A 109,312-nucleotide genomic window follows, 5' to 3' on the forward strand; every position below is an offset into this window, starting at 1 on the left:
ACAGAGAAAAAGTCCTTACTCCCCGATCGAAGTGGAGCCCCGGGGAGGCAACAGAATTCCCAGGTAGAGTTGTGGGATCCGAGAGCTGGACTGAGCCCCAGAGAGACAGCAGGAGCCCAGTAAGGGAGACCTTCAAGATGGTGGAGGAGTAAGACGTGGAGATCACCTTCCTCCCCATAAATACACCAGAAATACATCTACACGTGGAACAACTCCTACAGAACACCTACCGAACGCTGGCAGAAGACCTCAGACCTCCCAAAAGGCAAGAAACTCCCCACGTACCTGGGCAGGGCAAAAGAAAAAAGGAAAAACAGAGACAAAAGAATAGGGACGGGACCTGCAACAGTGGGAGGGAGCTGTGAAGGAGGAAAGGTTTCCACACACTAGGAAGCCCCTTCACTGGTAGAGAAGTGGTGGGGGGGGCGGGCTTCAGAGCCACGGAGGAGAGCGCAGCAACAGGGGTGCGGAGGGCAAAGCGGAGAGATTCCCACACAGAGGATCGGTGCTGACCAGCACTCACCAGCCCGAGAGGCTTGTCTGCTCACCCGCCGGGGCGGGCTGGGCTGGGAGCTGAGGCTCGGGCGAGGTCAGACCCCAGAGAGAGGACTGGGGGTGGCTGAGTGAACACAGCCTGAAGGGGGCTAGTGCGCCACGGTTAGCCGGGAGGGAGTCCGGGAAAAAGTCTGCACCTGCCTAAGAGGCAAGAGACCATTGTTTCGGGATGCACGAGGAGAGCGGATTCAGAGCACCGCCTAAACGACCTCTAGAGACGGGCATGAGACGCTAAGGCTGCTGCTGCCGCCACCAAGAAGCCTGTGTGCGAGCACAGGTCACTATCCACACCCCCCTTCCGGGGAGCCTGTGCAGCCCGCCACTGCCAGGGTCCCGGGATCCAGGGACAACTTCCCCGGGAGAACACACGGCGCGCCTCAGGCTGGTGCAACGTCATGCCGGCCTCTGACGCAGGCTCGCCCTGCACTCCGTACCCCTCCCTTCCGCCGGCCTGAGTGAGCCAGAGCCCCCAGTCCACTGCTCCTTGAACCCCGTCCTGTCTGGGCGGGAACAGACGCCCTCCGGCAACCTACATGCAGAGGTGGGTCCAAATCCAAAGCTGAACCCCGGGAACTGTGCAAACAAAGAAGAAAAAGGGAAATCTCTCCCTGCAGCCTCAGGAGCAGCGGATTAAATCTCCACAATCAACTTGAGGTACCTGCATCTGTGGAATACCTGAATAGACAACGAATCATCCCAAAATTGAGGCGGTGGACTTTGGGAGCAACTGTAGACTTGGGGTTTGCCTTCTGCATCTAATCTGTTTCTGGTTTTATGTTCATCTTAGTTTAGTATTTAGAGTTTATTATCATTGGTGGATTTGTTTATTGATTTGGTTGCTCTCTTCCTTTTTTTTTTTTTTTTTGCGGTACGCGGGCCTCTCACTGTTGTGGCCTCTCCCGTTGCGGAGCACAGGCTCCGGACGCGCAGGCTCAGCGGCCATGGCTCACGGGCCCAGCCGCTCTGCGGCATGTGGGATCTTCCCGGACCGGGGCACGAACCCGTGTCCCCTGCATCGGCAGGCAGACTCTCAACCACTGCGCCACCAGGGAAGACCGCTCTCTTCCTTTTTTTATATATATATATATAAATTTTTTTTTCGTTTTTCTCTTTTTGTGAGTGTGTATGTGTATGCTTCTTTGTGTGATTTCATATGCATAGCTTTGCTTTTACCATTTGTCCAAGGGTTCTGTCTGTCCTTTTTGTTTTTAGTATAGTATTTAGCGCATGTTATCATTGGTGGATTTGTTTATTGGTTTGGTTGCTCTCTTCTTTCTTTCTTTTTATATAACTTTTTAATTTTTATTTTTAATAATTTTTTTACTTTAATAACTTTTTAAAATTTTATTATTATTTTCTTTCTTTCTTTTTTTTCCTCCCTTTTCATTTGAGCTGTGTGGCTGACAGGGTCTTGGTGCTCCGGCCGGGTGTCAGGCCTGTGCCTCTGAGGTGGGAGAGACGAGTTCAGGACATTGGTGCACCAGAGACCTCCCGGCTCCACGTAATATCAAACGGCGAAAGCTCTCCGAGAGATCTCCATCTCAATGCTAAGACCCAGCCCCACTCAACAACCAACAAGCTACAATGCTGGACACCCTATGCCAAACAACTAGCAAGACAGGAACACAACCCCACCCATTAGCAGAGAGGCTGCCTAAAATCATAATAAGGTCACAGACACCTCAAAACACACCACTGGACGCAGTCCTGCCCAACAGAAAGAAAAGATCCAGCCTCATCCACCAGAACACAAGCACCAGTCCCCCCCCGCACCAGGAAGCCGACACAACCCACTGAACCAACCTTAGCCACTGGGGTCAGACACCAAAAACAACAGAAACTACAAACCTGCAGCCCTACCCCAAACACAGTAAGTTAAGCAAAATGAGAAGACAGAGAAACACACAGCAGTTGAAGGAGCAAGGTAAAAACCCACCACACCAAACAAATGAAGAGGAAATAGGCAGTGTACCTGAAAAAGAATTCAGAGTAATGATAGTAAAATGATCCAAAATCTTGGAAATAGAATGAAGAAAATGCAAGAAATGTTTAACAAGGACCTAGAAGAACTAAAGAGCAAACAAACAATGATGAACAACACAATAAATGAAATTAAAAATTCTCTAGAAGGAATCATAGCAGAATAACTGAGGCAGAAGAACGGATAAGTGACCTGGAAGATAAAATAGTGGGAATAACTACCACAGAGCAGAATAAAGAAAAAAGAATGAAAAGAATTGAGGACAGTCTCAGAGAGCTCTGGGACAACATTAAACGCACCAACATTCAAATTATAGGGGTCCCAGAAGAAAAAGAGAAAAAGAAAGGGACTGAGAAAATATTTGAAGAGATTGTAGTTGAAAAGCAAATATTTTCTCCATTCTGAGGGTTGTCTTTTCATCTTGTTTATGGTTTCCTTTGCTGTGCAAAAGCTTTTAAGTTTCATTAGGTCCCATTTGTTTATTTTTGTTCTTATTTCATTACTCTAGGAGGTGGATCAAAAAAGATCTTGCTATGATTTATGTCAACTAAAAATAGAATTACCATATGATCCAGCAATCCCACTACTGGGCATATACCCAGAGAAAACCATAATTCAAAAAGACACATGCACCCCAATGTTCACTTTAGCACTATTTACAATAGCCATGTCATGGAAGCAACCTAAGTGTCCATTGACAGATGAATGGATAAAGAAGATGTGGCACATATATACAACGGAGTATTACTCAGCCAAAAAAGGAAAAAACTGAGTTATTTGTAGTGAGGTGGGTGGACCTAGAGTCTGTCATACAGAGTGAAATAAGTCAGAAAGAGAAAAACAAATACCGTATGCTAACACATATATATGGAATCTAAAAAAACAAAAAAAATTGTTCTGAAGAGCCTAGGGGCAGGACAAGAATAAAGACGCAGGTGTAGAGAACGGAATTGAGGACACGGGGAGTAGGAAGGGTAAGCTGGGACGAAGTGAGAGAGTGGCATGGACATATATACACTACCAAATGTAAAATAGATCGCTAGTGGGAAGCAGCTGCATAGCACAGGGAGATCAGCTAGGTGCTTTGTGACCACCTAGAGGGGTGGGATAGGGAGGGTGGGAGGGAGGCGCAAGAGGGAGGGGATATGGAGATATATGTATACATATAGCTGATTCACTTTGTTATACAGCAGAAACTAACACAATATTTCAAAGCAATTATACTCCAATAAAGATGTTAAAAATAAAATAAAGGAAGTTTACAGGAAGAGAAAGATTTAGGAAGCAAACTGAAGAACACATAATATTTTTATGGAGATAATATATTCAATAGAAATAGAAAGTAATAGAATAGATATCATTAAAAACTAAATTACTAACAAAGAAAAAACTTGAGGAAAGCACAGAGGATGGGAAGAAAAATACAAAGCGATTAAAGAAATTAGAGGAAAAACTAATACTTATGGAAGACCAAGATAATCCTACTAAGGAAAATTGGCAATCCTGAGGTAGAGAACCCAATAAATTAAATAGAAAATGTTTTCAAATATATAGTAAAAGAGAATTTCCCTGAATGGGGGGTGGGGTGGGGTGGGGAATGGCATCTGCCAATTAAGTGTATACCAGGTTCTAGGAAATATTGATTCAGAATACTGAAGATCAATGTACATTCTAATTAAAGTGCTGTTCCAGTTATTAAGCTATTGTTTCTCAACTTCAAGCCCACCCTCTATATCCAGTTTTGTGATGTTACAGCTGGGACTCTGCAGACCCCATTTCTCCTTTGCCAGACAGGGGAGGTTCTGCCAATAGAGGTTGACACCAGGAGACTGAAAGACTGGAGGATAAAGAAGGGACTTGCTCAGTTCTGTCTACTTCCTGTTGTCTTCTTGTGGATTTCCTACTACTGTCAGCATCACCTATTGCTTCTTTTTCACCCCAGCAGTTTCTTCTACAGTTGGGTCTAGTTTTCAGTTTTTCCAAAGTCATAAAACCAGTCTCATTACTCCCTACCCTCCGCTCCAGAAGCATGAGCATCAGACAGTCAAAGCCCCGTCCCCCAAAGGTCTGAGGTTCTCCTCAAATCTCCATGTTTTAATAGTCCCAGGTTCTTTACTTTGTTCTCCCAGTCCTACGGGTAGTAGCTCTTCTTGCAATTGCTACCTCCATGATACCTTAGTATTCTCTATCTGCCTTATCACTTAGCTAGGTAGCAATTCTCTATAATAAATTCTCTCTGTTAAAATACCTGGTAAGGTTTCTGTTTCCTTTACTGGACCCTGACTTTCCAGGCAGAAATATAAAAACCTTTTAGGGGAAGGGCAGGGTGATGAAACATAATTTAGGCTGATCTCAGCTTTCTTCACAGAAAATTAATGCCAGGAGACAATAGATCATTGTCTACAAAGTTCTAAGGGGAAAAGAAAAAAGTGAAACCCCAGAAATATTTTATCCAGCCAAGGTATTGATCAAATATAAAGACAATAGGCAGACATTCTCAAATATAAAAGAACTTAAGGAACAGAATCACTGTTTTTTGTCCCAACTGCAGTTGGTGGGGAGAATGGCACCAGAATGGCCCTGAGCAAGATGAAGAGGGTGTCTGTGGTGGAGAGCTGTTTAATGCAAGGTGTCTGATTCCACGTGGGGTGAGGAAGATGTCCATGAGGAGGGGATGCCTGGTATGAGGAGTCAGGTAAAAGAGGAAAGAGGAAGGTAGTCAAACATGGGATGTCAGGTACCAAGCAGGGTGATAAGGGTATCAGTGCTGGAGAGGGGAGCAGCAGAGATAGGAATTGATTATAACAGAGGATTCATCCAAAAAGTAAATATATTAAGAAAAATGGAAGCCAGATTTCTCACTATTGGGAAAAGGAATTACAAATACAAAAATGGAGCAACCTAGACTAAGCCTTGCGGTATTAGATTGGATTGGAGTTATTAATGTGAATTCACGTTTTCTACATATATAAATAGGTACAGAAATAAATGTTGTGTATATATGTAGCTCTATCTTCTAAGAGGACTTGAGAGCAATTATGACTCAATATCAGTGAACACATCTACCACCAAAATCTTGGCTTCTAAATGCCATTTTTCACTGTAAGAAACCAGGGCTCTTTGGATAAAGGGCTGATTTCAGACTGACGGGGAAAATACAAGATGAACTTGAAAACCTTCTTGTGTCTCCCATCTCCAAAAAAGAAAGCCCTAAAGAATACTGGGGACATGTCAAAAAGACACATAAGCCAGCTTCTATTGGCCAAATCATGATAGTTGAAGCATCAGAATAAATCATTACATAACAACACATTGAATAAAACAGAAACCATAAATCCATACAAATATTAATTAACTAATTAAAAGTTTATAAAAATAGAGTTGCCACATGATCCAGCAATCCCACTTCTGAACAGTTATCCAGACAAAACTATAATTCAAAAAGATACATGCACCCCTATGTTCATAGCAGCACTATTCACAACAACCAAGACATGAAAACAACCTAAATGTCCATCAACAAATGAATGGATAAAGAAGATGTGTTACATATAAACAATGGAATACTACTCAGCCATAAAAAAGAATGAAATAATGCCATTTGCAGCAACATGGATGGACCTAGAGATTATCATACTAAGTGAAGGAAGTCAGAAAGAGGAATACAAATACCATATGATGTCACTTATATGTGGAATCTAAAATATGACACAAATGAACTTATCTGTGAAGTAGAAACAGACTCACAGACATAGATAACAGACTTGTGGTTGCCAGGGGGGAAGTGGGTGGGGGAGGGATGGATTGGGAGTTTGGGATTAGCAGATGCAAACTACTATATATAAAATAGACAAAAAACAAGGTTCTACTGTATAGCACAGGGAACTATGTTCAATATCCTGTGATAAAGCATAATGGAAAAGAATATGAAAAAGAATGTACATATATATATATATATATATATATGTATGTGTGTATAACTGAATCACTTTGCTGTACAGCAGAAATTAACACAACATTGAAAATCAACTATACTTTGATCAAATAAATTTTTTAAAAAGTTTAGTGCCTAATGGCATATTTACATGGTTTCAAAGTCCCTCCCCACAAAATACCTTTTAATAATAAAGAGAAGGCTTCCCTGGTGGCGCAGTGGTTGAGAGTCCGCCTGCCGATGCAGGGGTCCGGGAAGATCCCACATGCCGCGGAGCGGCTGGGCTCGTGAGCCATGGCCGCTGAGCCTGCGCGTCCGGAGCCTGTGCTCCGCAACGGGAGAGGCCACAACAGTGAGAGGCCCGCGTACCGCCAAAAATAATAATAATAATAATAATAATAATAAAGAGAAAGAAGAGTAACTTTACAGAGGGGAAGCCTGGCAAACACCACAATAATCAAGTGATCAAAGTGAACATCATCAATATGACACAAACACAAACGGTGTGCCTTCTGCTACGACGCAATATGAAGCACACAACGTCACTTCCGTGACATTATTGCCAAAGACGTAGAACCCAAGCCTCAGAGTGCGGAGACATCATACAAACCCGAATTGAGGGCATTTTACGCAATAGCTGGCCTGCAATCTTCCACTGTAAAAGTCATAAAAATCAAGAGAAGATTGAGGAAATGTTCCAGACGGAAGCAGACTAGAAAGACCTGAGAACTAAATGCAACCTGTGATTCTGAATTGGATTCTTTTTCTATAAAAGCCATTATGGGGGCAATTGACAAAACTTGAAGAATCTAAGGATTAGATGGAAATAATGTATTGATTTAATTTTCTGATTTTGATCATTGTATCATGGTTATGTAGGGAAATGTCTTTATAGGGAACAGACTCTAGAGTATTCAGGTGTGATAGGGCATTAGGTCAATAACTTACTCTCAAATTATTCAGGGAGAAAAAGGTTTGGTTTACTTTCTAAAAAATATATTTCTAACTTTTCTGTAAACTCTTAATCATTTCAAAATATAATTTGATAATTTTTTACATGTGGCTGGTCTCTATTTACTGATTTACAAAATCTCAAGACATTTTGTAAACGGAAAAGCAAAGTTTAAATGGATACAGTATAGGGCTTCCCTTGTGGCGCAGTGGTTGAGAGTCCGCCTGCCGATGCAGGGGACACGGGTTCGTGCCCCGGTCCGGAAGGATCCCACATGCCGCGGAGCGGCTGGGCCCGTGAGCCATGGACGCTCACGGTAATTGGTAGGTTATGAAGGTTACTTCATAACCTCACCCCGTGGGATATGTTTTAAAATCTACTCTCCTGTTTGGTTCTAAGACCTTTGACAAGCATTTTCCAATGATTTTGGAGGTAATAAGTTTAAATAGGATTTAGACTTGATGAACTCCTGTGTGTTTTCTTCCATATTCCTTTACGTGCTGCCTTATTAACACAGTCAAGGGGCTTCTCCTATTGTTGTTATTGTCACTGTTGTTTTGACTTCCTGATAATGTCCTTGTAAAATCAAGAAAGTCTGGAGCAAGACTCACATTTATTCACACATGGAATGGTTAAGACAGACTTTAGTTTTCAGTGATTAAATATGAAAGTTTCAAAAGGCACCTCAGAGAAAAGTTTACATGAAGTTTCAGAAGACTGTCTGACAGCAAGAAATCCCTCGCAGAATTCTAGAATCGCTTGGCAATACAGAACGGAAATTAAGAGTTTGGGTGCTGGTGCCAAACACACGTGAGTTTGAATCTCAGCTTTACCATTTACTTACAATGTGTCCTTGAGCAAGGGACTTAATCCCTCTAAAACTCAGTTTATTTATCTGTGAAATAAAAATAAAATTATCTACTGTCTATTATAGATTTTTTTGGAAATAATATGTGTCTACCACAAAGAGAGCACTTAATAAGTATTAACCATAGTAATTGTTGCCGTTGCTGTTGGTTACTTTAAAAAAAATAACTGCTTTCTCAATCTCACAGTTCTAAATATGGATTAAAACAGACTCATGGTCCACAATGTCAAGCGTAAAAGTAAAAGGGAAATGGCTGTTTTCTATATGCACCATGATATTCATCACAAGAATCTTAAGAAGGAGGAGCCAGCCACCTTATCACAACATTAGCCCAAGGATGGAGCTGTTAGTGAAAATTCCCTTGGAATATGTGTCCATCGAGCTGCCCATTACTCTGTAAGTGGTTCTAAGGGTTCAATTGCTGTTTAGCAAATGAAGAAACATCTATTCAAGAACATCTACAAAAATTTGGTAAGAAAAGTAAGAATGTGTGGTATTTGAACCAAGACCATGGCCTCCCTCCTTTCACTCAGCTCATCAAGGCAGAAACTCCACTCCAGGCTTCTGCTTCCAAGAACACAGGTCTCCCTCTCCCCACAGTAACCAGCTAGAGGGCTTTTTCCCCAGGAAGAACAGGACTTCAGCATTTCTCATCCTGTCCCCAGCTACTGTTGCTAAGGCTAAGTTTCAGGTGAGTACAGTTGAGAATTGGGGTCTCTCTCTTCCATCCACTCCCCTCTCATGAGATGGAGCCTCTACCTTGGGTAGGGCATGCTGAGAATATTGGGGCCCCGACTGCCCTCATGAGGCAGTGGTTTCACAAAGGAGAGGCAAGCCAAGAGGATCTCAGGCTACTGTCTGCACCTACTGATTGCTCAGCTCCTAGAGCATTGTCACTCAAAGAGAGATTTGTCATTGTTCCCACCCCCACCTCCAGAGCTCCAGAGATTTTTCCTAGGGGGAAAGCGGTCCATAAAACAAATAGCTCACCATGTCTTCCCAAAGGAACTGACTTTCTTTGCAAAAGAGCATGGAAAAGTTCAAACCTAATGTTTGCTCTCAAGACCGTGGAGATTGTGGAGAAAAGCAAATAGAGGGATATTCGTGGATTTAATGAAGCTATAGCCCAGACTATACACTGGATAGTTTATAAGACAGAATCAGAGAATAAAACAGCTGAGAGGAACCCACTGGGGTCAGAACAAATCTCAAACACATACTTCAAAAACTATTCCTTCAAAGGAGTCACAATTTGATCAGATTCACTTATAGAGCAATTTGCACCCCAGAGCACTGTTGAAAACATTAGAGCAGCCAGCAAGCAATTAGTGAAATTTAACAGCTGGGTATAGTCAAGATAAGCAAGAAAGAGAGTCCTACAAATACCACTGTCATCCAAGGGGCTGTGGGCATACTCAAAGCTATTACATCTCCCTGAGGAGCAGCATCAGAGGCCGAATACTGGTGGAGTGAGATAGACTCCACTAAAACAATCCAGCAAATCACAAAAAAATAAACAAGAAATAACAACAAATCTGGAAGGGGAAGGACTAGGAATTGCCAAAATATATCATCTAAAATGTCAAGTTTTCAACAAAAACAAATATAAGAGGCAAGAAAAGAAATAGGAAAATGTAAACCATATACCAGAAAAAAAAAAAAAGCAGGCAAAATGAACTGCCTAGGAGAGCAGCTAGATTATAGATTTAACAGAAAAAGACTTCAAAATAGTCATTACAAGCATGTTCAGAGTACTAAAGGAAAGCATGCTAAAGAAGTAAAGAAAGGTATAACAGTGTCACATCAAATAAAGAACATCAATAAAGCAATAGAAATTATTTTAAAAAACAAATTGAAATTCGGGAGTTTAAAAATACAGTAAGTGAGATAAAAAAATTCTTTAGAAGAGCTCAAAAGTAGATTTGAACTGGCAGAAGAAAGAATTAAAGAACTTGAATCACTAGACCAATAGAGATTATACAAGCCAAAAAAACAGAGAGGAAAAAAAAATGAAGAGAAGTGAATTAGGCCCAGAGAATTGTGAGACACTATAAACTGCACCAACATATGTGTAATCAGAGTATCAGAATGAGAGGAGAGAGAGAAAAGACCAGAGAAAATATTCCAAAATACAGTGGCAGAAAACTTCCCAAATTTATGAAAAAGTAACCTACACGTCCAAGAAGCTTAATGAACTCCAGATAAGATCACAAAGAGATCCACAAACACACATCATAGTAAAACATGCCAGGGGTGGGGGAAGAAAAAAAGACAAGGAAAAAGTCTTGAGAGCATCAAGAGAAAAACAGCTCATTGCTTACAAGGAATCCCAATAAGATTAGCAGCTAGCTTCTTAGCACAAACAATGTAGGCCAGAAGCAGTGGAATAACATATTCAAATTGCTCAAATTTTTACCAAAAAACTGTCAATCAAGAATCTTATATTCAGCAAAGCTATCTTTCAAAAATGAAGGTGCAATAAAGACTTTCCCAGGAAAAAAAAAAAAAAAGCTAAGAGAATTTGCTGCTAGCAGTCCCACCTTTAAAGAAATACTAAAGTATATTCTTCAGGCTGAAAGCAAATAATCCCACATTATCACTTGAGTACACACACACATACACACACACACACACAAAGGTAATTGTGTACCACTAAAGGTAATTATTTTTTAAAGTATGAGTATTTCTTTCCTTCCTTCTTATAACTGATTAAAAAGAAATTGTATAAATAATATGTAGATAATGTAATGTTGGGCCTACAACATATACAAATGTAAATAACACCATAAAGGAAGTGGGTAGGAACAAAGCTCTTTTGGGCTAAGGAAATAACTGCAGTTAGTAAAGTAATAAGTATAACAGTGTTTTGTTGGGTTTGTAACATTAAGAGAGATACATAACAACAATATACAAAAGCAGGTAATAGAGCTATATAGAAGTAATATTTCTATACATCACTGGAACTAAGCTAGTATATAAATCTGAAGCTAATTCTGATAAGCTAAGCTATATATGGTAAACCCTAGAGCAACCACTAAAAAGAAAAAAAAGGTAAAAAAATATTAAAGGAATTAAAATGCTACATTAGGAAATATCTACTTAATGCAAAAGAAATCAGTAAAAGAGGACTAGGGGAACAAAAAATGACATGGGTCATATAGAAAACAGAAAGTAAAATGTCAGATATAAATCCACCCTAGCAATAATGGCCTTAAATGTAAATGGATTAAACAATCAAATAAAAAAGCAAAGATTATCAGACTGGATTAAAAAGAACAACATGGCCCAACTATATGCTGTCTACGGGAGAGGCAATTTAGTTATACCGTCTGTAAAATAGTTGTAGCTAAAGTAGTGATTAGAGGGAAATTTATAGTTGTAAATGCATGCTTTAAGAAAGAAGAAATATCTCAAATTAGCCAAACCTTCCACCATAAGACACTGGTAAAGGGAAGACAAACTAAACCTAGAGCAAGCAGAAGAAAGGAAATAGTAAAGATTAGAGTGGACATTAATGAACAACAAATAGAAAAACAAAAGAGAACATAAAGGAAAACAGAAGTTGGTTCTTTGAAAAGATCAACAAAACTGACAAACCTTTAGCTAGATTGATCAAGAAAAAAAAAAGAAAGAAAACCCTCAAATAACTAGAATCAGAGATGAATGAGGAGACATTACTACCAACCTTTCAAAAATTAAAAAAGATTATAAAGGAATACTGTGAACAACTGTACACCAACAAATTGTATAACTTAGATAAAATGGACAAATTCCTAGAAAGACACAAACTTCTAAAACTGACTCAAGAAGAAATAGACTATCTGAGTAAGTGTAACAAGTAAAGAGATTTAATTAGTAATCAAAAATCTACCCGCAAAGAAAACCCCAAGCCCGGACAGCTTGACTACTGAATTCTACCAAACATTTAAAAAAGAATACCAATTCTCCATAAATTCTCCCAAAAAATAAAACAGAAGGGAATACTTCCCAACTCATTTTATCAGGCCAGTATTACCCTAATACCAAAAGCAGACAAAGACATCACAAGAAAATTATAAGCAAATGTCTCTTATGAAAACAAACACAAAAATCCTCTACAAAATACTAGCAAACTTACTCCAGCAACATATTAAAAAAATTATACTCGATGTCCATATGGGATTCATCCCAGAAATCCAAAGTTGTTTCAACATCTGAAAATCAATTAATATAAAACATCATATCAAAAGAATAAAAAACAAAAATCACATGATCACCTCAATAGATGCAGAAAAGGCACTTGACAAAATGCAACACCCCTTCATGATAAAAACACTGAACAAACTAGGAATAAAAGGGAACTTCCTCAAACTTGATAAAAGGCCTTTATGAGAAACCCACAGCTAATATCAGACTTAATGATAAAAAGACTGATTTCCTCCTAAGATCAGCAACAGAAAAGATGTCCATTCTTGCCACTTCTATTCAACATTGTACTGGAGGTTCTAGCCCAGGAAGTTAAGGCAATAAAAAGAAATAAATGGCATCCACATTGGAAGGGAAGAAATGAAACTATTCTATTCACAGATTATATCTGATACATTAAAAAAACCTAAGAAATCCACTTGTTTATTAGAACTAATAAACAAGTTCAGCAAGATTGCAGGATAGAAGCTCGATATACAAGACTGTTGTCTTTTCATACACTTGAAATGAACAATCCAAAAATGAAATTAAGAAAATATTAGTTCACAAAAGCATCAAAAAGAATAAAATGCTTAGAAATTAATTTAACAAAATAAGTGTAAAACTTATACTCTGAATATTACAAGTCACTGTTGGAAAAACATAAAGAAGATCTAATTAGATGGGAAAACACTCCTTGTTTATGGATCAGAAGACTTAACATTGTTAAAATGGCCGTATTCCCCAAATTGATCTTCAGGTTCAACGCATCCCAGTCAGAATCCCAGAGACCTCCTTATAGATATTGACAAGCTGATTCTAAAATTCACATAGAATTGCCAGGGACTTAGAGTACTTAAAACAGTCTTGAAAAATAAGAGAAAAGTAGGAGGACTCACATCTTCCAATTTTAAAACTTACTACAAACCAACGGTAATCAAGACAGTGTGGTCCTACACAAGGATAAACACATAGATCAGTGGAATAGAACTGAGAATCCAGGAATAAACCCATCCATCTATCATCAGTTGAATTTTCTTTTTACAAAAATGCCAAAACTATTCAACGGACAAAGAATCGTCTTTTCAATAAATGGTGCTGAGACAACTGGAGAGCCACATGCAAAAGAATGAAGCTGGACCCTTACCTAACCATATACAAAAGTTAACTCAAATGAGTCAAAGACCTAAGCATAAGAGTTAAAACTATAAAGCTCTTAGAACAAAATATAAAGGTAAATCTTTACTACCTTGGATTTGGCAAATAATTCTTAGATAAGACACCAAAAGCATAAGTAATGAAAGAAAAATAGATAAATTGAACTTCATTAAAATTTAAAATTTTGGTGTTTTGAAAGACACCATCAATAAAGTGAAAAAGATACCCCACACAGAATGGGAGAAAATATTTGCAAATTATGTATCTTATAATAACTCTTATAACTTAACAATAAAATTTTTTTAATGAGCAAAGGATCTGAATAGATATTTCTTTTTTTTTAACATCTTTATTGGAGTATAATTGCTTTACAATGGTGTGTTAGTTTCTGCTGTATAACAAAGTGAATCAGCTATACGTATACATATATCCCCATATCCCTTCCCTCTTGCATCTCCCTCCCACCCTCCTTATCCCACCTCTCTAGGTGGTCACAAAGCACAGAGCTGATCTCCCTGTGCTATGCGGCTGCTTCCCACTAGCTATCTATTTTACATTTGGTAGTGTATATATGTCCATGCCACTCTCTCACTTCATCCCAGCTTACCCTTCCCCCTCCCCATGTCCTCAAGTCCATTCTCTACGTCTTTTGAATAGATATTTCTATAAGGTAGATATATACATGACCAATAAGCACATGAAAAGATACTCGCAACGTCATTAGTCATTAGGGAAATGCAAACCAAAACCACAATGAGATACCACTTCAAATCCACTAGGATGGCTGGATTCCAAAAGTCAGATATTAAGTGCTGATGAGAATGTAGAGAAATCAGAACCCTCATATAGTGCTGGTGGGAATGTAAAATGGTGCAGCTGCTTTGGAAAATATCTGGCAGTTCCTCAAACATTGTGTACCACATGATCCAGCAATTCCACTCCTAGATACACACCCAAAAGAAAACATTAACCCACACAAAAACTCATACATGAATGTTTCTAGCAGCGTCACTCATACTAACTGAAAAGTAGAAAAACCCAAACAGCAATCAACAGACAAATGGATAAACAAAATGTGGTATATCCATACAATGGAATGTTATTTGGCCATAAAAAAGAATAAAGTACGATACATGCTACAACTTGGAAGACCCACGAAAACATTATGCTAAGTGAAAGAAGCCAGTCACAAAAGTCCTCATATTATTTGATTCCATTCATATGAAAGTCTTGAATAGGAAAATCTATAGAAACAGAAAGTAGTTTATTGTTTGCTTTGGGGTAGGAGGTAGAAGGGAAGGGGGTTTACAGCTAAAGGAAAGGGTTTTTCTGGAGGTAGGTGATGAAAATGTTCTAAAATTGACTGTGTGTCCCAAATTGTGTGAGAGTGAGGTAGTGATAGGAGTAAAAAAAGACTTTCCAGTTTTACCTTAGTATTAGATTGAACCACATAAAATTGCCATTTTTGTAAGTCAAGAACAGATATCATAAATTTCATACCATTTTAATTTTTTGCAACAGGAATATTTGTGTAATAAAAATATTACTGAAGAAGACTAACCAATCTCATAGTAACAATAAAAGAACAAGTACCTCTTTTTTTAAGACTAGACACAGGAGTTGGGAAGGAATGAATAGGTGGAACACAGAGAATTTTTAGGGCAGTGAAAATACGCCGTATGATACCATACTATTGGATACATGTCATTATACATCTGTCGAAAACCATAGAATGCACACCACCCAAAGTGAGCCCTAATGTACACTGTGGATCTTGGGTGATATTGATGTGTCAACGTACGTTCATCAGTTATAATAAATGTCCCCCTCTGGTGGGTGATGTTGATAAAATGAGAAAGGCTTTGTGTGGGGGGGGGGGTCAGGGGATATATGGGAAATTTCTGTACCTTCCCTTCAACTTTGCTGTGAACGTAAAACTTCTCTAAAAAGTAAATTCTCAATTAAAAAACAAAAACTAGACACATTGGTTTGCTTACTGTCCTCCCTCCGCACCAAATTTTAACCTCACTTTTCCCTTTCTTTCAATCCAATTTCATGAATGAGCTGACAGAGGATTTCAGGCAGATCTTCCTAACTTGGGCACCAGAAAACTGGCTTTAGTGGTATGAGATCATGGAATGAGACTTGAAGTTGAGCCATCTGGAGGGTGAAATATTGTTACTTTGGGCAAGATCAAGTTTTAATCCTCACCTTTGTCAAAATGGAGATAAAAATATTAACCTTGCACAGTTATTGTGAAGAAAAAGTGAGATGTGTGTGAAAAGAGGGGTGCAGTATGGTTCCTGACACGTAGCAGACATTCCATAAATTACTTTCATTCTCTGAAGATGAAAATTTTTAGAACAGCCTTAGAGTGTTGGCAGCTTTGCATCGATCTAACCGCTGTCTCTGACCATCAGAACAGAAATCAGCTAGGCACCAAGCCACGTGACCCCACACAGATCTCCACCTACTGAAGTTGCTCAAAAGTCTACTTTTGAATGCTAAGGCAAGAATGAGGGTGGGCAGAAATGGTCTCCTGAGAGATCACAATCTCCCATGACATAAAATGGGACTGAGTGTTGGGCCCCTTTCTCTTTAAGTGATGTCACATGATCAGATACCCCTTTTAAATTAGATAGATATGTGGTCTCCCTTCAAGCACACAGGAAGATAAGCATCACCTTTGATACCAATGATAGGTTTATGAAGAACCAGGGGGAGGCCTCAAGAAATTCTAAGTGCTGGTTCCTGCCTATGCAGAAATGCAATCTAACGCCAGATGATTCTCTGCCTACGCAGCCCTGGGCCTCAACACATCCCTGTGTATCCTGGACCTCAGCTTGAGACGGAGCCAAGTTCCCCCCATGATTTAGACAAGTCAGGGCAGGTGTAGAGCAGGTGTTCCCAAATGATCCCCTAAGGATCTTTCAAAGAATGGAGCTACTCCAGACCTGTCCAATCCAACTCTGCAGACAGGGAGCCCAGGAATCTGTAATTTCCTTTTTTTTTTCCTTTTTTTTGAGTTTGATCTTTTTCTAATTCTTTTTTATTGAAATGTAGTTGATTTACAATGCTGTGTCAATCTCTGCTGTACAGCAAAGTGACTCAGTTATACACATACATTCTTTTTTTATATTCTTTTCTATGGTTTATCACAGGATATTCATTATAGTTCCCTGTGCTATACATTAGGAGCTTGTTGTTTATCCATTCTAAACGTAACAGTTTGCATCTACCAACCCTAAACTCCCAGTCCATCCCTCTCCTTCCCCCAACCCCCTTGGCAACCACAAGTCTGTTCTCTATGTCTATGAGTCTGTTTCTGTTTTGTAGATCGGTTTATTTGTGCCATATTTTAGGGAATCTGTAATTTTCAATAAGCTCCCCCAGGGGATTCTCTTGCAGACAGGCTGCCACCGTTTGGGTTTAAAGATCAGAGGGGTGCAATCAAAATATGGGCAGAAGACCTAGATAGACATTTCTCCAGAGAGGACATACAGATAGATGGCCAAGAAGCACATGAAAAGCTGCTCAACATCACTAATTATTAGAGAAACGCAAATCAAAACTACAATGAGGTATCACCTCACACCAGTTAGAATGGGCATCATCAGAAAATCTACAAACAACAAATGCTGGGGAGGGTGTGGAGAAAAGGGAACCCTCTTGCACTGTGGGTGGGAATGTAAGTTGATACAGCCACTAGGGAGAACAGTATGGAGGTTCCTCAAAAAATAAAAATAGAATTACCATATGACACAGCAATCCCACTACTGGGCATATACCCTGAGAAAACCATAATTCAAAAAGACACATGCATCCCAATGTTCATTGCAGCACTATTTACAATAGCCAGGTCATGGAAGCAACCTAAATGTCCATTGACAGACGAATGGATAAAGAAGATGTGGTACATATATACAATGGAATATTACTCAGCCATAAAAAGGAATGAAATTGGGCCATTTGTAGAGATGTACTTGGATCTAGAGACTGTCATACAGAGTGAAGTAAGTCAGAAAGAGAAAAACAAATCTCGTATATTAATACATATACGTGGAACCTAGAAAAACGGTACAGATGAACTGGTTTGCAGGGCAGAAATAGAGACACAGATGTAAAGAACAAATGTATGGACACCAAGGGGGGAAGTGGCGGGGGGGGGGGGATGAATTGGGAGAGTGGGATTGACATATATACACTGATATGTATAAAATAGATAACTAATAAGAACCTGCTGTACAAAAAATAAACAAAATAAAATTCAAAAAAAAAAGATCGGAGGGGTGGGTCTGTAAAGGTCTATCATAGGAGAGTCAGTATAGGGAGTTTCCCAAAGAAAATAGTTCCGGTTATCTCACATTGAAGAGGAAGAAGGTGAAAGTCACATTGAATATACTTAAGGTTAGACACAAAGATGTTTAGGTTTGGAAATGTGTTGTTTTGAGTAAGAGTTTAAGATAAATAAACACTTTAGATTTCTTGGTAGATACCAGTCCCAAGAATACTTAGTTTTAGTACTTCCCTGAACAAGATAAAGACAATGAGAAGACTAGAAGTCAGCCTCATTTCTAATAAGTGAGCCTTGGGGGTAAACTGACTTCTGAGAGCCAGCCCCCACTCCTAACGTGATGATCTGGGGAAAAATGATCCAATAGGTGTCTGACAACAGAGAAAAAGAGACAGAGGCAGAGAGAACACACAAAGACTGAGCCCTGGCCGCAAATTGGGCTGCTGAGGCATTCTAGGGCCTTCCTGACATGACACCCAGAAACTCAACCCTCATCCCCTGGCTCTTCCTGAATGGAGCCTCAGTGGTGTCCCAGTAAAGCCAGGATGCCATCTAGGGGGAGGCATCCAGGGGACCCCAGACCTCTGACTTTCCTACCCAGAGACCAAGGGTTGGGAGAGGCGGGCCTCTGCTTGAAGAGCCTGGACCCATGAACAGGAGAAGCAAATAAAACATTTCAGCCTCCCCCAGTCTGGAGTATAAGCTGTGGTCACTCACCTTGGGGGAGTCCAGGCAAAGATCCCCTTTACATCAGGTTAAGCAAATGACTACTGTGAGCTGGTAATCACTGCGGCCCTCCACCCTCACCCCAGGGCACCAGTTTCAGTGCCTAAGGTTCAATGGATAGGGTCTGTGTCTTGGGAAGGGTGGAACAGAGAAAGCATCCCTGAGTGTTTCAAGGCCTGTCAATGGTCCCTTAGGAGGTGACCTTTCAGGGTCAGATGGAACGTGGCCTAGGACTCTCTCTCCCTCCACGTCAGTGCTCCCCAGAGTGTGGGTGCATCCGCTGGTAATACAGGAGATGATTACAGTAGTTCCTGGGGGCGTTTTTGATTAAATAGTTATGCATTTACTTTACTGTGTTTCAGAAGGAGAATGAGCACATCAAATCTGGATTTTGTGGACTTCATTGCTTAGGACAAGGTCAAAGGAGGTATTTAATTTTAAAGGGTGACACAGGTTTAAGAAAAATATTAATAATGGTACAGGTGTTTGGGGATGAGGCAAAGGTCATAAAGTTGTTGGGGAAACACTGCTCTGGATGAAACATATGAGTAACAGCCAAACACCAGGCCACCTCAGAAGAGAAAGAGATACCTTCTGGGAAAGAACATGCCCTAAAGGAATAAAATGTCATAGGCCCTGGGACAGGACAAGGGAGGGGGAACCTGCCCCTCATATTTCCTTCTTACCCACATCCTCATGCCTACAGCTCAGGCTGAAGAGCTGCAAAAAAGAACAAGTAAAAACCATAACAGGGGCTTCCCTGGTGGCGCAGTGGTTGAGAGTCCGCCTGCCGATGCAGGGACACAGGTTCGTGCCCTGGTCCGGGAAGATCCCACATGCCGCGGAGCGGCTGGGCCCGTGAGCCATGGCCGCTGAGCCTGCGCATCCAGAGCCTGTGCTCCGCAACGGGAGAGGCCACTTCAGTGAGAGGCCCGTGTACCACAAAAAAAAAAAAAACCCATAACAGTTTGGTCAATAATCATAATACACCACTTCTGTAACCAAAAATACATTTTTTAACTCAAAAAAGTGTTATTTCACTCCACTTCCCTTGCGTGTTTTTTCCCTTTCTTATTTTTAATTTATATTTTTTTCTGCATGTTTTATAATGCTCGTATACACTAGAGTATAAGTACAAATACAATTTGTAAATACATAAATAGCAGCGTGAACGCTCAAAAATGTTTGTGGCTAGGAGGCAGGATCAACAAACGTGGCTGCTATATACATCGACATTACTCACTAACTGTGCCTTCCTGGATTGCTGTCAGCACTTCCTCTACGTAAACTGTGCCTCCCCAACTAGACGCTGAGGGGGGAGGGCTGGGGAGTTTGTTGGGGGGTGACCTGTGCCACTGAGTTCAAACCACCTCATGCTATAGTGGGGTCCCTGGGGCCTGGAGGATTCCAAGGGGCCCAGGCTCCTTGGGAGGAGCAGGCGGGGGAGGTTTATAAAGTCAAGAGTCCTGGAAGGAGCACAGGGCTTGCCTTCAGAGAGACCTTACACTGGAGCCCAGTCCTAGCACACACCCGCTGTGCAATCTTGGGTGACCGCTCTGAACTTCAGTCTGTCTTCTGTGAAATGAAGAGCGAATGAGTGGTATACACCTCATAGCATCCTTGCAAGGCTCACGTGAAGTAAGAGGAAAAGAGCTTTGGGGAATCACAGAGTATCTTCCTTCTCCCAAGTAGTGTCTCGGGCACGGGGTGGCCCCAGAGGCTCCCAAGCTCCAAAGCCTGCAAGAAAGGGGTGCTGCAGGGCCAGCCATGGGAACCCGTGCTGAGGCCCCTGTCCAGACACAGCCAGGTCTCTGCTCAGATGGGCCAAATGTCATGCCCAGCCCAGCTGAGCTAGGGCACTGGCACCTAGCCGGCCACACCCACCATCAGCCACTCTTGCTGTCTCCAGCCTCCTGTAGTTTGTGGGAAAGTTCAAGGGCAAGTTGGCTTTTACATTTTGACTCTTCTTGTTGATCTCTGCCAGACCTTTGAGGGGAGGAGGGGGAAGAGAGGAGACAGCCGACATGCACACAGTGGTGAGCACTCATCCCAAGCACGTCCAGGGTCCTTCTACCTCACGGCCTCCTTTTCACCCAAGCCTCCTCCAGCCCTCCCCACTCTTGTTTCCTGATCATAAGCACAGGCTGATTCGTGCAGGTTGCAGAAATTAGGATAAACCAGGGCTGCTTTGTATGGTTACAAGTTTAAAGGCTTTGGGGTTTTCTGGATCTGGCCTTGAAGCCTCTAGAAATATCTGAATACTTGCATGATTCCCATCTCTCTCTTCCTCTTGTCACCCCGATGTGTACCGACCCCAAGACCAGAGCCTCCCAATCCTTTGTGCACCGTTTGGAGGAAATTGCTCTGCTGACCTCCCCCAATCCATTCCCATCCCATCTACTTCCTATAAATCCCAGCAAACAGCTTGGGGCACAAAAGTAGAGAACGTATCCTTCCCAGTTTTGAACAGACTGTTATACTTTTCACCATTCTCTGCTGAGACCCTGAATCGGACCATGAGCTTCCCCTACCCAGGTGCACAGTTGCTCATCTATCTCCACGTCTCCCCGCCCAGGTCAATACCTGGCACAGGTAGATGCTGAAGTGAGCCGTGGGGACAGGGGCATGGCTGATTCAGCTCTATCCTGCTGGGGCTAGCACCGCGTCTAACACAGCAGATGCTCAGTACTGCTTGATCAAAGCTGCTGCAATTAGGAGGCACCTCTCTCCTCCCCCTGCGCTGGCTGAGACTTAAACACAGGCTTCAGATCCCTCAGAAGATCGTGCAAATCAGTCTCAGAGATCCATTGCCTGGGTGACAGCCTGAGACGGAGGTTTTACCCAGGTGTGAGCTCTCCCAACAGCCCAGAAAGGGGGTAGAAGTGAGAACCCTCTCTCACCACAGCGCAGATAGACGGGGTGAAAAAAACCTGTCAGCTGCACCCTACCTGTGCCTGCCCTTACCATCTGAGCCCATGCAGGAAGTGGGGGAAACTACCAAAGCCAGCCAAGTCATCTGTGGTTTCACTTCTACAGTGAATCAGTTCCCTGTGCAGGGGCTCAATAGTGCAACCTTGGGTTTAAATATTAGTGAACGAGGGGCACCGGCGGGAAGCAGGGTGTGAAGTCCCACTTGCCGGTGGTTCAGCCGTGCCAGGTGTTCTTCAGCACAATCCTGAGCCTTGGTGGAGGGAACAGTTTACCTGCCTCACCGGGATGGGGTGAGAATGACACAGGTGAAAGCATTTGGCCAACGGGCAAAGCCTCCACACCTGTGTATTACTTGAAGCATGAACAGGAGTTGTGGTCAGATTCAAGGCACCCCTTGGAAAATTTTGGGGGCACTATGTGCATAGACTCAATGTGAAAAGTCATCCACTTACCTTGCCTCCCCCCCAGCAAAGCAGTTCTGCCTCTCTTCCTCCAGAGGAGACCCCAGACTCTGGTTTCCTGAATCCAGCCTTGACTAGCTGCTCAGGGGTCCAGGGCTCCCCAGAAGGGAGAAAGGAGGGAGAGAGCAGAAGCAGTTTGCTGCCAGGTTTCTCCACGAAGCTAATAAGCTTAGGTGTCAGGCCCCTTACCTGCACAGACCCCTCCAAGCCCCTCTATCTAATTTGGTACTTATTTCTATATTCTTGCTTTAAACTTCAGGCCCCCACAAAACCTGGGGCTGCTCTGGCTCCCAAATAGGACTCTCCTCTCCTCAGAGATAAGCTCCCATCACTCCCCGCTTGATAGCCAACGCCCTCCACGAGCCAGCCTCCCCCCCCACCGGATGTCCACCTGTCCAGCCAACTCGGACAGGCCTCCATGACTTGGCTCAGGACATCCCCCAGCCAGGACTGCATTTTCCCTAACTTTTCAGCCTGTTGCACTACTGCTCAGACCCACAGCAAATACTACCAACGGTAGGAAGCCTTCCGCCAAGTCCCAAGCAAAATCAACCCTCCCTCCTGGGTGCCCCTACTGCACTCAGCACACCCCTCTGTCACAGCACAAATCCGTCCCGGGGAAACTTCAGCTTTGAGAGTCCGCCTCCCTGCCCAGACTGTGTGCTCCTCCAGGGTCCAGGCGAGCTTATCTGATTTGTGTCGGCAGAGCCCACCAGCTCAGAGCTGGCCCCTCCCAGGTGCGGGGCAAATGTTTCTTGAATAAATGAATCAATGAATAACGCTAGTGCTGGGGACAGTGACAGAGTGATGTTAAAAGGTCAAGTTCAGTCCTAGATCCCAGCTGCAGTCATTGCTCTCACCCTCTGGCCACCCCTCCTGATACCTTATTCCGCTCCTCCAGGAAGCTGAGCCCTGAGAAACCATTCCTGGAGCCTGCGCGCCCCCTCGTGGCCGAGTGGCCACCAGCACCTTCCCCAAGAACTAGAGGCGGCAGGCGGGGCCCAGTCCTTGGACGACCTGCACAGATGCTTGTCACCCACCACCCACAAGAGCAATGTGTTCACCAGGGTCTTATTCACGTGGAGGCTCAAGTCCTATCATTTCTGTAATTCCTTGGCCTGTAAGGGGCTATGAGGACTCATCTCACCCGTGGTTCCAGAGACCCCACCCTGGACCCAGCTGCCCTGAGCAATGGTGATCACATCTGTCCAGGAGGTCTCAGAGAAGAAAAGGGGAGGCCATCCTGATTCCTGTGTCTCTGGTCTGACACTCTTGCCTGTGGCTTCCAAGGGCCTCCAAGACACCTGGGATGTGCGCCAGAGCCAGGATGAGCTGTGAGACCCAGTCCCACAGCAAGACTAGGCATAGCAAAGTCATGCCCTACTTCCTGGCTTCTGAAGGAGCTCACCAGCTACTCTACGCCAACAGCCTTCCTCACTCTGGACCACACAGTCCTGCCACCACCCCCAGCCCTGCCACCTGGAATCAGGGACAGCAAACCACTGTGCTTTTTTTTTTTTTTTTTTTTTGCGTTACGCGGGCCTCTCACTGAAGTGGCCTCTCCCGTTGCGGAGCACAGGCTCCGGACGCGCAGGCGCAGCGGCCATGGCTCACGGGCCTAGCCGCTCCGCGGCATGTGGGATCTTCCCGGACCGGGGCACGAACCCGTGTCCCCTGCATCGGCAGGCGGACTCTCAACCACTGCGCCACCAGGGAAGCCCCCATTGTGCTTTGTTCAGCCTGTGCAGTGTTGTATTCATACTTGAATGTGATGCCTTTCGACGGAGCATGCCTTCTGCTGGTGTCTCCCCGCCCTCTGTTAAATACACGTACAGTTCTTCCTTGACTTACAATGGAGTTACGTCCTGACTAAACCCATCGTAAACTGAAAATATCATAAGACAAAAATGCGTTTACTTGAAAAAATGCATTTACTACACCTAACCTACCAAACATCATAGCTTAGCCTAGCCTACTTTAAACGTGCTCAGAACACTTTCATTAGCCTACAGTTGGGCAGAAGCATCTAACACAAAGCCTAGTTTACAATGGAGTGTTGAATATCTCATGTAATCTATCGAATACTGTACTGAATGTGAAAACACACTGGTTGTCTGGGTACAGAAAGGTTGTGAGTGTACCAGCTGTTTACCCTCAGGATCACGTGGCTGAGTGGGAGCTACTGCTGCCCAGCATCACAAGAGAGTATAGTCGTACATCGCTAGCCAGGAAAAGATCAAAATTCACAATTCGAAGTTTCTATTGAATGAGTATCACTTTTGCACAATCATAAAGTTGAAACATCGTTAAGTCGAACCATTGTAAGTCGGGGACCATCTGTCGTCATTCCTCCCAGTGTCTCTTAGCTCCTGAAGGATCTGAGTTAGACACTCCTGCTCTATACAGTTCATTCACACCATTTCCTGTCTGCCTACAAAATACTACTTAATAATTGCCTCTTCTAGGAAGCCCTCTTTGATTATTTATTCAATAATCATGTACCATTGTTTTGACAAAGAGTCTGAGCATATAGGAATAAGAGATACAGCCCTAGACCTCTGGTGGGGAAGACAGAGGAGTTGAAGTATTACTAGTGGTTATTCCAGGGAGTAAGTGCTTTGGGAGGTGAGCATGGGGGCTCTGAGAGCATTGGGGCCCAGCACAGAGCCCTGATTTTGGGTGGTGTCCAAGACACATTCCTGGACGAGGTGCCATCTGCACTTTCTTTGTAAAGAAAGACCTAGTAGTCAGGGGCCAGCAGGGGACGTGATGAAGGAAGAAGATGCTCCAAGCTGAGGGCCGAGAGGCAGGAGGGACCGTGGGGCACTCAGGGCTCACTGTAGCCAGTCAGAGGCTTTGAGTGTCAAGTGGTGACCAAGGGCAGGTCGTGGGGGCCTTGCTGCTCCCCATCAAGGAGGGGCATGATGATACTGGCTCCTTAGAAGGGTCACTGGAGCCACCGTGTGGGGAGGTATTCTCCAAGGAGCGCTTTAGGCAGCCGTGTCATCCCAGAGAGAGACAACAGAGCCTGGTCGAGGGCAGGGGCAGTGGGGAGACGGGGAGGTGATACTGAGGAGGGAGGGTCAGCAGCATTTGGTGATCAACTGGGTGCAGTGAAGTAGGAAGAGGGTGCAGCCTGACGGCTCTTAGGATGTGGCTGTAGGCAACAGGGTGGATGGCAGTGGCCACGGAGCAAAATGAGGACATCGGAGAAGGCAATTCTGTTTGGCCCTGTTGGGTTCCAGGTACTCTCAGACCCTCCAGAGCAGATGCCCACTGGGCAATGGAGATAGAGATTTGTTGCTTAAGAGAGTTCTCTGGAGTAGAAAACTTAAATTTGGGAGCTATCAGCACCCAGGTGATAGGTGCAACCTTGGAAGTGGATGAAATCCCCAGGGAGAGAATATAAGCAAGAAAAAGAGAGGGCCACAGAGGGAGCCCTGAGGGATGCTGACACACAAGGCAGAGGGAAGGTCCAGCCAGCAGGAGGGCAATCGAGGGAGGAGACTGTGCAGATCGTCGCACGCCATCGCCAGAGGTCACAACACACAGGTCATCGGGGACCTCGGCAAAAGCAGTTCTGGTGGAACGAGGCGTGCAGGGGCCAGGCCACCGTGGGCAGCGGAGTGAATGCAGGTGGAGAAGGGTGCAGAAGAGAAAGGCCGCACGTCCATGAGAAGTGAAGGTGACAGGAGTCGGCCATTCTCCCCAAGCTGAGCGGTGCGGGGAGGGAAAGCGACCTGGCAGCAGAGCTATAGAGCAGGATGTCGAGTCAGGGGAGACGCGTTTGCTAGAAGGGAGATTTGGACAGAGGTGCGCGCTGTCAAAAGGGAGACGGCGAAGACACAGAAGGAGCTGCTAACTGATGCTCGCTTTCTTCAGGAGGAGAGAGAGGAGCTCAGAAGGCTCTGAGGGCGTGAAGAACATTCTTCCATTGCAGCTGAAGGGAAAGCAGGGAGGGTTTGGATAGAGATGCGTTTGTGGTTGTGCAAGGAGTAAGGAGAGGCAGGAAGCTGAAGGGTTCCTGTCTGTGAGGCTCTCTACTTCTCTGTGCTATAGGAAGTCAGGACGTTTGTTGAGAGTATTGGGGGGCAGCATGATGGGGAACTCAGGTGAACCACCGCGGGGAGAGAGCTGACCATGGACGCACAGAGAGGTGGCCACGGGGTGGGGAGAGGTCAGCTGGGAGTTGGAGCCAATGCCGTTGCTGTGGTCACATCTGGGAGCCCGAAGGAGTTTTTTTCAGCATCCCAGGTACAGGAAGGATGCAGGTGGTTGTTGGCTCACTCCAGGGTTGGTGTTTTGCTGGCCAGGTGTGGTGCACGCACACACACACACACACACACTGTACTAAATCCGATTGGCACCAACCTCTCCCCACCTCCTTCCCTGCCAGCAGTCTGAGGGGATGCTGTCACCAAGATAGTCATAACAAGATTAGTAATAACACAGGAAAAGGTAATGAGCATTCGCCATGGCCAAAGGCTCACACCTGACTTGTACTTGCCCCCAAGCACAGAGTCCTGCAGCATCTGCGTCTCAAAGGCAAGGCCTACAGTAGGTCAGGGTGGAAGCCATACGCATGGTAACCAATGGCCCAATGGAAGGGGTCCACCTGTGAAACGTGAGTCAAATATGTATCAGATCCAAAATCACCCCTATTTTCCTTTACCCGAGTAATCCCCGTAATACCTGCTTTGTGGTACAATTTTTGTGGAATTAAACCTGAACGGCTTAAAAATAAATCATTACATTTCCATCTTCAGTTGATCTAAGCCTATATTTGATACCTGGCCACAAGAGTAGGGTAACCACAGGCAGGGGATTAAACTCTATTGACCCTGTGACCTAGCTGGGAGTTGGTCCTCCTGAATTAGAACACGTTTCATAATTGTTTTAAAAAAAATCTCAGGCACCCACTCCCTAGGCCAGCCACCCTGTTACAGGGGCTGTTATGTTGGAGGCCAGGAGGGCAGCGTCCCTGAAGCAGAGGGGCCCCCTCCTAGGCTCGCTTTGGCTGCTAAGTCCCCCTGCAGCCCTTGGGTGGTCCACTGTCCCCCCTTCCTGGGTCCACCCCTCCTTCCTTTGAGGTTTCTCTCCTCCGCGCCCAGTCTCAGATTCAGTATTCACCCCAGGGCCAGGCTTGTGGGGAAGGGACCGGAGTTGGAAATGGACCCAAGGAGGGGGTCCTGGGCAGGTGGGGCAGCTGTGGGCAGGGGTCCATGGCCTGGGTACAAGGAGGGATGATGGACCTCAGGATGGCATGCCCAACGGGTGGGTGAGAGGCAAGTGCCAGGGATCAGGTCAGCCTGAGGGCAGAATCCTGGAACAAGGGCTTGGTATAGGGACCAAACCAGAAACCCACTTGTAAGAACACGAGAAAATTCAGAAACAAGTAGGGGAGTCGAGAGCTGGTGGAGCCCCCGACTGGGTCCACCCATCCCTCGAAGCCTGGGTTACTGACTGTGTCCTGCCTTCAGGTCAGACTTCTCTGGAATTAGACCATGACCTCAACTTTGAGGACCTGGGGAGGAAATGGGGGGAGGGGTCCTGCCGAGGAGGCGGTAGCGGGTTCAGAGCATCTCCCCCACTTTCCTGTCCCTAAAATAGAGCACTGTGCTTCTGAGGTTTTGCTGGTAACTAAAGGGAACCAGGAGAGAGGTCAAGATAGGACAAATAGGGCAAGTCACAAGTTGAGCAGAAATGTCATCAGAGCCCCTGGCACAGCTGGGGTCAGGCCCCTCTCCTGGCCCAGGCCTCCACCTGCCCCTCTCACAAGGCAGGATCCTTATCTAGAGAGGCGGAGTCCTCGCAGATCTTCCATAGCAATGTCTGTCCCAGCTTGGTGGTTCTGGGCTCAGCCTCTGCCCAGTTCACGGGGTGGGGCACTGAAACCTCTGGGAGACCCCAGCCATCCTGTAAAGGTGTGAGAACCCGAGAGGACCCTGGGACTCTTTCAAAGTAACTGTCATCCCGTCACACAGAAATGATGTGAGGAGTGGGGAGGTGAGGACGCGAACGTGAAGCCCTGTCACCTGTGAAGCCTGGGACACGTGCACGGTGGGCCTCGGTCTGGGGAGGGGAGTGATGTTTTCTATCAAATGTGCTGGAGGAAGGGAAACACCCCCAGCGTGGAATACTCAGACCCACTGGGGTCCAGGCTCAGCCACTTACTAAGGGATCACCTTCCCGGTTGGAAACAATGAGCAGCCTTATAAGGCCCACCTGCTGGGTGCCTTAAGGTGTAAATGAGAAAACGCGTGAAAGAAAGTTTGCCACCGTCGTTAAAAATACAAAAATATGTCATGGGAGCTCCATTGCCAAGAAGAGCACCCTGAGGCTTTGGAGTGCACTGGGGCCCTCAGGATCCCCTGGCCTCGGGGGGCCCTCCGGATGTGACTCCGTCTCCATTCCTCTGCTGCTTCCTCTGGGAAAACATTCTGGGCTCCCCCCAACCCCGACTCTGCCTCACTCTGGGCCCAGAAGCAGCCCCGGAGCATCGTTAGGAGTGCCCAGATCTGGGGCACAGGGCGAGGTTCTCAACCCCGTGTGGGTAAGCTCAAATAGAACTGCGGTCCCACCCGGGGCAGTTGGGCCCTGCTGGGGATCGCGACCTCCCACCCCTCCTGTGACGGGGAAGATGGCAGGAGAATACTTGCTGCGCCAGACCAAGCTGAGAGCCTGCAGGCGGCGGGTCGAGAAGAACTTGGTTAGCGTTTTCTCTCCTCACCCTGAGCTCTGGGGCCTGTCGGGAGAGGTGGAGGCCGCACCGCCCTGGCAGACAAACCTGCACCCACCCGTGCGGGACAAGAAGGAGGGGCCGGCTGGGAGGCAGCCAGGGCCCCCAGCCGCTGACCCAGTTCCCACGCTCCAGGGGCTCTCCCAAATCTCATCCACACTCATGCCTCTTCCCTGGGAAGCCTGCCTGGAGCCTCCACCCAGAGCCCAGACAACTCATCTCACTTCCGCCCTGGTCATCAGGGATGCGAAGGGAGGCTGAGGGCTTCCTCCACCGGTGGGAGTTCCAGCCTTTTCCATTCCTCAGTGTAAACACCCTGGCTCACCACCTCCAGCCGCAACAGCCCTCTTGCGATCAGCCCTCTTCCTAGAGTTGATGAAGGAGCTGGGAAATACTCAAATAAGATCTTCTGGCTTTGGAAGGCATGAGTCAGCCTTTTGCTGCAGCTCTGTTTTGCTGCACCAATGCTATAACCAATCTGCTGTCCTTGGCTGGCAGAGGAGGGTAGACGGGGGCGCAGGCAGCCCTGGGAAGCATTCGTGGTGGAAACCCAGAGGTGGCTGCCTTGCTCCCCTGAGAGACTGTCCTTGGCCTCCTTTCCCTTCCAAGCGTAGGATCCTGTGCACCTTTGGGTCCCAGGTGGGGAGAAAGCAGCTGCCACTGGCTGGCTGGAGCCCCCACAGAACTGGAGTCTACAGGGATTCCTCTTTTCGTTGCCCTTAGTGTTCCCCTTCCCCCATCTCTTCCTCTGGTTGCCTGCCAGCTCCAGGCCCCCTGGAATGTGGCTCCAAACTGGCCCGCAGATCTCTTTTCAGCCCTGAGGACAGACGCACAACCTCCCAGGCAGACATCCACGCTGGCCTCCCTTTAATTTTCCCTTATTGATCCAAGAGGAAGCAGCAGAGGAGGCGCTTCCATGCTGCTCCTCCAGCTCCGTGTCCTCCCATCACGGCGGCTCTGGATGAAGGTCTGGGGGACTCCGATGGGGCAAGCAGAGCCTCCCGCAGGCACCACTTCTGCTGAGTCACTCGTTCTGATATCTGCTTGTCCAGTGACGGGACTGCTTGCATCACCGTCGCAGTGACAGACTCACCCTGCCCCCATTCAGTGCGGACGACTATGGGGCTGAAGAGGGCCTGGGCTCTGCGTCCGCATCACCCTCATCCCCAGCTCCTCCAAGAAGGGAGAAGTCAAGAGACCAGACTTTGGTCTCTGGGAGCCGGCTGCAAACCTCAGATCTGGGCCTGATTTCCCACCTGTAAAATGTTGGAGATAATGCCCACCTCACACGATTATTGTCAGCATAGGATGACACAGTCACATGAAGCAGAGCCTGAAAAGTGCTCACTCACTGAGTGGCATTTCTTGCTACTATTATGCCAATGAATGATTTTTTTTAAATTAGCAAGTTATTCCAGGGACTAGTGTGGTGAGACCCCACACCTTGGGTTATCTTCTTCCTGGCATCAATGTCCCAGGGAAGCTGAATCAATAGCTATCAGACGAACACAGAATCAGATCAAGCGAAGTGGGAGGGTGTGGGGAATTTCACTGCGCTCTGGGGAGGGCCCACGAACACCAGTAGCCTCCACAGGGGCTAAGAGGTAAGCAGAACCTGCTAGTGCCCACCACTCCCAGGCCCCATCCTCTGTACCCTGGGATCCCCCTTTTGTGGATGCTTTCTCTCTTTAGATGTGTGAGTGTCACTGACTAAGCCAGAGTCACCTCTGTTCCCTGGGCCTCCAAGATGGCGATTCTCTTCCCATGATGAGTTGAATTCGCAACAGCAGCCCTCACCGTTCAGGGACTTCCCGCCTTCGCAGCCCACAGCCTGGCTGTTGGTGTACAAGTAATAATGCCGGTCACCTCGCACGGGGTGTGACTGTCACCAAGCGCTCCCACCCCACGCGCCACCTGGGTCCAAGTTCATCACAACTCAGTCTCCCCCTCTGAACAATTCCAGCGCATAGACTTCTAATTCTGTTCCATCACAAAGCAAAGCAAAAGTCCGGGGAACCACCCGGTGCTAAAGCATCAAAGCAGGCACGTTCTTCAGTTCCCAGGGGCCAGGACCCCAGGGCAGCCTCAGACCCTGCTGGAGGGCCCCTTCCCAGCAGAAGCAAAGGTGACAGCAGCCTCTGACCTCTTCCTGCAGCCCAGCTGGGTGTCAGGAATGGAAACAGGACGTTCACTGGGGCTCTGACTCTTTTTTTTTTTTTTACATCTTTATTGGAGTATAATTGCTTTACAATGGTGTGTTAGTTTCTGCTTTATAACAGTGAATCAGTTATACATATACATATGTTCCCATATCTCTTCCCTCTTGCGTCTCCCCCACTCCCACCCTCCCTATCCCACCCCTCTAGGTGGTCACAAAGCAGCGAGCTGACTCTTTTGATTTTGTGATTGAGAACCAGGCAGATGGGGAGGGAAGGAAGGAAGGTGGAGAGCAAGGGCTTCATCCAAGCAGGCCTCTCTCCATCCCTCCCTCCACATGCCCTCTCTGTCCTCCGTGTCTCTGAGCTTCTGCCACTTCTGCAGCCTCCATCTGTTTCCCTGTCCATCTCCCTCACTCTCTGTCTTCATTCCACTCTTCTTTCTGTTGTTCTAGTCGGTATTTTTCTAAATATCTTTCTGCTCTCCTTCCTGATTTCTGTCTCTCCTGTCTCTCTCTCATCTCCATCTTTCTGTTTTTATTTCTAAATCTACTCTACTCTTAATTACTCAGTCTTTTTGCCTATCTATATCTCTCTTCTTTTCCCTTCCAAAGAAAAACACCGAAGTGGGAGATAAGATAGCCACCAACTTTCCACTGACCACACCCCACCCCACCCCCATATACACAGACCGCAAGGTCCTGCCAGAGGTTCAAAGTGGTGGTTCTGGGGGCTCATCCTCAGAGTCACCACTGATAAAACTGGTAACCTTCTCCACGCTGAGCCCTAGGCGGAATCTTGGTCAAGTACACTGAACTGGGGCAGCCCAGATATCCCAACTGACCAGACCAGGACAGAATGAAATACATCTCTTCTAAAGCATGACCTGCAGTGGAGCCCTTGTCAGTGGTCCCACACCTGTCCTACCTTGGTAGCTGCAGGGTACCCACACTCCATCCCACCCCACCCAGCTCCTTCCCTGCATTCTCCTTTGCTTATCTTAGCACCAGAAGATGACAGCCAGGACACACCCAGCCCAACCAGCCTTTCCCAATGACTTTGGCCTGGAGCACCGTGGGTAGGAGTCTGGCCACCGTCCAAGACGGCTTGGAGGAAGAAGAAAACAAGGGTACCTACACTTTGAGTGGTTCCCAGAAGTGAAATATGGGAGTGGTCTGGGTCTGATCCCTGGGACATGGAGCCAAGGGGCCAGGCTAAAATCAGGGAGACTGGACAGAAGCCACCATTACTGCCCAATTGACCCATTTCACGTCCTTCAGGCACTACCCTCACCATCACTCACTCGGGGCTGTGCCTGGGGAAGGGGTGTCTGCAGCCCCCCGACCTCCAGAAGCATGGCCAAGTGGGACAGCTCCAGCCAGGGCTCTCACTGGCATGTTTGACTCAACCTGTTCAGATTCAGACTCTTTATCTTTCTCCCCAAAGCTACCCCTCCCAACTGTTCACCCCCTTGGTAAATGGTACCACTATTTGCCCAGTCACTCAGAGAACTGAGACTCTCCCTGCATCCTCCCCCTGCCTTGTTCTCCAAATCTACTTAGTTATCAAATCCAACCATGTGTAAAATTTCTCTCTGCTCTCCTGGGTTCTTCCTCCCACCTGGACTTCCACCAACAGCCCCCTACAAGTGTCTCTACCCCCATCTCTCCACACTGCTGCCGGGGGGGTCTTCCAAAATTAATAAAACAAAGAGCAAAAATTCATCCCTATTTGAACAACTTCTACTGGCTCCTTAGTGCCTAGAGCTGTGGTCTCCAAGCCTCTTTGATGTTTGTCGATAACAAAATAATTTTGGCACCCACCTCTAACATATGTATATTTATTTATGTATAAATTATGTTTCCAGGGCTTCCCTGGTGGCGCAGTGGTTGAGAGTCCGCCTGCTGATGCAGGGGACACGGGTTCGTGCCCCAGTCCGGGAAGATCCCACATGCCGTGGAGCGGCTGGGCCCGTGAGCCATGGCCGCTGAGCCTGCGCGTCCGGAGCCTGTGCTCCACAATGGGAGAGGCCACAGCAGTGAGAGGCCCGCATACCGCAAAAAAAAAAAAAAAAAAATTATGTTTCCATGTTCTACCATCATTAGCCAATATCTGAAGGACAACCAACCTTTAAAGAAAGAATATTACTAACACCAGAAAATTTGAATCTATATTTCAAATTATCTTGATAATTTTGAATACTTCTAATCAGCTTCCATTGATATTGATCAGATTGTTTTTATCTCAACACAGGAAGGTAATGAGGAGCCCATCCAAAAAGTGGGGGAGAGATAAACCCACGCACATATGGTCACCTTATCTTTGATAAAGGAGGCAAGAATATACAATGGAGAAAAGACAGCCTCTTCAATAAGTGCTGGGAAAACTGGACAGCTACATTTAAAAGAATGAAATTAGAACACTTCCTAACACCATACACAAAAATAAACTCAAAATGGATTAAAGACCTAAATGTAAGGCCAGACACTATCAAACTCTCAGAGGAAAACATAGGCAGAACACTCTATGACATAAATCACAGCAAGATCCTTTTTGACCCACCTCCTAGAGAAATGGACTTAAAAGCTTTTGCACAGCAAAGGAAACCATAAACAAGATGAAAAGACAACCCTCAAAATGTTGAAAATATTTGCAAATGAAGCAACTGACAAAGGATTAATCTCCAAAATATACAAGCAGCTCATGCAGCTCAATATTAAAGAAACAAACAACCCAATCCAAAAATGGGCAGAAGACCTAAATAGGCATTTCTCCAAAGAAGATATACAGATGGGCAACAAACACATGAAAGGATGCTCAACATCACTAATCATTAGAGAAATGCAAACCAAAACCATTATGAGGTATCACCTCACACTGGTCAGAATGGCCATCATCAAAAATTCTGCAAACAATAAATGCTGGAGAGGGTGTGGAGAAAAGGGAACTCTCTTGTACTGTTGGTGGGAATGTAAATTGATACAGCCACTATGGAGAACAGTATGGAGGTTCCTTAAAGACCTAAAAATAGAACTACCATACGACCCAGCAATCCCATTACTGGGCATATACCCTGAGAAAACCATAATTCAAAAAGACACATGTAAAAAAAAAAAAAAAAACCAACAAAAAGACACATGTACCACAATGTTCATTGCAGCACTATTTACAATAGCCAGGACATGGAAGCAACCTTAAGTGTCCATTGACAGATGAATGGATAAAGAAGATGTGGCCCATATATGCAATGGAATATTATTCGCATAAAAAGAAACGAAACTGAGTTATTTGTAGTGAGATGGATAACTGGAAGGTAATCCATACAATGGAATATTATTCAGGGATTAGAAAAAAGTGAGCTATCTAGCCATAAAAAGAAATGAAATTGAGTTATTTGTAGTGAGGTGGATGGACCTAGAGTCTGTCATACAGAGTGAAGTAAGTCAGAAAGAGAAAAACAAATACCGTATGCTGACACATATATGTGGAATCTAAAAAAAATCGTTCTGAAGAATCTAGGGGCAGGACAGGAATAAAGATGCAGACGTAGAGAATGGACTTGAGGACACGGGGAGGGGGAAGGGTAAGCTGGGACGAAGTGAGAGAGTGGCATGGACTTATATACACTACCAAAGGTAAATCCTCCCCTTTGGCCCTTACTCTTCTACCTGACCACGTCCTGCTCATCCTCATAAGCTCAGCTCAAATGCTACCTCCTCTGCGGAGGCTGCCGACCTCCAGCTCAGTTTGCACTCTCAGCACGGCCTCCCCGGCAGATCACAGTGCCCTCCCCACCATGTCGGAGAGCTATGGGGGGCAGGTAAGGTGCCTGATTCACCCATGTGTCCTCAGACTACAGGTGCTCAGTAAATGACTAATGAAGGGCTTCCCTGGTGGCACAGTGGTTGAGAGTCCGCCTGCCGATGCAGGGGACACGGGTTCGTGCCCCGGTCCGGGAAGATCCCACATGTCGCGGAGTGGCTGGGCCCGTGAGCCATGGCCGCTGAGCCTGCGCGTCCGGAGCCTGTGCTCCGCAACGGGAGAGGCCCGCGTACCGCAAAAAAAAAAAAAAAAAAAAAGACTAATGAATGAGAGATTCCCACAGAGCCTGGGATGAGGTCTAGGGACAGTCTGGGCCGGAGACTTCCAGGTTCAAGAACTTTGGTTCTGGGTAATGGGCAGGGAGAAGATGAAGGCGATGATGTGAGGGGCATCCAGGACCGTGTCTGCATGTTGACAGAAGGGCTGCTCACTGACGGCCTTTCAAGTGGGAGATGAATCTACTCAAAGGAGAAGAAGCAGGGACCCGGGGGTGAGGAAGTGAGCTTCCACCACCTGGCAGCGCTGTCCACATCGGGCAACCGCACTGAGGCAGAGTGGCTTCCAGGAGCCAAGCAGCCTCTCCCAAGCATCACTCTGCAGCCAGAAGCACTCAGTCAAGCCAGAGGCACCAGCATTGTCAATAAATGCTCTTCTGCGGGATTTGGCAAAGCCTGGACGCACACAATCTAAAAGCATCCCCTCTTGCAATAGGGTCAACCCAATGAACCAACTGTTAATGGCCCACCATAGCTCCATCACCCACAGAGAAACCTCAGAGTCATCCCCAATTCCTCCCACAGACAGTCCTTTGGAGCGTCAGAAATGTCTCTAAATCCTGGCAGCCCAGTGTCTGTGCCAATCTTGCACTCTGGGTCTGCCCACCAAGTACGAGTTGTGTGGTATTGGGTCAGTTACTTCAGTTCCCTCAGCCATAAAATGGGAACATTTATGAGACTGAGTTTGCAAGGTTATTAGGACAAAATTACTTAACTAACATACAACACAAAGCATAGGGCACAGCACAGAGGAGAATATTAATAAAGAATATCCCTTCCTTTTCTTCATCCTCTCCATTCCTGTGGACCAGGCCTTAATGTAGGCCTTCTCCATCTTTACCTGAACTATTGCAATGGCCTCTTACCTGGTCTCCCTTCCCCTCCTCCACACAGCTGCCAGAAATATCTTTCTCTGTGGCAACGGTTATGTTTTAAACTAAATTTACTTAAGCAACATTTGAGCACATTGTGTGCCTGGCACTGTGCTGGTGCTGCAGATATAAAAGTAAATGGGCTTGGGGCTTCCCCAGTGGCACAGTAGCTAAGAATCCGCCTGCCAGTGCAGGGGACACAGGTTCGATCCCTGGCCCAAGAAGATCTCACATGCTGTGGAGCAACTAAGCGCGTGCGCCACAACTATAGAGCCTGCGCTCTAGAGCCCATGAGCCACAACTACTGAGCCCGCACGCCATAACTACTGAAGAAGCCCACACGCCTAGAGCCTGTGCTCCGCAGCAAGAGAAGCCACCGCAATGAGAAGCCCGCGCAGCGCAATGAAGAGTAGCCCCCACTTGCCAAAACTAGAGAAAGCCTGCGCGCAGCAACGAAGACCCAACACAGCCAAAATAAATAAATAAATTTATAAAAAAATAAAAAATAAAAAAATAAATGAGTTCTCTCCCAGGGAGAGAGAGCTTCCCTGCCTCTCTCCCATAATAAATACTTACGATTTTTTTTATCTAGAAGGTCACCAAGTGGGGACTCAAACTGAACCCATGCTCTTTCTAATTCACCCCTCATCTCCATCACCCCTCACCTGCCTTCCTTCTGCCTCTCCCACACACACATAACTTCAGCACAAGGACAAGTAGCAGGAAGTCCCAGCATAAAGAGACTGTCCAGACAGTGACAGAAAGTAAACAGGCAAAGATTATGACTCAACTAACTGCAAGCATCTGGCTCAATGACTCTGGCGGAGGAAATGCCTCTTTTTGAGGAGGGGGTTGGGTGATCACCTCCCTTCTCAATATTTCCCTTTCCGTGGCAGCCTGAACAAGATCAGATCCTCGGGCAGTGTTGGTCCAGCCGGCACTTGAAAGCCAAGAGCAAGGTCCAGCATGAGCCCTCGGACCCGGCTTGAAACCTTCAGCCCCAGACAGATGGACTCAGGGGCTTCTGTGAGTGCCTGCCAGACAAAGGTCTGTTCCCAAGGTGTGATGACCACCTCACCTCCCACCTCCCCTCCCGGACACCATCACACCCGCAAATGCAGACAGGCACACTCTCAGAGTAGCTGAGATGGTAGAAGTTACATTGAAAAAAGCCAGAGCCACCAAACAGGATTAAACAGGTAAATCTGCTGTGATAAACATAACCCAGATCAAGGCTCAAAACCCTTGTCTATATAGGACATGAGCTGCCAGGACTTAGCTTCTCTGTGTGTATAACCATCCAGGATGCGAAAGGACACAGCAAGACTAGAAGAAACAGAAACACAGAGAAGAATAAGACACAACCCCTGCCCTGGGCACTGTATCACAGTAACAGTACCATAAACTCTGCGGCAAAAACAACAGAAACTACTGTCTCATGTTTCTGGAGGCCAGAGGTCTGAAATCAGGGTGTTGGCAGGGCCATTCTTCCTCTGAAGCCTCTAGGGGAGGACCCTTCCTTGCCTCTTCCCCCTTCTGGTGGCCCCAGGTGATCCTTGGCCTATGGCAGCATCGCTCAAATCTCTGCCCCTGTCTTCACATGACCGTCTTCCCTCTGTATCTACACATCATCTTCCCTCAGTGTGTGTTTGCTTCTGGGTCTCTTCTCACCAGTCATATTGGATGAAGGGCCAATCCTACTCCAGCATGACCCAATCTTAACTAATCATATCTACAATGACCCTCTTTCCAAATAAGGTCACATTCGGAGGATCTGGGTGGACATGAATTCTTGGGGTGTTACCACCGGGGTCCTTGGCCTCTTTAATCAGTAGATATTGATAAGGGGCCAGACAAGGAATTCAGGCAAGGCTTTACTGGGATTTGTGCTGCAGCAAGAGGAAGCAAGAACAAGTAACAGTGTGTACTTGCTCTTTTCTCGCTCTCCTCTCTCCAAGGAGGGCAGGCGGTCTCTTAACTTGGGGAGGGTAGGGGTAGATTAGCATGGTGGTCGGGCTAGAGGGGTGCCTTAGGTCCGCCCACCCACTCGGTGGTGCTGTGTGCAGGGATGATGGGTATTACCCTGCTTTTGGTCCCCATACCTGATAAGTGGCAGTTGGTTTGTGGCCTTTTTGTATCTTATTGTTTCTACTTTGGCCCCAACTGCGCACGTGTACAGTGATTTTTAGTCCCTTTTAGTTTCTTCGTATTCTGTTGCTCAAGGAGAAGTTTGTCGAGGTGCAAGCACTGCAGCAAAGGGTCCCAGTCTTGTCTCAGGGAGACACTATTCAACCCAGTACAGGCATCGACAATCCAGCAGGAGGATATACTGCCAAGTTGCCAATAAAAGTTAGAAGAAAGGACCATATGAAGGGGTTTAAGATGGGTCAGTTCCAGGTGGACATCTTAGCAGCTGTGTAACCCTGGACAAGCTGCTCAACTTCTCTGAGCCTCAGTTCTCTGGTCAACAGCACAGGATTGTTTTGAAGGTCAAATGAGAAAAGATGCTTTGTTGCTATAAAGCCCTGTGCACAGACACGTGTGATGTTTCTTCACCAATCCATGCACGTTGGCTTCCTGAATACATTGGGAGCTGCCCTGATCTCATCAGCAAGCATTTGCCAGGGTATCTCTTGTATAAAGTCCAAGCTGGATCATTTTGTGATTCAGGACTTCTGAAGGGCATCCTTTAGTAGCTGCCAGAGGGAATCAGTGTGTGGTCCTGTTAAGCCCTTAACCGGCTTGCCCTCTCCTCTGGTGCAGGCTTCACCTTGCACCCAGCACTGAGCTTCTGCACCTCTTCAGGGATCTGTTTGCAATTCCATCCCTGAAGAGTCGCAAAAGCTCAGTACCGGGAGGAGAAAAGTGGGCACTGGACCTCCCCTGCCAGGTAGGGAGATACAGAATGAGCCAAGCACATGACAAAGCACAACTCAGGTGGGACTGCACCTGCAGGACGGTCCAGCCTTTCCTGGAGCAGATGCATGGACTACATCAGGGCCTTCAACATTCTCACAAGTCCCGCATCTGTAGGACACGGGTCCCTTACACTGACAGTGCTCTGCACGGCTCGTGAAGCCCTCACACAACCGTTCTCCCCTCCCACCTTCACAACCACATCGTGGACCAGACTGGGCAGCTGTTTTAATGCCGCAGGTAACTGAGGCCAAGAAGTGAGGGTCCAGCCCTCACCCACACAACTGGCAAAAGATGGGGTTGAAACCTGAATAAAAACCATGCACTGTTGATGAAGCAGTAAAAAATCTGTGACATGTAGACTACATGGCAAAACATACATTCTGAAGGTGATGATTTATTTAACCTGTGGCTGAACTAATAATCGTTTTCACTTCACTGACAGTATTTTCATGCCACCATTGTAAGCACTTTACAAATATTAAGTCACCTAATCCTCTCAACAGTCCTTAAAGGTAGATATTATTGTCACCCATTTTACAGATGAGGCAAGTGAGACATAGAGAGGTTAAATAACATGCCCAAGGTAACCCAGCTGGTGGGTGACAGAGCTGCTATAGTTAAGATTTAAAGCTGTGCATGGAGTTTATTCCATGTATAATAGACTGGATTTTAAACTGATTCTCTGATCCTGAGGAAATAAATGTAATAAAGTTTTCATCTATACTATTTAATTTCTAGCCAGATTCTTTTTTTAAAAAAATCATCAAAGTATTATATGTTCGTGGTCTCAAATCTACAGCACAGTTAAGAGGAAAAGCAGCATCTCCCAGCCCCACTGCCCTCCCTTTTCCTTTAAACCACTGGGCTCCTCCAGGGTGAGGCTATGAGCGGCCTCTAGAGACAGATGAAAAGAAAGAGGCTGCCTCTGAAATAATCTGAAATTCATTCTCTGCCCACTTTGCAGGGGAGAGGACTGAATGAAAACATTTTCTCTGAGACTGATTTCAAATTATACTGGCAATGTAGAAACTGCCCCCTGGGGTCCAGGCAGGCCCACCCTGTGCTCTGGTGCCACAGGGGCCCGAGTGGCTTTCCAGAGGTCCCTGGAGGACAGCAGAGGCCATTGCAGTTTCTCCCCATGACCCACGCAGGGCCTACCCACGCACGATGCGGTGGAAAAGGCCTGGGCATCCCAAGTCACGCAGACCTGGACCCCACCCCCTCTGAGCCTCTGTCTCCTCCTTTGTAAAATGGAGGCAAGAGCAGCACCCACGTCCTAGGGTGGCCGCAAGGACCAGATGAGGTGATGTCCTTTCTTTGCACAGGTGTAAAGCCTGGCACATGGGAACACAATTTACATGCTGGTTATTTTTCCCTCTTGTGGTCTATGGAAGCAAAAGTGTCTTGTCATTCTGTCAGATGCACTGTGTGCCCCACCCCCGCCCCCAGCCTTAGTTTCCCCACCCGTGGAAGTTCATCCTGGCAAGAGAAAGGTCAGCTCCCACCCAGCAGAGACCAGCCAGGGTTGGGGATTCTCAGGTTCCCCAGTTCTTCTTTGGTGCAGATATTTAAGACTCAGTTCCACAGCCTCGGGGCCTAACCCATGTCTTGGGAGACGGGCTGCCAAGCAGTGAAAATCCTCTCGGGAAAGAGACTCAACAGAGGGCCACGCCCGCATCCCTCACAGAGAGCCGAGGTGCCCCTTGCTGTCCCCATAGCACAGGCGCTGCATTCCCTACCTGCCGCGTTTCAGAGCTGTTTGGCTTGGGTGACGAGAGCTATTGCCAGCACCTGCCCATGGGCTGCACCCTTTCTCACTTAATTTCCTGGGAGAGGCTAGAACAAAAGGGTCTGTCGCTGAAACTTATCTCAAATTATTTGGGCTCAGAGGGAAGAATCATAGACTCTGCTGGCTGGAAGGAACCCACAGGACTCATGGATGCCAAGCTCCAGCCTCTGAGTTCAGCTCGCTCCAGAAATCACAGCCTCTACCCTCTCCCCAGCACAGAAAGAGATCTAGACCAGCATTTCACAAACTTAAAGGTACATTTGAATCACCCAGGGATCTTGTAATGCAGATTCCGACTCAGTAGGTCGATCTAGAGGACTTGCTGCCCTCAGAAGGTCCTGCTGTAATAGGGGGAGTGCAGTCCCTGGGCAGGCCCTTCTCCAACCACGGGGTCTAACATCACAGTGCCTTTAGCACCACAGAAAATATTTGTTGGATGGATGGATGGATGGGCGGATGGACGGATGGGCGGATGGATGGATGGGCAGATGGATGGATGGATGGGCGGATGGATGGATGGATGAACGGATGGGCAGGCAGATGTAGATGGACGGATGCTGATGTGAAGATCAAACTGTCCTATAATTACATATCTAGGTAAAAATGTCCTGGAGGTGAAATGAAGGAAGGGGGAAGGAGGGGAGGGAGGGAGGGAGGGAGGGGAAGAGGGCAGTGAACGATGAAAAACCCTCTAAACTCCCAAAGAGTTTTCTTTTTAACTCTACTGGAACATCTTATTAACTTAGAATGATTTATGGATGTCATATCCCCTCCTGTAGACTATGAGGTGTGCGCGCGCAGGGCTGTGTTTTTTATCTCCTAATCCCCAGTGCCTGGCTCTAGCAAGAGCTCCATAAATACACATTTTGTGAAATGAATAGGGATAATAGCTCCATTCAGGAAATCCCCTTTAGGTACCAGACATGGATATCTCATTTAATCCTGTAACAGCCTTATAAGGTCAGTCCTATTATCACCACTTTACAGATGAGGAATGTGAAACTTGGGAGGATTAAGTAAGATGCCCACAGTCACACAATCAGTGGTTGGGATTAGCGCCCAGGCGACCGGAGCCCATGCTGCTCATCGAGGGAGAGCCAGGTTGTGTGAGGCCTCAAGCTGATGATACATTTTGAGGGACCCTCTTTGAGAAAAACATACCCGCAAAACTCTGCTGCAAAATTTACAAAATAGTATGACTATGTGAACACATCACCGGGACCATTCCCAGCCTTGCAGGTGCCGGGCAGGGAGGGGCTCTGCAGCTTAGGCTACATTAGCTGCGTGGCAAAAATGCCTCTGACCTTGACCCACGTGCTGGAAATGAGAGCAACAGGAAGAAGGGAGAGGAAAAACTGTCGGACAAAGAGAGAAAGAGATAAAACAGGAGCAAAAGGAAAGAAAGGAGGGAGAAAAAAGGAGGGGACTCAACGAGATGGTTGGAAAAGAGAGAGAGCCATCAGAGACGGGACAGGAAGGAGCTGAGGGGGAGTTAAAGCTGCCTCTGGATGAATGGGGGCAGGAGGCTGGGAGCATCCAGCCAGCTGGTCCCCCCAGCACCCGGGAGGACGGGCCCTCTGCTCTCTCCAGGCCTCTGGGCCTCCACCTGTACACCGTGCAACCTCCTCCCCACAAGGACCCTGCCTCGTCCTGCCCACCTGTCTCCTTCCCAGGCCTCTCTTCAAGCTCCCAGACCCACTTGGGAGCCTGGGCCCGAGCTGGGGACAGGAGGGCTGAGTAATCATCCCTCCAGCAAGCGTCGCCCAGCAGCATTCTTGCCCACGCAGCTACCTCTTTCCTGGTTCATCACCTGAGCACCCAGCAAGGAGATGCAAGCCTGGGGCCTGACGTTTAGCCGGGTACACAGAGGAAGCAAGGTCAGGGAAAGCCTGGTTCAGGGTGGCCCCCTGGCCTCCCACTGCCCGACTGCTGGGTCCTCCTTAAGAGGGACATGCCTGCCTGGATCTTCGCAGCCTGTCCCTTGAAGTCACCTGTTCTGAGATCACGGGCACTTGACTTGGCCCAAAACTTCCAATTCTGAAGGCCATCACCCTAGAGTGGGGAAGGATGGTGGGCCCAAGAGACCCCCCAGACCAGCTCAGATCTCTGCTGCTCAGAGATGAGTCCAAGGCCACACCTGATGGAGGAGCCAAGATTAGGCCAGTAAACAGTTCAATCGAGCCAATATTCCTCCTTCTGCCCAGAGGTCACCGGGGTCCTGCATGCACCATATCTCCCCAGACCATCACCCAGGGCTTTCAGACACATGCGTTGCATTCAGCCCTGAACCGGGCTCAAGCCCCAGCTCCGCCAAAAACCCAGTGTGATTGGGGGGCCAGTCACGTCATCTCCACACACTACGATTTCCTCAACGGTCAGATAGGAGCAAAATATTCCTCATGGGGTTACGGTGAGAATTGAAGAGATGAAACATACAAGCATGTTATCCATGGATGGGCCAATACAGAAGTCTAACCTGGGCTGGTCTCTGGGGAGGGTCAAGGCTGAGACATGGAAGAAAATCTAGACTTGCTCAGAAACCGACACTAATTTACTGTGCGATCTTGGACATCCCTTTTGTGGGAATTTAGTTTCCTGACCCACAAAGGGGATGGGAGAAGACAGTTGTCCAAATCCCTTCCAGTTCTGTGGTTCTGTGGTTCCAAGGTGTCTCCTTGCACACCCCCCGGCCAAGGGGGTGGCTCTGGATCTCAGGATACTGCAGGATGGGAATCTGCAGTGACCCTGCTGGGTGATATTCAAAACAGTAATAACCGGTGAGGCAGGGGCAAAAAACACTCAAAAGGGATGTTGGCTGGTACTCCGTATATGAACCTACGCAGGACAGCTTCACTCCAAGGTCCGGGGAAAGGTAGGGAAACCTGTTCTTCACGGACTTCCCAATCCTGTTGCCCCACTCACGGCAACAATCTAGTCCCACCGAGCAGTAAATTCTGTCAGCCCACTCCCCACACTCCTCCACCACCTCCCCACAACCCCAAACAAAACACCCACACGGTGAGAACCCCAAACAAAACACCTGCAGCTAGAAGAGATGAGAGAGAGAGAGAGGGAGGGCCTTCTGACATCACAGACAGCCAACTCCCGGTTGGGTGGAAGCCATTCAGCCAGGAAGGCTTTTACAACATCTAGGTGTGTCACCTGTTCTGAGGCCAAAGGCCGAAGAATGACTCCAGGTATTGTTCCAGCCCCTAAGACGAGTGTCGGATTATAAGACGCATAATCGTTCCAGTTTGGCAACTTCACCTGTAGGGCTGCTTTAATTGACCTGCCCCACAGTCTCCAAATCACTCCTGGAAGATAGCGGCGGGAGGCACACGGCCAGCTCCTCGAGGCGGGGAGAGATGCTGGACGCTAGGGACCAAAGCCTGCCCTGCACTTAGGCCTCCTCCAGCCGATGCTGCCAGGGATCACTGACCTGCTGGCCGCCAGGGCCCAATCCCGGGAGGCCCTCCTCCTGACTTGCCGACGTCGCTCAGCTCCAGGCTGCAGAGAATTCGGGAAGGTCGCAGAGCCAACATGGTGAGTGTGAAGGCCTCTGCTCCAAAAACTGGTGGAGGGAGGGTCTCCCCATAAAGGGCCCTTTGGGCAGCTGAGAATTTTGCAACACCTTCCAGGTTAAAAAAAGAAGTCACACCTGACTCGCCCCACACTCCAGCCCATTATAGGTGTCAGTCCCCACCTGCCCTCCTCGCCAACAGCCGTTGCACCAGCACAAAGCGAGGGCCATCCTGCCTGCTCTCTTGCCCAAGGTCTCCTGGTCTGTTGGCTGGAGACTGGAGCCACTTTTCCAAGGCAAGGGTCTGCTTTGACACAGTGGTGGCCCTCTGCTACCTCTCTGGGAAAACTGACTCCTTTTCTTTTTAAAGAAAAGCAGAGGAGCACTGCTTCAGGACAATCTGGGGCGCCGTGGCGATCTACCTGCCCCTCCTTTCGGCTCTGCTTTCTCTCCTCCTCTGAACAGCGAGGGCTTCTCCACTGTCTTGGGGGCAAAGAGAGTCGATCCCACCTTTCAGGGAGGACGGCTGAGGACAGGAAGGGGAGGAGGTGGAAACCAGGGAAACTTCCTTCTCTGATTGTTGGCCAGGATGCTGCAGGTGCCAACAAGCAAAGTGAAGATGAAAGGGGAGGAAAGGCAGGGAAGGGAAGGGGGAGCATTAGGTCCGGGAGAGAAGGGGGCAACCTGCTGGGCCCCTCAGGGGACGGTCTCCTGACTCCCGAGCGCTTTCTGTGACACTCCCCTGAACAGTCTGGCGATGCTCTAGCCCCAGGGCTGGGGGAGCTGGGGCCAGAAAGGGGAAGGGGTTCGCCTGCTTTACTCTGCAGTTCAGCCAGCATTGAAGCACCAGCCGTCTATGTCCCGTCCCTAGAAGCCCAGCCTGTTTGCAGAGAAGCTCCATCCTGCCAGGGCTCTCAGGAGGGAAGAGGAAGTGGTACCAGCCCGCCCGAATGTCAGCGGCTTCTTGGTGGCGCTTGGAGCAACACGGAAGGGGGCAATTTGGGGGGCAGATGGCTGGGGCACTAGCCATAGAGTCAAAAGGTCACATGGCCAGCTCCCTTATGAGCTTGCCAGTCTTCAAACTTTCCTCTGAGACTCACCGTCTCCCTCTGTAAAACAGAAACATTATCCACGTGACCCCCTAGGCACAGACACAGGGTTAGTGGAAAGAGTAAATGGGCTAGTGGTATATGTGAATAGCCTCTGTAAACCAGGGAGCCCTGTACAGATGTCAGCATTTATGACTAAAGAAAAATCCACTCCAGGGAACGGCAGGTGGGCGGCGTGGCCAGCCCGGAGAAGGAGCCGGGTGCTACTGTATGAGTGCATGGTGGCAAGTGGGCAAGCTGGGGAGGAGTGACCAGGCCCGGGGCCCCAGAGGCAAGGCAGCAGATTTACCCACGATCCGGGACGGGACCCAAGGAGCTTCTGGCCCCTGAGCTAACCATTAAACCACCCGTACCTGATAATCCTGTTATTTCCCTGTAATGAGGCCCAGACAACTGTGGCTTCCAGCCCTCCCTTCTCCTTCCCCTCCCTGCTTCCTCCCACACCCTCGGGCCACTCCCTAGACAGAGTCCTACACTGGTAGCTGTGTCTCCATGACAGTTCTCCTTCAAACCTATTCAACCAGGTACACCCGTGAGACAGGAGCTGGGGAGGGCCCTGGGCAGAGGTCTGAGCCCCATCTCCCCTCAAGGGGAGTGTGTCCCTTGATATCTGATACCCACAGCTGAGCTCTGGAGGGAAGCCTGGGACGCTGGGACTAGCCATCCGGATCTTAACTCATTACTGCCCAGGAGGCCCCAACACACCATGAACCACCAGAGTAGAGTGTTCAACACCTGAGGTCAGCCCAAACCTTGGGCCACCCTGGAAGAAGCAGGTCCACCCCACCCTCTCCTCCTTGACTTGCCCGCTGGTACAGACCCAGTGGGTTGCTGGGCTTGGCTGGGGCTCAGGAATGTGGCAGGTCAGCAGGGGTCCGGGAGCATGGGTGGGGTCCACCTCCAAGAGAGGCCGAGTCCAGGAGCCCACTCAGCCCTGGTGGCACCCTCCTGGCTCGCAGACAGAAGAGCTGGGCAGTCGAAAGACCCAAGAGGGCAAGACAGGCAAAGAAGGGCTAGGCCCCCTCCCGTTCTCCAGGCCCCCTCCCTACCTGATGTGAGCCCCAAAGTAGCTCCATCCTTCCAACCACCATTCAATCAGCCCCTGCTATTGGCCAGCCTCCAGACGGCTGGAAGGAGGACAAGAGGGTACAATGCCTAGGTCCTGCCCTGGAGGTGCTCGAAATCCAGAGGAAGGACAGCTCCTTAAGCAAAGGATCCTAAAGGAGTGTGACAAATCCAGTGCCAGAGGTGGTGCAAGGTACCCCTGGAGGAGGCAGTAAATTCTCTCTGGGGGTGGTCAGGGAGTTGTCCCAGAAGAGAAAGTACTTGCACTAGACCTTGAAGGATGAGCAGGCTCTCTCCAGGCAGAGGGAAGCGCATGTGAACAGCAAGAAAGCACGGCCGTGGGGGACGAGGGGGACGAGGGGGACGAGGGGGAGGGTGCTGTGGCTGGAGCAACAGGCGCAGGGGGCACAGCTGAGGTCTGGGCCCCGCGGGGTGGCCGTACAAGGCTCTGCACGGAGCTCAGGTTGAGGGTCCCCACTGTGCCCTGCAGCTCAGGGGGGCTGGGCCAGGGTGGAGTCCCAGCAGCTGCCAGGGGCTCACGCCTTGGGCTGAGCCACCCCCAGAATCTGGCCCAGCCCACCCTTGACCCCTCCCAGGCAGGGCAGCGGGCGTCCAGCTCCACTCATTCATCCCAAGAAATGGGCAGCATGCCTCCTCTGTGCTCGCACTAGACTTGCTGGTGAGAGAAGGCAGACCCTTGCGCTCACTCAGCGTCTAGAGGCAGTGGAGGGTGGGGAGGGGTAGAGGATTATCAAACAATCACACCAACTCCAGTTTCACTAACAACTGACTCACAGGCTGTGATGAAACACGTGGGGAGCTGTCAGAGCCAGATCAGGGTGTGGGCCTTGCTGGAGGTCAGCAGAGGCCGAGGGCTGCATAGGAGCTGGGATGGGAGGAGATGGGCCGTGTCAGGCAGAGGGACCAGCTCCCGAGAATGTGGACGTACATCCCCAGGCCCTCTTCCGTCCCCCAGGGCTCTTCACTCCTGCACTTGGGGTGGAGTTCTGTACCTGGCTACTGACACGGTTTAGAAGTCGGGTCTGGTCCATGCCCCCGGGCCTCTCCCTCACCCTTTCCACCTCCCCTCTGTGCAGTTGAGACCCCAGTGGTCATCTGCAGCAAACGCCCTTCACTCCCAGCCTGTGCCCTTGACGAGGACTAAGAAAATCTGAGGAGCTGAACATGGGAAGTGCGGAGAGACTAGTCCAGGGCAGAGAGGAAAAATGGAAGCAACGAAAAACAGGGCTCAGGAACTCTGCACAAACTTTCTGAAGCCCCAGAACTAACGCAGGACAGCAGGAAACAAATGCTCTCAGGCCTGAACCTCTTGGCGGGCCTCACAGATCTCCCAGGCAGCTCTCCTCCCCTCAGCCTTCCTTCTTGATCAGATGAAAACATCTGCCTCTGTAAAGCACCTCAAATGCCCAAGCAATGATTCCCCCAGACAGTGATTCCCCAAAACCTGAAATGCGTTCATCTGCCACATTCTCTTATAAACCTGTTGCCACAAGACTATGAGCTTCTAGAGGAGGGTCTGTGTCTTTTCCATCTTTTTAGCCCCAAACCTAGCACAGGGCCTGGCACGGAATAGGCACTTGATAAACATTTGTGAATGAAGGACAAATAAATGACCAAAGACTGGAACCCCCATAATGAGTGGTTCTGACACTGAAAACAAGATTAGCCAAGTCTGATTGAAAAAGATACCAGATGCTACTGGAGCTGTTACCAAGCTGCTTGCATCCCAGACAGGGCTGGGGTGAGGCCTGAGCCCACCTGGAAACCCCAGCAATGGGAAAGAGAGAGAGTCGGAGCAGAACCAACACGGCAATCCCCCTGTGACGTGCTTAACTCCACCTCGCAGCCCGCAGCTCTGACTGTCAGGATTGCAGTAGAGAAATTCGTAAACAAGACTCAGAACCGGGACACCTCTCCCCCACCCCTCCCTCCGGGAGCAGCTTCCAGCTTCCTGGCATGATCCGCATGCAAGCGGAAACTCTCACAGGGTAGCAGGTGAAAGAAATACTTGAGGAAGAGGGCGAGAGACTGAGTTGGCACCCGTTCGGGGATGGGCACCCATCCAGGGATGGCAGCAGTGTCTTCCGTCACAAAATGTTCTGCATATCCGTCTGGCCGGGCTCTGCCTGCTGACGTGTCTGATGCTTTAGGCATTTCCTGCAGTCTTAATTTCTTCCTTTATAATATGCATGCATTCATTCAGCGTGTGTTTCCTGAGCATATGCTATGCGCTGGCTAGACACAGTGGGAAAGTCAGAGAAAAATACCCAAAATCGAAGCCCTCGGTCCCATATGCTCCATGGATGGAAGAGAGGCAGGGGAGACTACTTCCCCCCACCCCAGGCAGAGCAGGGCACTCGTTCACCCATGGATGTGAAACAGAAAGGGGGCAACGTAGCTGAGGTCACCCCACTTCACCGTCATCCCATTCCCACCCTGACACTGGGACTTCACTCATGATCACACCTCCGCTCCTCAGAGAGCAGGGTTCTGTCAGGCTGTCGGGAGGACCTGCCCTGGTGAGGAGGAATCACTGATGGGCTAAAAGAGAATAATGACAACAGCAGCCATGTCTCACCTCCACCCAAACCCAGCAAGCACAGCATTCTGTGGTCTGAGAAGCACATTCACATCCAGAATCTCCCTGAATCTTACCCACAACTCTCTGAGATACAGTGATCCTCCTCGTACAGATGAGGGGACTGAGACTCAAAGGGCTCAAGTGACGTGAGAAGGGTCACTCAGCCAACAGGAATCAGGATCAGACTCTAAGCTCTGGGATTTGGGGATTAAGTGCCCTGCTTTTCCTTCACGCCCTCCATCTCCTCTAAGATGTGGACCCATAAGACCTGAACTTGAACTAGAACAAGAACTTAAGCTAGCAAGGACCAGGGGACCCCACTTTCCTATCTAGAAGCTGATAGATTTTATGATAAAGGATGCATTTAGGGAAGACTGCATCAGCCGGGGCGATCAAGTGGAAGAAAGACAATGTCATTTCTGCAAGGAGACTGCATCTCTCGCTAATCTACTAAAGGTCACTAAGGAGGAAAAAAAACACATGGACACAGGAAACCAGTGGACATAATTAACTTAGACTTTCAAGAAGACCAAGAAAAAGTTTCATGCCTGATGCTGCTTAGGAGAAAAAAAGACTCAAGTTACCATGAGATCACTAAGGATAGAAAATCGATTTAAAGAGAGAATGTTATGAGTAAATCAGGCCTAGGACTAGTCTCACCCGTAGTTAACAGCAAGCTCTTCAGAATCACAGGCCCTAAAGAAAGGAGATCGTCCAGATAAGTGGTTCCCCAAAATTTGGTTCAGCCTCAGAGCCCTTTGGCCCTGAAATCTAATGTAGAACCCCATGTGGAAAACAGAGAAAACCAGAGCTGCAGTGTTTGAAAGGACTGTGACCCCCCAGCCATTCCTGCCCTCTCTCCCTCCCAACACTACGGCAACCTCTGGGGGCTCTACCAAATCCCCCCAGGATGCCATAGAGCCCTTGTCTGGCCTTGCCTTTGTCTACTGTGGAAATTTCCTTCACGATCCAGCTTCTACTCACAGCTCTTCTGTGGCTTAAAACAATCCTCCCCTTGCCAAGAGAAAGCCATCTTTCTGTAATTTCCCCACTCATCCTCAGCATGCTTTTTGCCTTCACCTTGAGATGGCCCTACACATTTCAAAGGACCACACTTGGAATACCCTGAATCTTCACTTCTCTGGCTTGCATCCCCCACCCTTTGTTCATAGAGAGATCACACATGTCACATGACATCACTTTGGGTCCCCTAACTGCTCTGGTCACTCTCGGCACCCTAGTCCTTCAATTCCTTTCCTGAAGTCAGAGCCCTTGACCTAATGAAACCACAAAATAGCTACCATTTGCTCGGTTCCTACTACACATATGCTAGGCCCTCTACTAGGCTCTTTCTCATTAAGAATTAATGATCTTTTAGTATCTATTATGTCAAGCACTTGCTAGGCCCTGTATTGACACTGTTATTAATTATTAATTAAAATAATACAACATGTACTCCATGGACACGAGGACTTTGCCTACTGGTTCACTGCTGTATATTCAGTCCCAGAATAGTGCCTTACTGAATGGACAAAGTATGATTATTGTTGTTGTTGTTATTATTAATATTTATTGCATTCCTACTACGTAACAGGCAATGTGCTATATGCGGTACATACTTTGGTCTCATTAAGAGGAAGACATTGAAATTCTGTCTCTCTGTCTCTGTCTCTGCCTCTCTCTCTCTCACACACACACACAAAATTGAGGCTCCCAGGGGTTAAATAACTTGCCTGAGGCTCGTGCTTCATCCAGTATAAAACACAGCCTCCCCTAGCAATTTGCAGCCCAGCACAGAAAAACTTCACCAGGTGTTCCCAGAGTTATGTGAGTGGGCAGGAAAGTGGCAAAGGAGCTTCGGGTTCTACAACTACAAAGTAACAGATGCAGAGCCGTCACGGAAGCAGCCCTGAGGCACTATTTACAGGATCGCGAGTTCGGAGTTCACAGGCAGAGATCCCGAAATCACTACAGACTTTGGCCAGGAGGGGGCAGTCCTTTGCTGCAGCCGCCAAACCAGCCCACTAGCGGCTGGTTCTCTGGCAGCAACCGGAACAAAAGAGAATGCTCTGGTCCAGCCCTGTGCAGACCCACCTGCAGAGCCTCCTCCAGCGCTGTGGGGGATCCTGCGCCCCAAGCCTCTGGGGTATGAGAGGGGATGAACTTTCACGTGCTAAACTCCTCTGCATGTCAAAGCACCGAACCACGTGCATCGTCCCTGTTAACCCTCACCAACAACCCTGTGAAATAGATCATATTCTCCCCGTCTTACAGATGAGGAAACTGAGACTCAAAAAAATTAAGTAACATGCCCAGGACCACATAGCTGGTAAGGGGAAGAGCTGGCTTCAGGCCAGTGCTCCTGACTCAGCGCCCAGGGGGTACAGAAGCAGGGACACCCCCCTCTGACCAGAGCATCTGAGACCCCTCAGACCACAAACACCAACCGAGGGAGACCATGAGCAAGTCTGTACAATCATGAGAGGACCAGATGGGTTTCCTGTGGGCTTGAAAAGGTGCATCGTAACTAGCAGGTAAAGCACCTGACAGAACCTTTATCGCTGTCTGGTTTTATCAGTTTTATCACACCGAAGTCCCAAAGGAGAAAACTGGGTCCAGGAGATGTTAAATGATTTACCTAAGGTAAATAATAGCGAAAAAAAAAACAGCTCCACAGAGAAACAGAAGAGTCAGACTTTATAATACCAAGTCCTTCTTTCCTCCCCGTGATTTCTCTCCCGGTTAAAGTTTAAAGGACAATTCAGGACAAGCAAAGGGGAGTATGATTTTTCAAAGGCAATGTAAACTTTGTGGGGTTCTTTCACAAACCTCAGGCTGCATCACAGATGGCCGTTCCCTAGTTCAGATAAATGGCAAGGTTTAGAGAACCCTGCCAAGCTCTAAGATCCACCAACTCTTCCCAAAGGCAAACCCCCTAAGGGTCCCAGTCAGTCTAGGCGTCCTGACTCCTGATGGCTTTTCTGTCCCCTTCAGCCATTGCGCAGTCGTTGCATTCAGGTGTGCAAAACTGGGGGCACCTTCCTTCCCATCAGATCCTGCAGGGAAGGGAAGGTGGGCTGGATGGACACACTGTCCTGGGGCAGAGAGAAAACTGAATAAAGTAGAACTGTTGAGAGAACTCAGAGAGGCTGCAGAGACCCAAGGATGGCCCTCAGGTGGGATTTGTAGGAGCGACAGGTAACAGCAGCATCACCTAGAGACAAGGGCTCTGCATTGGGGAACCAGGACTTCCTTCAGTTTGACTCAACCCAACAGGCATGTACGAATACCTCACTCCTGCCCTTTACAACATCTTGCCATGTGACCTGGGGAGAGCTAGCACAACGCCTCTGTGTCTCAGTTTCCCCATTTGTAGAACAGGAATTGTTCCATCCTCGCCCTCTCCCCTGGCCCTACCTGGAGTTGAGAGCCGCGCCTGAATACAAAAGCAGATTCTTAAACGACAGCAGCTGAACAGCAGGCTGTCAGCAGGATAACGAAGGCCACCTGACACCTCCCTTCCGCCCCAGGCCCTGCCCCAGAGCCATTATACGCTGGGACAGGGCCAAGGTACTCAGCTCAAATTGCCAACAGGTCAGCACCTATGTGGCTTAGCACAAGGCAAAACCATTTTGCCTTGTTTTGGCTTAGAACAAGGCAAAATGGTTTCTAATGCAGCAGCCGAGGCTGAGGCTGGTCCAAAGGAAAATGTGCTGCCGATAGGACAACTCAGCACAAGGCAGATTGAGTGAGGATGTTTCCAGAGGCTCCTCCGCGCCAGGGCTTGGATACCCACCTGCGCGTGGCCCGGACTGGGGGGATCTGCCTGGAGACAGGCTAACAATTCAGAAGGCCCTTGAACGCCAGCATGATTTGTCATCTCTGAGAGCCTTCCACGCACTCAGGGCTACTGCATCACAGCCAGGCTTGTCTCAGGAAACTCACACCCTCCTCTCTTGACTCGTGATCCCCCAGCCCTCACTTCACGTCCCCTCTCATCACCTTACCTGTCATAGCTGAGGCACCCAAGAGAGAGGGTACTTGCTCCAACCTGGCAAAGGCATCAGCCTGCAGATGGAGAGGACATAGCAGCTTGCCGTCAGGTTGGGGGTGGGATGCAGGTACAGGGGTCAGGACAGTGTGAGGTCCCTCAGAGCAGCCCCTGAGCACCTGAGGCAGCCGAAGGCTGAGCCCCACTCTGCAAGCTGACTGGAAGCAGCCTCTGGGTCCCCTGGCTCACCCAGAGATCTTTCCCCACCCCCTCCCTGGGGTTTTCCTCCCTGCTATGTCACCAGCCTTAGCAACCTAGCTGCCACCTGCCAGAGCCACAGAGGTCCTGTATATCCCATCACCTAGCAACAGCAGCATCCCTGCTCTACGTTTTCCCAGAGAGACCATGGGAAGCCAGGGCTTTAGACCCCATGGGAGCCTGAAGCTGCCACAGGCCAGATCAGGACCAGAAAGCCCCTTTCTGTAGGTCCCTGCTTTTCTCCCTTCTTCTACACCCCAATCATCCCAGCTCTGCCCCTACCAACTTCTTTCCGGAATAAGGAATGCAGAGTCAGCATTGTGGAGCAGAAGAGAGAAATAAGGCCCCAGGGGCAGGGTGCTTGGCAAAGAAAGCAGACAAAGAAGCTGGGCAGGTTTTCTGTTCCTTTGGCCTCTGTGAGCATTTGCCTCTTCATTGCCTCATTATTAGCCTGGTGGTACCCATTTCATTGTGTGGTTAGTAACCTCTTATCTGCTTCATCATCTCTGAGAGTTCCCAATTACCCAAAGGGAACTTGAGGCACAGAGAGGTTGAGGAGCATGCCCAACGCCACCCAGCACGTGAGAAGGCAGGGCAAGATGAGGACTCATACTCCCCCGGCTGGGTCTTTGTCTTCTCTGCAGTACACTTAATCCTCACCCCCATTTAAAAACAAGGGCTGCTTTATGTTTGAGTCATCGTCTCTGAGCTGGAAGGAAAACAGTTGAGATATTCATCTGTGATTTGGAGCTGAGCTAAACCCAACCAGGAGTTTCTCAGGATCTAAAACAGCAGGGGCTGGGCTTCCCTGGTGGCGCAGTGGTTAAGAATCCACCTGCCAACACAGGGGATGTGGGTTCGAGCCCTGGTCCGGGAAGATCTCACATGCCGCGGAGCAACTAAGCCCGTGCGCCACAACTACTGGATCTGCGCTCTAGGGCCCGCGAGCCACAACTACTGAAGCCCACACACCTAGAGCCCGTGCTCCACAGCAAGAGAAGCCACCGCAATGAGAAGCCCATGCACCACAACGAAGAGTAGCCCCCGCTCGCTGCAACTAGAGAAAGCCCGCTCACAGCAATGAAGACTCAAAGCAGCCAAAAATAAATAAATAAAATAAAATAAATTTATAAATAAATAAATAATAAAACAGCAGGGGCTGAGGGTAATTGGTAAATAAAGGAAGGAGAAGCAGGTGAGAAAGGTGCAAAGCTAATGGAAGAGAGGGAAGAAGGAGTACTAATATCAATAAAGCCCCTACTAGGTGCCAACCAGGGCAGTAGGCCCTTTCCTCAATAGTCTGGGAGGAAGGGCTTCTTACCCTTGTTCATGGACGATCTAGCAGATTCAGGAACCAAGCAGAGTTGGGTCTGCCTTCAGACTGAGGAAGGGCTGGGAAGATGCTGGGGGTAATTTCTGCATGTTGACTGCATGCTAATTATATGCAACTAGATTTCACTGCAGGGGAGCAGAGAATCAGAAGGACCCAGTACCAGCTGATGCCGACCAGACAGGTTCCTGAAACAGTGGGGAAATGAAAACAACTGTCCACCAAGTCCAAAAGCCTGGCCCCAAGGGCTGGATCTGTTACTCACTTGCTCTGGGGCCATGGAGACCACTCAATCTATAGGAGTCTCGGTCTTCTCTTGTGTAAAGTGGGGATAATTTCTCAGGGTTGTTGTGAGAGTAGTTAATCCTCAGAGCATTCATGAAAGACATAGAACAGTAGCCAACTGCAGAATTAATTTTTCTGCCTCCACATTTGGAGTTTGGATTAATGTCTTTCTGCCATCAGTGGCCAACTGCGAAACAGGGAAAGAAGATTCTCTGAGTGAATCAGAAAATGGGTGGGTGTTTTTCAACTAACTAACTTCCACCCACCCACCCCACCTCCCACCTCGTCCAGCTCGGGCCATCCTGGGCTCTGGGGCGCCAGGTATTCTTGCCCTTTCATTTGACTCCAGACAGTAGGCGCCTCGTTCCTGGATGAGCCCTGGGTCGGGCACCGGTTGGGCTGGCCCCATGAGTCAGGGCTCTGACGCAAACTGAATCAACAGAGCAGACGGGCCTGACCCAGCCAGTGGCCCCGACCAAAAGGAGAAGGCCAACACCTCTGCGTGCCCTGGGGTGTGGCCTAGGCTGTGGCAGTTGTGGCCAGGGGCTGAGTTCAAGCTGGGGATAAACAGAGACACCTCCAACAAAGCAGAAGGAGGCACAGCTGGTCTTTGTTGGCCTCTCAGCCCTCTTCCCTCCATCAACTACAGGGCAAAACATTTCCCCTGTCTGGCTGGTTTTCTCTCTACTCCAGAGACCCTTTCAGCCTTGCACACTGTGATCCGGAAGGGACCCACCACAGTGTTGGGGGTGGGTCAGATGGCAGAACCTTACCTGGTAGCCACATCTCTCAGCCTCCCTCCCTCCTTCCCGCAGCTCAGGATTGATTCTGGACTGAAAGGCGACACAGCTGCTGGGAGTCCCTATCTTTATCCTGCTCAGGAAAGTCATTGGCATTGATGATACTCAGCTGCCACTCGTAGGCCTAAAACGCACCCAACTCCCTACGCATTATCCCCGATGCCCTTGACTTTCAGCAGCTCCCCTTCCCAGAATTTTAGCAACTCTTCATCTCTGATCTCTGTGCTGGAGACTTTTGTCAGAGAGGCTTCAAGAAAAGCCAAAGGGCTTCCCTGGTGGCGCAGTGGTTAAGAGTCCACCTGCCGATGCAGGGGCACGGCTTCGTGCCCCGGTCCGGGAAGATCCCACGTGCCGCGGAGCGGCTGGGCCCGTGAGCCATGGCCGCTGAGCCTGCGCGTCCGGAGCCTGTGCTCCACTACGGGAGAGGCCACGGCAGTGAGAGGCCCGCATACTGCAAAAAAAAAAAAAAGAAAAGCCGAAGAGTGGGCCACTAAATGGAAGAAGTCAGGCAGCATAAGAGTGAGAACAAAGCAGCAGGAGGATGGCAGTTGGAGCCTCAAACCCCTCAGCAGAACCAGGCGGCTGCTTTTTTATTTTCTCTTTGACCCTCAGGTGCACGGCCCTGGATAAATCATAATCACTGATTTATGGCATTTTTCACTATTGGTCCAGGCGGGGCTCCCTATAACTCACCACCTAGTTACACAGTTTCAGCAACGCAATAAGCCTCCATAAACCCACCACCCAAAACCAAAGCTGGAATCTAACAATAACCTACATCTAACCAGGAGATCCCCTTGCTGAGGTAGGTGGGCGAGTCCTTTTTGTTTATCAATTCAACAAACCTTGATTGTACGCCTTCAATAGGCCAGAGATGGTGCTAGAATCATCCTGACTTCCATGTTCACCATTTCTTTGCTTTTTTGTAATAAAAAAGATTCTGTGTTAGATGAAATCTTCCGGGACTTAATTCTTCCTTTAATATGAAATCGCTCACGCTGTTCATATTACTTTGTGGCACCGCAGTTCATGTGTTTTGACTGCAGCATAATATTCCATTGTGTGAATTACCTCAGTCAGTGTCTTCAAGGCTGGCCTGGGATTGAACCCTGAAACTGCAATATTTTCCTTAATTTTTTCATTCAACAAAGATTTATTAAATACCCACTGTGTACCAGGTATTGTAGGAGACACCAGGGGCGCAGTAATGACCAAGATATTCGCAGCCTCTATCATTCTATCTTGCAGGGTTTTTTCCTCATTCTCTTTTGTTTTCAAAAAGGTATGGATTGTTTTTTCTGTTTAATAACCACTACTCAACTGATAGCGATTGAAAACATATTAGCCAGGGGTACTAGGGTCACTTCAGTTCAGAGATGAGGAATCCAAGGCCCCAGAAAATACAGACCGAAAGCCTCTCTTGTTCCCTCTGTCTCTCAGCTTCTAGCACAGTTCCAGACCCATCAAAGGCGAACAGTCAATATTTGCTGAAAACTAAACAAAGAGACTTACCCTACCTACTTCAACCAGTGCAGACATGTGTGTGCAGGCAGAGTCCGTGAGAAAGAATGAATTGACAGGGGATTGGCCACTAATTGGACGTCCTTGATACCCCTCCAACCTGCCCCTCCTGTAGCCTTCCACATCTCAGCAAATACCCTCTTGCTTGTTCACTAAAAACCCACAAGCATCCAATCTATGGGCGAGGCCTATTGCCTTTGTCTTCGAAGCAGAGTTGAATCTTCCCACCGCCCATCTATTCATCCCGCCTTGCTATAGCCACACCAATCTCCATTCTGTTCCTCCAACACCAAGCTTGTTTCTGCCTGCCTGGCTACTTCCTGTCATTTAAGTCTCAGGCCAGAGGCCCTCCCTAACCTGACCCCTTCCCTAGACCTCCCATTTTAAGCATCCAGCCAGGCGCTGTCTCCCATCACCCATGTTACTCTCTGCATAGCACCCATCACTCTCTGGGTTTATCTGTTGATGACCTGGCCTCTCCTACGCTCCCCCTGACTCCCCCACCCCAGGATACAGTATCTTGAGGGCAGGGCCTCACCTGTCTTGTTTGGGCACTTCTCCCATCCTTGCTGTAATTATTTCTCATTTGTCTTTGAATCCACAGCTCCCAGAGCAGTGCCTGGTACAACATAGACACTCTAAAATATCTGTTTGATACTTAACTATTGAATGCTACCCACTCTGGTTATCAGACGAGCGTCAATTCTTTTCACCTTTGTATTTGACTGAGTTAGACAAAAGGGCTTTGTAAACTGCTATGCGCCAATTGTGTACAGATTACTGTTGGTAAGATTATCACCTGGCTCTGTAGCTACCGCAACAGACTCTCCAGAATCGTTCTCATCTTCATCCTGGAAGTAGTTCCCTATCCAGGCCCTGGTGATGGTGGAGGAGAGACGGCCCGGAAGGAACTACAGTGCAGAGCCCCGAGTTCAGTTCAGTGTAGCAATCATTTACTGGGCCTTTACTAGGTACAAGCCGGATGCAAAGCACTGAAGGCACAAAGGCAATAAGAAATAGAGACCACCCGACGGGAGAGTGCTAGAATAGAGCTCTGTGCCAAATGCCCGGGGGCACAGGACGGAAGGGCCAGGAAGAGAGTTCTCTCTGTGAACCAGGCACTTTCCACCAGATATCGCATCTCATCCTCACAGGAGCACTTTGAAGTAGGTGTCATTTTCCCCACTCTACGAGGGGAGGGGAAACCTGAAGCTCAGAGAGGTTAAGTATCTTGCCCAAAGGCTCCCAGTTAATAGGAGGCACAGCTCGAATTCCAACTCAGCCCCTGCAGAGCCTGGCCTCGCCCAGCCCAGGGACTCCAGGTCCTATGCCAGACGAGGAGAGGAAAGAAAGAGAGTTCATGGGAGGCAGGAGAGCAGGAACTTAGGCAGCACCCTTCCCTAAGCTCTGCCTTGCAGGAAAGGGTGCAAGTACTTTGCATGAGAGCCTTTGTGTGCGGGCTCCTGTGTGTGCCCCTATGTGGCTGTGTGTATGCTGAGTGCACGTGTAGTGGTGCAAATGAGTGGAAGAACAGAGCCTCGTGTGCATCTGTGTATGTGTATTCACGATGACCTAAGACTACCCTCACAGAAATACCTTAGTGTCCTGGTAGTTTTTTGTTTTTGTCTGTTTGTTCTATTAGGTATAACATATGTTCAGTAAAGTACTCAAATCTAAAGTATACCACTCAATGAATTTTTACACACGTACACCCCCATGTAACCAACACCTAGATCAAGATCTAGTTTTCCAACATTCCAGAAGGCTCCCTTGTGCTCCTTCAAATAACCCCCAGTATAATCACTATCCTGACTTCTATCACCATGGAGTAACTTTACCTTTGAATCATATATATGAAATAATACTCTTCTGTGTCTAGTTTCTTTTTTTCATTATTATGTCTCTGAGATTCGTCCGTGTGTCATTGCATTTCACACTAGTTTATTCTTGTCTATTGCTGAATTATATTCCATTATATGAATATACCACAATTTATTCCGTCAGTGATTGACTTTGGGGTTTTTCCAATTTTTAGCTATTACGGATGAAGCTAGTATGAAGATTCATGTACAGGTGTTTTGCTGGACAGATGTACCCATTTCTCTTGGCCCTAATTCCTGGTCATAGAATCATAGAATACTGAGACTTCCCTGGTGGTCCAGTGGTTAAGACTCCGAGCTCCCAATGCAGGGGGCCCGGGTTCGATCCCTGGTCAGAGAACTAGATCCCACATGCCGCAACTAAAGGATCCCGCATGCCGCAACACAGATCCTGCACGTGACAACAAAGATCCCACGTGCCTCAAGTAACACCTGGTGCAGCCAAATTAAAAACAACAACAACAACAAAAAAAACAAAGAATCATAGAAGAGTCATATGTTTAGCTTTAGTAGATTCAGCCAAACCTTTTTCCAAAATATTTGTACCAATTTACACTCTTAGCAGCAGTGTCTGAGATTTCCAGTTGCCCCACATCCTCAACAGCACTTAGTATTGTCAGGCTTTTAAATTTTAACCATTCAGGTGTCTCTGTAGAGATAGCTCATTGTGGTCTGAATTTACATTGGCCTGATGAGTGATGACGTCAAGCATCTTTTGGCACTTGACTGGCCATGGAAGTATCCCCTTTGGTGAAGTGCCCGTTCAAGTTTTTACAGAACTACAGTATCTATCAAAGTAGGCGAATAATTGACAAAAACAGACAGGAGAGCAGAACCATCTTAAGAAACTCAGCAATACACAAAACAGCCCAGCAGCCAGCTGTTTTTCAATTGCTAACTAGCTGCTACAATTAGTAAACCTGCTGTACCAGGTAATTTAGATGAATAACTGAATTTTATATTTTAAACCAATTATTTAGATATCATAGAGCCCCCCACCTTAGACTCAGCAGGGAGAAGGGAATGCAGATAAGAGCCCTTTCCTGGGCTCTTAGCCCCAGACTGAGAGGTTCCCTCACTCAACTCACTGACTGTTTTTCCTTCAATTACAGGATCCCAACAGCGATCAACCCCTGAACAGCCTTGGTAAGCTCAGGTCTGGCTTTCCTTTGTCTATCGCAGTCTCACTCAGTTACCAAGTAGATACTAGACCCCTCTTGCATGGTCCTCACCACCACCTCCAAGTGCTAAATGCTACGGGAGACATCCATCCACCATTCAACAAACATGTATCAAGCAAGTGTCATCTCCAGGATTCATTCTAGAAGTGGGAGGCATGGTCTCTGGGGAAATAGAACCATCAAACCTAAAACACCAACAGCAGTGATTTTCTAATTCATTCATTCAGTTACTTACTCTCTCATCCCTTCAACAGTACTGTGAGTGCCTGCACGGGGTAGGCCCTGGGCTGGACACGGGACTACAGCAGTAAATACGACAGCCAAAGTCCCTGCCCTCATGGAGTTTACAGTCTGACCGTGCTGCCAGGGAACAAGCTGGACAAAGGTGTTTTCACTGGTAGAATAGAAAATGGCAGTGTTTGCCTGACTTACCAGAGAAAAATAATTTAATAGATGAAGTATTCCCAAATATAGGGGGTTATTTTCCTCCTGTTCCATTTTTTTAAACCATTGACACCTATGCCTGACAACCTGGATCAGCAAAACAAGTGAGCAGAGACAAATTAAATATGACAGCTTCATAAGGAGATGACCAATCCCACTTACTTTGACGGCTTATTTATTTCAGGGTCACAAGTTAATAAAGATCACAAACGATATAATCTTCAGCAGGTAAAACAATGCCTAGTTTCTACTTTGGAATTTAATATATCAATATTCTGTGGTGTCCCCAAAGAATACTAGACATACAAGGGCTCCACCACCTGAGTAAGCCTGGGAACAGCCAAACCAGAAAACAATTAAGGGAGCTCGGGAGGGAGAAATCAGTGCCAAGTGAAGATTCTGAGGTTAAGAATGATTACAGGTTGTGCAAGGACCAGGGAGTGAAACGGCTCATGTGGAAATGGGGCTGGCGGACTAGCAGTGGGAAGTCCATTTGGCTGGGAGAGGGAAGCCAAATTACACCGCCTTTGAAAGCCCAGAGAAGAGGGTGATTCAGATAAGGAAGTCATGGGGAGCCCTTGAGGGTTCTGGAGCAGAGACGTTATGGGATGAGAGCAATATGTCTGTCTGGCAGCATTGGGCAGGACAGGCTGGAGGAAGGAACAGTGGCAGGCAAGGAGGCTCTTCATAGCTCAGCAGGTTGGTTAACTTTATAAACAATAAACTTTATAGACAGTAAACCAAGAAAACCCTTCGCTTCCTGATGATGTTCTCCATGAGAACATCAGAGAGGCAGAGACATTGGGCCCTGGACAAGGGAACTCATCAAAGGACTCCCAATAAGTCATTCACTTCTGGGAAAACAAGCCAACCTTGTATCCCCAGAGGTAGGTGGTCAATGAAGAAATCATGCATGAATGAATGAACAGAATGTCTCCATGTCCATGGCCGCAGGAAAGAGGACAGTGCTGAACACTCACTGCTGGAACTTAAAAAACAATATCATTAATAACCTACTCTGTTGCCAGGTCCTGATAATAACAGGCAATACCACCCCACATCTTTAGGGCCAGAGCTCTGTGTCTGAGGTTTAACCTTTCCCTATTGAGGAAACATAGAGTTTCCTACGCTTTCCCTATCAACACATCCAATGATATCCGCACTTATTGGGCACCAGTCTCTGGCAGGGTGCCATTCTCTGCTTTTGAACAGCTGAGGAAAGAGAGACAGAAACATAACTAGCCAACATTCCAGACAGAATAAAATGAGACCTGTAAGAAAGGCGGAAGGGATGTGCTGAAGAGAACAAGCAAAGAGCAAATCGCTCACTCATCTGACACATATTTCTTGAGTTCCTACTAGGGGCCAGGCACTGTTCTAGGCACCAGGGACTCAGCAGTGAACAAAACAGACAAAAATCCCCATCTTCCTGGAGACTTCATTTCAGGCAGGGTTGGGAGGGGCTAGATGATATACAAAATATGTAAAATATACAGTACATTAGAGGTGATAAATGCTTTGAAAAAATAAAACAGGGAAGGAGGATAGGAAACATTGGAAGATTGAATTTTAAATAGGGAGGTCAAAGAAGGCCTCAGTAAGAAAGTGACATCTGAAGAACAATTTGATGGAGGTAAAGGAGAAAGCCATGTGCAGATGAGGGGGAGGAGAGCTGGCCTATTGCTTTCCAGGGATTCTCAGGGTTGCTATAATTCCTGCCCTAGTTCTCCCTGGAGAAGTCCCCGTGGCACCTCCCCAGCTTATTGCCTGCAAGGAGAGGGGACACCAAAGAGCCTATCCCTGATACTTTGTGAGAATTTAACCTTTTAAAGCCTTGCCATGTTCCATCTCCTTGGACAGCCACGTGAAGTGGACAATATAGCTATTATTGCCTCTGTTTTAGACATCAGTGGGTCCCTCCTGGTCTCCGGAACCCCAGACTCTTGCTCTAGTCCATCTCCTCCCTGATGAAAGAGTCATAGTTCTAAATATTAATGTGATCATAGCTCTCTGCTGCTTAAAAGCTTTCCATGGTCCCTCACTGCCCTCAGGATAAAATCCAAACCCCTTAGCATGATAGTCAAGACTCTCCACAAGCTGACTTTGCCAGCCCAGCTTCCACAACATGCTTTCACCCACCTTACATCCCAGGCACACCAGCAGCTCACAGCTCCCAACACCCAGGCCTTCACCAAACTGGACCCACTCCTCCCTCTCCCATCTCCACCTAGAAAGGCCCATTTAAGTGCCTTGATGGTGTCTGGTGGTAACGGCAATTATGTCCCTGTTTGCCTCTTCCCCCAAATTGGAATCTCCTTAAAGACAGGACCTTTCTAGGGACTGGCTGTGTGTTGAACTGAGTTAGAGATGAAGGCCATTAGGTCACCTTCATTCACAAGTATTTATTAAGCTTCCACTAAGCACATACTGTGCTGGCAGCCCCTGCCCTCCTGGAGCTTATAGTTTAATCAAAAGACAAGTCAGGAAAGAGGATACATGATAGTAAAGGCAAAGGGTACGTGCCTCTCCTGGGACAGATGCAGGTTAGACTGGACAGGATGAAACATCCTAGAGCAGGCTGTCAAGACAAAGAGAAGGTGCCATGGACTAGAGGAACACCTGTGAAAGATGGACAAGCCTGGGTAAGTGAAAGGAGGGGGGCGGCCCTATGCTGAGGAAGCTAAGCCTAGTCTGCAGAAATAACCCCAGCATCAACCAAAACGGTCCCCAAAGTTTTCCTGGGCTCCACACCAGGGGCTAGAGGGCGGGGAAGCTGTGGGCCTTGGCAGGGGGTGGCCTCCGAGTACTGACTGCAGGCTCTTCCCCTCCCCCTCACAGATGTCACCCCCCTGCGCAAATCCCGCACCTCCCTGGAGACCTTCAGAAAGGTGGGGATCCCCATCATCGCAGCGTTGGTGAGCCTGCTGACCATCATAGCCGTGGCTGTCCTCAGTAAGTGGCAGCCCTCACCCCGGCCCCCATGCTGCCTTACTGCCCCCCCTCCACCCCTACAGCAAGTGGCAGCTCCCACCCACCCCTCCCCTGCCCTCACCTCAGAGCGCTCCCCACGTCAGCAGAGTCAAGGCCAGGTAATCTGCATAGAGCTTTGTATCCACCCCTGCTCTGAAGGGAGCCTTCCTCTCAGAGTGAGAGGGAGATGAACTCAGCCCCCATCTACCCAGATGGATTCTATCCCAGATGATTTCTTCTGTGGGGAAAGCACAGTTTGCACCAGGTACGAACCCACTCAGGCAACGGCACAGCAGCCAGGCCCCCTGCCTGCTCCTCCCTAAGTCTGCAGACAGAGAGCAGGGTGGATCCGCAGCCCTGCTGGGAGGAGCAGGCAGCATGTCTGCTTATGGGGAGGGAGACAGGGAGGACGCATCGGGGAAGATGCCCAGGCAGACAGCCCCTCTCCCCGCCTTGAGCTCTGGCTTCACCACGCCAGGAACCTGAGACCCACTGTTATCCCAGGCAGGCCACTCTGGGGCAAGGAAGAGTAAACTGAGCGAGCCCAGACTCCCACAGTCCCTCCCTTTCTGTCCGCACATCCTGTGACTGAGTCCCCATCTTCACCCACCCCCATAGTCACAGCAGGCTACTGACCGCAGCTTTCACGCAGGAAGCAGGGCTGAGGGGACCAGACTAGGAATCAGGACACCTGGGTTGGGGATCCCGGCGCTGCCCCTTCTTGCTGCTATGTGACCTTGAGTAAGTCCCTCAACCTCTCTTAACCTCAGCCTCCTCACCTGTAAAACATCCTGCCTCCCTCAGAGGGATATCAGAGGACCAATGAGGTCACGTGTGTAAAGTACCTGGATAAAAACCAAGTTGTGCAAAAGTGTAGGTTATCACGTAGTGTGTAGAGGTGTGGCCGAGGCCATGTGTTTGCTCACCAGGCCAGGACGGCCTTCCAGGAGCCTGCAGCAGCCTTCAACTCATTGGAGGACGCTCAGAGATCATCCGGTCCAACGCCTCATTCTCCACTTGGGCACTGAGGCAGTGTGGCAGTCGAGGACAGGGCTAGGACAGGTCCCCAGGCCCTGACTGGGCAGGTCCATTTCTACTTCGTGGCGGTGGAAATGTAGATACACAACACAAACACCACCCAGATCCCTGAGTGCCCTATCAGGACGTGAGATGCACATAGCTCCAGATCATTCGTCTTGACCTTGGCCGGCCCAAAGCGGTGGTGGGTGTGCAGCGGCCATCAGCAGATTTACCGTCCTAGGCCAGTTAGGCTCAGACTAATATTAAGATGAGCCTGCCTACTCTGAGCACGTACCCTGCAATAGTGGAGAGAGAAGACAGGGCCAGGTTCAGGGTGATCCAAGGCAGGTACAAGTACATAATGTAGTCGGGCTCTCCCTGTCCCAGAAGGCCCTTTGCAGCTTCCAACCCGAGACCCCCAGGTTCTGCAACCCGAGGAGGTAACGTGAACTTCCATCCTGGGCTGGGCTCCCTCAACCTTTTGGCTTCTGCGGGCTCAACTGGTGACGCTGTGTCCTGGCTTCACCCCAGGAGGCAGGAGGGACCCCTCCTCACCCAGGCTCCTGACCATGAACCAAACTCTGAAAGTCCACGAAATACCTGACTGACCTGCTCCTTCTCCCTTGCTTCCCAAACCGGGAGCATCGGGGCCATAAGATCACATTTTGAGCTCCTTCAGGGAAGGTGTGGAGAGGCAGCAAAGAGCTTTAGAACTAGACAGACACTGATCAAAATCCTGGCTCTAACACCTGACTGCTACGTGGCCTTGCGAAATAAACCCTAACTCTCTAAACCTCCATTTCCTTATTTGTAACGGGAGTTCATAATGGCACCTGCCTCCTAAAGTCGTTGTCAGGATTCCAGGTGACAGTGCAAGGAAAGCACTGAGCAGTGATAAGCAGGGTCATCATCAGACTTGTGACCACCACTCCTAGGGTCGGCCAGGGGTGATGCTGGGCTGCAGAGGGGAGCTTCAGGCCAAGGAAGAGTTCAGTCAGGCAGGAGGAGCCAGGACAGTTTGGAAAGTATGGAAATATCTGTTCCCGGAGGATTTTTTTTTTTTTTACAATATTTTCTTGGCTTTTTTTTCTTAACATCTTTATTGGAGTATAATTGTTTTACAATGTTGTGTTAGTCTCTGCTGTATTACAAAGTGAATCAGCTATCCATATACATACATCCCCATATCCCCTCCCTCTTGCGTCTCCCTCCCTCCCACCCTCCCTATCCCACCCCTCTAGGTGGTCACAAAGCACCGAGCTGATCTCCCTGTGCTATGTGGCTGCTTCCCACTAGCTATCTGTTTTACACTTGGTAGTATATATATGTCAATGCTTCTCTCGCACTTCCTCCCGGCTTACCCTTCCTACCTGTGCCCTCAAATCCATTCTCTATGTCTGCATCTTTATTCCTGTCCTGCTCCTAGGTTCATCAGAATCATTTTTTTTAGATTCCATATATATGTGTTAGCATACGGTATTTGTTTTTCTCTTTCTGACTTACTTCACTCTGTATGACAGACTCTAGGTCCACCCACCTCACTACAAATAACTCAATTTCGCTTCTTTTTATGGCTGAGTAATATTCCATTGTATATATGTGCCACATCTTCTTTATCTATTCATCTGTCAATGGACATTTAGGGTGCTTCCATGTCCTGGCTATTGTAAATAGCGCTGCAATGAATATTGTGGTACATGTCTCTTTTTGAATTATGGTTTTCTCAGAGTATATGCCCAGTAGTGGGATTGCTGGGCCATATGGTAGTTCTATTTTTAGTTTTTCAAGGAACCTCCATACTGTTCTCCATAGTAGCTGTATCAATTTACATTCCCATCAACAGTGCAAGAGGGTTCCCTTTTCTCCACACCCTCTCCAGCATTTGTTGTTTGTAGATGTTTTGATGATGGCCATTGTGACCTGTGTGAGGTGATACCTCATTGTGGTTTTGATTTGCATTTCTCTAATGATTAGTGATGTTGAGCATCCTTTCATGTGTTTGTTGGCAATCTGTATATCTTCTTTGGAGAAATGTCTATTTAGGTCTTCTGCCCATTTTTGGATTGGGTTGTTTGTTTTTTGTTATTGAGCTGCATGAGCTGCCTGTATATTTTGGAGATTAATTCTTTGCCAGTTGCTTCATTTGCAAATATCTTCCCCCATTCTGAGGGTTGTCTTTTCATCTGTTTATGGGTTCCTTTGCTGTGCAAAAGCTTTTAAGTTTCATTAGGTCCCATTTGTTTATTTTTGTTTTTATTTCCATTTCTCTAGGAGGTGGGTCAAAAAGGATCTTGCTGTGATTTATGTCATAGAGTGTTCTGCCTATGTTTTCCTCTGAGAGTTTGATAGTGTCTGGCCTTACATTTAGGTCTTTAATCCATTTTGAGTTTATTTTTGTGTACGGTGTTAGGAAGTGTTCTAATTTCATTCTTTATCATGTAGCTGTCCAGTTTTCCCAGCACCGCTTATTGAAGAGGATATCTTTTCTCCATTGTATATTCTTGCCTCCTTTATCAAAGATAAGGTGACCATATGTGCGTGGGTTTATCTCTGGGCTTTCTATCCTGTTCCATTGATCTATATTTCTGTTTCTGTGCCAATAACATACTGTCTTGATTACTGTAGCTTTGTAGTATAGTTTGAAGTCAGGGAGCCTGATTCTTCCAGCTCCATTTTTCTTTCTCAAGATTGTTTTTGCTATTCGGGGTCTTTTGTGTTTCCATACAAATTGTAAAATTTTTTGTTCTAGTTCTGTGAAAAATGCCCTTGGTAGTTTGATAGGGATTGCATTGAATCTGTAGATTGCTTTGGGTAGTATAGTCGTTTTCACAATGTTCAATCTTCCAATCCAAGAACATGGTATATCTCTCCATCTGTCTGTATCGTCTTCAATTTCTTTTATCAGTGTCTTATAATTTTCTGCATACAGGTCTTTTGTCTCCTTAGGTAGGTTTATTCCTATATATTTTATTCTTTTTGTTGCAATGGTAAATGGGAGTGTTTTCTTGATTTCACTTTCAGATTTTTCATCATTAGTGTATAGGAATGCAAGAGATTTCTGTGCATTAATTTTGTATCCTGCTACTTTACCAAATTCATTGATTAGCTCTAGTAGGTTCTGGTAGCATCTTTAGGATTCTCTATGTATAGTATCATGTCATCTGCAAACAGTGACAGTTTCACTTCTTCTTTTCCGATTTGGATTCCTTTTATTTCTTTTTCTTCTCTTATTGCCATGGCTAAAACTTCCAAAACTATATTGCATTTTCTGAGGACTTAAAAACACTAGACTCCTTCCCATCATCTAAGATAGCAAAGGAGCAACAGAATTTTGAAGGTAGGAGGCAGAAGACAAAACCAAAGCAAAACACCAACCTCCTAATGGGTCTTTCAACCCCAGATAAAAACACCAAATCCTAGAACTGCACTTGATAGTGATGAGACACTTTCACAACCACCAGCTCATCAAACATTCTCTGCAACCCTGTGAGGCCCAGAAAGGGGAAGCGATTGGTCTAAATTCACACAGTAGGTGGCAGAGCCAGAACTCAGGTCTTCAGACTCCAGGCCCAACGCTGTCTTCTCCCTCCGCAGAGGCACTGTGCCAGCACTTGGGGTTGGGAGGCTAGTGGGGACTGTTTCAAAATTGCTCCCCATACATGATCTTGATTGACTCCTCAGCCATCTTTAGGGACGGGACAGATGTTATTATCTCCGTTTTACAGATGAGGAAACTGAGGCTCAGGACCAAGAACACCAGCTCCTAAGTGACAGAACTGGGCCTGGAACCCACATCTGCCTGTCTCCAGGCCCAGCATGTTTTCAGGGAAACAATCTCTCCTGCCCCTGGGCTGCCTGCTTGACCGTCAGCCCTCTTTGCCCCTCCCTGCCCTTGTCTTCCAGTCAAGGTGCTTCTGGACAATTACTTCCTCTGTGGGCAGCCCCTCCACTTCATCCCGAGGGAGCAGGTGTGTGATGGCCAGCAGGACTGTGCCTCAGGGGAGGATGAGCAGCACTGTGTCAAGGAATTCCCCGATGGGCCTCCAGTGACAGGTGAGTCCAGGGGCTGTGGGGCCAGGGGAGTGGGAAGGGCAGGAAGTCGACTCAGGTCCCCTTGGTCCACTGCACAGCATCTGCCACCTGACTAGTCACTTTCCTTCCCCGTTGTAAGGTTCTTAAAAACAGGATCATGTCTTGTCTACTAGGTCCCCAATACTTAACATGCAAACACTCAGTAAATTTTGATGAACAAATGTGGGCCAGAGGGGACAGGAAATTGTAACTGAGCCTGCCCCATTCCTGCTGCTCCTGGGTGCTGAATGGAATGACCTCAGGGAGTTCCCTCCTTTCTCTGAAATCTGTTATTTCAAGGGGACTAGAAAGAGACCATTAAGGCCGTTAGCCAGCTATTGATCCCTCTATTCATTAGATAAGTGTTTCTCGTAACACATTATGGAACAAGACTGAGCTAGGTCCTTCAAAGAATACTGAGATGTTTCAAACAGGAAAACCCATGTTATTTCTTGGACTGTTCTAGCCCAACTTGATCCACCTATCACTTGGGCTCTGAAAAGAAAAGACAGCCCAGGACACGGGTGATGGGGGCTTTTGTGGGGCAAGGCTGAGTAACTTCCTGTGTATATGCTCTTTTTTATGTGTATTTGCTCTTTTTTATCAGAAGTCAAATGCCTATGGGCCCTGCCACCCTACTGCCAATAGCACTCCCCTCTCTCTGACCTTACACGGTAAAAGAGCGACATTCCTCTTTGAGAAGTTTTCCCAGGCTAGGCAAGCTGTGTGAACTATGGGTAGGGAAGCCATGTAATACATCATCAAAACTTATACATATAAAGAGCTATTAATAATTATGCCAGGGCAAAGGTCAAAATGCAGATTGTCCCCAGGACATCTGGTTGCCCTAGCTACCGTCAGAATGAGACTCAATCTGGCAAAGCCAAATGGAGGAACTTCCCTTGAGGTTGAAAGGGTTGGTGTTCTGTGATGCTCCCCAGTTCCTGGTAGGGTTTGGGCTACCGGTTTGGGCTGGTCACATGATGAATTCTCTGGGAGATAGGCCAAATGGGTCCCTGCCCTGCGCTGACCCGGGTTCCTCCCCTTCCAGTCCGCCTCTCCAGGGACCGATCCACCCTGCAGGTGCTGAACCTGGCCACAAAGAACTGGGCCTCCGCCTGTTTCGACAACTTCACAGAAGCTCTGGCCAAGACAGCCTGTGGGCAGATGGGCTATGACAGGTACCTAGCCCAAGGCTCTGGAGGCTGTCACCTCACCCCATGACCTCTCTCCCTTTCTTTCTTCCTTCCTCTTTCCTCCCTCTTTCCTTAAAAATATAGGTATTGGAGTCAGAGCCACTTTTGAAGCACTTTCCCTTATGAGCAGCATGAAGTTAAATCTTCTAAGCCTCAACATGTTCAAGAGTTACTGGAGGAAGCAATACCAACCTCATAGGATGGTTAAGAGGCACCAGAGAGAGGATATCTGCCCCACCCCTCCCCCACCCCCACTGCCACCCCCCCACCCCCACACGGTTCAAGCTCCTTTGCAATTCTTTCCTTTCCTTTCCTCCTCAATCCTCACTCCTTCTTCGCTTGGTAAGTCGCTGTCCCTGCCCCAGAATACAAAAGTCTTATTTACTTATTCAAAGTCCCATTGGTTAAAATTTAGTTTAAATGAACCTGATTTCACTGGGCCTCTTCATCAGCAATCTCAGTTTTCTCAGCAAATTTCAAAAGCAGTTTTAAATCTTCAGTGTATGAAAAAGGATATAATTATAAGAAGGGTAATTAGCATTACGTATTTATATTCATTTGATCTTGGCAAAAACCAGAAAGGTAGTTATTATTCTATCTATTTTAGAAGTAGGTTCAAAGAAGGTAAGTAACTTGCTTGGCTAGTAGCTGGGAGTGAGAGGGCTGGCATTTATGCCCAAGACCCCCTAATTCCTGGGCAACAGAAGCATCTCTGTTTCTCGGTTGGGTAATTCTCTCTTCTCTGGAGGTTTCATTTATAAAGGGAGGGGAGGGGAAACAGTTGATCACTCAGAGCCTAACTGGAAAGGATAGAAAAGAACCCACGAATTCAGTTGCACAGGGGATAATCTCTTCCTGGCAAGCCCCCAACTTCAGGATCCTGAGAAACTGGACGCAGAGACTAGGTAGAAATGATAAATCTTAAGCAGACCTCATCTATCAGTCAATCACAGAACCCGCTTCCATCAATCCCTAGAGCAGCCTCAGGCCCTTTTTCAATAAGTGCTGCGGGCAGCCATTACTGATCCATCAGACCTCTTTGCCCCTTCTGCTGTCTGGTTATCAGGCTTCTCTTGCTCTCTGCCCTCCATGGGGTGCAACATCCAGTACCCGCTGAAGAGGATACCCTACCACCTTCGTTTTCAAGGAGAGCTGGGAAGGCACGTCCTGTCCCTGCTGTCTCCCCTCCCCCAGCAGCCACCCCAGCCCAGCCTTCTGGCTGCAGCCCCCCCTCCTCCCTACCGCAGTCCAGCCAACTGCAGCGTCAGCTGTACCAGCATAGCAGGCTGCAGCTTGATTACGAAACCAGGGTGTCTCCAGGGGCTCTTAAGGTAAAAGGCTCCTGCAACTTCTGTCCTTCTGGAGCTCTTTAAGGCACCATGCCATCTCTATCTTGAGCTCTACAAGATCAAAGCTGGTCAGAATTATTCATCGGGATGTAACTGGTGAACAGAGGCTACCTCTCCCGGGAATGTCCATTTCCACCATGATTCCTCCTTCTGGGTCTCAGATTTCCCTGGCTAGGAGGCCCTTTTTGTCCCAGGACCACAAAACCCTAGATGGCTCAACGTGGGAAGGACTCTAGAGATCATCTGGTCCACCCATCATTTTACAGAGAGGAAAACTGAGGCTTGGAGAGACCCAGAGAGGGAATGTGACCTACCAAGGGTACACAGCAAGCGAGTGTCAGAGCCAGGACAGGAACCTCAGTCCTGAGGGCTCTCAGCACAAAACCCCACACTGCTAGACTTCAGTCTTCCAGGTGCCATGCCTGGGTCATCCAGGTAGTGCCAGCTTCCTGGCTGGGAATGTGAAAATGTGCCAGTCAGCCAGTGCCTCAGGGTGACCCGAGCCTGCATACCAGCTTTCTACCAGCTCTGCATAGCATGGCTGGATGGGGAAGGATAGGAGATGGGAAAGAGGCAGATCCAGTACAGGTACCATCAGAAAGATGGGATTAATCAGGGAACCCTTCCTGGAGGAGGGAAGACTTACACCCAAGGTTTGATAAAGACAAGCATGGACTAGAGGAGAGGAAGAGGGAGAGTGGTCCAAATGAGAGAAATGTTTGTCTAGATGCATGTCAAGCCTGATCTTGGCCTGTCCTACCTCCAAAGGGACCATAAATGTACCCCACTACCAAATTTAGACCAGATGCCTTGTTTGGAGAGAAATATATCCACATTCAGTTCGCTCCAAGGTGAGGGGAGAGCTAACCTGGTTCCTTTGCCTCCTTGTTCCCCTCGCTGTGAACCAGAAGAAACCGCTGGGACATTTGGAATAGGGACAGAGCTGGGAGTTATAAAAGGACATCCGTAACATTTCTCCAGGGCTCTGGGTTCGGGACCAGGCTTCCCTGCCTGAGAAAGCAAGTCCACACCAGCACTGTGCCCAGGGCTGAATTCTGGGATGCCAAGGGACCATCCCTTGTCATCTAGCAAAGCAGTCACCACCCTCACTGACCAAGGCCACCTCCGCTCCCCTGCCATGCCGTACCCAGAATTCTCTGCGGCCCCCTCTCCTGGGAGTGGGGACTACTTCTACCCTCTTGGTCTAAACTCCTGCCCCAGCTCACATCTCTCCCTCCCTCTCTTTCTCTCCCAACATAAGCAGCAAACCCATCTTCAGAGCCGTGGAGATTGGCCCAGCCCAAGACCTGGATGTTGTCAAAATCACAGAGAACATGCAAGAGCTTCAGGTGCGAAACTCAAGCGGGTAAGTGAGAAGACACCTCTGGCCCACAAAGGCTCACACGTGGACGATGCCATCGGGGCTGCAGCCAGCCCACCCTGAACAGACTCAGCAAGGAAACTTAAGCCAGACAACAAAAAGAACTCCTGGCCAGGCAGACTGTCAGATACCAGAAGCTAGAGCATCACATTTCTGAGAGGTTTTCTGTTTTGACTCTTTGTTTTAATACAAGGGGCAGCTGGACAAAGTGTGCTGTCCACAAGCTGGTGGCCTTTCATCAGTCAAATAAGAAAACCAAATTTGTTTCCTATGGCCTTATGTTCCCTATTAAGCCCAAGAGGCAAGGTTCCAAAGGCCACTTTGTCCTTCCTGCCTCTCATCCAGGCCAGAGTAAGCCCTCCCCACATTTCCAGCTCTCCAGAGGAGAAGCTGCTTGGCCTCTGTCAGTGTACCACCCCGAGTCAGAGCCGGGCATCTTCTACAGGAAAACTGTCACCCTGCAGCAGAGTGACTCAGAGAGGATGCTGGCTTCTTAGCATTCAGGGATGTTGCTGAGGGCTGCTTATTCATCAAAGAGTAAATCTTGAAAAGGATAGGAATAGGAGCAGAATGATCATTTGCCTGGAATTTCATCGAAATCCCATTCCTCTTCTGTTTGGAGAGCCCGCAGTACAGCAGACACTGCCCCAGCCTCTGCTCTCTTCCATCTCAGGCTGCCAAGAGCCCGGGGTGGGCTGTGACTCGGGCAGGGCCCAGCACATAGTAGATGCTTATCAGTAGTGCTGGAGAATCCAATTGCATTAAATCACACTGAACTGGGTGCAAGCATGGTGTCTATACAGCCCCACCATTCAGGCTCCATACTTCCTGGCTCCTGGGGGGGGACTTTAATCAATAGTGCTGGGAGACCTGAGTCCCTGCCTCCCAGCCAAGGGACAAGCAGAAATCACAGGACGCCTGTGTCTCCCTTCCAGCCCCTGTCTCTCAGGCTCCCTGGTTTCCCTGCAGTGCATTGGTGAGTACGCCCCATCTCTGAGGGTTTGGGTCCTGGGCCAGCAATAAGCAGGGAAGAAGAACTTCATCCTCATTCTTAAATCCCTCAGACTCCAGGTGTCACTCTGTTTTGTCCCAACCTTACTCCCTTGGCCCTGGGCTTGTAGGTAACGCTCCTGCAAGAGGTTGACAGTAAGAACTCCCTCTTACTGTCCACACACAGTCCCGCAACCTGGGCAGAGACCCAGTAGAGAGAGAGTAGGAAAACCGGAAAGGGCAGGACTGGGCTTCCACCCCCTCCCACCCCTGGCCAGGGCCCACATAACCTCCTTTGTCACAATCAGCTCATCTGTCCAAGATCTGATTACCCACATCCCATTTAGCAAAGATTCGTCGAATGTTACAGTGTATCAGCACTGCCAGGTCTCTGTCCTCAGGAGCTAATGGCTGAGCAAAGAGAGAGGTGCAAGGCCACGTGCAGGAAGTACCAAGCTGAGCAGTGGTCCCAGCTGACATGCTTCAGAGAGAGCTGCACCTGGGGTGGGGCGGGGGGAGGGTCAGGAGACCTGGGCACCAGGTCCACTGGCTTCCAGTGTGACCTTGAGTAATTCACCTGACCTCTCTGAAGTTCATCTTCCCAAGAAGCCCTTCAGTCCCACTACCCAAGAGGATCCCGGGAGACCCCCTAGCTCTGAGAGGAGATCAGAAGGCAAAACAAGCACTGTAGCCCTGCTCATCTCACCAGCCTCGTGGGAGGACCGAGCAGAGCCTGGCAGGATGGCCAGAAACTGGGCCGCCTGAGAGGAGAAAGGTCATCCTCGCTGCCTTTGCAGTTTAACAGTGTATATGCTTCCTTGTGGGATGCTAAGACTCTTAGCCATTATCATGTGACCCCCACGATACCTAGTGAGTGAGGGCTGACCCATGGGGGCTGGTCAATGAATAAATGAATGAAGGTTCACATCACTCGACGTGCTAAGCTGAACAACCCTGGAGTCACAAAGAGGCTTAAGCCACAGACCCTCCCTCGAGGAGCCTTCTATCTCATCGAGAAGACAAAACCGAACCACGTCAACAAGAAAAGCTGGCCAACACCCAGGCAGGCTGTGGAAATGCCAAGAGAGGAAAATCCCCAGGGATTACGTGACCTGGAGGAGGTGCCCAGGTTAAACATCACAGAATGAACTGTAGGCTCCAGGAAGGGAGGGACCATGTCCATCTCTCTGTCTTGTCCACCACTCTCTTCCCAGCATCCTTGAGACACTGTAGGCACACAATTCATATTTGCTGAATGATCGGTGATCTAGATAAACAGGAGAGGAGACAGCATCTCAGGGACAGGCCCCTCCTGGAGCAAAAACAGAAAGACTTTTTAGGGAGCTAGCAGCAGATCGATTTGGCTAGACAGAAACTTTATATAAGGACAGCAGAAGGCTGCCAGAAGGGGAAGTTAAACTCTTCCCTACAGACAAAGGGGGATGCTGAGGGGCTCTGAGTGGGGGAGCGAGGTGACATGTAGAAAACAGTGTTTGGAATTAGATGGTATTTGAAAAGCCCCTGCCAGGCATAGGCCCAAAAAGGGTGGTAGCCTTTCCCCCTTAGAACCACCACTGTGGCAGCGACTGCCAGAAGGATTGGAGAGGCTGAGAACAGGACGGGGAGGTGGAACTGGAGGTTTTTTTAAGAGTTTGCGAGTCAGATGTGAGAGCCAGGAGAGTGGGATGTGAAAGAGGGAACAGGATGTCAAATTGGGAGACTCTCTCAGCAGGGGGAAGGGACTTGGAGAAAGGTGAGTTCAGGATGGGAAGATCCATTTCTGGAACTTTCTTCCCACTCTCCAATCCCAAAGCAGCCTGTGGGCGTCTGTTTACTGTTACTCAGTGGGAGGAGCTGGGGACACCCTTTTGGGCAGGACTTTCATAATTCTGCGTCCCTGTTTGGTTTGAAGGTCACGAACGCTGGCACAATGGACACGCCCATGTTCACAATATCAACTCCTAAACTCAAACAAAGCTGAATAAACAAAAAAAAAGGAGGGAGATGGGGGGAAAGCCTGTGGTCTGGGACACTCAATGTCTCCCTGTGAATAATTCAAAATTGGTGTGGTCCTCCCACCCCGACCCAGCCCCCGGTCCCAGTCCTAAGGGCCCTGCTCAGGATAGACCGGGGGCTCTGAGGGGAGGCAGTCCCCACTCGCAAGAGTCTGACTCCTGCTTTTTCCCTCCTTGCTACTGAGTCCAGCCTGCGGAAAGAGCCTGAAGGTCCCTCGGGTGGTGGGTGGAGAGACGGCCTCTGTGGATTCTTGGCCTTGGCAGGTCAGCATCCAGTATGACAAACAGCACATCTGTGGAGGGAGCATCCTGGACCCGCACTGGATCCTCACGGCAGCCCACTGCTTCCGGTAAGGCCCACACGAGGGCGCCTCGGGGGTCAGAGCCACAGAGGGGCCTGAGTGCCTGGCTCCCCTGTCTCCCAACTTGTTTTCTGATGCCCTCCCCCACCCCACCCCTTCCCCTAAAGACCATACACCAGGGTGTGGCCACCCCAGTGAGACACTGGACATGATGTCCTTTGTTAGGCCTTGGGGGTCTGAGCAGAGCTGGTCACCGAGGCTGACCTCTTCCCTTCCAGGTGGGAAGCCACCAGGTACCCAGTGTCCTCACTCTACCCCCATATCATTCACTGCACAAAAGCTCTTCTCATCTGCCTGGAGTCCTGAGAACTCTCTCCCTTTTTGCCAGTCTTCCAGGAAGGGGTTCCGGGTCCAGAGTCACTGCCACTCCTTCATTATATTCAGAAACTTAAAAAAAAAAAAAAAAGGATAGATTCTCTTACAGGCCAGTAGAGACAGGACTGCCCATACCTCTGGGGAAAGACTGCTCCAGGTCCTCTTCACCTTCATTCATTCATTCATTCAACACCTATGAGTACCTACTAGGTACTATGTACCCTCATGCATTAGACTCCATCACTGCCTTGGAGGAGCACACAGTGTAGGCCTGTGATTTTTAACCTTTTTGGAGAATCTGACAAAAGCTATAAACCTTTCCCTGGAAAATCACTCCTGCACACTCAGCTGTGTCTGGTGTTGGGAGGAAGACAAGTGCAAGTACCACGTGAGTAGCAGAGCCAGTAAAAAGCACGGGAGGAGAGAGTGTCAGGACCCAGAGCTCAGGCACTGGGAACAGCCCCTTCCCCAGCCCTCCAGTTAGAAGTTTCTTTGGGAAGGTTTCACCAGGGAAAAGGATCAAATTCCCCTTTAGAATTTGACCTGTGGTAGGTGATTCCTCAGACTGCCCCTTCTCCACCACCCCTGCCCTCACCATCATTACCTCCCAAGGCAGGGGCAGCCAACACCCCACTCCCCAGGGCCCTGGGGACCCAGCCTCTGACAAAGCCTCCTCATGCTTGGCTCAGTCTTGAACCGCACTGTCTCCGTCCCCAGGAAGCATCTCGATGTGTCCAACTGGAAGGTGATGGCAGGCTCAGACAAACTGGGCAACTTCCCATCCCTGCCTGTGGCCAAGATCTTCATCATCGAGCCAAACATCACGTCCCGCAAAGAGCGGGACATGGCCCTCGTGAAGCTGCAGCTCCCACTCACGTTCTCCGGTGAGAGCTGGCACCTGGGCACAGAACTCCAACTCTGCCACTAGCTCATTCACTAAGCGGCCTTGGGCACATCTCTTCCCAAGACCTCAGTTTGCCTATTGTTTCTTGCAAATGTATCGGCCTAACATCATGGAAGCCATGAGGCCTCCCCGAGCTATCAGCTGACACCTGACCCTACCCCTGCCAGATTCTTCTGAGGTCTGTTTTCTCCCCGTGGAGCACCTCAAGTGAGCATCACAGATTCATCCAATCTTGGAGTTGTGAGGGACCTAAAAGATGACCTAATCCATCCTCCACCCCGACCAATGGCAAGAGCCTGTACGATCTCCCTGCCAAGGGGTCACTGGGCCCATTTGCTCTCCTCCAGGGGCAGGGACTCATTACTGTTAAGGCAGCCCATCTCTGTTCGATGATTCATGTTTACATTGGGTAGTATTTAGATCAGCCTTTCCAATCGTAGCTTCCACAGGACACTGGTCCCTTGGGTAAAAAAGGGTTCCATTCTCATGTAAGTTTGGAAAACATTTTTGTACTATAGCTCTCTTCCTGGAGCACATTAGTATATCAATGATATGAGAAGTTTTTAAAATTTGTTTAACTCACATTTTCTAAACTTCTTTGACCACAGAACCTTTTTCTCATGCCACTTCTATTAACATCCCATGAAATGTACGTTACAGAAACCATGGTGCCAACATTTACAGAGGGCTTAGCTGCCAGGCTCTCCTGAACCTTGAGTCCCCTCTTCCTCTTTGCTCCCGGTAGACACAGTCAGGCCCATCTGCCTGCCCTTCTCTGATGAGGAGCTCCCTCCAGCCACCCCACTCTGGATCATCGGATGGGGCTATACAGCAGAGAACGGAGGTAAGTCCCAGGCTCAGGACCACAGGACTAAGTGAGCAGCTCCTGAAAGTGATGGGAAGGAGGACCATCCTTTAGAAAAACCTATCCTGGAGGTCCAAGCACCAAGGTACCAGGCAACCCAGAGAATATCCTGGGCTGGGGTTGAAGGCAAGAATGGGAATGTGAGTGTGTTTTCAACCTGCAGGGAAGATATCTGACATACTGCTGCAGGCATCTGTCCAGCTCATTGACAGCACTCGGTGCAATGCAGAGGATGCGTACCAGGGGGAGGTCACCAAGAAGATGCTGTGTGCAGGCATCCTGGAGGGCGGTGTGGACACCTGCCAGGTGGGGTCTCCAAGGATCACGAGGGAATTATAGAGATAGGGAATGTCTGCCCTGAAGAAAAAGCTCAGAGGATGAATGCCCCCCATGAAGTCTGCATATGGTGGGCACTCACTGTGTGATGAAGGGAGGAAGGAGGAGAGGGAGGGAAGGACTATAGTCAGATAAAGATATAAAGACAGATGGATGGATAGATAGACAGACAGATAGATAGAAGCAGAAAGATTCCAAATGTATATTTCACATGCAAAGATGATACTACACTCCCCAACCGCTCTTTTTTTTTTTTTTTTTTTTTTGGTTATGTTGGGTCTTCATTGCTGTGCGCGGGCTTTCCCTAGTTGCGGAGACAGTGCGCGAACTTCTCATTGTCGTGGCTTCTCTTGTTGCAGAGAACGGGCTCTAGGCGCACGGGTTTCAGTAGTTGTGGCAATGTGGGCTCAGTAGTCGTGGCTCGCGGGATCTAGAGCGAAGGCTCAGTAGTTGTGGTGCACGGGCTTAGTTGCTCTGCGGCATGCGGGATCTTCCACGACCAGGGCTCGAACTCGTGTCCCCTGCATGAGCAGGTGGATTCTTAACCACTGTGCCACCAGGGAAGTCCTCCCCACCCGCTCTTACTTCCCATCATTTAAAAGAGTATGAGCCCCTAGAGGGCAGGAACCCCAGGTCTGTTTTCTCTACAGCTGTCCTCAAGCTGCTGAACTACATTAGAGAAAACCCATCTTATGCTGGATGAGCCCTGGTGCACCATCCCCTCAGCCCATCCCACTGGCCAATCCCTGAATATATTCTCACATACCCACCCAGAGGATTTTCTGGACCATTTTCATTCAAACCCCAAACCCTACTCCCACACCCATTCTCAGTCATTAAATTCCTTCACTCGAGAGGCATCTCTTACTCTCTTGATGACTTGATGTCAGGTAAATGCTGAACTCTGGGGACATTGTCTTCCCTCAGGGAGCTCACAGTGGGCAGGGGGGTGAATAAACAGGCCGTTCAGTTATAGAGTTATCGGATTCTGAGGGAAGAAGCCCCAGGGGCTATAAGAGCTGGTAAGAAGGACACCCAAATAAGTGCACTTTTCACTATCTGACATTTCCTTGTCTGTTTTGTTGTTTGCTTGTTTCCCCCTCACCCTCTCTCTCTCTGTCTCTGTCTCTCTTTCTCTCTCCTCTCTATCTCTCTCTCTGTCTGTTTCTCCACGTGATTCCAAGTTCCCTTAGGGCAGGGATCTTCTTTTCGTTGATTGAACCCCAATTGTCTAGAACAGTGGTTGACACGAAATAGGTCCTGAAGTGGTCCAATAAATCTGGGAACTACCAGGTTAAACAAAGATAATCACAGGGCTTCCCTGGTGGCTCAGTGGTTAAGAATCTGCCTGCCAATGCAGGGGACACGGGTTCGAGACCTGGTCCGGGAAGATCCCACATGCCACAGAGCAACTAAGCCCATGCGCCACAACTACTGAGCCTGCACTCTAGAGCCCGCGAGCCACAACTACTGAAGCCCACACATCTAGAGCCCGTGCTCCGCAATGAGAAGCCCACACACCACAACGAAGAGTAGCCCCCGCTCGCCGCAACTAGAGAAAGCCCGCACGCAGTAACGAAGACCCAACTCAGCCAAAAATTAATTAATTAAAAAATAAATTAAAAAAAAACTCGACAGTGGTTTAAAAAAAAAGATAATCAGTCTCCCTTACCACAGAACCCCTTAGAACCCAAGCTGTGGATCTCCGAGAGAGGGCTAAGAGCACACCCACAACTTACTTGACCACAGAACACTTTTGCCCCAAAGGGAAGGGCATCGCAGGATGCAAGAACAACAAGCACAAGGGGTGAGGGTGGAACAGCAGAGCGCGCTGGAGAGCAGGAAACAGATGGGCCAATGCAGAGAGGGCAGGAAGGGGAAGCCCACCCCTCCACCCCCGCCCTGCCTGCCCTCTCCAGTAACCCCTGCCTCCCACAGGGTGACAGCGGTGGGCCTCTGATGTATCGCTCTGACCGGTGGCAAGTAGTGGGCATCGTGAGCTGGGGCTATGGCTGTGGGGAGCCGAGCACCCCGGGAGTGTACACCAAGACCACAGCCTATCTCAACTGGATCTACAATGTCCGGAAGGTGAGCACGTTTGCTCTACCTCTTGTGCCCTCCCTCCCTTCCTCTCCTCTGAGGGTACTAGACCATCCTTAGTGGCTTAATGCCTCTGAGATACCCCCTTACATCCCCAACCGTCTTCTTTCCCAGCAAGTGACAACCTGGGATGCCACCATTATGAAATTCCTTAGATCAGAGATTCCCATTAAATACAAAGGGTATGGAACACACCCAGCTTTACCATTCTCTGTTCTCTGGCAGAAGGAGACTATCAGACATTTTCCAGAGAACTGATTCTGACAAGAAGGTGGGTGGAAAGGCCTCTAGAGGGTAGAGAGATGAGCAAGAAGCTTCAGTAAAGGAGATTAATTTTGCATGCCACCATTTTGTCCATTTTCAAATCATCTGATTTCTTTGTTGGTCTCTTTTATTCTAGTCTGATCCATGATGCTGCTGCTGCCCCCCTGCAGTGCTGGAAACTGCTTCCCCCCGCCCCACCCTGTCCACCTGGGGATCCCCCAGAAGTCAGGCACAGAGCAAGAGCCCCCTTGGACACACATCTCTGCCCACACCCTCAGCATATCTTGGTACAGCAAAGGACCTCCATTCCTGTAAGAGACCCCACAGCCCACAGGCACCCAGGAAGTCAGCAGCCCCAGCTCAGCTGCCTCTGATGCTCCCAGCATCCCAAGGTGGGAGAGACACAGCCCACTGAACAAGCCAGCTTCCAGGCTGAGGTCCCAGAAGGCATTGCTAAGCCAGGAAAGAACTTTCTACTCTACTGAATGGAAACCGATGCTCTTCTGAGAGCCCAGATCAATAATTGAAATCCTCAAAGGCCAAAAACATCAAAATAAAATAAAACAAAACCATCAGAATTGTGAGCTGAAACTAAGGTGGATATCTGGGAGCAATGGCTAACCAATATCTTCGGTTGCCCTGGGACACAGACCTACACTAAGGCTGAGATCACAACTAAACCCAGACTCACTGCAGGTAGGGAAGCTGCACCTGGGATTCCCACATGGAACAGAGACCATTGAATGGGGTAAATGTGATCCCAGGTGGCAGATCTAATGAAGGATGAAAACATCCCACATTTAGAGCCTCGGGATTCCCAGACAGAGATCCTCCAAACGTGAGCTCACAAAGATTGGCCAACATTTTAAAAAATAAAAACCACCATGGTTTTCCGTTTTCAAAAACAGAAAATAGAACCTCAAGGACTTTAGGTGTTAGAATTATCTATAATAAGAACTAATAGAGTATTTCTATGTACGGTACACGATTCTAAGTGCCTCATCATGTATGGAGTCACTTAGTACTCACACAAACCTATGAGATAGGTACTGTTCTTATCCCCATTTTAAGGATAAGAAAACTAAGCAAAATGAGATTTAGGACCTTGCCTGAGGTTACATACTGGTAAGTTGAACATGAGCATTCTGACTCCAGAGTTCATGCTATAAACTACCACACATTCACATTGTTGTACGTCCGTCCCCACCATTCATCTCCAGAATAGTTTTCACCTTGCCAAACTGACACTCTGTACCTATTAAATAATAACCCTATTTCTCCCATACCCCAGCCTCTGGCTGTCTCCATTCTACTTTCCGTCTCTACAAATCTGACTACTCATATAAGTGGAATCATACAGTTTTTCTCTTTTTGTGCCTGGCTTATTTCATTTTTCAGTTTCAGTTTTCAGCAGAAAGAGATAGGAAGACTTTAAAATATGAAAACAAGGCTATGAATAATGGAGGCTAGAATGATAAGGTCTAATATATCCAGTTAGAGCCCCAGAGAGAGAGAACAGAAAGAATGAAAGGGAAACAATATCCCAAAACTTAACAGCTGAGAATACCCAGAACTAGTTAAAGGCAAGAATCCACAGATACACCATAGGCCACCATAGTGTGTACCCATACAACCAAGGTGGAAACATTAAAGTAAATCTTCACCTAGGCATATTATAGTGAGTCTTCATAACACCAAAGATGAAAAGAAACACTTGAAAGCAGCTAGAGAAAAAACCCAGACCCCTTACAATACCACAATTGTACCACAGTCAGACTAACAGCAGACTTCCCCACAGCATAAAAAAGATAGAAGACAGTGGATTTGTATCTTCAGTGTGCCAAGAGGTAACAGTCAACCAAGAATTGTGAATACTACAAAACTATCCTTCAAGAAAAAGAAAGGTATTTTTAGGAAAACAAAACTGAGAGTTTATTACCAACAATGTTCCTTCTCTAAAGGAACATTTAAAGTATATACTTTAGGGAGAGGGAAAATGAGGCTAAAAAGAAAAACTGAGATGCAAGAAGGAATAGCAAAGAATGCAACTGGTACAAATGTAGATAAATCTAAACAAATTTTGTCAACATAAAATAACAATAACATCTATTTTGTGGGTTAATTTTTTTAAGTCTAATCAAAATACAGAATAACAATAGTGTGTAAGTCAGGAGAGACTAGTTGGAGTTAAAATACTCTAAAGTTCTTAACTTTTCTCAAGAGGGGGTTTTAAATATTGATTAAAGTTATGATACATAAAGTATATGTATTATATTCTGTTGGGCTGCATCCTGCAGGCCTACGAGGCCTGTACTTGCCCAGTTTTAAGACCAAAGAAAGAGCCCAGAGTCAGTGACAGAGACATTAACGGTTTAATGGATGGGGGAGCTAACACGTCTGAAGCAAAGTTCTGGAGCAACACCCCACTGTGTGCAGCACAGGGCAGGCAGGACATGGCAGCAGGCCTTGCCCCCGGGGGGAGGGGAAATCACCAGTTATAGGGGGAATTGAGGTCAGATTGGTGCATTAGTTACCAGGGAAACCACCCGAGGGGCACAACCCTCACCACCCCTTTGGATAAGAACAATTACTAGCTGGGGTCTGGGGCAAGTATGTAGGAAGGTCAGTCATGTGAGCAGGGTATAAGTGAAGCAGGCACTGGTCGGGCAAGGGATGTACAGAGAGCAAGAGAACAGCCATCTTGAGTGGCTTGACCATACATATTCTAAGCGGTCAAAAGAGTAACCACCAAAAGAATGGAAATCAAGTTTTTAACTTCAAAACAAGAAACAGATTAAGGAAAAATAATCAAAATATCAAACAATCTCAAAAGAAAGAGGAGGAGAGCTAAAAGGAAGGGAAGCATAGAAAATGGAACAAATAAAATATACAAAATAGGATGCTAAAAACAAAAATATCAATAATTACAATAAATGTTAAAGTCACCAACTAATACATAAGATAGGCAAAATGGATAAAAATATAAAATCAAGCTACATGTTATTTATAAAAGACACACCCAGAATGTTAGGTTACAGACCATTAAAACCAAAAAGATGAAAAAAGACATAGAAAATAAGCTCATAACCAAATTTAAGCTGGGGAAGCTATATAGTATTTTTTAAAAAATAGGGATTTAGGACAAAAAGAAAAAACTATTTTTAGGATAAAGAGAGTCACTACATAGTCATAAAAGCTTCAATTTTCACAGGAAGGTATAGTAAGTTAAAACTTGTAAACAAAAAGAAATGAAAAAAAACAACAACAACGCAATCCCTTTGTCACCACAGGAGTTACCTATCACACCAAGTCTTTATTCTGAAATGATTATTTAAAGAGAAAAAATTAAGCATTACTCTGCTTTGCCGTAGAAATCTACTTCCAGGTAACAAGATGGTTCAAGGTGGTGAGCGAAAGCTCTTCTTTACAGAAAAATATAGCTAATTGATATAGATGAATGATAGAAAATCATTTTTTGCATCTTCTAACGAAATAATTCACTCAAGCAAGGATCAATGGATGCTAAAACCATTAAGTGAAAGGTTGATGGAGAACAGGATATTTGCATAATGCCCAAGTATCACCCTCGTGGATTCCTTGCTAATCTCAAGAGGAAAACTTAACTTTAAAATCAAGGGATCAGGCTGTCATCACCTACGCACTAACAGTGGAATAACCAGATATTATGTGCCTACCGACGTGAAGATGAAGTACACCTCATGTTGCATCACTTAAAGGCAACTTATCAAACATGCTTAACCCAAAAGTTTACATCTAATTTCCAGTTTATAGGAAATATAAGAATTAGAGGAATAAGTTAAATGACACCATTTGGAAGCTAACAGACAAAACCAGAAGGTGGGACATTCTATCGACTTAAGAGGGTAACAACCAAATACAGGGTGCGGACCTTGACTGGATCCTGACTTGAACCAATTAGCAGGAAAAGACATTTGAGCTAAGGGCTAACTGGGGAGATATGAATACGATTTGGGTATTGGATGACAACAAGGAACTGTGAATTTCATTATAATACTATACTTGGGGCTTCCCTGGTGGCGCAGTGATTGAGAGTCCGCCTGCTGATGCAGGGGACGGGGGTTCATGCCTCGGTCCGGGAAGATCTCACATGCCGCGGAGCGGCTGGGCCCGTGAGCCATGGCCGCTGAGCCTGCGCGTCCGGAGCCTGTGCTCCGCAATGGGAGAGGCCACAACTGTGAGAGGCCCGCGTACCGCAAAAAATAAATAAATAAATAAAAATAAATACTATACTTAAGAAAAAATATCCTTAATTTTTAGAGATGCATGCAGAAGTATTTGGAGTAAAATAACACAAGTTATAGTTCAGAAAAGAAAAAACAGTTGAGCGGGAAGATGGCAGAAGAGTAAGACGCGGAGATCACCTTCCTCCCCACAGATACACCAGAAATACATCTACAAGTGGAACAACTACAGAACACCTACTGAACGCCGGCAGAAGACCTCAGACCTCCCAAAAGGCAAGAAACTCCCCATGTACCTGGCTGGGTAGGGCAAAAGAATAAACAGAGACAAAAGGATAGGGACGGGACCTGCACCAGTGGGAGGGAGCTGTGAAGGAGGAGAGGTTTCCACACACTAGGAAGCCCCTTCTCGGGCGGAGACTACGGGTGGCGGAGGGGGAAAGCTTCGGAGCCGCGGAGCACAGCAACAGGGTTGCGGAGGGCAAAGCGGAGAGATTCCCGCACAGAGGATCAGGGCCGACCGGCACTCACCAGCCCGAGAGGCTTGTCTGGTCCCCCGCCGGGGTGGGCAGGGCTGAGAGCGGAGGCTCGGGCTTCCGTCGAGCTCTTCCGGGAGAGGACTAGGGTTGGCGGCGTGAACACGACCTGCAGGGGATTAGTGCGCCATGGTTAGCCGGCAGGGATTCCGGGGAAAAGTCTGGACCTGCCGAAGAGGCAAGAGACTTTTTCTTCCCTCTTTGTTTCCTGGTGCGTGAGGAGAGGGGATTAAGAGCGCTGCTTAAAAGAGCTCCAGAAACGGGCGCGAGCCGCAGCTAAAAGCGCGGACCCCAAAGACAGACAAGAGACGCTAAGGCTGCTGCTGCCGCCAAGAAGCCTGTGTGCGAGCACAGGTCACTATCCACACCCCCCTTCCGGGGACCCTGTGCAGCCCGCCACTGCCAGGGTCCCGGGATCCAGAGACAACTTACCCGGGAGAACGCACGGCGCCCTCAGGCTGGTGCAACGTCTCGCCGGCCTCTGCCGCCGCAGGCCCGCCCCTGACTCCGTGCCCCTCCCTCCACTCGGCCTGAGTGCGCCAGAGCCGCCGAATCAGCGGCTCCTTTAACCCCGTCCTGTCTGAGCGAAGAACAGACGCCCTCCAGTGACGTACACGCAGAGGCGGGGCCGAATCCAAAGCTGAGCCCCGGGAGCTGCGAGAACAACGAAGAGAAAGGGAAATCCCTCCCAGCAGCCTCAGAAGCAGCTGATTAAAGCTCCACAATCAACTTGATGTACCTGCCATCTGTGGAATACATGAACAGACAACGGATCATCCCAAATTAAGAAAGTGGACGTTGAGAGCAACATTTATGATTTTTACCCCTTTTCCTCTTTTTGTGAGTGTGTATGTGTATGATTCTGTGTGAGATTTTGTCTGCATAGCTTTTCTTCCACCATTTGTCCTAGGGTTCTACCGTCCGTTTTTTTTTTAATTTTTTTTCTTTTTTTCTCTTAATAATTATTTTTTATTTTAATAACTTTATTATATTTTATCTTACTTTATTTTATTTTATTTTATCTTCTTTCTTTTTTCCTTCCTTCCCTCCTTCCTTCCTCCCTCCCTCCCTCCCTCCCTCCTTTCTTTCTTTCTTCCTTTCTTTCTTTCTTTCTTTCTACTTCTACTAATTCTTTCTTTCTAATTTTTCCTCCCTTTTATTCTGAGCCGTGTGGATGAAAGGCTCTTGGTGTTGCAGCCAGGAGTCAGTGCTGTACCTCTGAGGTGGGAGAGCCAACTTCAGGACACTGGTCCACAAGAGACCTCCCAGCTCCACATAATATCAAACGGTGAAAATCTCCCAGAGATCTCCATCTTAACACCAGCACCCAGCTTCACTCAACGACGAGCAAGCTACAGTGCTGGACATCCTATGCCAAACAACTAGCAAGACAGGAACACAAACCCACCCATTAGCAGAGAGGCTGCCTAAAACCATAATAAGGCCACAGACACCCCAAAATACACCTCCAGACGTGGACCTGCCCACCAAAAAGACAAGATCCAGCCTCATCCACCAGAACACAGGCACTAGTCCCCTCCACCAGGAAGCCTACACAGCCCACTGAACCAACCTTAGCCACTGGGGACAGAAACCAAAAACAACGGGAACTACGAACCTGCTGCCTGCAAAAAGGAGACCCCAAACACAGTAAGATAAGCAAAATGAAAAGACAGAAAAACACACAGCAAATGAAGGAGCAAGGTAAAAACCCACCAGACCTAACAAATGAAGAGTAAATAGGCAGTCTACCTGAAAAAGAATTCAGAATAATGATAGTAAATATGATCCAAAATCTTGGAAATAGAATAGACAAAATGCAAGAAACATTTAACAAGGACCTAGAAGAACTAAGATGAAACAAACAATGATGAACAACACAATAAATGAAATGAAAAATACTCTAGATGGGATCAATAGCAGAATAACTGAGGCAGAAGAACGGATAAGTGACCTGGAAGAAAAAATAGTGGAGATAACTACTGCAGAGCAGAATAAAGAAAAAAGAATGAAAAGAACTGAGGACAGTCTCAGAGACCTCTGGGACAACATTAAACGCACCAACATTCCAATTATAGGGGTTCCAGAAGAAGAAGAGAAAGAGAAAGGGACTGAGAAAATATTTGAAGAGATTATAGTTGAAAACTTCCCTAATATGGGAAAGGAAATAGTTAATCAAGTCCAGGAAGCACAGAGAGTCCCATACAGGATAAATCCAAGGAGAAATACGCCAAGACACATATTAATCAAACTGTCAAAAATTAAATACAAAGAAAACATATTAAAAGCAGCAAGGAAAAAACAACAAATAACACACAAGGGAATCCCCATAAGGTTAACAGCTGATCTTTCAGCAGAAACTCTGCAAGCCAGAAGGGACTGGCAGGACATATTTAAAGTGATGAAGGAGGGCTTCCATGGTGGCGCAGTGGTTGAGAATCTGCCTGCCAATGCAGGGGACACGGGTTCGAGCCCTGGTCTGGGAAGATCCCACATGCCGCGGAGCAACTAGGCCCGTGAGCCACAACTACTGAGCCTGCTCGTCTCGAGCTTGTGCTCCGCAACGAGAGGTTGCGACAGTGAGAGACCCGCGCACTGCAATGAAGAGTGGCCCCCGCTCACCGCAACTAGAGGAAGCCCTCTCGCAGAAACGAAGACCCAACACAGCCATAAATAAATAAATAAATAAATAAAATTTTAAAAAAATAAATAAATAAAATAAAGTGATGAAGGAGAAAAACCTGCCACCAAGATTACTCTACCCAGCAAGGATCTCATTCAGATTTGATGGAGAAATTAAAACCTTTACAGACAAGCAAAAGCTGAGAGAGTTCAGCACCATCAAACCAGCTTTACAACAGCGGCTAAAGGAACTTCTCTAGACAAGAAACACAAGAGAAGGAAAAGACCTACAATAACGAACCCAAAACAATTAAGAAAATGGGAATAAGAACATACATATCGATAATTACCTTAAATGTAAATAAACTAAATGCTCCCACCAAAAGACACAGATTAGCTGAATGGATACAAAAACAAGACCCATATATTTGCTGTCAACAAGAGACCCACTTCAGACCTAGAGACACATACAGACTGAAAGTAAGGGGATGGAAAAAGATATTTCATGCAAATGGAAACCAAAAGAAAGCTGGAGTAGCAATTCTCATATCAGACAAAATAGACTTTAAAATAAAGACTATTAGAAGAGACAAAGAAGGACACTACATAATGATCAAGGGATCGATCCAAGAAGAAGATATAACAATTGTAAATATTTATGCACCCAACATAGGAGCACCACAATACATAAGGCAAATACTAACAGCCATAAAAGGGGAAATCGACAGTAACACATTCATAGTAGGGGACTTTAACACCCCACTTTCACCAATGGACAAATCATCCAAAATGAAAATAAATAAGGAAACACAAGCTTTAAATGATACATTAAAGAAGATGGACTTCATTGATATTTATAGGACATTCCATCCAAAAACAACAGAATACACATTTTTCTCAAGTGCTCATGCAACATTCTCCAGTATAGATCATATCTTGGGTCACAAATCAAGCCTTGGTAAATTTGAGAAAATTGAAATTATTTCAAGTATCTTTTCCGACCACGCTATGAGACTAGATATCAATTACAGGAAAAGATCTGTAAAAAATACAAACACTTGGAGGCTAAACAATACACTACTTAATAACGAAGTGATCACTGAAGAAATCAAAGAGGAAATAAAAAAATACCTAGAAACAAATGACAATGGAGACACAACAACCCAAAATCTATGGGATGCAGCAAAAGCAGTTCTAAGAGGGAAGTTTATAGCAATACAATCCTACCTTAAGAAACAGGAAACATCTCGAATAAACAACCTAACCTTGTACCTAAAGCAATTAGAGAAAGAAGAACAAAAATCCCAAAGTTAGCAGAAGGAAAGAAATCATAAAAATCAGATCAGAAATAAATGAAAAAGAAATGAAGGAAACGATAGCAAAGATCAATAAAACTAAAAGCTGGTTCTTTGAGAAGATAAACAAAATTGATAAACCATTAGCCAGACTCATCAAGAAAAAAAGGGAGAAGACTCAAATCAATAGAATTAGAAATGAAAAAGAAGAAGTAACAACTGACACTGCAGAAATACAAAAGATCATGGGAGATTACTACAAGCAACTCTATGCCAATAAAATGGACAACCTGGAAGAAATGGACAAATTCTTAGAAATGCACAACCTGCCAAGACTGAATCAGGAAGAAATAGAAAATATGAACAGACCAATCACAAGCACTGAAATTGAAATGGTGATTAAAAATCTTCCAACAAACAAAAGCCCAGGACCAGATGGCTTCACAGGCGAATTCTATCAAACATTTAGAGAAGAGCTAACACCTATCTTTCTCAACCTCTTCCAAAATATAGCAGAGGGAGGAACACTCCCAAACTCATTCTACAAGGCCACCATCACCCTGATACCAAAACCAGACAAGGATGTCAAAAAGAAAGAAAACTACAGGCCAATATCACTTATGAACATAGAGGCAAAAATCCTCAACAAAATACTAGCAAACAGAATCCAACAGCACATTAAACGGATCATACACCATGATCAAGTGGGGTTTATTCCAGGAACGTAAGGATTCTTCAATATACGCAAATCAATCAATGTGATACACCATATTAACAAATTGAAGGAGAAAAACCATATGATCATCTCAATAGATGCAGAGAAAGCTTTCGACAAAACTCAACACCCATTTATTATAAAAACCCTGCAGAAAGTAGGCATAGAGGGAACTTTCCTCAACATAATAAAGGCCATATATGACAAACCCACAGCCAACATCGTCCTCAATGGTGAAAAACTGAAAGCATTTCCACTAAGAGCAGGAACAAGACAAGATTTCCCACTCTCACCACTCTTATTCAACATAGTTTTGGAAGTTTTAGCCACAGCAATCAGAGAAGAAAAGGAAATAAAAGGAATCCAAATCGGAAAAGAAGAAGTAAAGCTGTCACTGTTTGCAGATGACATGATACTATACATAGAGAATCCTAAAGATGCTACCAGAAAACTACTAGAGGTAATCAATGAATTTGGTAAAGTAGCAGGATACAAAATTAATGCACAGAAATCTCTTGCATCCCTATACACTAATGATGAAAAATCTGAAAGTGAAATCAAGAAAACACTCCCATTTACCATTGCAACAAAAAGAATAAAATACCTAGGAATAAACCTACCTAAGGAGACAAAAGACCTGTATGCAGAAAATTATAAGACACTGATGAAAGAAATTAAAGGTGATACAAATAGATGGAGAGATATACCATGTTCTTGGATTGGAAGAGTCAACATTGTGAAAATGACTCTACTACTCAAAGCAATCTACAGATTCACTGCAATCCCTATCAAACTACCACTGGCATTTTTCACAGAACTAGAACAAAAAATTTTGCAATTTGTATGGAAACACAAAAGACCCCGAATAGGCAAAGCAATCTTGAGAACAAATAACGGAGCTGGAGGAATAGGCTTCTGGACTTCAGACTATGCTACAAAGCTACAGTAATCAAGACAGTATGGTACTGGCACAAAAACAGAAGGATAGATCAATGGAACAGGATAGAAAGCCCAGAGATGAGATAAACGCACACACATATGGTCACCTTATCTTTGATAAAGGAGGCAGGAATGTACAGTGGAGAAAGGACAGCCTCTTCAATAAGTGGTGCTGGGAAAACTGGACAGGTACATGTAGAAGTATGAGATTAGATCACTCCCTAACACTATACACAAAAATAAGCTCAAAATGGATTAAAGACCTAAATGTAAGGCCAGAAACTATCAAACTCTTAGAGGGAAACATAGGCAGAACACTCTATGACATAAATCACAGCAAGATCCTTTTTGACCCACCTCCTAGAGAAATGGAAATAAAAACAAAAATAAACAATGGAACCTAATGAGACTTCAAAGCTTTTGCACAGCAAAGGAACCCATAAACAAGACCAAAAGATAACCCTCAGAATGGGAGAAAATATTTGCAAATGAAGCAACTGACAAAGGATTAATCTCCAAAATTTACAAGCAGCTCATGCAGCTCAATAACAAAAAAACAAACAACCCAATCCAAAAATGGGCAGAAGACCTAAATAGACATTTCTCCAAAGAAGATATACAGACTGCCAACAAACACACGAAAGAATGCTCAACATCATTAATCATTAGAGCAATGCAAATCAAAACTACAATGAGATATCATCTCACACCAGTCAGAATGACCATCATCAAAAAATCTAGAAACAATAAATGCTGGAGAGGGTGTGGAGAAAAGGGAACCCTCTTGCACTGCTGGTGGGAATGTGAATTGGTTCAGCCACTATGGAGAACAGTATGGAGGTTCCTTAAAAAACTACAAATAGAACTAGCATATGACCCAGCAATCCCACTACTGGGCATATACCCTGAGAAAACCAAAATTCAAAAAGAGTCATGTATCAAAATGTTCATTGCAGCTCTATTTACAATAGCCCGGAGATGGAAACAACCTAAGTGCCCATCATCGGATGAATGGATAAAGAAGATGTGGCACATATATACAATGGAATATTACTCAGCCATAAAAAGAAACGAAACTGAGCTATTTGTAATGAGGTGGATAGACCTAGAGTCTGTCATACAGAGTGAAGTAAGTCAGAAAGAGAAAGACAAATACCATATGCTAACACATACATATGGAATTTAAGAAGAAAAAAAAATGTCATGAAGAACCTAGGGGTAAGACAGAAATAAAGACACAGACCTACTGGAGAACGAACTTGAGGATATGGGGAGGGGGAAGGGTGAGCTGTGACAGGGCGAGAGAGAGTCATGGACATATACACGCTAACAAACGTAAGGTAAATAGCTAGTGGGAAGCAGCCGCATGGCACAGGGATATCGGCCCGGTGCTTTGTGACTGCCTGGAGGGGTGGGGTAGGGAGGGTGGGAGGGAGGGAGACGCAAGAGGGAAGAGATATGGGGATATATGTATATGTATAACTGATTCACTTTGTTATAAAGCAGAAACTAACACACCATTGTAAAGCAATTATACTCCAATAAAGTTGTAAAAAAAAAAACTGTTGAAGCTAAGATAGCAAAATGTCAAGAAGTACAAAATCTAGGCGTTGGATATTTATTATTTTTCTACTTTTCTGTATATCTGAATTTTTTCTCAGTAAACAGGTTTTTTTAACTTATATAAACACAGTTTTAAAATAGTCTCAAAAACTGATAGAACTACAAGGAGATATTGATAAATCCACCATCATAGAGCAAACTTTTAGCACACTTCTCTCAATGATTGTTAGGTCAAACAGGTAAAATATTAGTATAGACAATTGAACAACATACTTAGTATGCTTGATTAATAGACATGTGTAGAAACTTGCACACAATACTTAGAAAATAAGCCTCCTTCTCAAGCACATTTATAAAAAAAATTAACTACATACTAGTCCATAAAGTAAGTCTCAACGCATTTCAAAAGCAGTATGGATACACCCAGTTTTGTGCTCCCATCAATTTCTGATCAGCCTTGCCTGCATTTCCCATCCTCTCACCTCCAGGATGTAGTCGCTGACCTGGCTTCCTGCCCTGGGTGGCCCCAGTACTGGCCCCTTTCATTCCCCTGGTTTCAAAGCCCTGGTAACTGCCACCACCTCTTCTCCTAACACCACATTGGTCTCCATCACCCCTGGGGCCAGGGCTGGGCTTTGGCTTGGGTGGTCTTCATTGTACCCACCAGCACCCAGAGCCAGCAGACTGTACCCACAAGGCTCTGCTTCCCCGGGGCTCCCTGAAAAGACTAACAAAACATGGAAATTATTGTCTTTGGGATAAATATTGAATAAGGGGAAACAGGAGACAGGAAGGGGCCAGCAGATAAATTATTCTACCTTCTTCCCCAAAATGAAATTATTCAGAGAAGCCCGAGTTCCCCAGAGACAGTCCCTGTGATTCAGCAACCAGCTGCGTGTTGCTGAGTCAGCTGTGGTCAGCTCCGTATCACATCACCTTTCTCTCTTTCCCTGCCTCTCAGCCCTTTCCCCCTAACGCCTGCTTCCCTGGGATTGAACCCCACAATAAAGTGTTAAGATTAAGTTTAACTTAGACAACTTAAGTTTTCTAAGAAAACTGGTCTAAGACTATCAAACCGATGAAGCTCTCTGATTGCAATGCTATTAAGTTATGAGACAACAGCAAACAATAATTTTTTAAACGTAAAATGCATATGTGATGTTAACAGCACTTCTAAATAATTCACAGGTCAAAGCAGAAATTTTAAGGAAAAATTTACTTAAAATAGAATGATAATGAAAAATATATATGTACACAGACACATGCACGTACCCATAGAATGTTTTAGGGTGACATTCAGCAGCTAATCTGAAAGTACTCGTGCTCTTTGCGACCTGGATTTGTGCGGAGATGGGCCGACTTTTGCACTCGCCACTCAGAGTACAGGTGGTTCCACAGAAAGGGGGCGGAGGGATCAAAAGAGAACCAGGAAGTTGTAACGTGACTAACACGGAGACTCTCACAGCTGACCCTCACCATCTCTGAAAGGGAGGGTGTGGTGAGGGGGTTGGTGGGAGAAAAGACCCGCCTCCTTCCCACAAGGAAGGAAGGGAACTGAATCCCAGAAAGATAAGCCTGACGCAGGCGTACTGGTCTGGTGCTCCCAGATCCAGTCCAGAGCTATCTCCACGAGAAGGTCCCCTCCTAAAAGCAAGCCATTACACGGACCACGATGGAGCGCCGAGTGCGAACGTGGGCCAGGAGCTGGGAGAGGCACGTGGAGGCGGGTGAGGACTCAGCCCAGCCCGTTAGCGTGGTAGGGGAGCTCAGGGGAGAATTTAAGGATGGAGTGGGAAGCACTCTAATACAGGTGTGTGCAAATGCCAGGGACAGTGACGTCTGAAATAGGGCTGGAGACCAAATAGGCTGTACCCATTCCAGGAGGTCAGAGTAGCTAGAGGGAACAGCAATTACAATGGAAGAGACAGGAAGAAGCCCTGCGTTCAGAGAACAGTGTGAGAGAGAAGGACAGAATGGGAAGTTGAAAGGAGAGACGTGTGATGACGTTGTAGTGAGGAGAAAAGAATCTGGGCTTTAGAGGCAAAAGCACACCCTGACTCAAAACTGTGTGTGTGTGTTTATTACGAATGTATCACATAGTTAGAAAAATTCCAGCAACACTGAAGAGTAAAAGTAAAGAGTTAAACACAGACATAGAGAACAGATTTCTGGTTGCCAAGGTGGGACGGGGGTGGGTGGTGGAGGAGGGATGGAGTAGGAGGTTTGGGATTAGCAGACGCAAACTATTATAAATAGAATGGATAAACAACAAGGTCCTAGTGTATAGCACAGGGAACTATATTCAATACCCTGTGATAGGGACTTCCCTGGTGGTCCGGTGGGTAAGACTGTGCTCCCGATGCAAGGGGCCCGGGTTTGATCCCTGGTGGGGGAACTAGATCCCGCATGCATGTCACAACTAAGAGTCCACATGCTGCAACTAAGAAGTCTGCATACTTCAACTAAAGATCCCACATGCCGCAGCTAAGACCTGGTGCAGCCAAAAGAAGTAAATAATTTTTTTTTTATCCTGTGATAAACCATAATGGCAAAGAATATAAAAAAGGGTGCATGTTTCTGTATAACTGAATCACTTTACTGTACAGCAGAAATTAACATACCATTGTAAATCAACTATACTTCATTTAAAAAATAAATAAAATTTTTTAAAAAATAAATAACGGGGCTTCCCTGGTGGCACAGTGATTAAGAATCCGCCTGCCAATGCAGGGGACACGGGTTCGAGCCCTGGTCTGTGAAGATCCCACATGCCGCGGAGCAACTAAGCCCGTGCGCCATGACTACTGAGCCTGTGCTCTAGAGCCCGCGAGCCAGAACTCCTGAGCCCACGCACCACAACTACTGAAGCCCGCGCGCCTAGAGCCCGTGCTCCACAACAAGAGATGCCACCGCAATGAGAAGCTCACGCACTGCAACGAAGAGTAGCCCCTGCTCGCCGCAACTAGAGAAAGTCTGCGCGCAGCAAGACCCAACGCAGTCATAAATAAATGAATTCATTAATATAAATAAATAAATAACGAGTTAAAGTTTCAATTTCCAGCCCAATCCCCAATCCCCCTCATCAGAGGCAACCACTAGTCTCAGTTGGATGTGTATCTTTCCAGACTCTTTTCTATACAAATACTTAATATCTCTGTGTCTCCATTTCCTCATCTGTAAAATGGGACTAATAATAATGGCTCTTCCCTCATAGGGTTGCTGTGAGGGTTAAATTGTTACCAAACCTGGGTCCCTGGAAATTGATAAGAGGCCATATGAGGAATTCAGGAAAGCTTGATTGCTGCAGCACTAGGGAGCAAAAACAAGTAACAGGTGACCCTGCTCGCTGCCCGGGGGTGGGGGATGGCAAGCTGGTTCCTTAAATGGGGTGAGGGTGGGGGGAGACTTGTGGGTTGGGCCAGAGGGGGGGCTTAGGTGGTCTGCCCACACTGTGTAGTACCCTGCTTTTGCTCCCGGCACCTTGGAAGTGGCAGCTGGTTTGTGGCCTTTTTGTATCTTATCGTTCATACTTTGCCCCAACTGCACATGCATGCAGTTATTTTTAGTCCCGTATAGTTTCTTTGTATTCTGTTGCTCGAGGACCCCATTGTCCAGGTGCAAGCACCCCAGTAAAGAGTCCTAGGTCCGAGGACCCAGCCTGTCTCAAAATGACTTAGTACACACATGCAAAGTACTCAGAGACAGGCCTGGTCCAACAAGCACTCAGTATATGTTAGTGATTATCATTATTATTATTACTACTTACGAACATCCATAAATGGTTGACTACTTGTTTGTTTTTCACATTTTACTGGATTTAAATTCTGCTACCTAATGGTTACCTGTCTGTGGGAAATTTTTTTAGCTTCTCAATGCTTTGGTTTTATCATCGGTAAAAGGGGGTTTAATACCTGCCTTCCAGGAGTGTAACAAGATGTGAATATGTTGTAGGAAGGTGACTAGCAACTCAGGAACCAGATCAGTACTTGCCTTAGTCATGATTACACAGAGCTGGGGTCTCCCTCGCATCCTCGCACCGTCCTCCACACTCACTGCTTAAGGCCCTTTTACACCCAAAAGAAGAGGAGATCAAGGACAGCACAAACCCTGGCATTTCTCACTCTCCTGCAGACAGTGCCCAGGGAAAGGATGGGGTTTGGGCTAGAAATCACCTGGGAGATGAGTCTCAGTGCAAATTCTGATTCAGTAGCTTGGAGGTGGAGCCTGAAATTCTGCATTTCTAACAAGCTCCCTGGCGGTGCTTATGCTGCTTGTCTGCAGACCACATTTTAGTATCCAGGGCCCACAACTCCTATCCTTCCTGTGGTCCAACTGAAAGGCATCTGCAGATGCGTTGCCTGGTGAAGTCAGGGGCCCAGACAGCTGACCTCACAGTCCATTCTGAACCCCATGGGGCTGCCCTCCCTCTGGGTACTCCCTGGCCCCTGAGGATCCCATTCCTTCAAGGAAAGAAGGGAAAGTCTAGATTTTCCCCAGAGAATAGACACAGCCTCTGCTCCCATGGAGTTTACATCCTAGTTAGAGAAGATATACAATAAACAAGTAAACAAATATATGTCTGCGCTTTGAAAAAAATAAAGCAGGATAAGGAGACAGTGTCTGAGCTGTGGAAGATGTTATTGTAGGTAAGATAGCCAGGGGAGTCTTCTCTGAGGAGATGGCATTTCAGCAGAGACCTGACTGAAATAGGAGAATGATGGGGAGTTCCCTGGTGGTCCCGTGGTTAGGACTTGGTGATCTCACTACTGGGGCCCCAGGTTCAATCCCTGGTCAGAGAACTAGGATCCTGCAAGCCAGCGCATGGCCAGTAAAAAAGAAATAGGACAATGAAACCTGTGGATATCTGGGGGAAGAGCATTCTAGCACAGGAACAGCATGTGCAAAGGTCCTGAGACAGGAGGAGGCCAATGTTTGAGGAACAGCAAGAACAATGATGCTAGCACGGGATGAGTCAGCAGGAGAGTGTTAGGAAAAGAAGATATCAAAGAGGCAACAGGGATCAGAACAGTAAGGCCTTCTAGGCCATTGTGAGGAATGAGTAAGACAAATTGGGAGGTTCTGAGGAAAAGAGTGACATCATCTAATTTTTTTGTAATTTTTTAAGATGTCATTTACAGAAAGTAAACTTCACCGTTTTTAGTGTAGAGTTCTGCCAATTTTGACAAATGTGTGCAAGCACACAACCATAGCTCTATCACCCCCAAAAGTCTCCCTTGCCCTCTGTGACCTTCCCCACACCCACCTATAGCCATGGGCAGCCACTGATCTGTTTTACGTCCCTATGGATTTGCTTCTTCCAGGCTGTCATTTAAATGGAACTATAGAGTAGGTGCCCTCTTAAGTCTGAATTCTTTCACTTAGCGTAATGCACTTGAGATTCATCCGTCCAAAAGTATATGGAACGTTTGATGACTGAAGAGTATTCCACTGTATGGACGTGACAGTTTGTTCATCCGTCCACCAGGTGAAGGACATTTAGACTGTTTCTTGTTTATGGCAATGACAAAATCAAATCTCTATAAACATCTTTGTACAGGTTTTTGTGTGATCATAAGCTTCTGTGCGTTTCTTCTGACAGAGATGGAGTGGGGGAAATGGACTTACTCTCCTATCTGAAACAACTAAAAATCTGGGGGAAAAAATATACAGAATGCTTTTCAGACATAAGACATCAGGCAGCACAGGACAGTGATCCCCGAGAGAGGAGAAAGCGACGAAGTGAGCCCCACGACTGCCGAGCACGGGGAGGACGGCTCAGGAAGAGGGTAGCAACCTGCTGAAATCCAGGAGGTGAAGGGGAGCCGGGGGGGCCAAGGCAGAGGGGGCTCACCTTGCCAAGTCCTGGAGGAGAGACAGCTTCCCAGAGGGAAAGTTCCAGAGAGCTGTAGACGGCGCCCTCAGGCCTTTGGCATCTGACCAAGCCGTGTGTGTGTGTGTGTGTGTGTGTGTGTGTGTGTGTGTGTGTGTGTGTGTGTGGAAGCCACCTAGGGTTGAGGAAGAACCACCAGGAGGACTGGTTAGAACAATCCCTGGAGCTCTTAACAGGGCCAGGAAGAGGATCATGGCCACCAACTAGAGTGGAAAACTTCATGATTCCTGGCAGATAAGGAAGGAGGTTCAAAGGATATCGCCTCAGTAGTGGGTGAGATGGGCCCTAGATGAAAGACTGCCTTGTGTCAGCTCCAGCAAGCATCTCCCCTAATCCTTTCTGCTTGTTCTTTCCCTGGCCTCAGGTAGTTTCCTCACACACCCAACTATCAATACTCCGCTGAAGACTCAGGAAAACCCACAAATTCTAACCCACTTAGTTTTCCCAGATTCTAAGCTCCTCTCATCAACTCAGGGACAATGCTGGGCTTAGCCTGGGTCCCCCTCCCTACATTGTGGCCTGGAAGTTCTCTCCAGGCAGGAAACTGGGCCAATAGAAGGGCTCATTTGTTTCTCCCTCTCAGGAACCTTCGTCCTCCACTCCCTTTTGTCCTATGATGAAAACCACCATATCATATATTTTCCGCAGTTTTTCAGTTGTCTGAAGTAGAAGGGTAAATGGCCCCTAAGACTCTGTCTTAGCTGGAAACAGAGATGACATCACCTAATTTTGTTTTAAAAGGATTGCTCTGGAGACTAGACTAAGGGCAAGGGCGACAGTAGGAAGACCAGGCGAGAGCCATCGGTGGCCTGTCCATGACTGCAGGGACGGCGGTGGTGAAAGGTCACGGAGTTCAGGATGTATTCTGAACACAGAGCCGATGCTATTTGCTGGTAAAAAGGATTCAGCTGTGAGAGAAACTAAGGAGTCATAGTAGATTCTACTGTTTGGGGCCCGAATGACTGGGTGAATAAGGAAGACTGGGAGGAATGAGGCGAGATCAGGAATTTGGTTTTGAACAGTTAATATGATCCTGTCTGCCAGGAAGTCATTTCTCAACACACAGCCCTCCCTTCCCAGGTCTGCCCCACTCCGCTGACAGCCTCTCCTTACCAGGAACACGAGGGTGTGCTCAGCAAGGCCACACCTGAGCTCGCCTTCCACCCCACTGGCGATGCACAGATGGGGCCTTGCCTTGGGCAGCCCTTTCTAAGTATGGAGATGCTCGTGGAAGCTGTTACCTGGCTTGGAAACTACTTACATTTATGACCAGCACTTTGTAGTTTTTAAAGTATTTAACACCTACAGTCTCCTTCAATCCTCACAAGAACACCAGCGGTAGGTATAAACATCCCCGTTTGCAGGTTACGGAACCAAGGCTCAGAGAGGTGAAGTGGTGCCCAAGGCCATTACTGGTGAATGATAGAGTGAGAACTTGAACCCAGGTCCCTGGATTCTAAATCCGGGATTGTTCTTCTCCGTACTTGCACTCAGGCAGTGGAAGGGGACCCTCCATCTTACCTGTTAGCACGTCGGGAGCTTTGTTTAAGCCCTGAGCTGACAGCACACCCTCCCTCCCTCCCACTGTGTGTGCTGCTCCTGTTACAGTGTGTACAGGTACAAATAGAATGCGGGGAAGGGACTGGCCAGATGCCTGGGGCCCTGGACTGGGAGGGTCCTGAGCTGTCTCCGGCTTCAATCTCAAGTCTGCTCTGCGAATGACGTGACCCGGTAACTTAGTAGGAACCAGAGACCATGAGGCAAAGTCTCTCAATCTCTTGCCTCACCCCCACCCCACCCCTCCACCGCCCCACACACCAGTTTACCAGCCTTTATTTCCACCTGACCTCCTTTCCCTGTCGTGGTGGCAGAGGGTTGACCCCCCTGTCTAAAGCTAGTCATCCCACCTGGCCTCTGGGTCCCATCCCCTCAGGTCTACCCAAAAGGACTCTTGCTGCCTATCAGCTAAGGCAGGCTTTCCCTCTCCACCGCCTCTTCCCCAGCGGCATTTAACCCTTTTATTTCTTCCATCTTGAGTAGAAAACCATCCATCCTCCTTCCTACCTGGGCCAATGCCTTTTCTGTCCTTCAAAGCCAAGTCACCTGAAATTATAACCTCATGTGCCAGTGCCTCCCACTGACTCTTCCACACCCTGGAATCCGGCTCCTTCTGCCTCTGCCACCTGGCCCTCCCCTTCCACTGTGCTGGGCTCACTGGGGTCACCGATGACCTTCATAAGGGCTGATCCTTAACTTAGCGATGGCCACTCTGTCCTTAACATTCCTTGCTACCTTGACCTCAAAGACATCACTTGGCCTTGCCCTCATTGCACCCTTATGGCCTCGCCTTCCTTCAACCAGCAACTGAGTATCAGAGCCCAAGATTCCCTAGATGCGCCCACCTTCCCCGTGGTCCAAACAGACCATTTACTCTTAAGTCCTAGACTCTTATTTACAACTGTCTACTATTCTGGTATCCTGGGGGCACACTCACCACTTCCATAAATGCACATTACGCCCAACACGCTGTTCCCCTCCACTCCCTTTCAGGGCAAACTTGCCTCTAAGTACCCGCTCATTGCAAGAGGAGCTTAGAAGCCATCCTTGGCACCGTCTTCTCCTAGACCCCTAAAATCAAGCTCTGTATATTCTACTCCCCTGATTATCGCAACCCTTGCACTGCTCTCCATCCCTTTTCTGCCACCATCTCTTGCCTGGGCAACCAAATCGGCAGCACAACGCTCACTGTCTCCTGTCTTGCCCTCTCGAACTCTGTCCTGCCTCTCCCCCGCTAAAATCTTCCAGTGGCTCCCCATGGCCTACAAAATACAACGTGAACCTTCTGGCATGGCCTGGAAACCCCGCAGGATCGGGGCCTTGCCTACGCTGCCTGCTGCTGCCCTGCTCCCCCCATCTCCAGTCCCCACCACACCATCGGGGCTGCAGCCGCAGCTGAACCTCTTGCAGCTACCTGAACCCCTGTCATCTCACAGGCTGCTCTGTGTTCCCCAAAACACATTTTACTTTCTCTTGGGCACCCAGCAACTACATTTCCCAGCCTGCCTGTGGAGGAGCATGTGGGCAGCATGACGTGGTCCTCTTCCAGGCCTGGCCCATAAACCTTCCAACACACCATCTTCATTCTCACCTTTCTCATCCACCACCTGCATGAAAAAGGCTCCAAGGACCCAGAGGAGGGCAGAGCCACAAAGTAAGATGCAACGCCTCCAAGTGACACGTGGAAAGCAGCCTGGACAGGAGACCCACAAGTGAGAAGCAAACTTGCATCGTGTTAAAAGTTTTCTATTTCAATCACAGGAGACTATAAGCTCCCTGAGAGTGTGGTCAATATTTAGCCCATTTTAGTAATACCAGCATCTAGCAGAGCATCTAGTTCAGAATAGTCCATCTGGTCTCTGTGCCTGCTACCAGCTCAAATAAGAACACATAATTTATGTGTATTTTTGTCCTAGTTGAGTCAGTATGGCCTTAACCGGTGACCGTATGTCCAGGTTTGCCCAGGACAGTCCCAGTTCCTAATTTGGCTTTGACACAATTGTTTATCTATCCATCATGATGACAGTTGAATGGGGAGAGGAAGTAGGGATGAAACAGCAATGATGGGAACCTACCCAGGCCTTGGGACTGATCCTTGCATGAGAACGGCACGTTCAATGAACAGCATTCCAAGAGTGTTATAAACTCAGACATGGACCAGGAAACTTCAATATCCAACAGGTCTGTAGCTGATGAGAAGGTGGCAGGAGGTCCCAGGCCACAAGCTGTACCTGAAGACAGGTGAGTAGTGGCGTGGGGATCCAGGTGAGTCCATTCAGGGTGAGAGCACAGAGCAGGTTCTTTAGCTGAGAGCTCAGAAAAGAGTGCTGTCAGGGACACCAGCTGAAACTGAGGACCTCACGGACTTCTGCGTTGCTGGGGCCCGTGACCGAGGAAGAAGAGTCTTTTAACAAGATCTTTGAGGACTTAGTGTTTGAAACCCTTTGAGATGCAGTCTTAGGGGAATCCATTGAAGACAAGGATATGGTATGGTGAGAAAGTGTGGTATGATAAAATCCATGAATACAAGCACACACTCACCCACACACACACACACCCACACACACCCACACCCACGCGCGCGCGCGCGTGCACACACACACTCGCCCACACACGCGCGCGCGCGCACACACGCACACACACCCACACCCACACACACTCACACACACACACGCACACACACACACTCACACACACCCACACACTCACCCACACCCACACACACACACCCACACACGCGCGCGCGCGCGCACACACCCACACACACACACACTCACCCACACCCACACACACTCACCCACACACACACACACACACACACACTCACTCACCCACACCCACACACACACACCCACACACTCACCCACACCCACACCCACACACCCACACACACCCACACACACACACGCATACACACACCCACACACACACACACACTCACCCACACCCACACCCACACACCCACGCACACACACACATGCATACACACACCCACACCCACACCCACACCCACACACACACACACACACACACACACACACACACGCATACATAGTCCCAATTCTTTCCCAGCCTGGCCTTGTGCCCAGCAGCTGGAAAGAAGGCATGAGCGCTTGGTTAATCTATGTTCAAGTGGTTTAAGATGGACAATATGAAATGTGCATGGGTAGAGTCATTCCTGGGATATAAGCCTAAACTTCCTCCCTCCCTCACCGCCCCCAGATAGCTTGTCCCCTAAAACAGCAACCTGGAGGGACCAGACAAGCAGGGCTCAGTGTGCCCACATATGCCAGTCAGTAAATTGTTTTGTGCTTTTCCTCTTTAAGGTTTACGTTGTACATTTGAAAAGATTTCACCTGGATATAAATGTTAATCTGGGGTGGAAGGGCCTGGGGAAGGGGGTGTGATGATATTTAGTGGTACCAGAATCATTGCCAAGGTCATCGGTACAGGGAGGGCCCTGGCAATGATTCCAGTATTAGAGGGCCATCTTTGCAGCTTCTCCAGAGAAGAAGTACTATCAGCACTAATACGACCTGAATGCCTGTGAATATGCCGGGCATCCTTAGACTTTTTACATCTGTTATCTCACCAAGGCAGGGAACGTTTCAGACACAAGGAGACTGAGGCTTGGCTGGCAAGTAATAAAACTGGGCCCCAAATTCCAGTCAGCCAGAAATAGAAACCCCAACCCGTTTCTATTAAATATAATTTTTATTTCATCCAAGGCAAAGCTAGATAAAACTCTACAATGCAAAACATGTTGTCAAGGCAAGACAGTCTGATCACATTCATTCTGTGCTTGAACACAAGTCAGTGCTGGGTGTGTGCACATCTGCGCCTCCCAGGAGGCACCTGCAGATCTGAGGCCCCCCAAGGCCCGTTTGTGCTGCATTGTTTCGATCTATAGTTACATAGGAAATTGACTATGAGTATTGTCGTCCAAGGCAGAGGAATAAACCATGCATAAGATAGTCAAAAGCACTGTGTATCGGGTGGGAGGGTAAGGACTCCCACCTGGGACAAAGTAAAGTGAAGCTGTAGGATTTTCCCCAGAGAAGAGCCCCCTCCTGGCACTCCCTCCCCCCAGCACTCTGATGGCATCTGTCTGTGACAATGAGACAGAGTCACGGCGTTACGGAGCCCAGGAGCACGGCTGATCTCCCCCTCTGTCTCCTATCCTTTCTCAGCCTCCAGGTGCCCCAACGGATATAGCTCTGGCCAGGGAAGATGGCTCCTGAAACGTGCAGAACCTCCCCCATCTCAGGCACACTCAGCCTTTACACACACCTCCATACACCCCGACGTCCATGCATGGCCCACCCACCCCACAGTCATGCATTTCCACACACGCACGCCACCCAGGCACACCCTCAGCTGCCCCCATCTCAGGAGCTCGCTCTCACCCCCTCCCTGAGCTCTACCGGCCCCTCTCCCAGACCTCTCCAGCACCCCAGGTTCCTTCTGTCTGCCTTCTGCTCAATTCCTGCACCGGGAGAATCCCAAGGCCTGGAATGCTCAGGTCCTATGCGGGGTCAAGGACGGGGAGCTGGGAAACGCTTCGTCTACGGTCTCCTGACCTTACTGTCAGCATAGCTGCGTGTGTCCAGAGCTCCCAAGTTCAACTTTGTGAACGGCTCTCTCTAGCCCACAGGCCCTGAAAACACCCTCACCAGCCCCTGGAGACCTGCACTTGCTGAGGGTCTGCCTGGGAAGATGGCTTTGCCCACACATCTTCTACGGCAAATTCATGCCAGGGTTTCTCCATGGCTATAATCCCGGCCTTGGCGCAGGACAGTGTTTGTGGTGGGGACTAAGTTTAGCATCCTCAGCCCCCACCTTTACTAAATGCCAGTAGAGCCCTCAGGCATTGGGCAGCCAAAAGCGTCCCCGCTACAGTCCCAACCACCTCTACTGAAAACCACCAAACAAAAGCCATGCACAGGAAACTTTAAGCATCAGAGCCAGGGTTCTAACATTACAAAGACTAAAATAATTCCAAGGGGGAGGGGTGGGAAGAGAGAGACAGAGAAGAGAGAGAGTGTGTGTACGTGTGCGTGTGTGTGTGTGTGTGTGTGTGTGAACTATGGGGATGGGACACAGAGATGAGGACAGGACAGACTTGGAACCGTCCCTCCAATTATGACACCTGGACTGCTAGATATCTGTTGAAGCCAAAAAAGATTTTTAAACCAAAACCTGCCAAGCCTCACAACAGTCCTGTGAGGTAGGTATTATTACACCCATTTTATAGATAGGGAAAGCTGAGCCCAGAGAACGTGCATGACCCGCCTATGATGCTCTTCCTCTCCCCCACTCTGTACGCCTTGGCTTCCTCTCAAGGGAGTAAGAGGAGCACAAGACACTCTGCCCTTCCAAATGCTAACGCTGGGAAAGGAGAAGCAAGCACTTTTGCGTGAAGGCAGCCTACGAAGTTTCCCGAATGACTGGTGGCTCTTGTCTGTCTGCTCCCAAAGCCGGGAAAATCTGAACCTGAGCCCAGGATGGGTGGAGGAGGCCGCAAGGGACAGAGGCAGATCTCAGTGGGACCCTGCAAGCCCCTCAGGCCGGGCAAGGGTCACAGGTCACAGCCGTGGCTGCCCTGCAGGCACTCCTGTTCCCCCTCCCCAAACCTGCACCCTTGGGGATGCTCGCCGCTGCTTTTTGGCAGGGAGGGTCTTCAGGCAGTCCCCACACACTTTGGAAAAGGGGCTACTCCCCTCTCATCCCTCCCAGGGGCCCAGAGGACAGAGTGTCAGGAATTCAACAAGAGAGCGAGGGGGTGGGAGCAGATGGCGGATTCCTCCATGATCACAGCCCCGGCTCCCCTCACTTCCCCAACCCCACAGGGACAATACCACGACATGGCCTGTAAGGGGCCCACGGGAGCACTTGGCAGACGCCTCCAACACTCAGTGGCTGGCCAGCGGGCTATTAACGACACAACTCCAGCTCCCTGGTCCCCTGCCTGACCCTGGGTGAGGGCAGCGGGACCCTCACCAGGGCCCACCAGAGCTGGCTGTTCCCTAGGGGCTGAAGCGGGGAGGGAGCGCATGAGCCAGGACTCAGGAGCTAAGGCACAGTCTAGCCCCACACGCAAGGGGTGTGCAAACCAGTGCGTGGAAAAGCAAAGGAAAACCCTGGGCACTCTCTCCCTGCACCTCCCCAACCCTGGGGTGAGAGCGGGGCACGGCTGAGCAGGAAGCAGACAGAAAACCCAAGGGCCCTCTCATCCAAAGCAACAGGGTCCCCGAGGTGAAGGCCAGCCTTGACGCAGGGATGGAGATGAACAGCCCTGGGCAGGGAGAAGCTGGAGGAGCACAGGAGCAGCTCCTCAAGCAAGATGGCGCCACCTGCTGCTTCAGGGGAAGAGGAGCAGCGCGGAGCTGGCGGCGAGCTCCCAGCAGTGGCCATGGTCCTGCCATGCCGAGGAGCAGGGCCAGCCAGCGCTGGCAGGGCTGGGGTGAGCGTTCCGTGGCCAAGAGGCCCACCTCTGCAGCCCTGATCCCCCAAGGAGAAATACTAGGAAAGGTGTAGGTGGCGCCCCGGTGCTCTGGGAAGGCCTGAGGGACCCTGCATGAGCCCTCAGGGCCCAGAGATCAGAGGAGCAGACTAGGTGGGCTAGGACCCCCCAAGACCAGGGTGGCAGCCCTAGATGGGAGGGTTCAGAGACTGAGCAGCTTGGGGTCTGGGGGTGGGGGCAGAACCAAGACAGGCAGGCAGGCACCCAGGGGTGGGGGGAAAGGGGAGTTCCTCACTAGAAGGACGTGGGGCAGCAGGAATCCATCAAAGCCTCTCACTGTAGGACCCTCCAGCAGCCTCCCACCCCCGGATCCCGTACAGAGTCCTCTGGCCACTCCCACCGTAGAAGGGTTAGTCCTCCCTACTCAGGGTCCAGCTACTGGGGCAGCCCTCCCCAACCCCCCCAAGTCTCTCACAAAGAGACATCTAGAGGAAAACCAAGGCATTCCCTGTCCAGGGTGGGGACACTGAAGGAGACCATCTACCCAGGTGTCGGGGGACCGGCCCTCCACACCGCTCCAGCCCCTCCTTTCCTTTCCTGAACCTTCCACAGGGCCCCTCCCTTGGCCAGCCCTTGTCCCTGGGGAGCCCTGGGGGGGAAGGGGGTGGGGCAGGCTAGACAGGACCCCAGTTTCTCCCCGCCCGGAAAGACTACAGTTTGAGCCAAGCAGCAGATGTCTCAGGCACGTGGGTTCACGGACACGGCTCAGGCATCAGTTTCATCGTTAGAAAGCGAGGCTCCCGGCGGCTGCTTGGCCCCGAGCAGGGCTCACACTTTTTTTGGTGCTTTCTCTTCCGCCTTGGAGCCAGGTAACCCATTCTCTGTATTATCGTTCCCTGACGAACTCACGAGGCACTCCTTCCTGAGAGGAGAGAGGAGAGAGGGGGGTGCTGGTGAGAGGAGGAACCCAAGTGATGGGTAAATGGTAGAGGAGGAGCCATGGTGCCCTGGGCCAGTGCTGGACCCTCTCCCTGGCCTTCTGTAGAGCTATGGTAGCCAGAGGCCAGGTTGCCTGACCTCTCTTCCTCCATATCCTCATCTATAGAATGGGTATAACGATGGTCCCTTCTTCATGGGGTTGCTGGGAGGAGTCAGTGAGCCCTTGGAACCGTGCCTGACCCACAGGAAGGTCTCAGTAAGGCTAGCATCACCCAGTCATCTCAACGTGGCAGAAGGCAGGGGTACCAGGCGCTGTTCCTAGAGATCAGTGCTGAGGGGCAATTGTCCGGCTGTGCCAACCCAAGGGTACAGGCCAGTGGGCAGTATGCCAAGGGCAAAGCGCTCCTCACCCAGGGCCCCGCAGGCCCTTCCTCCTGAAGCTCACTGTGACCAGAGGTAGAAGAACGAGATGGAAGGGGCACAGCAGATGTGAACAGGGGGTGGTGGGACAGGGCAGTAGGAAGGAGAGATGGAGATGGAGAGATGGAAGAAGGCGGAAGACACCCCCCAGGAGCATCAACACCCTGGCCACCCTGTGCTGGACATGCTCCAGTTTGAGTATAACGCCCCCCAACAGCAGTGCCCAGGATGCACAGGGCTCTCCAGGGAAGACCTGACTGCTACCTCACTCCCACCTTTCAGCTCATGAAAACCTCCAAGTCTTTTTCACTGCTGTTGTCGCTAAACTACATCTTAGCCTCACCCTGGGCTTCTATACCTGGGTTTGAGGCCTTCAGGAAGGACTTAACATTTTGTCCTCATCAATTTCATCTTGCAAGATTTAGTCCATAGCTCCAGCCTCTTAAGATCCTCCTAGATCCAGAAAATGGAACCCTCCTACACTGCTGGTGGGAATGTAAATTGGTGCAGTCACTATGGAAAACAGTACGTAGGTTTAGTTTTTTAAAACTAAAAATAGAGTTGCCATATGATCCAGCAATCCCACTCCTGGGCACATATCTGGAGAAAACTCTAATTCGAAAAGACACATGCACCCCAATGTTCACAGCAGCACTATTTACAATAGCCAAGACATGGAAGCAACCTAAGTGTCCATCCACAGATGAATGGATAAAGAAGATGTGGTACATGTATACAATGGAATATTACTCAGCCATAAAAAAGAATGAAATAATGCCATTTGCAGCAACATGGATGGACCTAGAGATGATCACACTAAGTGAAGTAAGTCAGAGAAAGACAAATACCATATGATATCACTTATATGTGGAATCTAAAATATGATACAAGTGAACTTATCTACGAAACAGAAGCAGACTCACAGGCATAGAAAAAAAAAACTTACGGTTACCAAAGGGGGAGAGATAAATTAGGAGTTTGAGATTAGCAGATACAAACTACGATATATAAAATAGATAAACCACAAGGTCCTACTGTATAGCACAGGGAACTATATTCAATATCTTGTAACAAACCATAATAGAAAAGAATCTGAAAAAGAATATATATGTATGTATGTACAACCGAATCACTTTGCCATACACCAGAAACTAACACAACATTGTAAATCAACTACACTTCAATCAAAAAAAAAAAAAAAAGATCCTCCTAGATCTCAATTTTGTTCTCCATCCAATATAGTTGCTAGGTTTCTTATATCACTCCTAGTGTAGTTCAAGTCTTAATAATAACAATGAACAAACAGAGCCCTGTGACATACCACTAAAGACCTCTATTCAGATGGGTCTATCTATCATCTACCTATCTATCTCAATACCTAAGGTATAGTCAACCTGGCCAATTCTTTACTAAGAATATTTCTTTACTAA

The 109,312-nt window shown here is 47.8% G+C and overlaps 2 protein-coding genes across 2 annotated transcripts in view; one reads left to right on the top strand and one right to left on the bottom strand.

Moving 5' to 3' along the window:
* Positions 1–34,715: 34,715 nt before the first annotated feature.
* TMPRSS4 (transmembrane serine protease 4) lies at positions 34,716–80,714 on the top strand (the record flags this gene model as incomplete). The annotated part of the gene is made up of 13 exons (XM_079929604.1): positions 34,716–34,739; positions 60,070–60,103; positions 63,421–63,534; positions 68,476–68,625; positions 69,695–69,824; positions 72,450–72,554; positions 73,505–73,545; positions 75,765–75,924; positions 76,969–77,135; positions 77,901–77,999; positions 78,184–78,326; positions 80,295–80,444; positions 80,682–80,714. 13 exons carry the CDS (start codon positions 34,716–34,718, stop codon positions 80,712–80,714), a joined length of 1,350 nt encoding a protein of 449 aa, XP_079785730.1.
* Positions 80,715–106,492: 25,778 nt separating this feature from the next.
* Positions 106,493–109,312, bottom strand: part of SCN4B (sodium voltage-gated channel beta subunit 4) — a 15,675-nt gene continuing 12,855 nt past the window's right edge. The window contains exon 5 of the mRNA XM_079929703.1: positions 106,493–107,445. Coding sequence (XP_079785829.1) covers positions 107,352–107,445 — 94 coding nt within the window. The 3' untranslated portion in view covers positions 106,493–107,351. The remainder of the gene's footprint in view (positions 107,446–109,312) is intronic.

This window comes from Stenella coeruleoalba (assembly GCF_951394435.1).
Source record: "Stenella coeruleoalba genome assembly, chromosome: 8".
NCBI classification, from domain to species: domain Eukaryota; kingdom Metazoa; phylum Chordata; class Mammalia; order Artiodactyla; family Delphinidae; genus Stenella; species Stenella coeruleoalba.